The sequence below is a fragment of the Calypte anna genome, chromosome 2 (genome assembly GCF_003957555.1).
Source record: "Calypte anna isolate BGI_N300 chromosome 2, bCalAnn1_v1.p, whole genome shotgun sequence".
Lineage (NCBI taxonomy): Eukaryota > Metazoa > Chordata > Aves > Apodiformes > Trochilidae > Calypte > Calypte anna.
In genome coordinates this window covers 96,635,702-96,779,880 of record NC_044245.1, presented here as the reverse complement: position 1 = coordinate 96,779,880, position 144,179 = coordinate 96,635,702, and the positions used below count along the sequence as shown (strand labels likewise).

The 144,179-nt window shown below is 36.1% G+C and overlaps 1 protein-coding gene across 3 annotated transcripts; it reads left to right on the top strand.

Annotated features, from left to right (window-relative positions):
* The first annotated feature begins 64,799 nt into the window (after positions 1–64,799).
* Positions 64,800–140,371, top strand: CDH7 (cadherin 7). Of its 3 annotated transcripts, none has more exons than XM_030444794.1 (12): positions 64,800–65,094; positions 73,835–74,230; positions 103,710–104,004; positions 111,428–111,546; positions 114,564–114,731; positions 117,119–117,306; positions 123,937–124,190; positions 127,142–127,278; positions 128,671–128,792; positions 130,238–130,355; positions 132,410–132,661; positions 139,814–140,371. In XM_030444794.1, exons 5-12 carry the CDS (start codon positions 114,590–114,592, stop codon positions 140,305–140,307), a joined length of 1,707 nt encoding a protein of 568 aa, XP_030300654.1. In that variant the 5' UTR covers positions 64,800–65,094; positions 73,835–74,230; positions 103,710–104,004; positions 111,428–111,546; positions 114,564–114,589; the 3' UTR covers positions 140,308–140,371. The 3 variants fall into 3 exon arrangements, with proteins under 3 accessions (XP_030300654.1, XP_030300652.1, XP_030300655.1); XM_030444792.1 differs by lacking the exon at positions 64,800–65,094 and adding an exon at position 113,806 and having other exon boundaries at positions 74,021–74,230; positions 139,814–140,307; XM_030444795.1 differs by lacking the exons at positions 64,800–65,094; positions 132,410–132,661; positions 139,814–140,371 and adding exons at position 113,806; positions 131,669–131,712 and having other exon boundaries at positions 74,021–74,230.
* The last annotated feature ends 3,808 nt before the right edge of the window (positions 140,372–144,179 follow it).

Genomic DNA, 144,179 nt, shown 5'->3' with positions numbered 1-144,179 from the left:
TAATATTCCACGCCCAAATTTTCAGTGGAACAGAGCAGTGTGAACCTGTGGCTTTCTAGAAAAAAATCCAAATTTTATCAGTCTTATTAAAAATTATTCCAAGCATTCTAGGAATCTGGAAAATCAATTACATGGTATTTTGCATATACCTAAATATTCTGACATTTTACTTGAAAGGTTTTGTATTAAATGCTTAATTTCATGTGACAGATTGCAGAATAAAAAAAGAGGTGCCCTAGGAATTTTGCTTCCATTTGGCCACAGTTCTGTAAGCAAATTTCAAAAACACAAAAATGTGAGCTGACGTCTGCCAACAGAAACAATGTTCTTTTAAAGAAAATGAAAGTTCTCATAACTTTTTGAACTGTTTATATCATTTTTCACACTATAATTTCCTCTTTTCTACTATATTAGTATGAAAATATTGTGTATTATTGTTTACATTGCTTTAAGATAGTACATAGCCTTTATCTGCTACAGTCATTTATATTAATGCTTTCGCTTGTATTTTCTCTTTTTCCTGTTCTGTCAGCAAGCTCTGATGGCTCCTTGAGCAGACAGCTCTATCTGGAGATCTCTAAGAACAACAGCACTACGAATAACTCAGACATATTCCAAATACTGTCCTTATTTCTTGAGATGCAGAGATCCTAAAAGATTATGGCTTTTACTGGATATATGTATGGCCAAGCCTTTTAATCTTATATAGAATCATAGAATCATAGAATCAGCTGGGTTGGAGGGGACATCTGAGATCTTTTAATCTTATATAGAATCATAGAATCATAGAATCAGCTGGGTTGGAGGGGACATCTGAGATCATCAAGTCCAACCCTTGATCCACTACCACTCTGGTTACCAGACCATGGCACTGAGTGCCACATCCAGTCTCTTTTTAAATATCTCCAGGGACGGAGAATCCACTACTTCCCTGGACAGCCCATTCCAATGTCTGATCAAGCTCTCGGTAAAGAGATTCTTTCTAATATCCAACCTAAACCTCCCCTGGCACAACTTGAGACCGTGACTTCTTGTCTTGGTGATGGCTGCCTGGGAAAAGAGCCCAACCCCCCGCCCTGGCTACCCCCTCCTTTCAGGTAGTTGTAGAGAGTGATGAGGTCTCCCCTGAGCCTTCTCTTCTCCAGGCTGAACACTCCCTGCTCCCTCAGCCTCATCTCACAGGACTTGTGCTCAAGTCCCTTCGCCAGCCTGGTTGCCCTCCTTTGGACCCACTCCAGGACCTCAATATCCTTCCTGAACTGAGGGGCCCAGGGGATAATCTTTCTAACAGTGTGTCCAAAAGGATCACTTGCTGCTCAGTGTGAAGGAAGTTCTCTGACACAGTCTTGGCTGGTCCAAACTAGTGCTGTATGAGACAATGTCCTGAGACTGTTCAGGAGGTAGCATGCAGCAGCAATCACTAGAAATACATGATTTTGAAAAGACTGTACAAAATCACTCCCTTCAAGTTCATCTGACATTATTCAGTGAACTTTGTGCTCTTAGGCACTCTGGGTTTACACTTTAGCACACATAGCCCACCTTTTCTGTTCATTGCTATCAAATCAGCATTCTGAAAAGCTGCAACACAGCCACTTATTTCATGCACTCTGGAAGATTTTACACACACAAGTTAACATTGTTTCAGGGACAGAAGAACACTGTATAGCATTCAGGGGAAACTCAGTACCAAGTGTTGTATAGTATGGATGATTCCACTGGATCTTAGGACCAGATAATAGTTTCAGAGAATAGACCAGAGAATAGTCTAGAAGGCTTGTGAATGAAACAGCTTTAAAGATTTAATAGCACATGTAAAAATTAATATTTTATTATCTTAAATGAATATTATAAAACATAAAAAATTAAAGTATTCACTTTGGGCATTTTGAATGATTGGCTAGTACTATCATATGCTAGACCTGCTCATGGATCTGTGAAGAGAGTGTGGGGAGTGACACAGAGAGAAAAGGCTTTAAATAAGAGAAGCATTAACCTCAATCTTCTAATAATGCATTTGCCCTGAATGAATGATGGAAGCCAAATCTATTCTATCTGAGAAGAGAAACAAAAGAAAATAATAAGAATCTGAGAGTTTTCTGAGAAAAACTTTTTCCATGAAATTTGTTTCCCTGGGTCCATATACTAATAAATTGATCACATTTATAACAAAAGATTTCTTGCAGCTTTTAAAATTAGAGGTTTCATGTTAGAAGTTTAATATATGTGTTAAACATGCATTCCATAGTTTGTTCCTCTTGAAAACTTATGCTGAACTATGTGTATCCTACCCTATCCTATCCTATTCTATCCTACCCATTATTTTGCCATTTAGTAGCTGCTCAATAAGTTTTATAAGGAAACACATTTAATTTAAAAGCATAGAGAGGGAATGAGTGAAACCAGTGAACAAAAGGTGCATTGATATCATGGACTTTGCTGTAGACAGTGTCAGCTGAAAATACCTATTTTCAGTGGCATGCTTTCAGAGCCTATGGATTGGGAAGCACTTACTGGAAGTCTGCAAAAGGTCATCATCAGCTGTGAATTTTTTTGAAAAGTTACCTCTTTCAGAAACCCAGGAGCTTCCATCAGAAATGAACAAAAGCTGCAATATAGGCTAAAGATCAAGATATCTCTGGAGGCACCAGGTAACACAACTAGAATAAGGCTCCCAATTTCTGCTCCCAAGTTGATGAATTTTCAAGACATTCTTGCATTCGAAAAAAGGCCCAGATTCACTATAAATTACTAAAAAGAAGGTTCTTAAGTCACTAAATTAATTTGCATTATCTAATTACCTTATATAACATATCCAATTAGTTCACACAGTATATTCAGCTTATATAATGCCAACATTCTGCCTTGCAAAATATTTTTTTCCCACAATGTTTCCAAGAATTCAGTAGTAGCATGATAGTGAAGACAGTTTCTTTATGCATAAGTATTATTTTTAGGTGGTAGAAGTTTTCAGAAAAAAAGATGTTTTTTTCTCTTATATTATCTGCACTCTATTTAAAGCATAATTATTACAGAGGACGTATACTGAAAATATGGGAATGTACAATAACTATAAAGGTATTCACAAAGATACAGAAACTCATTTACGCTTCTTACATTTAATGCACAAATATACGAAGATGAATTGTGAGAGAAAAACAATTACTCTTCCTCTTTATTGTTTCAGGCACATTTATAGTCTTAAAATTGGTTTCTTGGACAGCTTTTTTTAAGGTAGTGAATACCATGCTAGTGAAAGATATCATGTGAGAAAATCCCTGGCTTTTCCATAGACCTGTCTTGACTAGTATACCTTGCATGGTCTAAACTTATGTGAAAGGAAGTTTTTACATTTCCTTTTATGCTTCTTGTATTTCAATTGAATTTATCCCTCTAAGCAACCTGCACACCTTCCATCATACCTACTAGAGGGAGCTCCCATATAGACAGTTATAAATCTGGAAGCAGGTTTATTCTGACATCTGAGTCAGGAACTGCTTTTAGCAGAGACAGAGTATTAGGATTCTTGTGATCTGGCATTCAGAATTATATACATTCACAGTTGGTTATTTAGGTTCTGTCCTACATAAATACAGATTTGAAAGTTTTTATAAAGATTACTTGGGGATACATTTTCAAACTCATCTCTGTAATTTTACTACTAAGACTTAATGAACTAAATTGGTCTAATGTATTAATGTCTGGAACTAAGATTGCAGCTGGTGAATTCTTCATTGCAGAAGTTCTCATTCCCTGTATGCCATACAAACTGAATACCTGTAGTGGAACAAAGCAATCAGATGCCTCTGATTACCAAGAAGTGGGTGTGAGCCGGTATCAAGTCCACCTGTGCCCAATCGGGGCAGGCCCCCTATTGAGCATGTGCAGGACCAGAGGGCCAATAAAAGGTGAGGTTCACACCCACCGAGTAGCTCACTCTTGAGCTAGTCACAAGAGAGGCTGGCAGCTCATCGAGCCACAGTCCGATCTTGCTAGTTCCACTACGTGAGTGATAGACTTAGAGCACAACTCTCAAGTCTATACTGCTACACCTATTAAGACCTTGAGGCACCGATCCCTGAAGAAAGATTTGTCCTGTTACAAATACCCCTTCCATAAGCAATCAGGGTGTTTTTTTGGTAAATATGGAGGATGGAATCAGAAGCACTTAACCAGTTCTAAGAAAAAGACAAAGACATATATATACATATATTTGAAAATCTATCTGTCTAGTTACTGTTGGGTAGCTCTTAGTACTCCTTTCAAAACAAAAAGCTGGATCTGAATACTCATTGCCCTAGCAGATAGACAATGTTTTGGTTCTAACAGGCCATGGAGGTATTTCCAACTTCTTTGTAATCATCTAGCATGACAACAGTAACCCAGGAGGTGGAAGTTAAGCTTCTTTGCCATTCTTGTAGTAAGCCATCAGGAATTACATCATAGCAGGAAAGTTAGCTATTCACAAAGCAACAGAATTTTTTACATACAGACTTTATTTTAATATTCTCATTGTCAAGAGAATAATAAACTGTGACAAAGGTTTTTCATTCTTCTGAAAGAAAAATATTTATAGAATAAAAAATCTTGCTTGTTAAATCAACTCTAAAACCTACTTTAAATGAAAAGAAATGTCAGACACTTAGTATTAAGTCCTGGGGAAGAGCTTGATTTTTAATGTAACACTAAGCAAAAATATAATTTAAGCATTTTTCAAGGAGTGAGATGTAAAATTAAAGTTACATGGGAAAAACTGTTAATATTCTAGCCATTTAGCATGATGATTTTTTAGAAAGGTCCCAACATGATAACTCCTAAGGAATTCCAGAAAAGAAAACCAAGATAACAGACAAAAGCAGAAAAATTAAAATATCCTGTTAAAAGAGACAACTGGGGCTAAATATTGTGGAGGTATCTAGAAGAGAAATGTTATGCACTAACTTCATGTAGCACAAATCTACACATATACTGAAGTAAAATACATTTTTTTAAGCTCTTATAGCTGTACGTTGCAACTGGACTATATATATTACGAGCTCTAGTGACCATCCTTCATCCACAGACTTCAAATATTGGCAATGAAATAGAGACTATCGTTTGTTTTTGTTGCCTTACTCTGGTTAATCACTTTCTGGTGCATCTTTATAGTCAGAATTAAACTCCTATGGAGAATTGATACAGAAGATGTTGTACCACCCATCAGGATCACATAAGAAAAGTTAATACAGTAGGCTGCTTGTTGTGCTGAAATCTAGCTCCTTCCAAGGCTTCAGTTCACCCAGGTGCCTTTCTGTCTCTATTTACTATTTATAGCACCTTCATTTTTTTGTTCTAAGTCAGTCTAAGGTTAAGCACATGCTTAGAAATCTGGCTCAGTTCAGACCCTAGTAGCTGACCTAAAATTGCACACTTTAAATGTTATAAATAAGAAATTTGCAATCAGTATAGCAACAGCTGCCAGAATTTTGTAATAACAAACTCAGTAGGAACTCATTCAGGAGTAGATGATGGCAGCAGAGGAATTGCTGAACTTAATTTTTTTTATTTTATTTTATCAAGTTTAATCCACTGGTTTTGTCACTGGGACAGTAGTGTTCATTTACCAACCACCAGGTTATTATTAGATGTTCTTAGTCCACATAAACTCTGAACAGAAACTTCTAAATAAATCAGCATTTCCATGTGTCACCAATGAAAGCATTTATAATTATTCAGAATATCAAGTTCAATGTGATTTTGAGATCTAGATTTCTCCTTGAAACATTAATATTTGTATTGAATTATTAGATGAATAATTAACCAAAGAGTTAGGTTAAATAAAAAAACACTAGTGTAGAATTTAATTGAAAACTTGCCTTGCTCTTCCTTTCCCATCTTCCTTACACTGCACACCCTCCATCACCCCTTTACATCAACAGCTGAAAGCTTGCTTTTCAAATTACACTGATGTAGCAACAAAAGTCAGAGTATGCATTTCATTTAAGATGTTTTGATAAGGTGAGACACAGAGTTCTTAAACTAAGCTTCTGCATGAGATTAATTTCAGACTGAATTGACACTTCATTGCTAAATTAGTTCTATTTCTGTCATGGAGGAACTGAAAAGGTTAACGAGAACTTGAAATTTACAGTAGGAAGTTACTTGAAATATTGGCTTTTTTCTTGTTTAAGACAACCTATGCTGCCTAGCAGGGGCTGAGTTTGTTGAAGCTGTCTACCTATGGAGCATGTTTACCAACATCAATCACTACTGCATGCAACGTGCTCTTCACTCCCTGTAGATGGGTAGTAGCAGCAGGGCCACCTGTCTGCTGCTCACCACCTACAGTCTGCCAGTCCTATTTTTCTCCAAGGGAGCAGGTTGGTAACTCCATGGAAAGGGAGGTAAATCAGTTCTAAGTTGCCCTTACAAGTAACAGACCAGCCTTCCTCCTTGACAAATACTGCTTCAGTGATGAAGCAGGATGTGTTAACCAGAAATGACTAAGTCACTGAAAAATATAAGCACATAACACTCCAAACAAGAAAGATTGTAAGATCTTTTAATGTTCGTTTTGTACAGCATCCAAACTGATATTAACACAAACTATTACATTACTGGCTATCCTTAAAGGCAATATTCAAAAACTATGGATGAAGTATGAGTATCCAGTCCTTCTACAGAAAGCTAAGGAATATGAGAATATTAATGTCATATTTCTAACACTAATCTCGTAGTGAATTAGGAGGTAATGAAAATTTTCGAGGATCTAAAGATTGCAATTAGAAGACCCTAGTCTACCGATTTCTATCAGTCTTAGTCAAATAGTGGCACAGCTGTAGAAATAAGATATTCCTGAACAAGTCCAGAGCAGAAACACCTGAATTTTAAGCTTAGGTTGTCTGTTTATGTGACATATATCAGTTATTATATTTTTTATCTTGATAATTATAATAACTCCAAAACAACAGCAGCAGAACAGTTTCCTGTTTAAGATAAGGCTCAATAAAGTGTTTACACTATTTGAACTACAATCACTGAGAAGTGTCTTTGCTGAGCAGTGGAAGGTTTTTTGTTTGTTTCTTTTTCTCCTTACTGAATCAGAGCCTAAACACATTCTCTTCACTACATAGGATTACTCAGGCAGATAAGCAATCAATGGCAGTGACTAAACAAAAGAAATGTTTACTAAACCCAGACCACTGCCTGATTTGAAATTAGCTTTTTCATTGTTCTTCTCCTAGTCTGCCATGCTCTGGTTTCAATAGGATGAAAAATTGATGATGTTTGTAATATATATATGTATATGTATATTATAAAATTAGGTCTATCTTTTTTCTGGGTTGATGCTCTATTTCCAGCCTTCAGTACAGGGGACTGAAAGTTGAAAATGGCTGAGAAAGCCGAAGAGATTACATTATAATCCACAGCAGTACAACTTGGTCTTCTATATACTTCTTAACACATCTTTAGGATAAATGTTTGCAGGAGCTGAGTCAAAATAATATCTAGCTTTATATTTAAGCTTTCAATGATCATGCAAGTTCTTGAAAATTTTCCTAACATTTTCTAATTTTTCTAATTTTTCTGTTCAAAGAATCACTGTTCAACAGATATGAAGTCAGGAATTCAATAAAGAAACATAAGCAAGAGCAGTGAATTGGTTCCAAAACTAAAAATTTTTATTTTTTCTGAGTGATGCATAATATTAGGTATGAAGACAGAGATCCATCTTCAAGCATGCCTTTTCAACTTCATTGAAAATCTGTTCTTAAAAAAACCCCCAAAAACCAGGCTATGAATTACAGAGAGCGAAAAAATATGCCACATGATTTTCTTTCTATGATTTTAGAACTTTACACTCCCTTCCTCATGCAGCTCCAGATGCATATAAGGCTTTGCAAAACAATGCATCATAGATAACTGATAATAATGGGGAATAAATAATCCTGGAGCAAATGTAAGTAATAAAATGAGGGCATAGGGTGAAAAATGTAGGAAAAGGTAAAGAAACACAAGAAAACAGTGTTAAACTTCCTTATTTTTTTACAAATGTATGGGACAAGGTAAAGATGGAGAAGTTAAAATGAACTTAATATTTCTGCCAGTAAAAATTTGCAGAAAGGATAAACAGAAGTTGAGTCATAGCAAGGTTTGAAATCAGAAAATGAGGTGTTGTTTAAGGCACAAAAACAGAGGGCTAAACTAGCATTTCCTTTTGTTGCCTGTATTTAATATACACTGGACATATTTTTAAATGTTTCCAACTTTGAGGTTTGCAGAGGAAATACTAATAATATATAATAATACTAATACTAATAATATATATTACTTTACTGGAAATTACAATGAACAGGACATTGGTATTACACAGATGGTATTCTGGCATCCCAAATACATTTCTTTCAGGTCATATTGTAAATATTTCCCATGATCTATGAGTCATATATTCAGCCCTAGGAAGTTAGAATACACATGCAAGCAACAAACTCTGTATTTTTAAAGAAATGTAAACTAATTTGTAGAGAAGGTCTCTTGGCACATAAAAAATTTTCAGAAAGGTTTTTCTAAAAAAACTAAAAAATAAAATCAGTGGTACGTCTCAAAGGCCCCAGAGCTCTCTAAATATGCTGATTTCCTACCGAAAGAGAATCTGGACTTGATTTTTTGTTGTTATTGTTATTTTATTGCATGCACCTACCTGAGATATTTGTCAGAGACATAGCCACAATAACCATGCTATGTGATCAATTAAAAGAGAGACTTGTCCATAAGGTGATTCAAGTCTTAGATGGACTGAAAGTGTTTACTAGCATCCATGGCCCATGTAGAGATACCAGAGCAATTCCAATTCTAATTTAGATTCCTCAGGATGATGTCTAACTCCACATTAATCCACTATTTTGTGCTGAACTTCTGTTTAAGTCTGAGTACCTTCCCTTTTCTGCTTACCTTCTGGTGAATATTAAAAAAAAAAAAAAAAAAGCAAGCTTGTATTATTTGTTAAACCCCACAGCTGGGTACTTCTCATTTAGGTAGACACGGGGGATTTCCAGGCTCTAAAAGTTATCTGTTGGCACAATTCCAGAGTGCCCCCTGCTCTACAGAGAGAGGGATAGAAATGCAGCAATATGCCACAAAAGAGAGTCAGAAAGGCAGATTCTTTCAGAAAAGCATTTTTTTTTCCCATGTGACTTCTGAGAGATAGATCTGCACTTCTGTTATGCATTAGAGGATCCAAGGCTGACTATTTCCCACAGGAAAATGAGGTAGGGTAGTAAGGGAGGGAAACTCTGATGACTTTACATTCACAAAACCTGAACTTCCTCTAGGAATAGGTTTCAGAGCTACTGTCTCCAGGGAATCAAATTCTGCTAGAAAAAAAAAAAAAAAAAAAAAAAAAGCACAGTTTCACAAGCTAAATATTAGGAAGCACTTTAACTACCTGTGCATAGAAGCCTATGAAGGTTTATTATAAAAATAAGTCACTCAGTAATGAATAAATAATGTACAGCTCTCTATATATCACATCTCTACATATCACATCATCTTAGGACATCAAACAACAACAACTTGCATAGTTCTGTTTTTGTTTGTTTTATCAGATTAATTTACCATCGATAGCAACAAAAAATAAATAATTTCACAGGAATCAGAGTTCATCAGGAAATTATGAAGCTTGCATGACGTGACTTGCTCTCCAACTTGCTCTCAATTGTTAGGGCAAAAAAAATTTCCTTGTTGAAAGATAAGGGACAGAAGAGTATAACACTGAAAAGCTAAATGTTCCGATCTAGTTCTCTGAACTGGAGCTTGCTTTAAAAGTAACTTAAAAACTTTGCTCCTTTTTTTTTATTTTATTATATTTATTCTTTGTAGCTATTTTCCACATCATTGCATTTAATGTTACAAAGAACTGAAGCACAAAAAGTCTCAGTGATGCTGAGACAGTGACTCATTGGTAACCCAGTGATGGCTTTCATTCAGTGAAAGCCTCAGTGATGAAGGAGAAGAACAAAGACATATATTCGTCATTCAGGGAGGGAGACAGTCAAAGATGTTTCAAGAGAGTACATTTTACTAGATTTCAAGTTGAAGACTGGTTCAGGCTTAAATTATGCCTTTAGGTATACTCCTAAGCATAAGGGAAATGAGATCTTATAAAGCCTCTTGAGGTATATCTAAGGAGTACCCTTAAGGTCATTTACAAGGCACAACTTTTGTATGGTGAAGTCCACCTTTTTTTGCAGGGAGGGAGAGTAAGGCCTTTCTTCAGCTTACATCTGTCTAACCCTGGCTGGTTTTAGACTTGCAAAGCTTTCTGACCTTGAACAAACTCCAAGTGCATAAATTAAGGTAGGATTGAAATTATCTGAATATAATCTGAATATGTAAAAGTATAAAAGAAGGTTTTTGAACCTTTTTTTTTTTTTTTTTTTTTGATGCAAGGTCTGTCTTCAGCAGTGCATGCAAAAGCATGGAGAAGAACTGGAGCACATAACGTGCATTTTTTGGTCTCCCTCATAGGACTAGTGATAAAGATTTTTCCATCAAGGTGTCATAGGCAAAAAAAACCCCATAAACAAAAGGAGTACATTGTGAATCCTTCCAGGTAGTTCATAATTGAATGCATGTTCACTGTGTGTCAAAACCTGGAACTGAACTTTTGAATTCTCTGAAAGCCAACAGACAGATTAAAAACAAGTAGCACATCCTGAACTATCCAGGTAATACAGATGCAGAAGACAGAATCACCAGTCTGAAGGCTCATCACATGTTATGGGAAGAGTAGGGCTTTCAGGGGCCCAGACGTAAGAGCTGGTGCCCAAGAGAAGGGAATTCTTCAAAAACAGACATAGTACCAGAGAGATGAAGGTGGAGCTCCTGACTGTTAGTAGACTCCTGGAGATGGGGGAGATGGGCAGAGACTAATACTGGGCAGGCCAGGTGCCATGACCACTAATGTCTCAGGCAGGCAGGCAGGCAATGGTGAGCAAATCTACAGCAGAAACCAACATGACTTTCTGTCACACTGACCCAGTGCAGCAGACATATCCTCATGGAAAGCAGAGGGAGAAGGTGAGACAATAAGATAGGGTAGCCAATGTCATCTTCTTGGCCCTTAAACTCCAGACAGACAAAAAAGATGCTATTATTCAAAGGTGCATCAGCCTTCATCACCTCAGCAGCTGAAACAGTAAGCAGGAGAGCAAAAGTAAGAAGGCAATAAGGTTTATTTGTTTGTTTTTCACCTCAGTGAATAATTTCAAATTCGCTGATATGTGTCTGGAAGAAGCACAGGTCTGTCTTAAGCACTTCAGGATGTTAGCCTTGGAACTGTCCAATTCTCAAGTAATTCTTTCAATAATTCTGCAACATCAATTCCTAAAAAAGCAAAAGAAATTGTTTTAGTTATTAAAAAGTTCAGCTTAAGCCTAATTTTCTGCTGTACTATTCTTCGGGATGCTTTTTTTCCAGCAGTCCAACAGTCCATGAAATCCCTTAAACTTCTGCCTCGCAGTCCAACACACATACAGAGGGTTTTTTTAAGGTTTCTTAATTCATGCTCCTCCACAAAATCAGCCACCCTTCACAGAATCACAAAATCACAGAAAGTTAAGGATTGGAAGGAAGTTTGAAAGATTGAATCCAACCCCTTTGACAGAGCAGGGTCACCTACAGGAGGTCATGTGGGAACACATCCAAGTGGGTTTTGAATGTCTCCAGGGAAGGAGACTCCACAACCCACCTGGGCAACCTGTGCCAGTTCTCTGTCGTCCTCACAGTAAAAGAAATTTCTCCTCATTTTATATGCTCAAGCTTATATCCAAGCTTATATCCTATCATTTGGCATAATTGAGAAAAGCCTGGCACCATTCTCCTGGCTCTCTCCTTTTACATATTCATAAACATTAATGACCTCACCCCCCATTCTCCTCTTTTCCAAGCTGAAGAGACCCAGCTCCCTCAGCCTTTCCTCATAAGGGAACGTTTCTACTCCCTTAATCATCTCTGGGGCCCTGCATTCTTAATATAAGTACCTTTCCTAAAATATTTCAGGATATTCATGTCTGCACTAAAATATTTTAGAATAAAGTATTAAATTGTTATTTCACCCTTTCAGTACCCATCCAGTCTTCTCTTCTTTCTAAGCCCATTTTTTGTGCTCAGTTATATTAACCCAGGGAAGAGGCATAATTTTTAATATATTTTTTTATTGTAAACTTGCTAAACTGTTGTGATAGATCTGGGTCTGTCTGTATGAAATACTTTCTGAGTCTCAGTTCCCTCTTTTCCTGGCAGAGATGACTTCTCAGAAGTCCAAAGCTTAGCAATATCAGTGTGCTCTTAATATCTCTTCTGTGAACTCTTAAGTGAATCTGGCAGTTGGTAGTGATTATTAACCTTGCACTGAACCAGCAATTAATCTGTTCAAGCTGCAGAGGAAGAAAAAAGAGAGAGAGAAAGAATGCAAGAGCACAAACTTGCCTGCTCTGGCTCAGTGATTCTGGTGAATCTGAGTATGCGGATCTGATATTATTTAAACACATTAGTATTCTCTATCTAATCTGCAGACTTAATTCATTACATACATCATTTCCCCATAGCCTATACACCCATTTGTAATTTCCATGACATATTTTTAATCTGCGTGCTCTAGCCTTGTCAGAGAAAACATGAGATAAGGAAACAAAACATTTGATAAATAAGTATTTGGTGGAGTGTGAAGTAATAACAGAGAAAAAGCTAAGCCTTTTTCTGCCCTGTCGCATTCTGCTGCATCACGATGACTGGGGAGTGAAGCAAAATTTGGCTCTCTATACCTTTAAAATGATTTTATTGCTGTTTATTCTTCTTTAAGGAAGATGCATTGTTACTTTATTGTCAAGCCAGAAATGAGTAAACACAACTGCAGTTTCCAACATTATTTGGCATACCTTGGGGGAGAAGACTACTTCTCAGGTGAGTCATTTATGGCTGCATATTTACCTAGTCTGATGCACTTGTTAGCCCAGGGTGAGTCAGAAATTTCAGCATCTAATGCCACTGATTCAAATGAATCAAAGATATAGGAGTGGCTGCATGGAGCTCTGCCTCCAGCTGTTACCAATACCACATAAAATAATAAGGGAAGGAAAAGCATATAAATATAAATTAAAATAATGATCCTGACACTTGTATCCAGCAGTCTGTAGCTCTTGGATTTCCAGATCCAAAGGAACAAGTTTTCTTCCACAACCTTGCTGAACCTAAATTTTTTTTAGCATCTACAGTATCCTGTGGCTAATTGTGAAACTTCAATTTACACATTGTTTGAATACTTTTCTTTGTTGTTCCTTTGTTTCAAAACCAGCACTTGCTCATTTCATCATGGCCTCCAGTTCTTTTTTAAGGAAAAAAAATATATTCCCTCTTTTCTTACACTATGCCAGTCACAATATTTATAAAGTTCCATCATACAGCCCCTCAGTCACCTCTTTTCCTGGCTGAGAAGACTTGGCCTATTCAATCTTTGCTTGTTCAGAAGCTGTTCCATACCTTTTATCTTTCTTGCTCTGTCTCTGAGCTTTTTTTCCATCTTGCTATATTCTTTGTGAGATGAAGGTACCAGCACTGCATATAGCACTAAAGATGCTGACACACACTGAAATTATACAGTGGATGAATGTGTAATTACATCCTTTCCTCTCCACTTACTGCAATTTTTTATATCATCCTCAAACACCTCTATGCAACTTGCCTTGCCCTATGAAAACAAACACCTTCCAGGGATAATGATTTAGGTACTCTGCAAGGCTGCTAAAGCCTTTAGCTACCTGTAGGTCTCACATTACTATACAGGCAGTACATCTTCATAAAGTGCCAACACAACTACACACCTAATTGTACTCTGCACATCTGGTGATTGCATTCTGCCTCTTTGCAAGTGTGAGACACCTTGCAAAATTCTCTTTTACTGTGAGAGGAAATATTTACATTCTTTGATCATCTTATTCCTTCTGATGCCCCCTTGTTTGCTGATGTATATTTTCACACAACCATTTGCCTGATTGGTTTTGACATATCAAGAGAGATAAAGAAAGCATCTTTGCTTTTAACTGCAGAGCTCTTTTTTTTTTTTTTTTTTTTTATGAACTAATTTCTGCAGTTTTTGCAATGATTTTTTTGTTTTGTTTTGTTTCTAAGTTTTGAAGAATTCAAAATGGAAGTCTTCTGCATCACACGTATAATGAAAAACATTCAGACCTGGTTATTTCCTGACATATTTACTAATCATTGTTTACCATATGACAGCTGTATTAACAATATATAGAAAACAGATAACTGAGACAGCGGATGAATTCAAGCCATTAAAAATTTAGATTATTTCAAAATAGCTCTTAAGTGTTAACTGGTATATGGGGTCTAATTTAAGAGCAGGAAAGGAGTCTCCTATATTTTGATGTGAAGATTTGTAGGGTGCAGTAATGTTTATAATTTGTTGCATTTCTGTACAACAACTGGACAAACAATGAAAACCCAAACTTACAGCCCCATTTTTCTGTTATTCATGACAAGAAGAAATGTCTCTTAGAAGGCTTTCCTTTGTCCATGTTTCTTATAGATCTGAAATGGTATCAAGAGATCTTCCACATGGAAGATATTTGTGCCAAACAGTTCAGACAGGAGAAATTGTTGAGTTTTAAGATGGATCCCTGAACCAGCAAAATCTGCCACTGGCATACATGCAAACATACACATACATTTAGATACAACTCTCCCACTGCCATTGATAGCTCTGAAGCAAATACTTGCTTCTGGGCTCATATGCAGTTGAATTGGTGACTTTCTGGTTATAAAAAGTGCTCCTCAGTCTTCTTTGGTTCTTGAGATGCCCGTTCCCTGCTCACTCCTCTTAATGCTTGCATGAGGCACAGTATCCCAGCTCCTCATCTGCTCCACATGGGATCACTCTCCAGAGGCAACCCTGCACCTTCCTACAAGCTTCTCTCACTATGTAGATACTACTTGAAAAGAATAATTACTCAATCTGAATACATAACTAGGATGACACAGAAAAATGAATAGCATTTACAACAGCAGTGAGTAAGGGCAATGGAAGTATGGTAGAAGTACACGTCAGTGCAAGTACTGGCCTATACAGTAAGTACATCTGTGCTTGCAGCTTCATATATGAGGTTTTACACATTAACATCTAGACATACATAAATACATATAGACAGGCACATCCCCAGTCTCAAGGGATAGGCTTTGTTAATTCTCCCTTGTATTGGTATCTACTATTCAGCTTATTGGGCTATTCACAGTTCTGAAAGAGAGGTCTCCATGGGGCTCTGTGGAGATCAGATCTGTGGCAGGAACCTATGATTTTGGATGCTTTTTCCCTATTGTTATGATGAGGTCCAGACACCCACAGATGCTGCTTCTGGTCTTTCCCATATGTGAAAAAGCAAACGTAGAATTATAGAATGGTTAGAGATGGTTAGAGTTGGAAGGGACCTTAAGATGACTGCATGAGCAGTCCTTGGTCCTTATTCTTTGACCCAACCAGACTAAGGTAATGGTTTTCTTAGGATTTGGTTTTCTTAGAGTAATTTAGTTTGATCAGATTGCAGAATACAGTCACTCTGTGCTGGTGAACAGGGTGTCCTTTCAGGAGAACATGCATACAAAATTGAATAACACCCACCCTCTCAGATACCTTCAGTTGTGCTGAATAGCTATAAGCAACTATTATTAATTTATTTTTTAAGAAATAGCTTCTTCTGTCTCTGAAACATTTATAGCACACTAACTTAAATAAATGTATTTTTTGGTGATAGATTATGTCCTATATATAGCAGTAATTTTAATGTCCATTGCCTGTACCAAAACACCAGGTTGTTACAGGAGATATTCTTCTATGAAGGGATGTTATGTCACACACAGTCTGACTTGAAGAACTCTCCAAAAAAGTGTTACACACTTCTTCTGGAAGTGCCAGCTCCTTTTCATCAAAGAGAGGCAGAAGTTGTTTTGTTTGCTCAGATAATGAGATAGAATTTGCTTTGAGTAGAAATACATTCCATTTTTGTGGCCTGCTTTCCTATGGATATGGATGTCTTATGCAATTAGGTGACCTATTCCAGTTGTTTGTCCATTCTCATTCATCTTTTTCCTTATCTGTCAGAGTTTTCTCTGCAATTCCTTGTAACCCCTTTCACCAATTTGAACCAGATTTGGAAAAGGGGTAAAAAGGTCATTCTGACAAAAAAACCCACCATTTATTAAGTATGCATAAGACAATGAATTTAGCACACCTATTGAGAATAAGAAGTAGGAAAAACCCAGCTTCATATCTTCCCTTTGATAAGTAGTCAGACTTCTAACAAGCATGTGTGCATAGGCAAATAAATCTACACAGTTGTAGGTCCATGCTGTATCTTTCAGAGCTATTTCTCCTGAGATAAACCTGTCACAAAGAAGCACCAGAACTTTAAGAGTGAAGACACATGTGAAACAAGTTTTCATTTTTTCTTCTTCTCATTGAACAGCTTTATAAATTACCTCTTCTGTTTCCAAGATGACTTTGCTGGGTTTTAAGGTATTCTTTGCATCTGATGAGGACCTGTGTACAATGATCTGTGAACCAGAAAAAAATTAATAGTATTTTTATATTGAAAACAATTTTATATTGTTTCCTTGCTGCCTCAAAACCCTGCTCTTACAGATCTATGTTGCAATAAGCAAACAAAGACGAATTCTCTATTGGAAATTAAATTCCAGAAGAGTTCTAAATCTTGGATCTTGCAGTCTTTGTTAGGAAGCATCCTATCCTTATAATTGATCTCAGATTGTAGCACAAGCTGGATACATTTCTGACAGCTGAATAGCAGGTGCAGAAAGTCCTTGGTGTAGAATTAGTTTTCAGGGAAGACAAGAATAATTCAAAATCTGCCCACATCTCCATACATCCTCTCTGACATATCTTTTCCACCATAATTAGAATGACATTCAAAATAGCAGCTACCATTTTTCCTACAAAAATAAACAAACAAACCTTCCCCAATTAGTTTCACACAATGACTGTGAGAGCAGAGCTAAAGATTCCATTAGGAGTCTTGCTATGCTAATATAATTAGCCATGGATACACTCAGATGTTATAGAACTATAATCAATAAAAAAAATGAAAAGTTAGATTTACATTTCAGCCACAAAAAGGATTATTGCAAACATTTCACTATTCTTTTTGTTATGATTTTCATGACCAGTAAGCAGAAAAAACCCAACTCTTGTCTAAAGGGTCACATGCATATAAGCATACCATGGCCTCAATATTTGTTGTCATGGAAAAAATTAACAAAATTACTTTATGAGCCTTAATGTCCCCCATAAACAATCTACATACCGTGTTACTGCTTCACTGGAAAGAAAACATATTCAAACCTTTAAAATAATTGTGGAACTTTTAACAAGTTGCACTTCTTTAAAGTCTAGTTTTCTTTCCTATCAGATGTAGAAATTTTGGTGGAACTTACTCATAAGACCACTCTCAGCAGTTGTTAAAGTAGCTGGAGCTCATCATTGTGACTATGCCAACATGGCTCTAACTGGGAAAATAATACACTAATATCAGGAATAGAGCTTGCACAAAGTGGCTTAGTTGTTTTGTAGGATACTCAACCTCTGAAGCTGTGTCTCCCATAGGCTGCAAAGTCTAAGAAATTTTCCTGAACTTTTTCATCTAAAGTGAATTCTTCGTTTAGTTTGCAAAGGTCTACTGAACAAAATGAAGAAAATATGCATGAAATAATATTTACTTATATACATGGAAGTGCATTTAGACTGCAGTGATGTTGAAAGAAAAAAAAAATTAGAACTGAAAAAGCATCATGGCAGTGTTATTGCTGAAAAGATTTTGCTACAGTGAAATTTTATGCCAATGTGCCCTTTATCATCACTTCAGCTGCTACAAATTACCTGTCTGGACAGCAAATCTAGCTCACTCTAAAGCTTCTGTCCTTCTCTTACCTATTATTTTGCTATGCATCATGTGGTTTCTAGGCAGCTTAATTGTTTCTTCACACTATGTAAACCATTTTACTTCTCTGGCATTCTACAGAAATTAAGCTCATCATGGACCTACTGGCCCAGATAACTAAACTTTCCCACATGGTACAGCAGGGAACTGTATTATTGCTAGGGCTCAGAGAAAGGAAACACATTATCTGTCACATAGCTGTAAAGGGAATGAAAGAAGAAAGTGATTTGTCAGGTTTTACTTGCAGTGGTCCAGTAATATTATAAATACTGAATAAGAATCTATTGTCAGTATAAGTGGTAAGGGTTTTTCTCTTTCATTATGGTGCAAAAAAAAAATCCCAACATTCTGGTACCCTAAGACATCTGAAATCCTTATGCTTTGCCCTAAATTGGAATGGAATTCTACTAAACAGTAGAATAAATCTAAAAAAAGTAAAGCAGAAAGTGAGACAAATACCAACCATTGGTATTCAGTAGGATTTGTTCATCAAATAGTGATCAAATTGAGTGAAAATGGTAGAATTTGCCTTGTATTTGTTTGCAAGCTTGTCTTTTTTGGTTAACAGCCCATGTTGAATCTGAGTATTCCAAAATGTGATTCGAAACACGATTGTCTCCAAATGTACTTGCCAGAGGTAAATGTAATAATTTATGGAGTGTGCAGAAAATGTTTTCTCCAGCTGTTTGTTATTCAGAAAAGGTTTTCCTTTGCTGTTACTGTTAGGCTTTTATGCTGGCAGTCTTATTAAGGTCAAGCCCTATAAAAATATTGCCTCTGGGGTCAAAAGAGTAGTGTAGTCCTTCTCAAGGCTATTACACATTTTGGTGATCAGCTGCTAGAGGGCACTTAAGAGAGATCCAGAGCAGTACACCAGCCCCTGGAGAATGAAAAAACATCTAGTTTTTGACAGCTTCCTGTAGTCATGAACTGGGAGATTTATGAGGTTAGATTTGATCTCTAGTCCTGTCTAAATCCAGATATGCTGCATGCTGCATTACTAAACAGGGTACTAGGCAAAGCTAATATAGCTTCTTAAAGGTGAACTTTAAAGGCTACTTTCAAATCTCTGGCTAGCTAGCTAAATCTATTTTAATGCCAGCTTTGAGGGGTGGGGATATGTAATCTCACAGGTGCATTTGATTAAAGCAAACAGCTACAACTCCATCTCCACTTCCCGATTATGTTTCTTTAACAGCAATGGAAGAATAACCTTATAGAGGATGGATTTTCATCTATGTTGTTGAAAATTTCTAATATTCTCCTGTGTCCAAACAGTCAGAACCTTCTCTTCACCATGTGAAGCCTTAGGTGAATACAGTCTGACTCTGCATCTTAAGCTTGCTAGGAGACCCTAAAATTTTTATACTCTTTTTCTGTTACATTACAGTCATGTAATGAATTCTACATTGTCATGTAGACAATGATAAATTAAAGCAAAAATCTGGGAGCCTCCTCATAAAGTCTAAGTTTTGAAAGACAAATTGTTAAAGAAGTAACCTTAAGCTTTGATGTATTATGTACTCTGATGAAGACTAAAATACATTTCAGTGCTTGAGGTGCACCAAAATCAGTCTTAGCATTTGACAAATATTATAAAATTGCTGAAGTAGCTAAGAGAACTTTCATGTTTAAGATTGTGGCATTACTTTGAATTGACCTGTAATTATTCCTAATGCTCTAGAATTCAGCATTTGGTTACCTGCAACCATACGCCTCAAATCCTCTGGATGAAATTTATGTCATCCAAACTGATGAATAATTTAATTGAAATTATCATGATTCTATGAATCTGAAAAAAGAGATGGGGAATCCTCTTCTTCTTTAAAGGAAGCAGAGTTTTTCTCTCTTTGCAAATGGAGAGGAAGAAACTCCAGGAAGAAAAGTGAAAAGTATATTTCCCACTAGACCCCCCCAAAATGTCTTGTAGGATCCATCCAAAAGGAAGATCTAGGAGGGATGTGCTCATACAGCAGAGAGAGAGGGAGACATGTCATAATTTATTCCAGACCTTAATTTTTTTATGTTGCCATCAACCTTCGATCCTCTTCAGTAAAACCTTGTTTCATATACTAACCCCACTAAAACAAATGAGCATGCTAACCTACATTCCTCAGCACTAAGCTTTAAATTTTACAAGCCTTTGATTCTTCTTTCTGTAACTACATTCAAATTATTCAGACCTTTCCCTTAGTATACTTTTTCTCCTCCCTACTTCTTAAATATGCCAAAATGCTAAAAGGCTTTCTCACCTCTCTGTTTTATTTACCTTCTTTTAATTGATATCATTTCACAGGAGATATTATCAGCTATGAAGATGATAAATGGCTGAGTGTCTTTCCAGAAGCTGCTTCAGCAAGCTGTCCGCTGTGAGATTTATTCACATGCCTTAAGGTCAGGATTAGTTTTACAATCAAAAAGCAAAACAAAGCAGATGAATGAGACTTACCTTACTTAGAAAGGGAGCAACTTGTCAAGTACTGTAGTGTGTTGTTACTTGATAATTAGCTCAAGACAAGCTTCTAGCTCCTTCAAAATACAATTTAAATCACACCACACTGAGGAGTCTTTAGGGATGTATCAGTAAAAATTCAGTGGAAGAACAGGATGTTGTGAATGCGTGCTATTCAGGTATTTCCTATCCATATGCACGAATCATATGGAAAAAGTAAGTACATATTTCTTCCTTTTCCCTCCCTTTGATGCAGGTAAAAATACAAGTCAGCCAAAACACCCAGTGATCTGTCAAAGGTGAAGCAAAACTCTCTGCAGACTTTCATTCAATTTCTGGGTTACCAGAAATGATGACAACAAAAGTAACTTAGTAGAAAATTCTGATAATGTATATTTCTAAACTGGAATGACTTTGAACTTTAAAATAGAATAAATAAGAGACAGAGAATCTAAGGTTTAATTTAAAAGTCATTAGGATTTTTGTTGCAAGTTAGTTAAGTCGCTTGTGTTCTAGGTTCCTAGTCCACAAGTGGGGACACAGATAACACAAAAAAAGCATAACAGTAAAGTTTTGATATTAATGACAAATCCAGAAAACATTTCATTAATATCACATAAAATAAAAGAAATAAATTCTCTCAGTCCACTGGGATCCCTAGATCCTTTTCAACAAAACTTCTTTCCAGATGGGTGACACACAGCATATACAAATGCATGTGTTCTTTCCTCCCCAGGTGAAGGACTTTGCACTTTCCCTTGCTGAACTCCATGAAGTTCTTGTCAGCCCATGTCTCCAGCCTATTGAGCTCCCTCTCAAGGCAGTGCAACCTTCTAAAGTATCAGCCCCTAGTGTTACTAGCCCTTAGCTTTGTAACATGAACAAACTTTGTGGAAATTCTCATTCACTTCTTACTGATCAGGTGGCCTTCATCAGACACTCACTATGTCACCCATTCCTGTCTGCTTGTATGTCACCTATGTCAGTGATGAAGCCTTGTGTTCCTTGTGTTTTCTGAACTGCACAGAATGAAGCAATGGAAATTTTTCAATAATTTTTTGGTGGTTCAGATAAACTTTTCATACTTTGTTTTACTTCTCTCTGAAATTTTAAGTGAGTTCTTGTTGAATTCAAAAGGCTTCTGCTCCAGTTCCAAGATGTGTGACAGGAGTCTGTTATAAATGTATTCCATGTAATACAAAATTTTCCTCTCTAGTTATCACAATAAAAATATAGTTAGATACTTGTTCTCACATTTAGTATTATCAAATCCAGCCACTTAAATGATCAACAATATTTTTCATTGGTTTTGATCATCACAGTTTTTGTTCTTTTGAAATGTAACTGCTCAGGGAGGATATATGGGAATGTAGACCCATCATACAGTTTTGCTTTTTTCTAAGACATGTACCATAATTACAGTTTGTAGAGTACATGGCATGATGTACTGGGGGCTTGGTGTGTTTTCACTACAAGGCAACAGATAAGTGACGTTTTCTTCACAGTTATGGAAAAAGACAAGATATTCATTGAGACTGCATTAAGAAGTGTTTTCTTTATGTCTGAATTGATGCCAGAATTAGATATAAAAGGGTAAATTAAGTGCATTTATGCCAAGAATAAGTCATCTGTGAATTCAGCAAAATCTTCATGCAAACAACAGTACTTTGTATTCTTAGTAGTAACTTAGAAGAATATACATTCATGCTTGGATGTAGAATATATAACAAGGTTCAGCATGTAGTTGGATATGGTATTTTCTTAGCTTTTATACAATAATAGACAGGAAATCTGACTCCTACTTCTTTATAAAACAGTGCGAATTTGTTACTTTCAAAATAATCACACTGGTTTTATACAAGAGCACAGAGATACTACAAAGCTTAAAATGAGAAAACACTTCAGAAGTGATGTTGTTATATTATCAGTGATTGTTGATTTAGCTTCTATCATTGAACTAATCTCTGACACGAGAGTAAACGAGAAGTGGCACAGAACTGGCTACATCAAGACTTACGCTCACAAAAAGAAAAGTAAAGATGAAAAAAAAGTATTATTAAAACTGGAATAAACAGACTCATAAAGAACATTCAAATAATGATCATTTGACTGACTGCAATGCAAAGCAGGGAGAAAACATCAAATTAGAAACTTCTATAAAGAAAAGTGTTAGTGAAATCAGTATCATCTTTTTAAAATACGCTACGGAATCACAGAAATATTCTAGTTGGAAAGGACCTTTAAGACCATTGATTCCAACTGTACACCAAACTCTACCTAGTCCAGTCCTAAACCATGCCCTAGAGCATCACACCTACTTGTATTTTAAACACCTCCAACGACGGTGATACAACTACATCCCTGGTCGCCCTTTTTCAGTGTTTGATAACCTTTTCAGTGAAGAAATTTCTTCTAATATCTAATCTAACCCTTCCCTGGAACCACTTTTTACCATTGTAAACTTTTTACCATTGTTTTTACCATTTTTACCTATCACTAGTTCCTAGAGATGAGAGTCCCCCACCTTGTTATAACCTCCTTTCCAGTAGTTGTAGAGAGCAATAGCTTTGTCCAGGCTAAACAACCCCAGTTCCCTCAAACACTCCTCATAAGACTTGTGCTCTGGACCCTTTGCCAGCTTCTTTGCCCTTCTCTGGACTCATTCCAGCACCTCAATGTCTTTCTTGTACTGGGGGGCCCAAAACTGACCACAGTATTTGAAGTGTGGCCTCATCACTGCTGAGTACAGGGGGACAATCACTTCCCTAGTCCTGCTGGCCACTTTATTTCTGATACAAGCCAGGATGCCATTGGCCTTCTTGGCCACCTGAGCAGACTGCTGGCTCATGTTCAGCTGGCTGTGAACCAACACCCCCAGATCCATTCCCTCTGGGCAGCTTTCCAGCCTTCTGCCTCAAGTCTGTAGTGTTGCATGGGTTTATTGTGACTGAAGTGCAGGACCCAGCATTTAACCTTCTTGATGAACAGAAATGAAATGTATTGTACTGCTTTTTCCTGTTTATAGAGCCCTACCTCTGATAACTGTGTGGAAACTACCTGTGCTGTAGTCATAATACAGGGCAATCAATATGTGGTCTAATGAGACCAGCATACAGTTTTAACATGAAGTAAAGATTTGTATCTCCTTAGTCTTCTCTAATGACAAGGAAACAAAATTTGAACTTATCCTTTTCAAAACAGTAAAACATGACATTTGCATTGTAATGAACACTTAATGAATTCATGATAATTGAATTAGCATTCAATTAATGCAAAATGGCACACTTTCCCTTGTATTCTTAAATATGAGCAAAGGTAATAATGTAATTTTAGCATGATCTTTGAGTAGATCTAATCCTTGCAAAACTCCTGGGATGGAATGAATTTGATTGCCCTGAACCATCTGTGGCTGAGGCATTTAAAATTTAAATTTTGAATCATGTGTACCTCTGAGTATATACATTTCTTTAGGTAATTTCTTTAGGTAATTTTTTAGGTAATGAATCAACATTCAACCATCTAAATAAGTTTACTGAAACATCTAGAGAAACTATATTTTTAATGGTGTAGGAAATTAAGGAAACATATGGATTAGTATGAACTTTTTCATCATCTAGGAATAAGTTGCAGATGAATATGAAGAAGCTTCTTGAGTTTAATTATCAGAAGTGAGAAATAATTTCTTTGATAGAAAGAGGTTGTGGTATAATAATGACTATACAGAATAGGTAAAGTAGTATGTCTGTCAGTATATTAAAAAATTTTAAAGATTCAAGTAGTCTTTCATTCCTACACATATGATGTGATTGTTCCTGTATGTCTGATTCTATGTGGTGAATAAATGTCTATGTCAGTGGTCCAGCCATTTTTTACAGTGTGAGTTCAATGAAGAGAGAGAACAGTAGTCTGGGAAAAGAAAGGAGAAATTTTAATTTGAACTAACAACTAAGCAGGCAGAATTCTGTACAGATCTGTTGTGATCATTGCATAGAAGGCACTGCTCTTGTTTTGGGGCCACAAATGGGACAAACACCTGCATTGGACACTAATAGTTGATTTTCATATACTTTTCATTATTACTGTTGTATTAATTTTTATTATTTTTATTTATTATTATTACTTTTTTATTATTAATGTTGTTTTTGTAGCACACACTTTTTTTTACAGAAATCAGTCTCTAGTACATTCCATTCAACAAAGAAAACAGGTGACAGGGATTTAAGCAGGCATTTCACTTTATTTCTGGGCCCTCAAAGGGAAATTACAAACTCTTGGACAAAGCAGTATTTGTTTCCTTAAAAGCTAGCTCTGTTGCTTTTATGTGTTGTACACATGTATTATAAATCTTGATTTTCTACTCTCTTGATAAATGTAGTAAATAATAATATTTTCCTGCTTTTTTATTTTTAGTGATCTTTCCCCAAGAATGTTACAGCTGATAATTACTTTATGTGACAGTTATGATCTATTCCATGAATATTTTTTTATGTTTCTAAAACCACATTTTAATGGGTTTTTTTTATATTTTTGTGCAATTTTTATCTACAACACTAATGATTTAAACCATACATGTTTACTTTAAAATAAGGCTTCTAAATTTTCTGTACATATGTTTTATTTCTATACACTTCAAAAACAGGTAGCAACAGTAAATACCAAAGAAGGTTCTAAACTGCTTTTATCTGAGAGTGCAGAGGACAATGAATAAACTATAGCATGTGTTTCTCTGTTCATTTTTCCAGTTGATAATTGCTTGTGTAAACAATATATGTGGTGCAAAAATGTTGAATTCAAGAAAACTTTACAAATTAGACCTTCCTTAACATTATTTGTGATTGAATTGGGAAAAGGAAGGGACAGAGGAGCATATTCAGCTTTTATAGGTGGATGAAAGAAGACAGGAGAATTTGAGATTTCATAGTATTTTTCAGCACCAAGTAAGTTGTCATTATTCTATGTTGCCATTTTTATCTCTGTATATAACAGTATGACAACCTTTATTTTAGAGGAGAGAGCTGTGAGGATAAAAGAAGGTAGCTATGTTACTTTTTCAGAAAGAAAACTGCTTTACCAACATTCCATAACAAGGCAAAGTAGCACACTTCTAAATGTAACAAAACAACTCAGAAGATCACATCTCCTTAAGATCTCAGCTGGATCATTATATTATACCTCTTTGGGTATTGTTATGCAGATAAAGGAAATATAGAAGTGTCATATCTCACATGACAAAACATCCTTTGACAGAATAAGTAGCTGTTTGTCAGCACTTACAAGCAGTTTAATTCTGAAAGCCAAGAATAAAATAAAATAAAATAAATAATAAAAAGTAGAGTTGTGCTTCCTATTAGCTTCTTAGAAATCTATGCTGTCTAGAACTATCCATTTAAACAGACAAGTCCACCGTGAATAATTTCTATTTATAGCAAATATGCTAGTTTCGGCTGGAAAAGAGTTAATTTTCTTCACAGTTGGTTGGTATGAGACTGTGTTTTGGATTTGTTCTGGAAATAGCATTATTGGTAACACAGGGATGTGTTAGTTACTGCTAAGCAGACCTTACACAGAGTCAAGGCCTTTTCTGCTTCTTACATCACCCCACCAACAAGAAGTTGGGAGGGCACACAGCTGGGACAGCTTACCCAAAATGTCCAAAGGGATATTCCACAGTGTTTGACATCATTCTCTGCATATAAAGCTGATGGAAGAAGAATAAAGGGGGGACATTAAGAGTAATGGCATTTGTCTTCCCAAGTCAGTGTTAAGTGTGATGAAGCCCTGCTTCCCTGGAGATGGCTGAACTCCTGCCTGCTGATGGGAATTGGCAAATGAGTTCTTTGCTTTACTTTTTCTTGCATGCATAGCTTTTGCTTTACCTAATAAACCGTCTTTATCTCATGAGTTTTCTCACTTTTACTCTTCTGATTCTCTATGCCATCACACTGGAGGGAAAGGGAGCAAGTAGCTACATGGGGTTTAGTTGCTGTCTGGGATTACACCATGAAAGCAAGGTAGACATTGATGCAAGGACAAACCCTGTTAGGTGTCTCCTGTCACATCTTCATGCTGCAGGAACATGAGAACAACATAGGAAGCCCTGAACAAGCATGTATCTAAGCCATAAGGCATAAAGAGGATTTAGGAATTCCACAGGGGTCAATCTCGGATCTTAACAGATATTAAAAATATTTGGTTTTATGCTCATATTGTGACTTTAAATATATAATATATTTCTTTACTTGAATGATTTAAAGTCAACGAAATATCTTTTTGTTTATAAGAGCCTTGAAGAAATCAGATATTTGTAATTTACTTTATGAGATTGGAACAGTGAAGGTAAAATCTTCAGCCAACACATTAATATCAAAAGTGTGTCTCTTCACATCAACGTTGTCTCTCTGTTTTCCAGAACATTCTAATCAGGTAATATGTCACTAGAGGGTGCTGCAAAGTTGTTTTCTAATGTATTACACACATAACTAAAGCATTTATTTTAAGATTTCTGGAAAATTCATCTCTAAACTTTCAGAATATAACCTTTACTGTGTATAAAGAAGTACTGATGAACTGTCATGAGCTGAGAGGCTTAAAAGTTATAATTTGCTGAAAAGGTAGAAAAATGTTGAAATTTCAACAAGAGATACAAAAACATTGCTTTCATGAGTAAAAATAACTTTTTGTCCTTCTTTATATGTATAAGAAAGTGTCTAGATTAGCATATCTTCACACAGCTAACAGTCCAGATTTCTTCCAAGCATGTTTTCTGACCATTAACCCTCCATTACACTGAGTCAAGAAGGTTAGTTAAGAAAGTAAAAACTGTCCCTTTCTAGAAGGAGAAGACTGAAGTAAAATCTGGTGTCTTTAATGTAACAGGGATGACCAGGTCTTCTTCACTGTTGTTGTTGTTGTTGTTATGAAGACTTTCAAATGAATCAAGAGTAGCAGCAGAAATAATGTGTGGTGTGAGGATGGCTGACTTTATATTTAAGTCAGTCTATAAATCATAGCCCTAGTGTATTCTGAGCTGTATTGTCTGTACTTAGAACATCTTAAAGATGGTGGAAAACATGGTGACTTTCCTAAATTACACTGAGGGGCCCTTAGAATATCTAGACTGCTGGCATTTTAAGACACTATGAGAAATAATAGAGAAAATGCCTACTAATTAAAAGGGTCCCATAACTAATGATCTCTGAAGAATTATATAGGAGGATCTGTGATTCATGAAGCAGTATGGCTGGCATAATCTTCATCCAAAAGCAGTTCAGAGGTGATAGCTGTATGTGGATGTAAGGATTACAAAGTAAACCAATCTTCTTCTTTTGCATCCTCCTTGACTTTTTTTTTTTTTACGAGCTTTTTTCTTCCAGCAGACAGGTTTTCTTTGGTTGTAATAACTTAACAAACATTAATTTCCTAACTGTTAACAATGTTAACAAACTACTTATCAAATTGCCCAATAAAAAACTAAGTTTAGACATCCTGTTTTTACATTTAAAGGGACTAGTAGAATACATCATAGTGTGTTTGGAGATTTATTGAACCCCTGGGACCTGCTGCTGGTACAGCAATGCAACCCACTTCATCTCTCTGCAAAACTGGAGCTGTGACACATGATGCTTCAGTTGTGACACAGATGCTTCCATCTGTGGGAGAAAACCCCAGACATGCCTCTCAACAAGTATAGAGCTGCCTTACCCATAGGAGGGCTGATGTAGTTGCAAGCTGCTTACATTTGATATGTTCCTTGTAGAAGTATTTCTACAGCAGCCTTTTGGCTGCACAGTTTTTGCAGGCAGATGTGGGGGTCACTAGGCCCATCTTCTGCCATGGAGTAGATGTGACACAGACATGTTCATGCAGTAAAAAAGCCCAAGATTCAGAGCAGCTCTGCATGATACTGTGGCCCCACCAGCTGGCATCTGGCTACTGCTGAGAAGCTTCCCCTGCTGATTGATTTGCAAACTACCCTTCCTCCAGCACCTCAGGTTGTCCAAAGTATTCTGGCCTTGCTCAGAGGTGATTCTCTTTACTTTGCACATCAAGCACAGATGCTTTTTTTCCACCAGGCAACAAAAGAAGGTGGTGTGAACCTTTGCACATCATTCCATGTAACTGCTGAACTCTAGGAGTTTCTCATAATGCTTTGCAGTTCTTTTGGGCTTTGAAAACAGCATGAAAGGGCTAGAAATAGTGGTGGAGGGGAATATTCTCTGCAAGGTCACAGAACTTGTCTAGTTGTTATTGATATTTTTTCCTCTTACAACCACCCCTCTAAGAATAGAATAAAATCCCTGCCATTTATCTCCCTCAGCGGTTCCTAACCCTGTCACAATCTGAAAATTATTTCCTTTCCACAATAGATAGTGCCATATCTGAGTAGTACTGTGTTAGTGAAAAGAAATAGGCAACTTTGATAAGTAGATTATTGACATGGTAGATAGTAATTTCTCAGCTGAAAAAAATGTGTCAATAGACACTTGGGAAGTTTGCAATTCATGTATATACCATCAGTAAGTGATATGCCATTCCAGGGAAACCTTTGGTCCACAGGTTCATACGTGGTCTGCCGTGGTCTGTTTTAGCAGTGAATTGGTGCACTAAAAAATGAATATCCTAAACAACCAATGTATTATACTTAACATTAAGGACGAGTATGCATGCTAAAAAGAGTATAAAGAAAAAACATAACATCAGGGAGTGTTAAAGCTTAGATCTTTCTGCTACATGGGCAGAAAATAAAATAAAAAATCAGTCACTGATCCTAATTACACATACCCAGCTGTAACATTTGGGGATCTCTCTTTCAAAGCATTACAGCTACAGTCGTGGTGAAAAAACATCCACTAAGTGTCTTCCTTTTTCACTGTAGTTTTCTATAACTTCATAATATATAAACCAATTTAAACTTGTAGTAATAAAAATGCTTTGAACTGAGACCTTACGTGTCAAGTTGCAACACAGAATGAATTTTTACTGTCAAGTTATAATCCTCTAAATTAGGAGGTACTTTATAATTGAAATGCTGACACAAGACTTGTAATTGTAGAGGTGTTGGCAGGTGCTGCTATGCTAGCACTATATTAGCAACTTTTGCATGTGAATACTGTTCATTAAAGGTTATGTTTATATCACATGCATGCAGATTATAGGTTGTAGAATGACAGCTGTGTGAAATCAGTCGAATTAGAACATACACTACAGGTTCAATAACGTATTAAACAGATTAAATCAGCATATTTCAAAGTTTCTTCCCCTTTAGCAATACATATAGAAAATATTTTTATAGCTACACAATTAGAAATAAAACAGTTTATTAAATGTTTTCTGCCACAGCATTAATAATATTACAGAATTAAAAATAAATCTCTAATAACTAAACATTAAATTAGCTCAACTATAGTGACTGCCTCGATTGCAAGTGAATATTATAGAGGATGGGTCTAACCGCTGTAGTGTTTCAGCCCTCCAAGAAGTGCAGACGTTATGTAAATAGTTTTGTGTTCATTTTCAGCCCATAAAATATGATGTTTTTTTGAAAATCAGAATAAATACCAAGATACACACACACACATATGCATTAAAAAAAAAATAAAAATCATTCTATTCCCCTCTCTGTAGTAACTAGAAAAGCATTTCAAAGCACAGTCATTTTTTCAATAGTGTTAGAGTGACCCTCCCCAAAACTCTTTATCAGAGATAGTAGACTTAGATAAATTCAGATCTGAAAATCACTGGTGGTGCTGCCTCTCACTTTGTGTTTGTGTGTATGTGTAGTGAGAATATTTGGGTTATGAAGTAGCAGTGTCTCATCTTGCGACAAATGACTTCTTAATCCTTTTCCATACTTCCTCAATTCTGAAGAAAATCACTGTACCCATGTACAAATTGCTCATATGTTCTCCTGGTGTATGTTAGATTAAATCCCTCATTGTGTCATGATAATTTATGATGTAAGTGCCTAAAAAAGTGAGACTTTTCTACGTGCCGAAATGTTTAAAATTACTCCAGTTTTGAAAACTGTGAGGATTCTTTCAGCTTTCTAATGCTTCCATGTGAGTTCAGTGGAGAATTTTCTTTTATTTTTTTTTTTTCAGGAAAGTAGTTAAATGTGTTATTAAAAATACATATATTTGTTAAACTCACTCTCAGGTAGTAACTCACTGTTGTTACATAGAAAACATATTTAGCAAGTACCGTTCAAATGGTATCCTTAAAAGCTTTGGTATTTAATTTTTTTTTTAAAGTAGATGTCATTATTCTATTTCCATAAATGTTTTATTTGAAAAAGAGGTGAAACAAAGATGCCAACATATAAAGATTATTTCATGGTAAATTTTCAGCATTATTTATTACAAGAAGTAATTCCTTACCCATCTCATCTACTCCTATTCTCTATCTTCCTTATCTATAGCTACTCGCTCAACTACATAGATTTGTTTTGCACAGTTTGTCTCTGTAAGTACATGTGCAGTTCATCTGTATATTCAAGTCTTGACATATAATAATGAATTGGCATAATCTAGGCACATTTACTTAATTCCTGTCTTATCTCTTTTGCTGCTACTGCCTATTATAAATTATTATAACCACCTACTTTTTTCTTTTGTGAAATTCATCAGCATTAAAAAATAATTACAATTTTGTTTCACTTTGTGCATGGGACTTTTACCACTGCACTAACACTGGTGATGCTGGGGCTTTACCTGCAGAACTACACAATATTTGCCACACTTGTGAATGTGGGGCTTTAAAATTGTCTTTTGTTTAACAACAACAACAACAACAAAAAAAAAAGCATAAGATGTAGGAAAATGTACCATAACACTCAGAGAAGTTTTAGTGTTCTGAGGATGCTGAAATGCCAATTTGATTTCACCTCTGCCACCATGAGGAAGCAGAGCTCAGGCTCTTATCCTAATTCCTGTTGACAAATTTCTTCAGCATATGATAGCACATTGAGTAGGGGAAGTGCAGTTTGGTTAGGGCAGGTGCCCTAGAAAAAGAGGGCTTGTGATATTATTCTTGGCTGTATTTTTTATTTGATTTGATTTTGCTTTTTTGATTGATTTGATTTTGTTGATTTTTTTCTCTTTTATTGTTTATGTTTTATTTTGTGTGTATATGGTTTTTGTGAGAATTAGTTGATTTTTCAAGAGAATCTTAGCATCTTGGTAGAAAAGGGCTTTTGCAAGATTTTGCAATTAATATTGTTACCACTGTTGCTTCTACTACTACTAGTGCTAGGAGATTTGTTAAAATGACGTATCATGCAGTAAATAGATTTCAAACACATTAAAACAAAATTTGAAAGAAAAAAAAGGAAAATTACTTTCTTTATAGACAACACAAGCTTTAATCACGTGCTACTGAAACAGACCACCTCATTGAAAGTATTGACAAGGAAATTAACTGAAGTTAAAGTGGTTAGATTATTAGGATATCATCATCCTCTGACAATGTTTTTTTCTAACTCTGCAGCATAAAGTCAGCTTTGTAGCTGAGATTCAAGACTGCTTACATTTTTTTCAGTTTATGGCCTCATAATAATCTGGAGATAATTCATAATGAAAAGGTTAGTTCACTGTGCCTCAAAAGATGTATTAGACAACATTTGGATAGTGAGTGAAATCACTGTAGAGAGCACATAGGTAATAATATTGCCTTCATAGGTGAATAAAACTCTTGCCACCTAAGGAGAAACAGTAGATTGGCAGGAGCCAAATTAGTTGGAATATATATATGCATTTGTGCGTGTATGTATGTGTATATACATATATCTCTATATATAGAAGTGCGGAAATAAACATGCATTTACTCATGCAGATAGGTTTATATATTTCAGAAAAAACAATACCATTCTTTTTGTTTTCTAGCAAGATTAAACACTTGGATCCACTGAAGTGATTCTGCCACAGAAAAAGAATAAATAATGTGCTGTTGCATGACTTGATGATGATTCTCTTAGCAGAAAAAAAACCTCTGAAGAAGGCAAAAATATTTTCTGTAAGTAAAGCACTTCAGTTCAAGGAAGAAGTGGCTTTAGTTAAAAAAATCTGTTTATGGTGTGACATTGATTTATGAGGTGTAGCTTATTTATCCTCTTTATTTGAATTGTCTTTCTCTCTTCTGGTGATCAGATATATTTTTAAAATCTTTTACTTAGTTCTGGCAGAAAATTAAGTCCTCTGAGGATTAGCAGTGTGCTACACCCCAAATTAACTGCCAAAGATGCAATAATTTTTCCCTTTTGCTTAATTGTATTGTGGAAGCAATCAATCATGCAGCAAAAGCAATTACATTTTTTACTTCTTACTATTTTTGTTAATACAATAAAGTATAATAATAATAATAATAATAATAATAATAAAGTACATATATAGTTTAAAAAGATGCTCCCTCTCAAGTGCACTCACTCCCTGTGACAGTAAGCAAGGCAAATAAATACAGTGGTAATTAAATAAGTCTTACTAATGAGGTAAGGTACAGGGTAGAAGAAAGAAAAATTTACAAATACCAAAATGTAAAAAAATGCTTAACAGATTTTTAAAAAATCTGTACAAAATTGAAAAGACATGTCTGCCGTCCACTGAAAGTTACATCTATTCAGCAACAACTGAACACCTGAATGTCAAAATACTCAGCTGAATTTTTAAATTCCTGTTTGCTGGTAATAATTGATAAAACAATTTATAAATTATTATTTGAAATTATTTTATAATATCTCATATCAATATATCAAATATACAAAAAATATTTCATAAATTATAAATTAAAATAATTGATAACTTTTTTTAATGTACTGAATTTGCAGCTCCTTAGGAACAAATATATCTATTTGTTAAAAGCTGAAACTATTACTGAAATATTTTACACAGAAACCAACCCACTTCTCCAACAGGTTTGCTTGTAACCTTAGCATTACAAAGATCCAGTGCTACAGAGTGTAACACCAGTAAAGCAACTAACCAACAGTCTGGGATTCCAGTCTCAACTACTCCATCATACAGGTAGATATTTTTTAAAACTATGATTTTGGAACAAATCTTACTTTCTACTTCACAATAAACACAGGGAAGCTGTCTGCTCACTTGTAATACACAAAAAGGCCTCATTCCATTGAATACTGCATCCAAATCTACTGTCATAAATCTGTCTTCCCCACTTTATGCTGTCTGATTGCACACTATTCTTCTTCATCACTCAAAGACCAAGATTTATTCCCAAGTTCCAAGGAAGTGATGTGCTGAAATCGCTAAAGCTCCAGGAAAGGTTTGGATAAGAAGAAACCCCACAGACAGCTTTGGATACCAATCAACGATTTCTGCGCTGATCTCACAATATCCAAAATTAATCACACCATGCTTGAAAACTCTAATTTTCTCCTGGTATACCCTAATGGAAACTACAGAGGGTGCTCTAAGTGATGAATTTCACTACTGAGTTTCTCATAGACCTGCATGGTAAATTTACTTGCCACGTGCTAAGCTTTTTAAATAAATACAATCCTTCATGGGAAGAATGGACATTACACTTTAATATCAAGTATAAAGAATACAACCAATCCTGACTGCACTTTATGCATCTTGTAATTCTATGAATTTTCATGTGAGCAAGCTTTGATTTTCAAAAGGGCAGCAGCAAGAATAAAATCTAATAATTTTTATAGGGTAAATTTATAATCTCTAAACAGAGTTTGCAAATGGATTTTTTAAACATGTCAAAATTTATCAAGTTAAAAAAGAATTAAAGAAATAATCTCATTTTAAAATATCTGAAAGAACAGAGAGATGCTAAAGCCTGTTTAGTTTCCAGAGAAAGAGGTAACCTCTACATTAACCACGTAAACCTTATTGGTAACAACTAATTCATATACTATACTTCTCAATATGCATGCAAAGCAATACTTCTATTGATGTCTCATACTGTTCATCTAATTATAAATGTGCCATATCTCCTTACATTTTGTATACAGTCTTCCAAAACATCTTGTACACATTATTTTTGTACTGTGGCATTAGTTAGAAAATCTATGAATGTGTTTACCAAACAATTTATTTGATAGATTTTACATTTTTTTCAGAATAAGATATTGAATATTTTTTTCTTATTCCTTCAGAGTTCATAATGTAAAATATTGCACATCTTAATATTATTGGTTTTTTTTCTTTTATGGAATACTTTGACATTCAAATTAATATGAAGTATCTGTCTTTAAAGCTCTTTTGCTCAACTCTTGCACTTAATAGACTGAAATTTAATTTAATGGAATAGAGAGGAGGCTGACAGGGCAAGGAAAGCACAGGCAGGTTTGGGGTATGCAGTGCAGCTGTGTGTATGTGGCAAGACTTACATTCCAGCACCTGGGTTTCCCCTTCTGTGCTTGGTGCAGACTGCTGCAATAAGCTTTATTGTCAGGATGCAGCTGGAAAATGCCAAGTATCTAAATCAGTGCACAGTTCCCTTTTATACGGTACAATTCACCAGCATCAGCTTAAATATGGTTTCAACAAAATTAATTTTAACTGCCTGTTTCCTTACAAAGTTAGGAAAAAGACCTGCCTGAGAGGCCACCTCCCTTCCTTCCCCGTGCTGCCACAAAGCAGTTCTGATTAAAAGCCTAAGCAAGCCTGTGGCCTCATTGTGCTGTAGAAGCTGTTACTGCTGCAAAGTCTATGAGTTCAACCTATTTCTGGGGCCTCCAATCCTGTAGGGCTCCCTGGCCTGGAATGAGTTCAGTCATTGCCAGGAGATGGCAGATCTCTGAAACCCTGGGCAGGACACACTGTAGAACACATTTTCAAAGAAGAAAATAGAGCTTGGTTTTAATTTTGGTACTCAGAGTCTGACTGGAATGCTAAAAATGAGGAAATAAATTATCACAGCACTTAAATGCTGTTTCTATCATCGTAGCAGAAGACCTGAGCTCTTGTGTGAAGCTGGAAACAAAGTCATTCTGTCCATCAAAGTTTACAGAAATCACCTGGAAATATCAGGTCCTTGAAACAGTGCTAAAGAATGATAAATGTATTCTTTGTCAGAATGGTTCTCATTGAGCTCCATCCTTTGGAGATGCTGAAAAAGGGAAAGTGAAAGGCAAAAGATGAATATACCTACAGAGTATAGTGCAAGAGTGCATGAAAGATGATATTATGCAGCACACCAAATATAGCTCTAAAGCAAAGATCCATGAGTTAATGAGAGTGTCATTGGTGGTTAATGTGCTGCTCTGCATGGGGTATGAATCAGGCCACACTTTCCCATGGTAAGGAAAATGTAATTTCAGATTGTCTCAGATGTCAACATGCAACAACCATGAGCAAATATTGAACTTGTAATGACAATCACTGCATTCTAATTACTGAATAAATTATGTTGCATATAGTAGACAGTGAACTTGCAAGTGCTTGGCAGCTTTTTAAGTGCTAAAAATAAAATAACTATAAATTGAGAAAAAAAGAATCTCATTTTCTCAAGAGCTTGAAAAAAATGAAAGGAAATGAATACTTTCCTGGAGTTCATAACATTTCTATTTAAAACAAACAAAAAAAAACAAACCCAAAAAACCAGAACTCAAAAAATCATACCATGATAGACATGGTTTTTTTCCTGCTTATCTTCCTTCTCCTCAGCTCCTAACTCAGATAGCCACAACAATAGGGCAATTGGGATGATAGCATCTGAACTGTGTAGAACACTCAAAATATGAGTTGCATTGCTGAACAATCAGAATTTATCTCCTAGAACACCCATTCCATAGTGTGAGCTAATACACTATTCTGGAAATTGAATATCTTTGCAATCCTTTTAATATGGAGCAGAAAAAAACTATGCTGAAAGATGCTTACATTTAAATAAATTAGAGCAAACTAGCAAATTGCAGAGGTTGAGATACAGAATGAATTGTGGGCATGAGGCAACTTTATCTAAAAAGGGCTCAAAACATGTTTTATCTCTGAATTCTTGAGGGATGAAAAGAAAATCAGCAATGAAGGAAGCTAGCTGTTTCATACAGTAAGCAAAGCTTTGTAAGCTCAGATCCACTGCATAATCGCTATTTACTGGAGTCTAAACTCTTGCAGGCAAATGTAAATATTCAGCACAAGTATGTGTGCACAATGCAGACATTATTTATTCCTTCAGAGCATGGCCTCTTCAGTACAGCTCATTGTCAATACAAGATAGCTGTCTTAGAAGAGAAAAGAAAAAAACACATTGTCCACTGTAAGCTTTAGCCCTTGCTCCAAAATGAAGGTTACTCTAATTTGAAACAAGTCTTTCTTGAATCTTGGCATGAAGATATTTTCAGGCAATAAATATGTATAAACAAGCTCCTCATTACAAATTCCACAAAGGGCTTTATTCAGGTCTCTGAATTAAATTTTTAAGAAAAGTCTTTTGTGTCTGCGTGTGTTGGACAATGTTAAAATCTGCAAAAAGCCAGTCTGGATTTCTTTAAAATAATGTGGCATATAAAGACACTGTAAATGAATACGAGTACTAAACATACTCATTTCTGGAATACACAATATGTGGCATCATTTAAAGTAAGGATTCTCTAATTCACTGTGCTTGTTCTGCATGTTATCAGTGTGCCCTAGCAAGGGTGGTTTGGTGTTGCAAAGTTTTAGCTAGGATAATGGTCATTTTGCACCATGCAGTATGAACAGCTTAAATATACCAAAAAAAAAACAAACCAAACCAACCAAACAAACAAACAAAAAAAAAAAAAAAAAAAAAAGGAGAGGGAGGAAAGGGAGGAATTTTTTAGAATATGATTACTCCGCCATCTAAAAAGATTTGTATGTTCATATTTTGTCATCTGACAATTATTGTGCAATAGACATATTTAGCAGACATACTGCATCCCTAGATAGAGATTTTCTGAAGATTTAATTGCAAACAGGAGACTTCAGAGAAGAATGTTGCATAATGAAATTAATGATTATACAGGTTTGCTCTTTAATAAAGTACTTTACAAGAGAATATTTCTAGGTGGCATGTATCATTGCAGATATGTGTCTCTGAAAGTCATCACTTTATATGAGAAAGAAAGAGGCAAGAGAGAACAGGACAAGAGTGGAAGAGGAAAGAAAGTAGGAAAGAAGTAGGAAAGAGAAGGAGAGAAGAAATAAGTGTTTCACTGTCCCTCTTGCCAACTTGGTATGTATTGGGAATCTGATCTCAGCAAACCATCTGGCTGTTGACCTTGTGGTAGACAGGACGTAACTACATGGCTTCAAAGAATTAAGATATATCCTACAGTTTATCAGGTTTGGTACATTCTCAGGCAACCTTTATTGTGCCCACAGGAGTCAGTGCAAATCAGATAATCAATAGAGAGGTTTGCTTGGATTCAGAGGAATTGGATTTTTACTCCTGTTCCTATTTTATAACTTGGAAGTTTTCAGATGGGTATTTCAATGCAGAAATCTTCTGGCAATTTTTTTTTTTTTTTTTTTCAGATTTAGGGAGTCATTGGTTCTCTTGTCTCTGCTACAGAGCATAGGACTTGTTTTTTTGTTGTTTTTTTTTTTTAATAGTTACACTGTCTTTTGATCTTGATGTTAAATTCAATTATGGAATTAGGAAGACCTTAGCAATAGAAATAACAAAACATAAATCAAAGAATCCAAGATGTGGCATGTAGATCAATCTTCAGATTATTCACAGGTGATAGTTTTCTACCAAACTTCAGATTGTTCACAGGTGATAGTTTTCTATTTTGCTCACTTGCAAATATATTTTGCTTCCTATATAATTGTGGTAGACAAGTTTGGAAGGTCTTAAAGGTCACTAAATAAACACTGACAAGACTAGCAGGAAAAGGTAATTTTCAAAGGTTTATGAAAGTGCAACTCAATGGAAATCACTGTCAAGGCTCACTATTATTTACAATGTGGAGTGTGGAATGTGTAGGGGTTAAAACTGTTTTGGAGTGATTTACACACGGATCAGAGGAAATGATTTCTACAGGGATAAAGGAGATTTGAGTCATGATTGGGTGCAATGATCTTCACAGGGATCAGGAGAAAGAGAGGAAGACCCTCCTATTGAGTCACAAGGTTCAGAGTAGTCCCTCTTGCTTTCTAAACTCCTTCTCAGAGAAGAGTCTGGGTGAAGCTGAATCCACTCCTAGTACCAGACTTGGTCAAGGGTTTACAACAAAGGGATTCAGGTGTAGAGATTTCAGTGTAATGCTTTAATACGTAATTATGGGTCTGATGTGATTTGAAACAGCAGAAAATTATGGTTGATTGTCACTATTTTAACAGATTACAAAATTAGATTATATGATTTTATAGCAACTTAATAAATAATATTTTTTTTTACATTCAACACAGACATTCATTTAAAGGTATAACCAAGTTTCTGACCATGCTCACACAGAGATATAGGGGTTAGCCTATTTTGTAAAATTTTGATACCTAAATATCCTTGAACTATATGAAAAGAAGTTACATTATACCACAAAAAAAGCCCATGAAATCAAATTATAACAAATTTATAATATTATTAATATTATATTTAATTTGACCTTTTTTCCCCTAGGTATGAGAAGTAGCTGACTACTTACTCTCTTTCTTGGGTGAATACCCTGATACACAGGGCAGCACCTGGGTGCATTCCATTTTATGATCAGTATCTATAGGGTCAAAAGATGATTTACTGGTCATTATTTTTCCATGATGATCATGATTCAAATTAAGTCATCTTTGGTGACTTTCAGAGTGGGCTTGTGATCAGGACAGGAGGGTTCTCAGGTGCATTTTGCTAACAACAGAGTTCCAGGTATGGTTAGGGAGTGCCTAATTATCTCAGGTAGCTAGATTTGCACCAGGAATAGAACATACCCAATTATTTTTACTTGATGCTCCAGCAGACAAGATCAGAATGTGCTGGATTGTCTCAGCCTAGAGTACTTGCTACTGGAACAAGAAGAATGCTTTTCAAGTTAGACAGCCCTAGTGGCAAAGGTATATGGCAGACTGTTCCTCCTGATCGTTCCATGCATACATATCACCTCTTGTAAATATCTGTATTTTATTATTTAGTTCAACATTCATTAACAGAAATCATGATAAATTACTTTCTGAGGAGAAAACATGCTATACTCCAGCAAAGGGTATATTACGAGTTTAACACAAAACCAAAAAAAGTTAAAAAAAAAAGACAAGGCTTATGAAAGAGTGTGGCATTCCACTTGGCTGTATTGTTGTGAAAACAGGTTTAATTCACATAAATAAACTAGAGATATGTAGGCTTGGTATTTTTCTCAGATGAAGAACACACTCTGCAAAAGACAGGAAGAAAAAGCAATTATTTTTGTGAGCATAAACTATAAACTCTCAAATTTGTTAATTTGGACACTAGCTCCACTCTGAAGCTTAGCCAACCTTTTATAATTTAACAAGTAGCCCTGATAATCCCCTACATTGTGCACAATCATTGTGCCATTTCTAATTAAAATTGACAAACCCCCTGAAACTTCCCCTAGACAAAGGTGGCAAGTTTAGAATAGCTTGAATTAGTTTAACTATTTGGGACATATTTTTAAGTAGGCACTTTTTAGAAGAGAAGCGAAAAATTATAAAAAACTGTAAGAAACCTATAGAGAAGCACAGAGAATCATCATAGACTTCTTGTGATGATGCATAAGCAAAGCTTACAAGACCTTTGCCTTATGAAAAAGGCAGAGAAAGCACTATTTGCTCTCTAGGCATGTTCAAGATGCTTTATGCTTCTATGAAAGAGGATTCTGAGAAAATCATTGTCTCATATACAGTGTGACCAGAGATGCTGTCTGGATGGCTGCTTGTCTATTAAACTTCAAAGTCCTGCTGCAAAATGCAGCATGTGCTAGGGCTCTTATAAATGACCTACTTAATCTTGATAGAGGCAGCGTTGGACCACTTAATACGAAGGCTTTGTTTGACACCTCCTCCTCTCCTGCTATGTGATGGCATCCTGAGAGTGCAATAAAAGAGTGGCTGGAGGGTGACGAATAACAGTGTGTAGATCAGGAATCCAGAGTCCTTCAGTCTTCATCTGTACATTGTGACACAGAATTATGACAGTCCTTCCTTCCATACCTAGTTGTAATTAAACCTGGTTGAGCGATTCAACTAATTTGTAGGAAAATCTCTACTTCTGTGAAAAGAGGGCAAGCTGTGATAACCAATTCTTTTGATGAAGCAAATGAAATGGGGGAAAATGTTAGTGATATATATGTGCTGTATACAATCATGTGAGACAGTATGCATTTTGCATATTTCAGGAGATGAATTTTGCCTCCAGCAATGCAATCCATTTCTGGAAGGTACGGAGTAAATTACTGAGACCAGGCATGGGGGAAGGGAGAAACAGAATGGGGAAGAAATGACACCAAAATGAAGATCTGCAGTTATTTGTATGTTAGGAGACTTCTGGAAATTGATGTTCTTAACATCCTCACAGGCAAAGTACTGAAGCAGCTTTTGTAGAGACATTTCATTCTGGAAGGAAAGTACATTTTTATTGATAGTGGCTCTCTTTAACTGTATGAATACAGAATAGATGATGCTGAAGCAAAAATCTTGGCTAAGCTTCTGTTGTAAAAGACATAGAATATTATGCACATATTCTGGTTTAACACAAAACTAGAACTGTGTTCTTTGTATTTATGCATTGCAGGTAGAAAAATCAGGATATTGGTTGAAAGATGTGGTTTTGCATTCCTACTAAAGACCATGTAAAAAAAAACTTAAAACCACAGACAAAAAGGTATTGGCCGGAACACTTGTGCTTTCTGAAAATTTTTGTTTTTCTTTATTTTTCACTTGTTCCTTTACATGTAAAAATGAGGTCTAGGAAGATATTTCTGTTTCCTTGAGAATCTAATGACTAAGAAATTTGTTAAGTGAGAGGAAGATAGAATTCTACATAAAAGTTCCGTGATTTAGAGAGAAAACATTGCAAAATAATAAAAAAACCACAATCCTTTCTCTGTCTTTACTTCCCATATTTTTGTGTGTGCATATGTGCGTTTTGTTTTCTGTTACAAATAAGTGAGGGAATTTTGAGGAAAAAACAACTTCTATTTATTCCTTTAATTGACAATTTTTGTAAGTTACTTGTGGAAAAAAAGGAAGATATAAAAGTCTATAAAAAGTTATAGACTCTCAGATTTCCTAGCGCAATAAAATGAGCCTCTTTTTTTTATACCTGTTATTCATTAGGACTTAGTAATTCACCTGACCTAGCCTATGGCTTCCTTGTTTCCATCTTTGTTGATGAGACACATGAAGAGCATTTATTTCCTGGCTGCCCTCTCCTTCACTCCTTCTCTCCCTCTCTTCTCAACTTGAATTCATGTGTAACATATTTTGTCTTCATGAATCTTCTTGCATGACGAAGCATCTGCCTGTGGTGCCAAAGCCACTGGCAGTGCCTGTGTTTGCCCCAGAGCACATTACAGATGGCAGTGTCATTGCAGATAATGATAGCCTAATATACTCACGGTAGCAACGGGGGACAGATGCTGCTTTTGTTCATTTTCCAGAGGCACATCTACCCTGCGGACCAGGGCGGAGGGGGAAAAACGCCTCTAAAAACAAGGAGAGATGGCAATTTACGTAATGACCACTGGGTGGGGCAAAAGTGCACATCATCTAAAAAAAAAAAAAAAAAAAAATCGTGTATGATTTGCTGGAAAAAAAAAACAGGGGAATCAAATCACGACTCTTCAGAAAGATTCTAAGATACGTGAAAAAGCAGTTTATACATATGACAGAGTAGCCATTACTCATTACTTTTGTTACTTGTACAATCATCATCAGATTACACAGGGGGCCATTTCAAGGAATCTTGTCTCTCAGGACACAGATGTGTGTGAATCACACCCTATAATCTGCCATCATCCCCAGTGCTTTTTCCAAAGAGGTTTACACTCACACATAAAACAAGTGCTTTAAGATCTCACTGTAGCATGGCAAAGGGCCTTTCTTCAGAGACTACAAGCATCTAAAATACATTATTTTGATCTTTTGCCTTTGTGCAGCATAGTTGGATGAGGAAGCCTTACCAGATAATTACATTAAATAGGAATTTAGCTTTATCACTACTTTTATTCACTGCAATGTTTTTACTGATTGAATTTGTCTTGTTCCTCTGTTTAATAGCTTGATATCCTAAAAGAAAATTAACAAGTTTTAATATTTAATATGATTTTAGTGCAAAGCAAGATGTTTTTCTCTTGTATGTAGTGACACTAATGAAAGCATAGACCCAGATAACACTTTATCCATCTTCAGCCAGTGTATCAGGAACAGGAGGGAAGCCAATAGCTGAGCAGAAAAATCACCTTGTGTTTGAAAATATCTTTTCCCATGTAATTGCTTTTCTTTTAATATCTTTATGTGAGAAGGAATATCTTTGGCCTGATTGTCCTTAGAATGGAACACAGGGAAGAAGAGAGGAAGCATTATGTATCTAAGTCACGAAATGATCACAGTGCTGGAGCACCTCCTCTATGAAGACAGACTAAAGAAGTTGGGGTTGGTCAGCGCAGAGAAAAGGAGGCTCTGACGTGACCTTGTAGCAACCATCCAGAGCTGGAGTAGGGCTTTTTACACGGGTGTATAGTGAGAGGACAAGGGGAAAACTCTGTCCAGTTCTGGGCCCCTCAGTTCAGGAAGGTGCTGCAGTTCAGGTGCTGGAGCAGGTCCAGAGAAGAGCAAGGAGGCTGTGAAGGGATCCAGCACAAGTCCTGTGAGGAAGGGCTGAGGGAGCTGGGGGTGTTCAGCCTGGAGAAGAGGAGGCTCAGGGGAGACCTCATCACTCTCTACAACTCCCTGAAAGAAGGGGATATCTGGGGGGGGGTCAGTCTCTTCTCCCAGGCAGCCATCAGTAAGACAAGAGGGCATGGACTTAAGCTGTCAGGGGAGGTTTCAGTTGGATATTAGGAAAAAGTTCTTTACAGAGAGGGTGATCAGGCATTGGAATGGGCTGCCCAGGGAGGTGGTGGATTCTCCATCCCTGGAGGTTTTTAAGAAGAGACTGAATGTGGCACTCAGTGCCATGGACTGGTAACCACAGTGGCAGTGGACTAAGGGTTGGACTTGATGATCTCAGAGGTCCTTTCCAACCCAGCTGATCTATGAAATGGTTTCAAATTTGAGGAGGGGAGATTTAGATTAGACATTAGGAAGAAATTCTTTCCTGGGCGGGTGGTGAGACACAAGAACAGGTTGCCCCATCCCTAGAAGTGTTCAAGGCCAGGATGGATGGGGCCTTGAGCAACCTGATCTAGCGGAAGGTGTCCCTGCCCATGCAGTAAGGTTGGAACTCGATGATCTTTAAGGTCCCTTCCAACCCAATTTGTATTTCTACAAATTTCCCCAGCCTGATCACTCTGAAGAGTGATCAGAAAACAAACAAATAAACAAAATAATCCAAATGGTCTTTATAATACGACTACTGTTTTCTGAATTAGCCAAAGGAACTGGTCCATAAGCTGTTGTCCAAGCACTAGATCTGAGATGGATTATTGCTCTTTCTTTTTAGAGAAGGTCTTAAAAATAGGTATTTATCTTTTTTCTTTCTTCTCCTGTTCATCTTCCTGCTTCTTGGTTATATCTGTCTATAATTCCAGAAGACCTCACATTTATGAGCTCAGTAACTGTTAACACCGTGTCATAGGGTCAGTGAACAGGACAGCTTACAGAACACAGTCATTTTCTGAAGGGAGAAAAGAATACCATATCTTATTTTCAGTGAAAAGACAAAAGCAAATTGATAAAAGCTATTATATTTCTGCAGTCATTTAACTCCAGGGCTGGCACCTTTTTTCACTGGCCTCACAACCAGCTCTTTCTATGAACAACCCCATTAGAGCTCCTTCCTGTGCCTAAAGCAGCCATCTCCAGTGCTGTGAGTCCTTCTCCTAAAAAGGACTACTTTACCTCAATCTTTTTAGAGGAACTGACTCCCCGGATATATTTCTGCATGCAGTGCTTGGCCTACAAAATAAACTGCTAATTTCAGACCATTTCCTGTTCATCAGACACAGTGATCAGTGAAAACCCTTAGGACAAATGCTGCCATCAGTTCATGGCTTTGAAAGGGAAGACACTGGAGAGCTGAACTGCCTTGTAGAAATTTCCAGATGTGAAATGGTCAAATACACATCACTTCCTTAATGCTTCTAGCCTGTGCGTAAATTAACTCCATTGTTGCCAGTGTTGCATTTTTCAAAATATTGAAAACTAAAGTGAGGAAAAGCAAAAACATCCACAGATAATGGTGCTTGGACTGCAGAGAGTGTTTCAGAGGATATCAGTGTGGCAAATATTCTGCTAGTGTCTGTTGTACTGTTAATTGTATTGCTATGGTGGTGCTAAATAGAGAATGAGAAAGTTAATCTCAACAGTGTAAGTAGTTTACAGAGACACTACCTCTTTCTTGCCAGGGAAGTTAGAAATAAAGCTGAAGACTGTATATCAAATCCATGACTTCTGTCCTGTTGTAAGAAGATAATCTTTCCATGTCTTGTCCATAACTAAGACAGTGACACTTTTTGATAATGTCATTACTGATAGTACTTATAACTTAAAAGATTGCGCAGTGTTTTAGTACAAGCACCACTCAAATTGTATCTATTTATCATAGAATCATAGAATCAGAGAATGGTTTGGGCTGGAAGGAAACTTAAAGCTCATCTGGTTCCAACCCACCCTGCCATGGACACAGACACCTCCCACAGATTGCTTGAAGCCTCACTTTCAGGAAGGAGTAATCCACAGCTTCCCTGGGAAGCTTGTGTCTGTGTCTCACCACCCTCACACTGCAAAATTTCTTCCTAATGTCTAATCTCAAGTTTAAAACCAGTCTTCCAGTTTAAAACCATTATCCCTCATACAGTCACTACACATTCTCATAAAAAAATCCCTCCCCAGGTTTCCTGTAGTTCCCCTTTAGACCACTCTATGGTGTCCCTGGAGCCTTCTCTTCTCCAGGCTGAAAATCCCCCAACTCTCAGCCTGTCTTCCTAGGAGAGGTGCTTCATCCCTCTTAGCATCTTTGTGGACCCCTCTGGACATGCCCCAGAAGGTCCATGTACTTCTTTTATTGGTGGTCCCAGAAGTGGACACAGTACTCCAGGTGGGGTCTTGTAAGAACAGAGTAGAGGGAGGGAATAATTTCCATTATTCCTGGCAAGATTTCTCCTGATGCAGCCCAGGATACAGTTGGCTTTCTGGGCTGCAAGTGCACATTGCCAGATTGTGTTGAGCTTTTTATCAACTAAGACCCCTGAGTCCTTTTCCTCAGGGTCCATTTTCCTCAGAATCCATTCTCTGCCTAACCAGTAACTGTGTCTGGGATTGCTCTGACCCAGCTATTGGACCACAGCTGAATCTGCTTCAGAAAGCATTATAAACTTTTCAGAATTTCAAACATGTAGTTGACCATCACCATACACAAATGAGGAGACTGAAATACAAATTTGGGATTTTCCTTCAGGTAACTTTATTCACCACCACAGTACAAAGCAGGGTCTTTCAAATTAATTCAGTTTTGAGGACAGAGGTTGCCTTGAGTACTCAATAACTAGATTTTCCAAGGTATCTTCCTCCAAGCATTGCAATATTGTGGGTCACTTGCCTTCCAAAAATCAGTCATGATCCTAGTGTAAAGTAGTTGTAGCTTCCCAGGCTACACAGAGGTACAGTGAACAGCTACATTTAGATTTATACCTCCTTCCCATACTTGTCTTAGACCATGAAAAAACTCTGCTTTTTCATTAGTGTGCCAGGAATTAAATGTGTCAATTCATTCAACCTGGGTTCAGTAGTCAATAAAATATTGTTGATAGCAACTTGAAATATTCATTTAGAGACAAAAGTAAATTTAACAAAAATTGCATAAGAATTAATTAACATTAAACCGCCAAATGCAAAGTGAATTAAATAAAGTAAAGTTCATGTTTTAATCAGCAAAACCTTGTTGCTTAACAGCTCCTCCAGGCTTAATGTTCAGCTTAGTTTCTGGATCACATTCTTTCAAATTGCTCCACAGAGACATAAATCTGACTGTAGCTACTGTATACTCTTGTGAGATTGAGTACATGTATATATTTCTGAGTGGGAATGTAGAATATAGTGTGCTCATGCACTGCATGTGAATGAATCTTCTTCAGTGGTAGGAAAAAATAGATTGTAATATTTTTCTCCTACAGAATGCTGTCAAATATTTTCAACTTTTTTGGTTTGGTTTGGTTTGGTTTGGTTTGGTTTGGTTTTTTTTCCCCCAGAAACCATATTAGGCTATTGACCTCATTGGAACTTTCCTGAATAGGCATCAATGTGTTTGAAATCTAGTGCTAACCCACAGTTTCTTCCTTTGGAGTGCCTTCACTGCAAAATTATCTTTCTTGAGATGAAATAAAAACCATTTCACAATCTCTTAATCCATTGATCTAGGATACATGTACATCAAAATAATATTCAAACTTACCCTTAAAACCATGCAACTAGATAAATTATCCTTATTATGCCTCGTTAGCCTGTTCTGACTAATCTGTTATGACTCAAGGTGCTATCATCTGAATACTGTGAGCACAATGAGTGAAAATGAAGCTTGAGATGTCTTTTCTTGCTCCATTCTCTTACTCAAGATCAGAAAAACTTGACCGCAACATTCTTTAAGCAGCAAGAATGCTGGTTTTTGACAAGGTACAGGAACTAAATGATCAATACACCAGTTAGCTGTCCAGTTCTTGGATCTAAGGTGAGTAGGGTTAACTCCCAGCAGGTGTCCTGCCCTGGATGCTCTGACTCTCTCTGGGAAAATGGAGACAGAAATGTTTTGCAGCACTAACTGTGAGGCTAGGTCCAGGATGTGTGGGGTAGATATTTTTTGTGTACTCAAATAGATGTCTGAATTTTTTTGACAAACGTAAAGATGTTTTTTTTTTTTTTTAATTTCTATATGGGAATATGCTTGCATGTTCACCTAGCTTACATGTGTATTAGTAAACTACTCCATTATTGATTGTATATTTCTGCTAAGGACTTCTATTATCATACAAGTTATTCTAGTTTTCTTCTCTAATTTTTCCCTATCTGCAAGTTCATAATGATACTATTCTGCATCACGATGATCGTAAAACTTAAAAAAGTATCAAGAAGCAGTTTTTGAGCCTCAGGTGGGAAGTTTCACACAAGTGTGAAGTGTCTTTGTTATTTTCTTAAGTCTATAAATAAATCTGCACCTCACAGTAAGCTTATGAAAAGCAGTTCTCTGAGGCAAAATAGTTTGGGTGGCCCTATTTAAGACAAGCAGATAATTTCTGTTGTGGAAATTTTATGCTTCAGGTACAACTAACAGAGTTCTAGAGTTTTTTATATGAGAGAAATTACTAATTAAAAAATGCTAATATTCATAATTAGTATCAAGCCCAACTTGTTTTTTTTAAGAAGTACTGATTTCAAGTGTCTTGTTAAATGACTGGAGGTCATTATTAAAGAGAGTCCCTCCTCACAATCCTATAGCCATCAGAACTGCATCTGAAAAGCAGCACTTGGGGAAAAAAAGGCCAATCATTCTTCTACTGTTGATGTGACTTAGAGAGTCACTGCATGAAATTTTACAGTGTCATTAGTATATTCATTGGGAAAAAAATTAAGGAATATAAATGTAACAACATGTTTGGCATCTGAAAAAAGACAAACCCTCATGTACATGTTTGATTTTAGATGAAGTTGCTAAGATACAAGCTTTTGCTGAGTGACATTAGTAGTTTGGAATGATTTCTCTAGGACCAATAACTCTGCATCAGCATCTCACCACTAGACTCACACAATAAAACTGGTTTGATTTTGATAATGTGCAGGAAGGTTCTCAGGCTTCTTTTGATACAATTTCCTACAACTTCTCTTCAGTAAAACTTTCCAAAACAATGAGGCCTAGCCAGTACCTGAGCTGGTTTAAAAGCATCAGAAGTCAGATGAATACCACAAAGTGAAAAAATAATTATTGAAATGCAGGTGGGCTTTCCCTGCCTTGTAACCAGTGATGTAATGTCATTTGTTCTTGTGGAATATCTTTTGATGGTATAGTGGAAACAAAGACAAATAACATTGTACCTAAGGAAATACCTCTTGGGATATTTCCCATATGCAAACATGGTCCTGATTATGGCATCCAAGAATTTTTGGCAAGGGCTTTAAATCTATTTTATAGCAGATAACACTCATTGAAAAAAGAGCGAAGATATCAGCCCAGGGCCTACACATTGTGCAGTCTCTCCGTGGAGTTCAAACACAGTGTGCTGCTTCAAAAAGTGCCACTTTGAATTTGTCAGCAGCTCAACAAAAAGACAGAGGTCAAAAAAAAAGTGGAGGGGAAATCAGTTATTGAGTAATCTCTAAAGAAAACCAAGGCCAGGTTAAATGTACTTTACGCAATCCTTTTTAAAGAGGACATTCAATAAATTTATGCAGCTGCAATTCTGATTCTCAGGCACAAGAAAAAGAGAGCTGAGTGGAGAATAAATTTTCTTCATATCAATCTCAGCTGTTGTGCCAGAGACAACTGACCCTGTGGATGACTTGAAACAGTTCAATCAGTCATTGGGTCCTTCGTTTGGTCTGTTACTTTACCTGGGATCTCTGCCCAGCAGAATATTTAATGTTTTGAGAGATTGTTCATCAGTTATAAGTAAAACTACTCAAAGTAAAGGAGAGAATATCTCCAGGAAAAAGAAGAAAAAAAAAAAAAAGAGAGAGAGGGAGAAGCCAAAGTGCCAAAATGTAATAAAATTTAAAACATGCAGTGTCTAAGTTTAAACTCTCGGCCATTAAAAATAGTAGGGGGTTTCAGAGGACTTGCAAATACATTTCATTATATATAGTGTATTCTAATTTAACCCTTTAACACTTCTCTACCTTGGACTTGTGTTGATTCAGAATCTAAATTAATTCTAAACAGTGCAGTTATATTGATTTAACTTGTAATGTCCCAGCAGATAATTTTGATTCATTTTTTCCTCCAAACTAAGTGAATTGACTTGAAAAATGAATTGACTTGAAAAGTGAATTTATATTTTGATTTCTGATTACATCTCAGATCTACTAGTGAATATTAGAGGAACCAAGCAGCTAATGGAAATCGTCAGTTTCTCGCGTTCTTTATTTTCAGTGCATAGTTACGTTCTAAGTTTTAATAGCAATATTCATAATATAGCTCCCAGATACACAGAATCTACTCTAAGAACTGAAGGTAGAAGGATTACAGTATTTTATTTCAATAAATCAAGTACCATATGCATCTTCATAAACCTGTAAATCTTACAGTATTGGTATTCTTACTGTCAACTTGGTCATTTGAGAATGGATGACTTTGCTAGGGAGAGAGTGTATGTCCAGGTTTAACAAATCACCCAGGTATTCGACATACTTAAAATTAGTTTTAGTAATGATGATCACTGAACACAGTTTCAGGTGTGTGCTGAAATGCACCTTCCAGCCAGCCATAAATCTGTGAGGTATAGTGTCTTCAGATTTTTCACTGATTATTATTTTATAACCAGGGAATAAAAAATTGGCAGTAGCTACTCAAGGGTTTATTTCTTTTTACATATTAAATAGAGAACAATTAACTCATATTTGCTTTCATTTCTTCCTTTTAAAATTTATTTATTTATTAATTTTTGTATTTATGAGGTTTCAAACACAGACTTCTGTTGGCTGTTTGTGTACTGCATTGAAATATTCCTTTATCTCTTCTATATATTACTATGCATTTTACTTGTGGTTTCTTCATTTCACAATATAGAAAAATAGATGAATGCATTGATTATTTTTTTTAATATATCTCAGTTTCCGATGGATGAGTATGATTTTCAAAAGTATAGAAGGCACTTGATATCCAGTTCAATCCTTTCATGTCTCCAGGAAAGTTGTATCAAAGAGACATCAGTTTTGTAGGCTGTTTCTTCTTTTCATTTGAGAAGAAAAGTTCTTTCATAATGCATTTCCTTTTGAAGGGTCTTGTAGCAAGAAGTAGTGGATGCCCTTTGTCATAGTCTCTAATTAGAGATCATGCTTGTGACAAAGCAACCTTATGTATTCATGATATTTCTGAAGAGTAGATTAAGTTTGTATGATATTTGGGACCATTCCTGTTTTAAGGTTGCTGTAGTTTCTGAACATAAAACAACTGGAAAAAGTACAGATTAGGTTCCTAAAGATGAGATTTTTATCAGTGGAAAATAACTACTGAAGTTTAAAAAACCCTCTAGAAACATTTTATGTCCTCATACAAAAGAAGTCTTAATCTCTCTCTGTATAAAAGACTTCAGAATTATAGATATTTCTTGGGTGATCAAAACCAAGTCCTGAATTCCACCTCAGGAAAAGAAACCTAAAACTTATTTTAAATATATTTAATTGGATATACAAATTTCCATGTTTTGTATTTTTGGACTTTTAAGTAATTTAGAACTTTTAAGTGATTGTATTATGCTCATAGTATGTCTTATTGCTGTTCCTTTTAGATGGGTTTCTTCTGCTACATTATTATCTACTCTTCATATACATTCTTCCGTACACTTTTTTTTTCTTTTCTTTTTTTTTCTTTTTTTGCTAAATTTGAAAACAGATGTTGGACCAAAAAACTGGACTGCTAAGGACCAAATAATTTTAGATGTTATATTGATCACAATTTAGATGTGATGTTTGGCACTGGTTTGTCTTGATTGTTCAAGTAAAAGAGCTAAGGGTAACTCACAAATGAAAAATATTGTTAACGAATACTCTGTTGAGTAAGTACTAATTAGCTAATGCTTACAAAGTACTTTGAGGAAGCACATTGTTACATAAAGGGAGAAATATTTTACCTATAATATCATGCAACTCCCCTAGCTATTTCCCACCTTCAAAGTATATCATTTTAAGTTGTTCAGTAATTGATACAGGCTTCCTTTTTAAGCAACATTTTTGTGCAAGGGCTTATCATTGGATTGTTCTAGGAAGACAAAGTAACATAATGTTAAAACTGTATACACTTAAAAATGTTCCTGCAAAGTTACAAGTAGTTCTGCAAATGTCTTATGTGATTATTACACAGGAATGTCAATGTTGATTCAGATCCAAAGCCTACCCTGAACAGAATGTCTCTGAGAAAGTGGCTGGTGTCAGGTGCTTTAAAGTCCTGGAGCTCTTTCCATATGCACTCTGCATCCTATAATATGTTCCCACTTCTTTGGTTGCAAGATGAGGTTCAACCCCCTAGCATGAATATGTCTCAATATACAGAAGTCAAATAGTTGATAGCATGTGTGCAAAAAACCCAAAGTTCTCCAGGCTGAGTTGAATGAAAAAAAGGTTTTGGCAGCTGTACACAGCAGCAAATGAGTGAGCCATAGCTTCCATAGCTTAGGAGGCTTCCAAAGAGCTCATGACACTGTGGGGGATGTTCAAGATTTTTAAACCAAAATAAAAAGCCTTCATAATCTTTTGGTGTGTGTATTTGGATAATTTTTTGATAGATCTTATAAATACTGTCCAAAGAATGAAAGGATATGGCACAAGTGGGAGTGAGTGACACCTATTGTCTGTGAAAATATGACTCCAGTTGATACTAAATCCTTGCTTATGTTCCTAATTTGTTGACATACCCCTCTCTATTCACTGTTAAATAAGGAGAACAGTAGTGGATTCCTGTACAGTAGAAAGCTTTTTATTTCATAGAGAAGTCAGTTACCTTGGGCTCCTGACTTCTTTCTGAGGCTGATTGCAGTTGGTGTCTCCAAGGGAATAACAGATTGAGGCTTGTGAATCAAACAGAGATAATAAGTTGTCACAGGGCTGTGCTTTGCTGCTGGCATGGTGCTTCAAGGATCACCCATCCCTTCAGCATGTCCATATGTAAAGGGGTGCCAGAGGTTCTGGCTAGGAAATACTAATTACTGAAGGGAGCCTCATCAAAGGCTAGAAATTGATGGAATGAATACAGTTTGTCCTGAAGGGTTGCCATTAATCTATAGGGGACTAAAACTCTGAATTGTTGCTCAGTCTTCTTGATGATCCTTGATTTGCCTGAGATTGCCAGCATTCTAAATGTAGGTATCTCACATAACCAATAAATTAGGCAGATGGTCACCCTGCATGCCAACTGCGGTCAGTGAAAACTATGGCCTTGGAAGAGAAAGAAGCCCTTTCAGAGTTGAGTAGTCCCCTTCAGCTTCCTTTATCTTTCTTGAGGTGGAAAACAAAAGGTAAATAATCAAGGACAAAATTGTAACACACTGTATGCTTCGGACCAGAAGCACTGTATGCCCAATAAACCCAGTCCTACTGAAAATGGAAAGAAGAAAAGTTTGAAATTGGTTTGGTTTTCTTTCCAGCTTTTGTTTTTTTGTTTGGTTTGGTTTTGCTTTTTTTTTTTTTTTTTTTGGTGGTTTGTTTTGGGTTTTTTTTTTTGTTGTTGTTTTTTTGGTTTGTCTTTTTGTTTTGTTTTGTTTTTCCTTCTAGATTGAAAGGATACCAGAGAGCTCTGAATGAAGTCTGGTACAAATTAGACTTTGGCTCTGCTGTGAAAGACACTCAGTTCTGGGTTGTGAGCTGGAATACATTCCTACTTTGTTTTCTGTCTCCTAATTATGTTTTAATCCATAACATGACTGTGCATTATCCCCTCTCATTGCTTAATAGCCTCAAAAGAAGAAATTTTTCAAAAGCCACTTGAAATTTAAATCAGTTATACTACAGCTTCTATTATGGATTTTGTTAACTATAACAAGTAGTTCAACAATGTAAAAATCTCTGCAAGAGATTCTGCTTTGTAGTTTTTTACTTTTCATTTTGAACTCATCAGAGATTGTTATGTACCCATGGTAAGAGATATCGGTTAGGAGCTATGTGTACACAGCAGATCAGACTTAGCTCTGTAAAGTTCTTGCATGTTTCTGTCATCACTGAAAGTATCTGGATCATCCCTAGTACTATGTGGTTAGCACCTGTAGTGAAACATGATGTAGCAATAACACACATATTTACATATGTGTCTATATGAATTTTTTTCAGGTATCAACAAATAATTTGTGCATACCTGAATATTAAGGCTTGCACCCTCAAAATTAATATATGGAAACTGATTTAAGTTTTTTGAAAGAGGATTTGCTACCTAGATACAGCAGGCTATTGCTCATTCAATATCATTTTATTTCCTATGCACAAGAAGAAACCATGCAGAAGCCCAAATAACAACTTACTTCAAAGTACAAATTCAGTCCATCTCTTTTCCCTGGTGCTTATCTTATTAAAGCGCATGTCACCTCTGATGGACTACTGGCAAATGCCCATTCCCTTCCTACTGGTCTCCTCAGGAGTGTTTGATATTGTCAGTCATTCGTTCCTGCTTATGTGCTGCACAAACACAGCAAGTGTATGCAGCAACACACTGAAGTCACTCTCATCTTTCTTGTCAGGTTAATCCCAGAAGGACCCATTTGCACCTCCAGAGCTTGCCATTGAAGAACTCAGTAAGGTTCATTCCTTCCGCTTTCCCATTCGGTATCTGTAGTTCAGGAAACTGTGATTTGGCAGAGGCTTGGGAAAAGACCAGCAAGAAGATGAAAAACCAACAAGACACCAGCAGATGTGCCCAAATACATCTTATATTGACCTTCCCAGAGAAATAGATATAAATCTCCTGAAGGAAGTGTCAAGTGTAAGTTTAATTTTTTTACTTTTGTTCTCTCATCCTAATTTTTTTGCTCTGAATTGTCACTGAATGCAGACTTTTGCTGTAAAGCTGGTCAGGGGAGTGATCTATGTTAAATGAAATGGACTGGGAACTTCTCTTTTTTATTGCTTGACTTAACTTGAATCACTGAACTGATCTATCTTGCAATGTAGCCTCACACACGTGATGTCACTCGAATTGACAGGACAGTGAGTTAGCCCGGGAGCAGGATGCAACTCTTCAAAAGTCATCCACACAGTATAATGGTCTTTAAGAAATGAAAGGTATAGGAAGCACAATGAAGGATATTGCATGATACATATATTTATTTACTTATTTTTTTTATGGAGAAAAAGAAGTGAATTTTGTGTTGGAGACAAAAAACTCTTAATGGTCTTTTATTCTAAAACACTTCTTTGAACACAGTATTTTTTTTCCAGAAAAATAGAAAATAGAAGCAAGTAGCAAGAAATAAATACTAATACAAACAAAAATGATATGTACCTCAGTTTTCTGTCTGTAAATCAAGGATTAAAGGAAAAAAATAGGTATCAGAGACTCTAACACAGTATTTGGACACTTTCTTTGCTACATTTCAATATTTCTGAGTCAACAGGCAAATTTTTACATATCAGCTTGGCTTCTGTTTCTGTACCTGCTAATTGAGTAAATAGTAAGATCTTTTTCCTTTCTTCTCCAGCTTACTAATCTACCTCACAGATAACTGTACTTCAAAGGCCACATGTTATACTCTGCCTTTCCATTTAAATGCAGAGCCAGAGCAAATGCTGTAATTCCTAATTTCCCCTGATCTTAAATCCATGGTTTTATGAATTAACATAAACATCCATTTTTTGACCAGTCTGTTAAAATTACCTATATATCCGTGGAGATTTCGCTTTCCTTTCAGAGGCATCAAAGAGTGCTTCCTTTTGAAGTGGTAAGTGCTTGGTATCATGGCTTAATGCAATACTGTATTGTTTTCTTTGGCCTCAGCCTCTCAGAGCTGTTAGTCTGATCCTTCACACAGAAGCAAATACTGTGATCTGGCAACTGGGACTGAACCAAGTAATTGCAGCCTGAACCAAGTGATTGCAGGAGCTTGGCTGCACTGGAGGAGGGTTATGCCTTCATCTTCCTCTTAATGTCTTAATATCTGCTGTGTGCTCTTATCTCATTTGTAAGATTAGAAAGAATTTAAAAAATAGGTAAATACCAAATCTTGATATGTTTTTTTTTTTCTTTTAATTTCTTTTTTATTTCGCCTTACGTAACAGCTATATAGCAGCTTCCTACCACTGAAAGAAGGTAGATATTACGGTAGGAAACGGTGATGGCTAAAATTCATCTCTATAAACTGATCTCAGAAGCAGTTTAGAGACCTTGTAGAAATGTTTCCAAAAGTACTGGGGGAGGAAAGGGGACAAGAGATCTCGAATCATGCTTACATTGAGAATATTCTTCCAAGGGTTAAACAGGAGGATTTTCCCAAGCCTTCACTGTCAGTGTTACTATTTTAAATGTTCCCCAATTAAATAATTAGGTGTAACTTAATAAATGTTTGAACACCGTTTTCTCCCCACTTCTTTCAGTCCAATTGTCTTGTAGTTTATGTCACTATGGCCTACTTTTCAGCAAGAGCATGTCTTAATATTGAGTGTATCAAATCTAATCCTACGGTTTATTGTGGGCAGCCCCAGTTGGTCCTGTTCTAAGACTTTCCCTCCTTTTCTGGTGAAAAGCACTTGTATCGTGGCCCTGCTGGTGGCCTGAATCACCTCAATTTGTTCTAGCAATCAGAGGCAGCTGCTCCATGTGAAAGGAGCGTGGACCACTGAACAGAGCATTAAGACTGACCTCAGGCTGAATGCAAAAGGCTCAGCCTTTTCTGTGAGGCCAGTCGAGCATGTGCAAACAGATTTGCTGAAGTACAAAATGGTCCAGTGATTTAAAGCAAGTTTTCTTCTCTCTTTCTGTCTTTTTCCCTTTCAGAAATGAAACAGGCTAGAGGATAGCCTGGGTACAATCTTAGCAACATCTGTTGCCTTTCACTAGGGTCTTGGCCAAGGACAATATCTATTCAAAGAAGTACTGACATTTTATTGAAAGGGAAAAAAGCCTTAAATAGAGAAGCGTTTGGTCATGTTTCCCAACACACACAGTTGGGCCTTTTTATGGGTCAGAATGGTTTTGGAGAAACATTTTTTTCCACCCTCTCTCCCTTTTCTGGTGAAAGTATCAGAAAACAAATCACCAAATTACAGAGCTCAGTGGGATTGCAGCACTGGAGAACAGTTAAATATTCCCTTGTTGGCTTTCATTCTCTGAACCAAAGGGTGTTTGACAACCAAAATCTTAACCACATTTAATAAGAAGTGTGAAGGAATCTATATGTAACATAGTGCCACATCTGTTACTATGCAAGTTTCACATTTATTTATATTTTAAAACAACTACTAATAGCAGTGGAGCAGCGGCAGCATTTTAGCACTACTGCGATGACTGATATGACTATGAAGATATATATTGTAAAGTTATTTTTTATGTTTGTTTTCCTGGGTGCTCTTTCCCCCACCATAAACATTAATTTCATCCAGCACTTAGAAAGAGGCAGTTACCTGTTTCTCTCTCTCTTTTTTCCTCACATACCTTTTCACAGGCAATTTTACTCTGTCCAACCATGACATGCCTTCATAAAAATGACAGATGAAGCAGCTGAGTAACTGGTGGGTATATCATCCTCCTGCAGGCATCTGATGCTCAAAAGGCATTTATTCTTTTGTTGGCCTTGAGACTGAGAGTGCATCTTACATCCCATACTTGAAGCCATTCTTATTAACCCTCCACTATTTTGAAGGTAATAATGACAAAATAAATAAAAACTACTAAAAAAAAGGTCTAGTAGGCTTATTTAATTACATAGATTATCAATAAACTTTATGTAAGCAGAAGTTTTTAAACAAAGAAGATAATGCTAGAATCCTCAAGAAGAAATCTTGAGGTACTTCCAGTTTAACTGATTTTTGGTTGATCAGGCTATGATCATTAAATTTCAACCAGCATAGGAATGTACAGAAGCACACAAACTCTGTGACATGAGGTGACTTAAAGCAGCTGAGTTATGTGTGTATTGTGTGGATGAGTGTAGTAAATTATTAATAGTTATCTGTATGGTGATACTTCACACTGAGATCAGGGTGATTATGCTCTGTCTTTATACCATGATTGACCTAAAAAAACCCTTGACTCAGTTCAAAACAGGAATACATATGCCAAAATTCAGTGACTCAAGAAAAAAAAACAAACCTCAAAAGGTGCACTTCTGTTGGAAAAAGCAAGGCATATAGGACTGGTAACATTAAGGTCAGTGTTGCTGAATGATTAGACACAGAATTCCAGTGTCCATCATCTCCAAAGGCAAGACTGGAGGAAAAGCACTAAAAGACTGAATGGGATTGAATGGCTCTTGCTTCTGATGCTAGGGCACTATACCATTAACCTGCTAAGTGTGGGAGGAAGCAGGTTCCAGAGAACTGCTAGTTTCTTTTACCTGCCTGCAGCCTTTTTTTTTTCTTTTTTTTTTTTTTTTTTCTGTTACACACACAGGCATGGGTAGAAGTAGGAGGAAATAGAAAGTGAAAAAACTGTTTATATTCTTGCAGCATAGCCACTGGTGTAATGCCTTGGGACCTGCATCTTCATAGCAATGGGCAAAGATTTCTACCACTTTCTGTGGGAGTGGGACAAAATGCTGTGCTCTGTACTCTCAACTAACTTTCTGCCTGACGATGACTTAGACCATTCATAAAATTTATTATTCCTTCATTGAACCAAAATATTTTTTCCACCAATTTTAATGAATTCAGAATCTATCCCAAAACAGGTAGGAGCTGACTGACATTAGGGGATTTAAAATGTTTTTAGCATTTTAAGTATAAAAGCAATGTCTGAGTTGTCATTCTTAAGGAATAAAAAAAACCTGATGGATACATTAGCTGAGTGGAAAATTGACATACCAAATTATATCTCTCCTCTGATACTCACACCTCATAATTGTGAGAGTGGGCAGTTCAAGATGATGCAGATATTCACATTTCTTCTGTAGCTCACTTAGGAGACATTTTCATCTGCTTCCTATACAGCTATGCCATTTTAGAAATATTTCTCCATAAATATTCAGGTGTAGTAGTTTAGCATTTAGGTTAACATTCAGACATGAAAAGTTTGATTGCCTGAATGCGAAAAAAAAGAAAGGATCATGGTATGCTCCATGCTTGTAGTGTTTCATGTGCTTATAATGGTCAGATTGCACATTTTGCAAATGTTTAGTGTTTTGGGGCTGATTTTGTTTTTTCTTGGTTTTGCCTCTTGGTTTTGGGCTTTTTTTTGTTTTGGTTTGGTTTGGTTTTTGTTCGCTTGTTTGTGTGTGTGGTGGTTTTTTTATTTTAATTTTTTTCTTTTTTTTGCGGGGGGTAGTTTGTTGCGATTGTCCAATTATTGCTGTTGCCAGGGGGAAAGCATACAAATGCATAAATTTTGCTTACTTAGCTAGTGTTTTCACACAGGGAAGGTTATGAGCATCTTGAATACCAGCCCTGATGCAAGCATATCCATAATTAAGTCCTGTTATACAGAAAAGTCTTCTAAAACTACAGCTCTAACCTCCAATTTTGTTCACACAAGTACTCAAGCTTATGTTGACAGCTTACATCGGAATACCAACATCTGGTTAGGGTTTAGAGGTCAATGGATGAGTTATCTCCATCTAATAATATCTCCATCTCCATACTAATAATTCTGTACAGTTGATGCAGAGTATAGACTCTGAGCTGAAGTGATACATCTTGCTGTGCATGGGCATTCACCAGTTTCTTTGTGTATATACTGGCATTTTTCACAAGTAACTTAGCTGTAGATTTTCAGATGATGGCTGCACAGTAGCAGTCCCCTGAAGCATGCAAAACTCCCTCAAGTCAGTTGAACTTCTTATGGACAAATTTTCATGGAATCAAATGTTTTCAGTCTAGATGGCAATTCCCCTGAAAAATTGACCTTAGTTGCATCACAGTGTGAATGCCCTGAAGAACTGAGCTTAGTATCCACAAGAAACATATCTAAACTAATTTTTTTTCTGCACACATCAGAAAGGAGAGGAGGGCTGATTATAAAAATGGTGATGATGCTACTTCACCAGCAGGATATTGCTGGAATGAAGCATTAATCTGAGACCCAAGTGTTTATGGATTTACTTATTTGCAATTTGAACTATTGTGTTCATCATGAGAAGCTCATAAATATAGCTATGTGAGGTCTCTTACAGACCTGCTGTTTAACTTACTCAGTACTATGCAATGTTACTGAAAGTCCAAGGATACAGAAGTAGCTGGTACTTTGAACTTTTCAGAAAATGAATTTTCTTCCACTGCTGCCTTGGTTATGCCTTTCTTAGCATTTTTGTTTGAACAATCTCCTTGAATGAAACAGATATAAAGGTGCTAAGTGTTTTTTTAAATGTCTTATCACATTTCCTAGGTTTTATTGATAGGGTTTTGGGTTTTTTTTTAATTCCAATTAAAAAAAATAATATAGTAGCTCTATTCTAAGCATTTTTCTTTGGCTGCTGCTGATTTTTTTTCTTTCTTTTTTATTTTTTTTAACTTTCCCTATTGGTAATACATACTTCTTGCTGAATAATTAGTGCATAGCAATGCCAGCTTTGTCTTGCTGTATTCTATCTCAGTTCTGGCCAGCTTGGTACATCCACTTCTAACATGATGAAACCTGGCCACACAGTCTACATTCTGGGTTTAGGGTTTTTTTAAGCCACTTATCCATGCTTGTGCAAATAGCCCATTCCTGTGTGGCCATAATGAAATTTCCCATTTCTCTTTTCATTCTCCTGAGAGCCTACCTACCATTTGCGATTGCCTTCTAGAGAGGATTTTCAAAATTCTTTCCACACTGTTGTTTTTCAATTGATTTCTCCTTGTGCTGTTCTTACTGCTGTGTGACTAATAAATTACCCTCAATGGCAGATTTTTTTTCTTTTAATTTTACAGCCTCCTTATGATTAAATTAGTCTGTTTTCTATCTACAGTTTCTTAACTTCACAGGATCCTTTCCTGCAGTTCCCTCTCTTGCTTTTCCCTTTTCTTCCTGACAATATAAACTTCATTTTTATCTCCATTCACATTAATAACTTAGGCAAGAGCAACCCTCAAGAGAAGATAGAAAAGAACCTGAGAGGAACAGGTGGAGCTGTGGTGGTAATGTGGAATTGACCATCATACTTCTTAAATAGAAGAAGCAATTGTGGATACCTAAAGAAACCAAATAAATTGAACAATGTTATTATTGTTATTATCATTGTTATTATTTTCCATAATTTGGCTCCTACTATTATGTCTTTCAGCAGAACAGATCTTAAAAGGGTATTCTGCAAAATATCTTCTAAAGAACAGGGTGCTGAATTTCTGGGGGACTATTAGGTATGTCCCCATAACTACTACAGCTTTGCAGCAAGTGGGGAAAAACTCTGGGAAAATGGGCAACAATGTATTTGCCTCAAAACCTGGGCGTAAGTCATAACTGACAGGACACAGAAAGGCAGAGACATTTTTGTTTTGAGTATCTTGTCAAGGGCAGTGAGTGTCTTCAGTTTCCATTGGCCATTTGTTTGTCCCTCTGCTATTTGTCGAAACAAGAATAAAAGAAGACTATAGGCAAGCAGTGCTTGGTTCTAGGTTTGAATCAGAACTACTGTAATGGACAGTGATTTTCCATGTGATCAGAAGGTGGAAAATGCCCATCAGAATTACAGTCATCTGTAAATAGTATCTCTGGACAGCAGAAGTCTGTATCTAAGAATTATTTATAGAGGCAGTAGTACTTTTACAGGGCAACTGTCTGCTAAGTGGTGATAGTAAGAATGGGGGCAAGAAGTGCTTTTCTTTAAAAAAGATCTTAAACTGCAAGATCTCCAACTTGCTTCATGAAAGCCCATTATCAATATAAATTTTCAGGAAAAGTAGGGAAAAGTTAGATTTTTTCCACATGAGCATAATACATACCTTCTTCTATCAAATGATCTCTGTAAGCTGTTTAAGAGTTCCTGATGGAAGATATTTATGCCCACAAAGACAATGAGTTTCCAACTTTCAGGTAGCCCTTACTAGATATGGCCTTTTTCACAATGTATACTTTGAGTGTAGAGGTAGAAAGATTAGAAACTTTTCTGGTTTCTTCCTCAGGTCAAAATCCTCCCTAAGCAGTGGCCACCAAAGCTTTCATTCTCTAAGACACATTTGAGAGCATGTTTCAGAGGAGGTTTTGTGGTTCTGTATATGCCTATGGATCTGCTGTACTGAACAGCCTCACAACTCCTGCTGTGAAGCAGCATCCTTGACACTTTCAGAAGTTAGAAGATGGGAAAGGTGCCAGTATCAATGGTCTCTTCAATGCCTCCAGTCAGTCTTCGTAGGGCCTAAGAGACAGTCTAGTATGATCAAATGTTTTGTTTTTTTTTACAAACTGTAGACTTTCCTTGAGAAATGGTATGCTCATATCTCTCAGGATGACTAAAAGCACTACAAAACATATTAGAAAGAAATACAACTGCACCCCAAGTGTGGATTCCAGCCAAAATGATCCAATCAATGTATTGGAATGGACTGACTCATTGGCATAAACCCACCACCAAGACAGTTGAGAACAAATTGTATTTAAAAAATATACATTTGCTTATGTTACTAAAAATGGTAGATTGCCAAAAGTGACTAAGAATAATTGCTTCTTTATATTTCATTCTGCCAGTGCAATGAAATTACATTGGTCTGCTTAGTCACACTTTTTGCTTGGAGTCGTGGGGTTGTTTTGCTCATGTGGAAGTCAAAAGATTTAATACATTGTATTTTGATATGACAGCACGAGCATTTAGAAAAATAATCAGACAGAAATATCTATCCTATTTTCAAAACAGTAAGAATCAGTTCAAATGTCTTCACAGACACAGTTTAAAGGTTTTGGTTGGGAGAATATAGATTTTTGGAACATAAGGCACATCCTTGAGAGAGGTCTGTTAAGTTAGTAAGAACATAATGAAATACTCTGTGGAGATCTACACATGAAAGCTTTTTAATTGGCTGATAATTGGCTATTCCAGTTCTCCATTAGTGGTATCTGTATCAGAATAAAAAATAATGAGAAAGAATCCTTCCCTTCTAAATGACTGTAAAACTATTTAGGCCTATTTCGAATGTGAAGTTTGAAGACTTTAGGTAAAGTTTATCAAGTTCGTGACTAGGTGAGGATTATTTTTTGTATCATCTCATTATCAAAAAAAAAAATTCTCTCTTTTTATTTTTTAATACTATTTTATTTCCATTGAAGTCAGAGTTACTGAATCAAGTAAGAAAATATGAGATTTCTAAGTAGTGTATACATCTCAGAATGAATCTGAAAGAAGAAAAAAAAAAGGTGTTGGTGATAGTTAGTGATGAAAAAAGATAATCTGTCCTTGAACCTTGTCCTCTAAGGATCAGTGCAAAGAGTCTTATTTTGATTAACTTGTGAAAGATGAATTAGGGATTGGGCGAAGAAGGGCAAAGGAAAGAAGAATCCTTAATTACAACCCTAAGCAACTGGGTGCAATCATGTTTCAGGATTTTCTTGTCTGAATACATCTTATTAACTTGTAACCATGCACTCAGACACTCCATACTTCGAAAAAGAAGATTGCTTCTAGTTGCCCACTTTAAACTACTTCTTCAGTTCATAAATGCCATAATGCTGAAATGCGTCTCTCTGATTAGAAGGATGACATTGGAAAGCAAATGTCTGAAAATGAAGCTAAAAAATAAGGAACATATAACAGTCTGTACTTGTATATTAAAAGGTTAGAAAAAATTAAAAAAAATCCAAACATTACATTTATCAAAAAAAAACCTCATACCCCACACTTTTGTGATGTAAACCAATTACTTTGTTAGGTGTTTGGGGGTTTGTTTTATGTTTGTAGGGTTTTTTTATTTGGTTGGTTTTGTTTTTTTTAAGAACTGAGTTTATCCTCACACTACTGCATTACTGTTGACACCACACTTCATAGTATAATGTACAATAGGAATGAAAATTAATTGTAAATGTACTTTTATTAGTTTGCTGATAGTATGTTGAGAATGCTTTTCTGGTGAAGCTATAAATCAAAAGACATTGTTCCAAGGCTCATTTCTTACAGTTGCCCTTGGTACAATCCGTTGTTCTAAAAACAGTAGGTGTTAAAAATATTTTTGTCCGTGGAAAATGTCAGTTCAGCAGCTCTGCCAACACTTGGAACCTCTGCCTTTTTTTTTTTTTTTTTTTTTTTTTTTTTCCAGGAGGCGTGCTGACTCCTGGGTGATCACGTTTCAGTCGTAGACCTGTTTCATTCCGCGGATCCAAAAGGCTTCAGCAGTGCTAAAACGATGCAGAAAGTTTGTGTTCCCACTTTCCCAACCGGACTAAGTCCAAACAAAGCAGGTATTTATTTCCCAGAGCGGCTTCCCCATGCAGCTCCGGGGTTGCGGAGATGTGATTTGATGCTGCCAGCAGGCACCAGCCCCTGCCTGACACTGCGCCTTCTCCTCCTGCTGGTGCACAGAGCCCCGCCACCGGCACGGCCGCTTCTCTCCGCTGTTTATTCTATGAAAGTACCTGGTTTATTTATGCCTTCCTTTTATTCGTTCATTCATTTATTTATTTCATCCTCTCTTCCCCCCTCACACACACACACGCACTCCGAATTTACAGAGGTCTCGAGTAGAAGGGACAGCAGCGCTGGAGAGGTGGTGGGCAATAGGGGCGAGGGGTTTTAAGTCCCTTGAGTAGGTCAGTGGCAAGTCCGCGCTCTGCCGCGGGAGAGCCCCGCCGCGCAGCACCGTGACCTGGAAAGAGGACCCCCCAGCCTACCCTCTGCCCCAGGCCCCCTCAGCGTCCCCACCGCCTTCCAGGCGAATGGGCCGGAGGAGAAGGTGTGGGTTTCGCAAGTGGAAGCAAGGCTGACTGGGGAGACTGAAAGGGCAAAACTGTAAAGCAGGCACCCCGCGAGTTCGGATTAGTTTTGCTACTTTGCCTTCACGCCTCGGGAGCGCAGTTGATCGCGGCTTCTAGGACAAGCTGGGGGATGGGGGAGAAATTAAAAACAAATTCTTAAACTCTCTCCTTCAGCTCCACGTTTCAAATGCAAATCGGGAGATGGATTGGCTCCCGCCCCACCCCCTAGCCCGGCTCCTGATTTTTATCCAAAGGACTCCATCTGTACATCCTGTCAAGGAGGAGGAGGAGGAGAGGCGGGAGGGGGGGGGGGGCGTAGCGGGAGGGAGGGGGGGAGTGGGGCCGGTCAGGCTGCTCGTTCCCTGGATCCCTTTTCAATAGCCACCGCTGGGTCTTCGGGAGGTACAAAGTCCCGGTGCTTCCTCCGAGCGCCCTCGGACGGAGCTGGCAGCCGGCTCCGGCCGCCGAGTGGTGATATCCCCTGCCCAGAGCAGCATCTCCACCTCCTCTGCTTTCTTCCCTCCCTCCCCGCTCCTTCCCTCCCTCCTCTTCCTCCTCCTCCTCCCGCAAACACGATCCGCGCCCAGTCGGAGCTGAGCTTGGCACCGGCACCCACTTCTCCCACCGTGTGCCCAGCGCCTGGCCGCGCCGTGTGCCGTGCCAGTGCCGTGCCGAGAAGGAGGAGCGGAGCTGCGGCGTCGCTCCTGCCTCCGCGGGTGCGGGCGAGTGCGCGGGCGAGCGCGCAGCCCCCATGCCAGGCGGGCGGGCGCCCTCAGCCCGGCCCCCACCCGGGAGCATCCCGCCAGCGCTTCGCCGCGGAGGCACCGCCCGCCCTTGGGATTAAAATACTCACTGTGCTGGGCAGCCGAGGGAGAGGGGCAGCAGGTAAGTGCCGGTTGCACCTGTGCCTTTCCGTGCTTCCCTCTTCCCCTCCCTGTGTAGGTTAGGAGGAGATCGGAGTAGTTGCAGGGAGGGGCTGCGTGCGGTTCGTCGCCCCCCGCCCGCTTTGCCCCTCAGCTGCCCGCCTTGGGCAGCGGGGCTTTGGCTCTGCGGAGTCGAGAGGGCGGCGTGGCCTCGGGTAAGTTTCGTGTTGCCCCCTGCTCGGGAGGCGTCGGAGAAGGAGCCGGCGGGGCGGCCCGGGCAGCGAGCGGCTGAGGGCGGCAGGGCAGTGCGGCTGGGAGCGGCGGCGGGAGCAGCGGTACCAGATGTGGGCAGCGAATCGGTGGGACGTAGGAGCACTAATGATGTACTCGAGTGTGCACTTTCTGAAAAATAAGAGAACAATAGCACCTTTCTGACTCTTTGGAGAAGTGTCTCAAGCAAGCGGGGAGGTGCGGTGGGGGAAGGGAGGACCACAGACTTCTGCAAAATAGAGGCAGCACTTAAGCCTGACTATCTCAGTCCTTTCTGCTAAACCGAAGCAGCTGTCTTACTTGATCTCGGAGTCCAGCACTGCTGCTACGGAGTAAAAGATCACTGAGGCCAGGAAATTTCCTGAGTTATTTCCCAGACATTTCCTCTTTTTATGTCAAGGATGTTCTAGAGTTTGCAAGTGCTGAAATGATGGGAGCTTATTTATTTGATTAGTATTCAGCTGGTAAGGCTAGCTCTGCAGTACTTGGCTGTTTGGTGCTGACCCTCCCCCCTCTGCCCTGTCCCCCCATCTACCCACTTATCCACACACCGGCAAGTACTGCTTTCCTATAAAAGGATGTGTGCACTAGTAGCAAGTGGCTTGTGATCTGGATCCTCAGAATTCTGGTTTCTAAATGGAGGGGGGGGGGGGGAAATCCCTTGAGATAAGATTTAGCCTTTGTACTCATTCTTTCAAAAGGTGAAGTGGTTCAGGTCAGCCAGGATTCTGCAAATGATAGCTTTGCCTGCAAATTGGGGGATTTAGGGAGGGATGGGAGACAGACACTAGTGAGACACTCTGATTCTGGGAGCTGAAATGTTGATACTTTAATCTTTTCTCATTGCAAGGATGAAATCTTGTGTTCTGATAGATAACTTCTCAAGTCAAAACAGAGACTTGAAAGGGCAGCATATACTTTATAGTCTCTCTAATAAGACATACTGCCTTGCCATTTTTCAGCTAAAACTTAGGTGATTGTACAGCTTTGCAGAAAATAAATCACTTTTCCAGGTCAAATAAGTAAATGCACAAAGAAGTCAAATTCTTAAGAATGCCAGTGTCAGGAACAGTCTCTCCTTGGCGTAGATATATGACTTTGCTTTTCTGCCCTTATTACATTAACTAATTGCTTCTCTGTTATATTATTTGAAGTTTGGGGGGAATTGCTCCTACTGAAAGCTAGATACTTCATCTGTTTCTGAAAACGATAGGTCTACATAATATCAGGTGAAGAGCTATTCAGATTAGCAATAGCATGAAAGTTGAATATGTAAATTAACTTTGGTCAGAATTTGGCTTTTGAAGGTACAACAGGTCAACATATAACAATCAGTTGGGAAATGATACTGGCTTGCTCTTAGCAATATTATAACAGTTATAAAGATGCAAAAGTGAAGTAAGGATGTTTAGAAATAATGTGACTGTACATCATCAGAGCTAGTGCATCATCTTTAGGGGGAAAGGACCAAAAAAATACTAAAGAAATCCAAAAGAACTATTTAGGGACTAACTGTGACATCCTCTTTAAAGTCCTTGTACACACATTTCTAGCTCTCCAGCCTATAACTTGTCCAGACACACTTCTTTTTTAGGGACATGATGAAAGGATAAGTAAGTTTTAAAAAACAAATGCTATAAAATCCACAACAAAAGAAGAAAAGCAAAGGATCTAAAAACTAACTGTGACAACTTCTCATTTTAAGTATGTGAAGTATCTTGGGCTTGCAGAATTAATATAGATTAAAAAACAATATTAGGAAAATGTCAAAGGTAATAATCTATGCTACCACTGCATGTTAGAAGTGTGTGACCGTTAATGTGAACAAAAATACAAATGTCAGTAACGTAAAGTATTTTCTTTCAAAAGCCATTAAAGATTGCAGTTTTAATCAGAGGGCATTTCATCCTTATAACAAGAGACTTTACTGTAATTAAAGGCTGATGTAGGTCATTAGAACTGTGTTAAGAGTCAGATGACAGCCTCACAACTCTCTTAATTCTACTGTTATTGAATTAATAGCAAAGCACTCTAGATTATTTACTATTGATTTAATAACAAACATTTTTATCTTTCCACATAAAAGGGTAATTTTAAAGCATTTGTATAATTGCAGATTGTCTGGCATTATCTGATGAGAAAAATTGATATTGAATCCATGTAGCTTTTAGCCTTTTTCATGTATAACTGTGTGCGTGTGCAGGTTGTGTCCATATTTGTCTATGTTTCTTCAGCAGTCAGACTTGACTGAAAATTGTTATTAATGCAAAACCTTGGGGTTAGACTACTCTAAGTCCCAGTTTGATACAAACCTGGCTAAGCCTTTTCTCAAAAGTATTCAACTCACAAATTGACTCCAGTGAGCAATGAAAATAGAAAACATTTTAAACTTCAATTGGTTTCCAGATGAATATACTGCTTGAAAGTCAGATCTAGGGAATGGTTGTCTAGTAAGTTTCTATGTATGTTTTTTGCTGTAGGCTTCAATATCTGATGTGTTCAGCAGTTCTTAAATGAAGGCCTTTACTGAGCCATTCAGTGTCCTTTAGATTATCATGCGCACTTTATTTTATTTTTTTTTTTTTTAAGTACGCTTCCATCCTACTACTGGATACTCTTTTCTTGTAGCAATAAAGATCATTAAATCCTAGCTGAGAAAGGGTGCATAAAATAGATGGTGGTTACTTCTCTTTTTCCTGTCAAAGCTTAACTTTAAGAAGTAGTACAGGAGTGCCTCCTCTGGGAATTCAGTGGTTCTGCAAGGAAGTCATCCCTTGGTATTATGTGAAGTTCTTCAGCTTAAATGAGGCTGCAGAAATTGAGCTTGTGGAAATTTAAATATTTGACTTGATTGGTCATGGATATATAAATACTACTAGCTTTTCTTTTCAATAACTGATCAAATTAGCATAATCCTTTCCAGCTACTTAGATCTATAAAATGTACCATAGAAAGGTGAAAAAAACAACAAAGCACTTTCATATGGAAAAAGTGATACTAAAGTAATACATTTCTTCTGTTATTTTGTCTTGGGGAAAAAAGAAACCTACCAAAAACCAAAAAACTTGGCATTCTGGTCACCTACAATCTTACAGCCAGCTGCAGAGCGGTGTGAAAGACCAAAAGATGTTGCCTGGCTTTATTTATGCATTTTTTGAAGCCATATCATTTACTGGAGTGTGGCTAGTTTTTTCTGTTGTCTCATCAGGTTTTTTCACCTGAGTCAGAGGGTATTGGAGCCCATTTAGCGTTACAGCACCATATGTTTGGAGCAGTGATAGTTTTTTCCTTGATAACCAGATGCAGACTGCAGGATGTGCACTACAGTTACAGATCTCCCATGTGAATATTTAGGCCAGTTAGCGGCAGGAGGTTGTGGTCTGTAGTTGTAATGTCATCTGGCACAGGGAGTTAATAGCTTTCCTCCTGTCACTGTACTGCCTTGACTGGCAAAGAGCTTCATTGCATGGAAGAATCCCCACCTCACTTGCTCCAAGGTACCCTCCTTTAAAGTGATAAACAGACATTGCAATATACACTACAATTAGACATGTTATCTTCTCTAAACCCTTTGTCTCGAGGATCACAGAGTTCCTGTGACTATGAAGGAGTCTCCTGTGATCTTTAGGTTGTGTGACATAGAGGAGCTGCAGGCTTAAAAAAACAAAAAAGGGAATTTTCTCTGCCACAGAAAGTGACACCCTTTCCAATGGGCACTGTAAAACTGAATGTGGAAACAAAAATATTTTAGTGAGGGTAGTTCAGTTGTCAAGGGGCTCATCAGCTGATATCACTGATATCATGGTTCAAGATCTAGTGACAAAAGTCAACTGAAGGATTGCATCAACACCCAGGATCTTACTTTATTGAATGACTTAAGTAGAGAAAAAAACAAACCAAAACAAAACCAAGAACCAAACAACAAAAGCGCAAGCCTGGTATAGTTGTGTTGTATTGACTAAGCAAAAGCAAGGTGTTTGTGCTGCACTTTCAGAGACAGTGTGGCCCAGGTTTAAGCTGTAAATTTTGCACTGGTATCAAAAATGGAAGCTATCTGTTGAGAGATTGATGGAGTGGATGAGGGGGAAGGAAGGAAGTAGAAGCAGAAAACTTTTTAGTTACATCTTCAGTGGATGACTTGAGCTCTCAAACAGTAAGATTTCAAAATAGAGAAATGGTGGAGTTTAGTAATGCCAAATGTTTTGGATTTCCACTTCTTCCAGAAGAACTTTGCACATTGGAAAGACTTCAGGACAATATATGATGAAGAAGAAAATTCCCTGTTGTGTTGAAGAGTTTGACAGGGAAATTATACACAGGTCAGAGATGGAGCTGACACTGTGACACTGTATGAGTAGAAGTCTGCAGGAATTTGCACTTTGGATGAAAGGTGGTACGATCTTAAGAGGCATCAGCAAAAGGCTTTACAAGGTTGGAGAAAACTCTGGGACGGGTAAAAAGGGCTTCCATGAGGATATCTAAGATACTGGTACACAGCAAAACTAGGCTTGATGTGTTGTTTTAGAAATCATGGAGAGAAGCAAAATATTCAGAGAGATTTTCAGTGGGTGTAAATTAGCCTTAATTGCTTGCAGTGAGGGAAACTATTCCTTAAAGCTGAGAATCTTATTCATGATTAGAATGTTTTCAGCAAATCAAGATTGCCCTTCAGAGACAGCAGACAGTAGTGTCTTTTTGACACTAGCAGATTGTTTCAGTGAACTAGAGTAGTAACATTTTTAAGATTAGCTGTGTTCACCAGAAAACTTCTGCTACTAGTCTGTGTTTAAATATAGTTCATTTTCTATACAGCAGATGGGAGAAATAAAAAATTTTATGGTATATATTGAATTAAGAGGTTGTTATCTTTTCAAATGTCAACCAGATATTTAAGAAAACAAACATGAAAGAATAGATATTTAGGGGATATATGTTGGGGGGTTCTTATAGTCATTCAGATAGGCAGCATTTTACTGCTCTGGCAAGATGTACTATGATGTACTATGATGTACTAAGATGTACTATGTCCACAGTCCCGATCACATAACTTTTTGAATTTGAATTACTCTTTGAATTAGACACCCATTTTTATATCTGTTTCTTTGTATTTGTGATTGCCAGGACTTTATACCAAAAAAAATTAGGAACAATAAGCTTAGATGTGAAAGGTGAATGCCTAGTGCTTTAAATATACCAGCAGAAAAATTAATTTTATTTTTAAAGCCTAAACTACTTTTTATGTAGGCAAAGCATGAAAGGAAAAACATAATTGCATTTTGCCCCATAAATTTACACTTACAAATATTTCTCAGTTCTGTGTACTCTGAGTCCTGTTTGTGCAGAAAGTGATAACATTTTTTAGAAGGGCATCTTTACACACAAAATCCAAAATGGTTGCAGGTCAGTTTTGCCTTCACTTCACGCTCAAGCCTGTGAACACTGATGACAGAGAAGGCACTGGAATCAGAGTGCTGCATTCCCTCTATTGCTGTCAGTGTTAGTCATATCCGATGCTGCAACTGCAACCCTGAATGCTGAAGTTAAACCTTGATGAAGGAAAAAAACCCCACACCAGCACCTTTTAGTTCTCAGTTTTATGAATGTTGTGATGTTGCTTATGTGGACTTGTAAGACTTCATACTTAGAGACTTCATAGAAGAGGTGTAGTTGAAGTGCCAGTTATGTTTGGACAGAAATATAATATTTTTACAGTATTTTTATAAAAAAAATCCATAAAGATGTGAATATCCATGTCAGTAAGAAAGGTAATGCAATGCAATATGTTAAATAATTATTCCCAAAACAGGAAAGATTTTCAAGTACCACACATTTTTAACTTATGCTTTGGGAAGTATCACACTCAAAAGGCAATGTGCTGAAAGAACTATAAATAAAAACCTAAAAAAAAATTAAATAAAAAAAGGACTGTTAAAGAAATAGGAAGGCTTATCTTAAAGAAGGGGAATAATGGAGGAAAGAGTGTTTCAGAGCAGAGAATGCTGCCACACAGCTGAATAAAAATGATGGGAATCCTGGAGACAGTGTGGTGAAAATATTTGAGAATGAGTAAATGACAACAGTGTTTTTTCCAGGGGGTGTGAGTATTCTGCTTTTCATCAGATTGTGCTGTCTAGCATATGGACTATTTTTCACTTGGTATTTTGGGTGCATTTTTCAGTTCTGGGCTGTGGTGTGTAGCTGAGGACCATGGCACTCCATATGGTGGCTTTCATACTTTCCCACAGGTGTAAAAAGAAAGGATAAAAGAGAACACTGTTAGAGATAAAGGTTAGAGCAATTCTAGGTTTGAAATAGTCTGTTCAGAGCAAGAACAAGACATTTCAAACTGCTTAGTGGAAAGCCTCTAACATATTGTAAAAGTTTTACTGACATTTCTTAAGAAAATCCATTTCATATTTTTATCTCTGTTTAATAGCTATCTGCTGCCACTTTGAAATAAACTGACAGTTTATCAATATCAGATGTCTTTAACCTGACATAATTTAGACACACAGAGGGAAATTAAAGGGTGACTAAACAGTCCCTTCTACAAACAAAGCTTATCTTATTTTGAACTCAACTGTAGGAAGTGAACTCATCCCCGAGAAAGCACAGCTACTTGCCTTAACACTCATGGCAGCCCTCTGTGTAGTTCCTATGTCATATGGCCATGATTTAGCCAAAGGGCCAGATCAAAACTGAGCTGTGGGTACTTTGGATTAGTCATTTTAAAGTGTTCTCTAATGGCAAGAGTGACACCTGTGTGTTAATCCTGCCACAAAAAAGAACCTTAGTCCTTGTTGGAGAGATGTCTTTTATAACTGAGCGTCATGTTTTGAAAATTAAGGTCTTTAGGTAAGACATTGCCTGTTCTCTTCATCTTGCCTGTAGGGAGACACTGGATTTTCACATATGGAAGCTTTCAAATTGCTGCTGCTTAGCTAACATGCTCAGTGGGTTTGTGGTTTATCCCACCAGTCTCTAAGTAAAGCCTTTCTGGTGCAGGGCGGTACCACAGAAGGGATTACTATAAAAAGGCTTTAAATACAGTCTGTAATCAGAGGAGCTTTTTATTTGTTTCATGTTTCTGCCCTCTAGGTACCTTTGCCAGCTTGATGCATAGGCATTCTGCATCTGGAAGAGCCTGACATACTGAAAACAGATAGCAGAGATCACATTTCATTCAGTTTTAATAGTAGTGGGTAGGGATACAGTGTTAATCTATCTAGAGCATTTAATATGTATGTGATTTAATGTCTAGTCTTTTTAGAATAATTAAATGTAGAAAGGATGAAATCTTCTTTCTTCCATGGCTTCCTAAGTAGCAGCAGATCACTCCAAATGAACGCCTTGTTACATGTTTTAACTTCATCCTCATTTTCACCTTTTTTTTGGCAGTTCTTAAATACTTCTTGTCTGTCACATTGCTCACTCAGACAAGGCCTATTTCAGAGAGAGCATTGCTTACCTGGGGTTAATGCAGGTGATTCCTTTGAAAAGCAAAGCTATGTTTGATCCTGACTGACAGAACTTGCACTTTTGAAAACATTGTACTAAGTTTATGTTTTTACGTGGTCAGAAGAAGCTCACAATTGTAAAAGACAGAAAAAAGACTTGATAAGTATTGAAAGTTGGAGCTTTTTAGTAATTTTTAAAATTAATTCTATCAGTTATTAAATCATTAAGATGTTGAAATGAAAGCAGAGAAGATGCACAAAAAGATAAAATTGTATGTATTAGTAGTGAAAAATCATTTGTTGTTAAATCAAGGTTTCAATGAAAACACAAAATTACATTATTATCTGATCTTTCTCAACATATTTTTGTATAAGTATGTAAACTAATCCAACATGCTTCTTACCATGCATGATACTTGCTTCCAGAATGTATGAAAAATGTGTGGGGAGACTCAAGGCTTTTTAGTGGGTCAGATTCAGATCAGAAATGAGATCAGAACAAATCATAACATCTGGTGTAATGTGACTAAGAATCAATCAAGTTGTTCTGATCCATCTTATACTCTCAGTTTATTTTTAAATATCTTAGTTATATGGAAGAGAGTTAAGGTAGCATATTTCCTTGACATAAATACAACTGCCTGCCTGTAGCTGGTTTGTAATTGTGTCACAGTAATGAGAAGTAAAGCAGACTATAGCAGACAGAAAAGGAAAAATCAAACCAAATAAGTGAATAACTACACTTGTTTTGATTACTTAAAAAAGAAAAAAAAATAAGCAAAAAATGTTTTATTAAGAGAACAATCATGAGAAAATTATTGTATAGCTGTAAATACAGATGTATCAGCAGTAGTAATGCCACTCAAAGAATGCACTCTAAACATTTTGAGTCTTAACATGTAAACTCAACTATGCCAATGATGAGAAAAGTACTAAGTAGAAATTTTTGATGCATGATGTAAAAGCTGCAAAGAATTTGTATTTTTTTAATGAAAAAAAGGTTCTGACAACAGTTCTTGTCTTTTTCCTGTACAGGTACCTGTTACACCATTTCCTTGGTGAAGGCTGTTCAGCAGTGGTGACTTCTTCCAGCTGACCACTTCACAAATTCTCTCTGGAATCCCAGCTGCCACTCTGCTAGCACTACTGAGACAACTGGGACTGTACCCCAGCTCATCAAGGTTTTTTCTTTCACGGGGAGAAAAAACAAAACAAAACAAAATGAAGTTGGGCAAAGTGGAGTTCTGCCATTTTCTGCAGATGCTAGCTCTTTTTCTGTGTCTTTCTGGGATGAATCAAGCAGAGCTCTCGAGGTCCCGGTCAAAGCCTTACTTTCAATCAGGGAGGACGAGAACCAAACGCAGCTGGGTGTGGAATCAGTTCTTTGTGCTGGAAGAATACATGGGTACAGACCCACTCTATGTAGGAAAGGTAGGGGATTTAAACAAATTTGGAGAGTGCAGTTGCTTGTTTTTTAACTTGTTTATATGGTGCAACCTGAAAATGGTAATTTTGTCAGCATGGGTGATTTGAGCCAGGATGGGACAAAGTTTTGTAGTTTGAAATAGAAAAATGTTTCACACTTCAAACAACACCACATTATATTCCTGATGCCTGTTGCAATTTGCTTTAAGATCTCTATGTGTTAGCTATGCTTCTTTAAAGGAGTATGAATATGAAAATCCTTTGTCACCATTGATACAAAGTCATTATTTTATTACTAATATGAGGTGTATTTTTTTTACATAGGAATAGAAACATAATGGTGAACATTCTTTTCTAAGAGCTATCAGCTAGTCCCCGAAAATAGAAGTTCTCTGTTATGTTGTTTGCTTCCTATAGATTAACACTACTGAAGGCAAGAGAGAAAGAATCAGGCATTTGGAGGTGTGACAAGTAAAAAGGAGGGCATATCTGCGTTATGGCTTTGCTTTGACGTTGCCTGCCTGGCAGATTGGCACCTTGGGGGCTTTGCTGCCCTCCGTGCATCCTGCAGCCTTGTGGCTTTACCTTCCCTCTGATGGCACCCGGCCAGTGCAGAACAGTCCTTGCATCAGGACATCCCATCAGGGCTCTTTTTACATGCCCGTTGCTGCACGTGTAGCATGCTGAGCACAGCTGTGAATCTGGGCCTTAGTTTGTTCACTGCCTTGTGCTGGTGGGTAATACACTTGCTTCAGCACTTACGAAGGAAAAAACCACACAAACCAAACCCCAAACAAAAAAAAAAACCCTCTCTATCTCTCTGTAGTGTTTATGCATGATCATCTTATTGAAAGAAAACCTCATTTTTTCTAGGTAATATCAATTTCAATTGAGTTTCTCATTATTGTGTAGCAAATGCAGAGAAAACAAGGGAGTGACAGCTTTTGGCAAAATGGCATGCTTACAGAAAAGAAGATGAAGTAATCTGAAATCTACCGCTTCAAATATATGAGTGCAATGAATTTCAGCTTACTTAATCCATCCTACTGAGACAAAAAACCTCAATGTTTATGTTAACACAGTTAAGCACTTAGGATTTAATCATGCCAGCTGAATAATCAAGTTAAATGGGGAGCTGCTTTCATTATTACAGCTATAGTTGTGTCTACATGCTTTTCTGATTTGGGGCTGTTACTTTGTATTATTGAACCCTTAAGAAAGATGTGCTAGAAACAGAAATATCATCTTTTATTACAGCAATCTTGAAAGTTTTTCTTAAGCTTTAGGTTATGTAGCAGTTTTCAGTCTGATGCCATGCAGCTGCTGCTTGGCTTTGTAAGTTTTATATTTTAGGCAAATTCATTTTCAGGTTAGAGCTTCTCTCATGCCTCTGGAAACGTCATATTTGGCACTCTTGCCCAGTGATAAAAAGGGAAGTGTGGATTAATTAACATTTCTCTCCTGGAAAAGAAATGTCTTTAAATACTTAGCTGAAGACTGCTTTTCATCTGTAGCAATTCTCATATTCATTCAATTTCTAAATCATGGCCAATGCTGTGGTACCACTAGAGTGCATGGTATTTGCATGTATGTGGTTATTTTTATCTTGAGTCTGCTTTTTCCTGTCCTTTACAGGAGTCCTAGCACTCATAAGCAGATATATTCTGAAAAGCAAACCTTTTTTTCTGAAACAGCCTGTGCCCAGCCTACTTTTGTATCAGCTGTATGAATTGTTGGCTCAAGAACTCACATTTGTACTAGCAATTCATTTTGTAGGAAAAGACGACAAAAATTTGCACTTGCAAAAGGAAGCCCATTTTCCTGAAACAGAACCCTTGCTGAGCATCTTATAAGATAAGTCATGCCCAGTTCCTAACCTTCTCACTAGAGAGGCTTTTTACTGTGTGGTTCCTAGGGTGCAATCATGACCGAAGCTGCATTCCCATGCAGGGGAGCAAAGAGGTGAAGCAGTGATTTTCTTTCTGTACGTTAGCATATTGTATGTAGCACCATTCTGAAGTGAGCAGCAGTCAATTTCCTCCCCATCTACTCCCCTTAAAAATATTGCTGTTCTTGTTTAAAACCCTTTGCAGGTACGTAGGGACTGAGAAGATGGAGATTTGGATAGGAAAGATGTTGGTTTGGATTTTTTTTTGTTGTTGTTTGTTTGTTTCCCTCTTAGTGAGGCAGCTACAGCAAGAAAAGAGCTATCAGAGCTCTCTCATCAAGTGAAGTGGAAGCAGCAACCAGACTCTGCCTCACATTCTGCAGAGTGCTCTGCTCCTGGGGAGGTCAGTCCTGCACTGCCTTATGTACAGGATGCTTTGCAGGGTGCCAATCTAACTGCACATCCAGGAACGAGGAAGGTTCTTCCAGATTTTAAAGGGCTGTGAGATAAAAATGCTTCAGAAACACTCAGGCAAATGGAGCTTCAATAGGGAATATTTTTTCCTTGCCAGTATTCAATTTTACAATGCCCTAGGCAATGCTGTTTGGAAGGCAGTATTCAGAGAATGTTAGGGTTACATGGCAAATTGTTCAAGAGTCATGAAATAACAATGTTAATTCCATGTTCTGCATTAAATCTGTCCTCCTGGGTGTGTGCATTCTGACATTTTAATTACATGATCATTCAGGGTAAAAAAATGTTCCTTTAAATAATATATCAGTGTTTCTATTCACTTAAGTAAGACGAGTCTCTCACTTAAAATAATTTTTTAATATTTTCACGTTTGTTTTACAAGACCTCAGATCTGTACATGAGGTATATTGAAGCCTTCCTTCTTGAACCCTTGACATCATTAATGTATAGATTTTGGTTGTTGTCTTTCTAAAAAAATATATATATTTGTTTTCTTAAGATGGCAATGGTCTGTTTCTCGTGTCACTGGAGAAATCTCTGGAGTAGTTATATTAGTTTTACACTAATAGGAGTCAGAGGTGACTGAGGTTTTGGGTTTTTTTGTCTGGTTTTTTTGTTGGTTTTTTTAATGTAGATCTTTCCATAGCATGAATTTTAATCATCTTGGATTCAATCCTGAGTAATTCTGAGTGCCTCTTGGGAGGTGCTTAACATGTAATCAGATTGTGGACTGAGCCATATACAATTTCTTTCTGTCTGTCAGCACAGCATATGTTATGCTCACTCAAAGGTCTGAAGCATTTAACCATTTAGCCCACTTACCTGTTTGGATAGGCACTGTTATCTTCCAGACATGTTGTGTAGGTGATGAAGCAGTTTAACTATGATGTTAAATTAGCTAGAAGCAAAGGTGGGTTCTGTTTTCTAGAAAATGTTTACTACTGCTTGGTAGTATCTTTTGTGAAAAGTCTGGCTCTGTAAATTCCAAATAAATTTCTTTAATGGAATCTCTATGGGCATAAAAATAATAGTACAGATCAGGTTTAAATGATTCAGTGCATAAATACTTAAAATTGGGAAAAAAATCATGCTATTATATAGAATGTTTGAAAAGCTTTATACAAGCTGTAATTAACATATATATGGGTATACACTGGCAAAAAAGGGTGCAATTAAAGCAGTACCTTAAAACGTTGACCCTTTTCTTTTTTTTTTTTTTTTTTTTTTATGTATCAGACATCCAGGGTGGGTTTTTTTAGTTTTTGGTTCTTTGGTTGTGGGGTTTTTTTTCCTTTTTTTTGTTTTCTTTTTTTTAGATTTTATTTTACTTGTTCTGCTTTAAGAGTGTCAGTCTCCTCAGAAGTGTTAGCATGACTCAAAGTCTCAGTCAGCAATCCTGTCATTTTTCTTAAAAAATACCCCAAAAACAAAACAATAAAAACCACCAAACCAAGCCACAAATAAACCTGAATTGAAAAATTGAAACAAGGCTGTGAACTTCATGTAAGATGCTGATTGATGGCTGGCTTCACTGTTTCCTTTTGGAGCCAAACCAAAGCTCCTTTGCCAATGACTCTAAATTTAGGTATAAAGACAGAAACAGTTTCAAGCTCTTTGCTAAATTCAACCTCTTTTTTTTTTTTTTTCCCTGAAACCTCACTGGGGTATAAACGACTGAAAAGAAAAGATAAAAAGATATATGCTTGATTAAGCCTAAGCCCAAGAAGACAATATTTAACTTTTAGAGGCTCACTGGTGCTTCTCAAAAATAACACTTGAAACTTGTAAGGCCCCTTCATGTAGTTGTTATTTCTAAATACGGGGAAGGAAAGCACAAATGATAACCTGTATTTTCTATATGGTAAAGTCAAGAACAAGAGGTTAAATGAGTAGACTAAGAGTATGTAGTTTGTTCAAGATTTCAGTAATTACCTTCCAATTCTGTTTTACCTGTGTCTTCATTTTTCTTCTATTTTAAGATAAAAAGGCTTATTGGGTTCAATTTTCAAACACAGACCTAGGTGCATAGAAGTTAATATTTGTGTCATTATTTTCTACAGGTGTACAGAATCAGTGAAGCATAACAAAAAAATAACTGCAGTAAACTTTACAAATGCCCAGAATATTGGTGCATTTTTAAGAGAATTTACAGGTTTGTGCCAAAGCAGAGGGGAGAAGAATACTTAAGTAGCAAAATAACAAGTATATGCAGGTATGAACACAGGTAGTGGGATGCTTTTTCTGGACTAATCATTTTGGACTGAAGAAGCTGGTTAAGGGAGTACACAGGTTTTCTTTGGGTTTCCTTTTGTTTGTTTGTATGTTTGTTTTTCAAAAGTGTTGGTGAATGTGTCAATAGGGTGACAGAATTATTCACATATGGTATTTACCTTTGGTCTGATCTTATATCAAGCCATACACACATAGTCAAAAGTAGGGGTGTTTTTCTAGATCATAGACACACTTTCACATGTGGCTGATGATTTTTGTCTGTCTTGGATAATAACTGACTTCATTTAAATATTTTAAGGTGGTGAGTACTGTGGAAATGCTGTCCACTCATACAAAATGAGACTCCTATGTGGAAATGTCATCTGCAGAGAAACTGAAAGAACCTCAACTGTGATAAAAGAGCTGAGCATCTCTAAATAGAAATTAGAACAAATAGCTTTTCATCTCTCTGGAATCTACACTAGAGCATTTTTGCTGACACCTTGGGAAACGACAAGGAGATGGGGTAAAATTACAAAGACTAGAAGTAGGTAAAAGTGGCTGCTCATTTGCAAATAACTGAGTGGGATGTGGGTCAGGTACAATTCCCTGGAGGGCTCTGTTCTTCCCACTGTCTCTGGAGGTGGCACACAGGGAATGGTGTTCTCTGCCCAGCCTCAGCTTGGGGTCTTGTCCCTCTAAGCATCCCATTCAAGATAAAGGTTCATGTCTGGTCTTCAATTAAGGTCTTCACTGAGGGCAGCTACATTTCTGCACAGATTTTTTTTTTTTTCTTTTCATCCCTCTCCCAGAGATCTTCTGGGGAAAAAATACAAACAACCCCAAATGCAACCCAAACCAGCTATTCTTCATCTGTCTTTGTCGAAGAAAAAGATGACAAAATAATTCAGAGGGAAACTTCCCCTTTGTTATATTTTTTTGCTTCTTTTCTATTTGTTATCTTTACTTCTAGCATAATCTTTGAAACAGTATTGGTTTTTTATACTCCCAAAAGGCCATTTATGAAAGTGAAAAAGCAAAGCTGCTGAATTTCTGATATTTATCCACCTATTTATTTAACATCTCTTTGTTCTGTGTTATGAAAACTGATAAAATTGACCTTGTAAGTAAAGTAGGACATGCCATTTCTGTCAATGTTTTTCTACCACAGGTTCTGCAAGTGAACTGAACAAAGCATTCAAGGCCTGCTCGCCTGTTTTGTAGATTGAATGGGTCTCAGTTAAAGAATGCTTGAATTGTACAGCCATGGTATAAATTTACCATCACAGCCATCACTTGTAGCACAGACTTTTCTTCACTGGCTAGTTGCTGTGGGCTTTGTGTTATTCCATGATTTACTTTATTTGGATTACCCTGAATAACTGAGAGCTGCCTGACAATCTGAATGTTTCCTACTTAGCATGCAGGACTTAAGTGTCTCTGGGGAGAACAGTGAGATTAAGGCACACAGGCAGAATTATCCAAAGGGATAACCTAAAATCTACTGCCTTTCCCAGGTTGATTTCATTAGCCTGAACATCTATTTTAATTTTCTATTTCCCTCCTTACAGGAAGTTGTCTTCTCACATAGCTGAACAGGTACAGAAATGGGTTTTATGCCGGGGATTTGAAGTCATGACAATTTTACATGCTCAAACACTAAAAGACAATTTGTAGGTAATTTCATTATTGGAAGTGATAATAGAGTCGAGAGACTTATGGTTGGATGCTGGGCCAGAACATGCAGCTTTCTGATCTTTTTAGTATAATATAAAACATTTATCCTTAACATGTGGCATTACAGAAGAGAAGTTAGTGAAGGTGATGACAACATCTGTAAATTCAATAGGCCTCATCACAGATTTTTATTCAATGTCACAGCTATGCTATTTGTATAATCCTGTAATACCAGTTCTGTATTTCAGTAGACTAATATGCTCTACCTGCAGTGCTCTAATCTGAATTTCTTTTGGGCATTATTTATAACTCTATTATTTAAAAATAAATAATAACTAAGTTATTATTTAAAACAAAATAAAAAAGCCAAGAGTAAAAGCTAATTTTGCAATGTTATGTAGACAGAAGTCTCCTTTATGCTTCACTGGTTATCAGAAAATGGATTCTTTTCATGACAGCATAAGATTTCCACTTAGGATGTCAATCAGTCTCATGGTACATCAGCTGAATTTTGTTAGCCATATTCTAACATTCCTTCTCCTCATCTGCTGAGTGATTTTTTAGTCCTCTGGTCCATGCTATTGACTGTCACTTAATGTCCAGTTTTACCTGCATCCTCCAGTCTCACAGTTGCTTATTAATGACCTTGGAAATACAGCACCATAAAGCTAGGGCTACCAGGAACTGGGAGTATTTTCATTATTTTAAGGCTAAGAAAACCCAGCCCTGAGTCCAATTCCCACTGTGCAAAGCACAGTGCAACTGAACATAACCACTGCCCTGAGGCAGTGGTCTTGTAAGACAAGAGGCAACAGCAGACTGAAAAGCAATGATAGAATCCAGATAAATATGAAGATGTTAGTCAACATCCCCAAAATAGTTTAGGAACAATAGTTCACTTTTGTTCTATGCTATGAAGTTAGATTAATCTTTATTCTGACAGGGAAAAGCATGCGACATTTTTATACATTATAAAGAGATAACGGAGTATTTTCCTGCCTTTATTTCCCATTATTTATGGATGACAAGTTAGTTGAAATTCATGAGTGCAGATCTATTTGATATCTGTGTTAGTACCAGGCTACTTCTTCCTTCAGACCAGTGAAGATAAAACCATTGTTTTCAAGAGATCAAACTGCATAGGCTTTAAACTTTTACATCTTGTTGCCTGCTATCCCACTGACTTCTTCATGTTGCCTTTTTTCTTGTACCTGTACTGTTAGACATAACTGTCTGTCTACAGACTCATTTGGCATTCATTCCATGTATTTAGTATTTTCCATGTGTCACAGTCTAAAACTGCTGCCAGGACTACTGCTGCCTTGTCACATTTATTCTGCTGAATGTCTTCTCTGCTCCATACTATTAGTTTGTGGTTTTGTTGCAGGTTGATTTTTCTGTTTGTTTGTTTGGTTATTTTTGTTTGGTTGGTTTTTTGAGGGGTTTTTTTGAGTTTTGGGGTTTTCGTGGTTTTGGTTTGTTTTTCTCATTTTTTCACACTGCACTTCTTATGTTCCTTTTCTTGTTATTATATTTTTTTAAAATTAATAATCACTTTATAAAATAGCACCTGTGTTCAAATGTCAGTTTTGAAGTGTCAGCATTTACCATTTAAGGGGAGTAGCTGGGATAACGTATTTAGAGTTTCCTAAAAAAACCAGGGAATTGTTCCTTCACGTCCAATAAGTATAATAAGTCCTGAAAAATCCCTGCAGTATAATTTTTTTTTTTCTTCTCATTGTTAAGTGTTCTTCTTTAAGTGGTGGCTAAGTCCCAATGGTGAAACTGCTGAGAGAAGAAAGAAGTCAATAGACTAAGTTGCTCACTTCTCTTAGAATAACTCTTAGCTATCTTATGCTACCAGCATCTTCTCTGTCACTTTTACACTGAAAGAGACACTTAGTGTCATGTAAATTAGAGACAAGTAGCTCATAGGAAAAGCAGTAGATTTTATGGTGTTAGGAGAACTAATTCTGTCCTAGCTGTCCAAACCATGGTTGTGGATGAATACCAGTCTAATCCATGAGTAAAAGTTTTAGGAGGTCATAATATTTAATCTCTCATAGCTTCAAGGCTGTCAGAATGAATATCAGCCAGTTAAACCAGGGGTTTCATTTTTTTAACAGGATACTAAAAATGTGTCATCAAGAGATTACTTGACCTCAGTCTATAAATGGGAACCAACTTAAGGTTCCCAGGCTAAGTGTAAAGTTAGCCAGTGAAGAAGCTTTATTGACAACAGAGCAACACATCAGGAAAAGATGCTGATCACGCAAATAATTAAATATGCTCATATAATTATACAGTATGTTCAGGATTAATTCTCACAGTTTTTTGAGTCACCTAAAACTTTGAGTCACCTAAAAATTTACTAACAACAGTTTCTTCCATATTCAAGTATTTTTTGGCACTACAGCTCTGTTATTGCAAAAGTAATATTGGTATTTATGTGGGTGTAAAGCAGGTGAGGTGCTAGCAGTACTCTATGAATCATAAACAATATATCTAGGAATAAATATTATTTTATTTTTCTTTTCAGATAAATAGGAATTCCAAGACAAATATAGCTCTTTTGCATATAGTTGTTGATATACAATTATTTATGTACCAGAAAATACAAAATATACTGTTACTGTCTCAGACTCAGGCTTTCTATCTCTCTGGGAGATGAAAGGACTTCTAAACATTTGAGAAGGCAAAAGTTTTTTTAATATTTGCTGTTAATTTTGAGCTGTTGCTATTCACAGAGTAACTGAAAATTTAGTCAATGTTCTTGAGATCAGTTTTACTGACCCTAGTAGACCATTTGAGAATATTAATTTTAAAATGCAACTATTTGGCCATTTTGAAATTTATTTTTTGACTGTCAATTTTATTCGGTAGGAAAAAGTAAAAGAGGAATACTGAGGGCTGATTTACAGCAGATAGCAACGCTTTCCATATTTTGACAGTGAAAAAATAATGCCTTCCTTTCAATCCTGTAGTATTCTTAGAGCACTGAAAGCCTGCATTATGGTGTTTCATATTGGTTAATAGAGTAAACGTTGAAAACAGCTAAGGGAGGTCTGATGCAATGTTCTTCTTTCATCACAGGAGATTCTTTGGCCCTCTGAATAGAAAAGTATATTTAATGTAATTTTCCAGGTGATCTAACGAGGTTTTGCTGCATAAATTCCACAAAACTGTACCATAGTCATACTGTCCCATTTAGTTTTCTTGTGTCTGTAAATCATGAGAAATTACCTTGAGGACTGTAGAGACATGCAATTTTATTGCTGTGGAGTGCATGTGATAAGAATTGAGCCCATAAATTTATTTTCCATTTGAAATGCTTCCAAAATATGGAAAATCTGGTACTTGGATACATGTGTAAGAGTGATAAGCTGCTTAAACATTTCGTACTGAGGTATAAATTTGTAACCCTGCTGACTAGGCAATCAAGCAGTTCATTTTCCTTACAAGGTAGGCAGATGCTGTCCTAGGCAAAGTCCAGTTTGTTATGCTGTAACAATTAAAAGTTTTCAGACACAGTTGGGAAAAGTAGATGATAATTTCTTAAGTTGCCATAATCATGATATAAATGTAATGTCACAAATTAGCAAAATAATTAGCTTCTCTTTCATATACAATTTATACACATTATTTGGGCAGAGAAGGCATTTGCTAAAGTACTTGGTATATTTTTATGTTGCTTTTTTAACTTGTGGTGTATAATGCCGAACAGTATTTACTGTAAAAACTGTTAAGTAAATCCTCTTTCTCCTTTTATGTTCATGATTTTCATGCATATGTAGACTGTTGTCCTTCCCATCCATCTTTTGCCATTTACCTGTGAAATATTGCACACTTTAAAAAAGTTTTCCTCCTTAGTCAGCATTACAGTCCTGTGTTCATTTTAACCAGTCTTTTATTCATTCTCTCTGTTTTTTCAATATTTTCCTGACAACAGAAACCTGTGAACAATAGCACACTACTATACCTTCAGTTAAACAGGACATAAGTGAAAGTGCTATTTCCTGTTTCATTGTATGATTCAAATTGCACAAATCATATTTGTTTCTTTCTCTTTCAAGCTCATGGCCTATTGCTTTTCTTCCATATCCTTTCTGCTGAATCAAGTGAACTTCTGCGTGTGCACCTCAATCCCCCCAGGAAAATCTTGGAGAGGAAAGGAAATATTAGTTGTGTAAAAATTCATTGCAGTTTATCTGTTTGACCAATAAACTGAATAAAGCCTTGTCAAAGGATGTTTTATGGAAGAAACCAGCAGGATCTGGAGTGCTAAACATAAATATTTATGTATATAGGAAACAATGGAGGTACCTTAAATTTAGGAAAAATTCTCTGACATATTTACTGAACTCAGTAAATTTACAGATTCATCTTAAGACTGAAATAAAACTTAAATGTCCTAATCTAAATAATCTTAGTACAGTAAAAAAAAGAGAGACTGAAGAAGTTCAAGAGAAGGAAAAGGATCCCAAACTTTAAGCATGAGAATCAAGGACCATGATGAAGCGATACACTATTTTTTTTCTTCATTCCAGATCCTGATGTAAAGCTAAAAGGAATGAAAGAAAAAATAATTCAGATTAATTATAAAAATCACATGCATATGTCTCAATTCCCTTTGTTAAGGATGCTATATGCACATATATAGGGCATACTTTGGTTTAAGTCACATCAATCCACCACACAGGGTTTCTGGAAAGAAGGTCTTCTAGGTATTACTACTAGCTGATGTAAATACAAATCATTTAAAAATCATCATCCTATCAACTAAAATTATTGTTAGTTATGTTAAAACATGGGAAAGGAAGGCAACTAGCTGGGAACCCAGTAAAACCCAGGTTTGAGACAAGTAGAAGACTAGATCCACTAATTACAGATAAAGTTGAAAGAGACAAAAAGGTAAGTAGAACTCATTTGTAATCAAAATAGGAAGATTTCATGGACAACAAGGTAATCTGTGATATCAGACAACAGCAAAACTAAATAGCCTCAAGACAAAACTAGTAGAAAAAATGATTTTATGTTTCTTTTTGAGGAGCAGGAAGCAAAGCGTAGAAGAGGAAAGATGTAAATATTTCTTGTAAAAAACATTACTAGAAAGGGCTAGAAGATTCACAAGCCATTAAACAACAAAAACCAAACAAACAAACCCAAACTGAAAACAAACAAAACATTAGCAACATGCTGCCAAAAAAACATAGAACAAGAAAGAAAAGTCTTACATCTCCTGAGGTTCCAGGAATTACTGGGTCAAGATAGAGTGTAGATAAGCAAAAAAAGCAAATAGAATCTGGAGGAGTCCAAGCAAGTCTGAACTCTCAGCAGATGAGTGAAAGGATGTGAATATAACAGAGCAGTAGCTGGGCGGTGTCCAGACTGTTTCCAAATTGCAAGGTAAAAATAAAAAGGATTACTTCTCTGGTCTCCCACTAAGAAAGGCAGCCTATACCTTATGAAGTAAATGTGTATTTGGAGATAAGGAGATGAAATGATGACACTTGCAGATTTTCTAGGTCTTTCAGAACCTCAGTAGACTTGTTTCCTTCTAGTTTGTTGTTTTGACAATTTCATTAGATAATTTCATATTACTGCATTTCCTTCAATCTGTTTGCAGGCTACATGGGAATTTTATTCCTGTAGTCTAATTTCCATGTCCTGGCAAAATGAGATTTTGTTCCATATTATGTACGCCACAGAATCACATTTTTCTGTTTTAGTAGGTAGAGCTGTGTAGAAGATGATGGTCCCAAATGTTAGTCAAATGCCAAACTCTTCTTTCCAAAATGTTTTGGATTTTTTTTTTGCCAATTTTACTTCTAGTAGAACAAAATTCAATGACTGCTTTTCATGTGGCATGAGATGGACTGAGGGCCTGAGTGCTTGTCTTGTTTCCAAAATATCTGCCAAGCAGGAAATGAGGTTATGAAAAAGGGAGAAATATTTAGATGTCCACCTTGATGACAGAGTCTTCTGATTCCTTTAGTGATACAAGGGTCTGTATCTTCAGACTACACTAAAAATTCAAGTTATTTACCTTTGTTTCTAAAATAACTTTAACAACTTTTGTGTTAGATGGTGGTTTGTAGACGACCTTCCAATTCTGATGATTTCATGCATGCTTTGTGCTATGCTTAAACTACAAACAAAAATTTAGAACACAGTTTTGGACTGTAGAAGGACGAGCTAACAGGTTGGGGGGGAGAAACATGCTGCAGCTTAACCATCAAGGTCAGAAGAGTTCAGTTTATTACATTGAACAAACTGATCAGCTACACTGAAAATTTTCCTGGCATCAAACACTCTGGCACCTCTAAATAACCTTTAATCATAACAGAACTCTGAAAGAACAGGTAAGGATTCCATTGCAGAGAGTAAACAGTGAAACCAGATCTTTCGTTCCTGTAATTACTTGGATCTCTAGAAGCAAAAATGCAACTGAAGCTGAGCATAGCAATCAATGCTTTCCTAGTTTATTCTCAAAGTCAAAGAACAGGTTTGGTTTTGTTGGTGGCAAAATAATAAATAAGAAAGAGATGTAGCTTTTATTAAACCCAAAACCATGAGGATCCTATTTAATAATGTCCGGTAGAGGATGATATTTTATAGATGACATTTTAGAAGAAATAAGAGTTTTCTGTTCTTCATAGTCTTGAAATCATGTGTCTCATTAATCAATAGACCCTTCCTGATGTGTTGCTGTAAAGTTGGGCTCAAGGAAAATATTCAGTACTGCTAATTTTTTTACCTCAGCTGAAGATTTAAATGCCTTTGAGATGGGGTGTAAAACTGTCAGAAAAAGCAGCAGGTTGCCATATGGAAAAAGAAACTCAGGGCTGGGAGTCTCCACATTGATTTAGGAACCCTGGGTGTTTTTACTAAGTACAATATGACAGTCTAATTGTTTACAGAGTTGCAGAAAATTTACTCTTAAAAGCTACTGTATAAAATTATTCTTCATTTCGCAGTAGATGAATTCTATCTGAGTCACACCTGCCAATTGTGGCAATAATTATTTTTTCTACTTATTACTGTTATTAGTCCTGCTGAGTTAAAACAGCTGAGAGACAGCAAACTGCATTTTATTATTTCTTGAGTATCATCCACAGATGTGTTTGTTATGTTCCACTGACTTACACCTGCACAACCCATTTGTAAACTGTGGGACATTTTAACAGTTTTAACAATGAGAACAGAATCTGTAGATAGCAGGGGTTTTGCTTATGTAACCACACACATAATTCTTCTTTTGGAAAGAAAGAGCTTGTCTTTACAAGACTCAGCCAAGGTTATAATGAAAGCAGCTTATGTATGACTTGTTGGCTGAGTCTATTTGAAGTGCAGGTCACAGAAAAGCATTGCTGGTATTATGCTACCACTTTTCCAGGAGCAGCAGACTAATAGAAAGCCTGTTTTCTGTCTTAATGCCTTTTTTTCTATGATCAAATTGGTTTGCTTGGTTAATTCAGTTAGATTTTTTTTTTTTTTTTTTGCCACTTAACATCTTCACTAGATTAGCTATTGAACAGATACACTCCTTCCACTTGTACTGCTATTTCTGTGTATATATGGACACAGCAACATGGCTCTATTACTGAATTGGCATGCTTTCCCAGTTATAACAATCAGAGAATTTAATAGTGCGTTCTAGTTCCTTTGTTGTCTTATATAGTAATTTTTTTTTACCTACCAGTCTTCCACCAGTTTTAAAAGTAGGTGCAGAGCAGACTGAGGGATGCTTCTTTTACTGTCATAAGCACTGATCAACAAAGTTTGATCATCTCTGTAAACAACATACTTTAGAGTTTCTTGTGTATTCTTCACTGTTAACAAATTAAAACAAACAAACAAGACCAAACAAACGAAAAACCCAACCCAGTAAAATCCTTTTTCTTTGTCATAAATTTTATTAAGCAATCACAAATAGAGATCAGTGGAGCAAACACATGAGAAAGAAGAAATAAAAAGGATGTAAAGGAAAAAATAGACCAATATTAGCTAACCACAGTCTCCCAGAAGAGCAGAAGATATGTTGGATGTGTTGGATTTTAGGAGGACAAAGGATTTTCCAGTTAGGAAGTCAAGGAACAGGGGACAGGTGAAGAAACATGATTGCCTTTGAAGAAGTAAATAAATGTGGGACAGGTGGGAATTTAAATTCCAACTGTGAACTACAAGTGAGATTATTAAGTGGAATTTTCTAGTCACTTCAGAAAGTTAGATTTTAATGATATTTGGAATTTATACATCCTTGTTCTTAGTTTTTTACTGATCTGCATATAGTTATCTTTGCAGAATTTTTTATATATTTATGCTATTTTCACAATCTTATCATTAATAAGTAGTATATCTTTTTAATAACTTGCCATATTTAAACAAAAATTTGCATGTTTTAAAGGAAAAAAGTATAACATAAATAAGAGATTTCTCTTCCTGTTCAGGTACAGTTAACACCGGGAAAATATTTAGTTAATTTAAAATAATATTTTCCTTTAATAGATTTTTTTTTTCAGTGTGTGTTAATGTACAGGCTCAGAATTTTATCAATGGGGATACAATTATTTATTCATTTTCCCTTAAAAATATAAGAGTAGGTCTTCTTTGGATGGGAATTGCTTTCTTCTTCTAGAGCAGAGAGCTGTGCTGACTTACACCAAGCAGGATACAACTTCACTAAGGGGGGAGATTTAGCACAGTTTGTTAAGTGATTTCTTTAATGGATCACACAGAAAATGTGAGACAAAAGTGAAAATGCCTTGAGTATGAAGTTCTGAACATTACACTCTGTGACAGAAGGCCAATCAATGAGACAGTAATCCCATAAAAATACAGAAAGATCAGATTGCTTGTCAAATTAGAATTGCTTTAATATGGATGCATGCAAGGGGATAGCAAAAGAGCTGGAAACTTTCCATCTGCTTTGTATACAAAGTGATTAGATTGTGATCACTTAGTCCAAGAGGATAGGAACGATGCACAATTCTGCCAGGATGAGACATGCAAATTGGATCAATTAAGCTTTGAGTGTGCTCACTCAATCTGATAGAGAAGTTTACATGCTGTGTCAAGTGAAACCTAGCAAAGATCAGTCTTGAATGCTGGAGGCAAGTGTTATAATGATTTAAACACTAATCTCCAAGAGTAATTCATTGTTTTCAAATTGGTAATAAAACTGATCAGATACTATAATAAAACAATCAGATACTATAATAAAAGATCCCTTCAGGAGATGTTTGATAGTATACATAAAAGTATGACAGACAAATTAGTAACAGCCATCTGAGTTGAAGCATTTCAGGTAGACGAGAGTAAATTTAGATTACTATGCAGCACACTAATTACTCCTGTACCTTTACGTTTACCACAACGCATCAGAAGCAAGTGTTCTCATGTGGAAACTTATTGTGAGCTCTATATTTATTGAACCAGACCTCAGTCAGAAGGACAACAACATGAAAATGATCATTAGATAAGAGGGCTCTAATTTCATCAATGTCCATCTAAGAATTTCAATGATGTACCCCTATGTGACATCTCACACTGGCAAAAGGACATGTTTCAGGTAGTCAAAGGGGTCTAATATGTAAATCAAAAGTTCTCAACACATGTGAAATACTGGAACCTTCAGAATTATGTTTCTGAAGGAAGACTTTGAACATTCTCAGTAGAATCCAGATGGCTTTCAGAATTAGAAACAGGTCTGCTCGGTTTGAATTTTAATCTAGATTCAACAAGTACACATGGCCAAGGTAAAATGACACCTGCCATTTCAGTACATTCTCCTCATTTCTGTATCAGTGGCACATGAATTGATTGTATTGTCAGTGTTTAATGGCAGTGAGTAAGAAAAATAAACAAAATGAAACAGAGGAAAAGACCCTGGGCTGGCATCAGCATTGTACATGGCAAAACTTGTATCTATGTGTTTATTTTTTTTCTTAAGAACAATGAATTAATTTCAGTTTTAATCCATAAATGTCTTGTCTCACCATTTGAAATGTCAAAATATTATTTAAGGAAACAAGGTGTAATGACTGCATAAGAATTTGATTAGATTGTCTGTATTTAAGCACTTGTACTTGGCAAATTAGAAAAAAGCACCATTGGTGCCTTTTACATACAGCTGTTAAAATCCTCTAAACTGGAGGGTTTTACAATGAACCTAATATTGTTCGTGTAAAGGCAGTTTGTTATGGATTTGAAATACTAATGTATTATCCTACCCCTCAAATGTTTTTCTAAAAATTAGTACAAAACACAGGCATTAAAAGCATTTATTTCCCAGCCCTTAATCCTGTGGAGTAAAAATACCTATCAAAATATGAATTACTATCTTGAGATTGGTCTAAAATCCCTGGCAGACCTGCAAATTTGAATGATTGAGGAAAAAAAAAAAAAAAAGCTAAGAAGAAATCAAACCTTTTAAAGTATTTATTCACAAAGGATCACTCTAAATGATTTGAACAGTTTAGAGCAGACTTTAGAGCAGACTTTCCAATATCCGTATTTACTGTGCATACTCAACTTCAGCTTGTTCTGAATACTGAACAGCTACAGTGTGAATTTATGTAATGGAATTGCTTAAGCTTTCAGTTCTGCTTCTTACAATTAGTCTATGTGGTGCACATTGCTGTTCATTAAAGCATCTTTCCTTTGCACAAGGATTAAGTCTCTATTTCAGAAAGGCGCTTAGGCAGATGTTTAGTACGAACTTTCATGAGCACTAAGCAAGTCCTGACATACTGTATATGGATAAGGATGATTTTGTCACTTAGAGAATTCTAAAACAGAGACTTAAATTGATCTATCAGAGGGTCAGATTTCCCTACTTTTTGGACTAAATTTTGAACAGGAGGCTGTTAAGCTAGCTAATCTGTACTGGCTGATGGATATGTATTTTAGAAACACTTTTGGGTAAAAAACAATGTGATAAACCATCTTCAGCTAAATATGTAGGAGTAGGAGGAAGAAAAAAAAACAAAACAAACATCATCCTGTAGCCGGTTAAAATTAAAAAACCAAAACTTAATAGTTATTCAGTGTTTTACCTTTACTGATGCCCCATCCCTTGAAGATTTTTAAGGTGAAGCTTGATGAGGCTCTGAGCAACCTAATCTAGTGGGAGGTGTCCCTGCCCATGTAATTGGGATTGGAATTAGATGATTTTAAAGGTCTCTTTCAACCCTGAAAATTCTATGATGCTAACTGCATTGTGAGTAGTCAGCCATAATAGTTTACAGAAGGTACTGCTTAAGTATTAAGGTGTTTAATCAAGCCAGACTGAAGAAGAGGTTCCAAATGAAATATAAAGACACTGATAGCAATAACTTCTGTTTTAAGATAATAAATTAACAAAGGGATTCTCCTGCTTTTTGAAATGAACTCATTTTAAGTCACAAGACAAATGTCTACAGGAAGATAACCAGTATTGCATTTTATTTGGTCATGCATTGGTGTTCTATGTTATATTGTCATATTTGCAATGAAACAGTAATGCATTGCTATAGATTTTCACTGCTGTCCTTTTCATATGAAACAATTTCCTCGTATTCAAATGTTGTAGTAAAATTTTACTTTCAAAATCCTCCCTTGTATTATTTCTGTGATCCACTGTCAACTCAGAGCATTTATAAGTCTCACAAACATAGCTTCCCAGGGTCTAATTATGTGTGATATGAACATTTTGCCAAATTCTTAATTTTGCATTTTAAATCTAGGAGTAATCCCATCGATCTTAGTGTGAATATTAATAGGATTAGATTTGTGGAAATGCTTTGAGATCTATCTGGGTGATGTGAAACCTATTTTATATAACAAATGTGATTTTGTGAAGAATCACCAATTTCAAGTTGATTGTAAGTCAATACTAAATATTACATATATCCAAACGTATATAACTTTATAAAGACAGTAAGAATTTCATTTTTAAGAAGCTAAACACAATAATAAAAACAGATGCCCTCACATGTGTATTATAATTTATGCACATTAAAAATAGACATATAGACTGACATGTGAATTCTGCTTCATTTTAAGTTTCTTAATTTTATTTAATAAGTCCCTAACAGTTTTCAGAGAATTATAAATTAGAGTGGCTGTGGACCCAGTGGATTACAATTTTTCTGTATTGTAATCCTTTCATCATAAAAATAATCAAACTGTGCTGTCTTCTATAGTCCAGTACTTTATTAGGTTCTACAGACACAATTAGTCACAAAAAATTGCTTCATGCCTTGGAGTTACATATTATACAATGATCTTCTAGTCTGTCAGTGTTTCAGCTCTGAAACAGGCTCAGGCACTGAAACAGGTTTCAGCACTGAGCAGGCAAAGACGATTTGAAGTGCATTTTTAGTACTATTAAGCTTCCAAAAGCGAATGAAAATTGAGAAACTGATACAATGTAGAACTAAACCAAGAATAACAGAAAAAAGCTCTACATCCTCTGGGTATCTATTCCTTAGTACTAATGTTTTTTGGAAGCAGGTTCCTATGAAAAATATTATCAACCAAGCAACGCTGCAAGCTATTTTGGATAGTTGAAGCAGAAACAGGATAATCAGTCTAAACTATATATCAGTAGTTTGACAAGGAAGAGACAATTTAGGAGATAAAATTTCCACTTTATTTTAAAGACATTCAGTATAACTTTATATTTCAGAAAAGAGTTTAGTACCAAATGAGGTTTTTTTTTGTAAATTTGCTATTATAGATATGGTAGGAAAACAAAAAATATGTATGAATATTTTTCCCACTTGGTGCTATTACAAATAATTCTTTAGAGTCTTTCTTTCTTTCTTTCTTTAGATATGGGAAAAAAAAAAAATAAAAGATTGTTAATTCAGTTTCATTTTCTGTGGTTGAAATCCTAGCCCTGAAATACCATGGCTAAGTAGAAAAAGGAATATGGGAGAAAAACTTTCCAATCAGTGTATCTGTATTCTTTTTTCTTATTTCTGTTTTCAGAAACAAGGAAAAAGTAAAAGCATTTAGTTTGCATTACTGTAGTTATATAAATTCAGCTATCGCCTTTCTTGTTTCACCTCCCCTCTTTCCTGTGCCATAAAGCAAAATACACTAATGCATTCTTTGGTCATTTAAATAAATAAAAAAAAAAAATTTGATAAAAGATTACCATTTTTTACAATGTACAGTGGTTTAGGGTAATATTCAGAAAATATTCATATGACTATGTATTCATGCATATATACATACATTTAATTCAAGAAACTTGTTAGCTCAAGAAAGAGTTTAAAGAGTTTTTAAATATTATGCAAGTAGAGATTGTTTCATATGTAATGGGGAAGTAATTTGAAAGGAAGAAAAAGTGAAATTTGGTGAAGGTTCTGTTTCTGTAAACTAGTACATGTACAGAAACTTTTCAAGCCTTTGGACATCTGCTATCCCAGAGATATTCTTCCATGAAGGAGGATAGGGTCTTTGGTATTTGTTTTCTATGCTACATTTTTTAAGCCTAATCATTTTCATAGAAGCTAAATGCAGGAAATGCAGGGAGAGAGCATCCTCACACTGTTTTGTTATACTGCTGAAACAGCGAGTACTGACTTTTAAGAGAATTTTGTTTTACAGCTTAAATTATTCTTTGCAACAAACACATTGAAATACTGGATCAGTAAATACATTGGTTTAGTATAAAACATCTAGTAATATAGTGAATTATTAATAGATATGGATCATGTGAATATACTATTGGTATGTATGGAAAAGAACTTAAGTCCCTTTCCTGGATAATAAGTAAATACAGAGACCCAAATAAAGCTGCTAAGAATAAACATTCAGGGATTTGCAAATATATATTCACTCCAGTGGTATTTTCACATTATTTAATTGTTTCAAGCACTTGTATAATTGAGTCATTGGTTTGTTTAATCAAAAATTAAATCTATTATGGTAAAACAAAAGCAGTTTTAGTATGGTAAGTCAGATAGTAAGTCCACTACTCAATGGTTTGGTTTGTTAGTTAGGCATTTTTGTCCTAAATACTCACAGTGAGTACTTTAAGGAATAAATACGATGTTTTGAGAGTGGTTTGGAAAAAAAACAGCAAAACAAAACAAACCCCAAAAACCACCAAAAGCTGAATACTGTACAGGTATATAAGAATTCCAATGTGCATTTTGTTTACAAACACTCTGGTCTGCTTCCCCATTATCATTCCAGGAACCAATTTCTGAAAGCTTGAAGTGTTGAGAGTGAAGGGAAAGCAAGTCTCTTCCCATTCTGATTCTGAACCTGTTATGTTGCCTGCAGGCTCTTGGTGGTGCTACAATACAGTATTGCTGTCCCCCCACCCCCAATAAATATTATACAATTAGTAGGTGATGATACAGAGTATACAGATGGCTCTTAACTCCCAAAGCTGCCAAACTGTCTTTTTAAGAGTATGAATGACAAATAGTCATTTTTGGAGAGTGACATGTCATGTTGATGGCCCATTAAAACTCCTCAAGAATACTCAGCAAGCTACATATGTGCACTCAGCTCCATCTACAGCAACAGCTGCTTCTGAGTTCCTTGTAGCTGCACGAATCTTAATGGGCTGGCTGCACAATTCCCTGTCGCTTCAGGGCATTCTCTGTTCTTCTTACAACTGGGGGGGAAGAAGGCACACGTTTTTGAGTGTAGCATCTGCAGAAACTGGAAAAAAAGAGGACGGAGTAAGGAAATGTACATGTGTGTGTGTGTGCTTGGATGTGCGTATGTATGTATACATACATTCACTTAAATATATGCATATATTGTATCCATATATATAATCACTATATCACTATCCATATAATGAGTTAGGCTATGAAAGTATGCAGAGAAAGAGCACTGAAGACACAACTGAGTGTTATTAAGAGAAAAAATGTCATGAGAATGTGACATGGTTGCTCTTATCACATCCAGTTTTCAGTATTTCCTATTAATTATTCCTCTCACTAGCCTTTAGATGACAGTAGCTCTTATTCCTAGAGGAACAATTTATCTGAACTTTGTCTTCCACTTAGAGACCTTGAGAGCTTACTTAGATACTAACTAGAATGTTATTAAGTGTAGGTTTTAGAATTTTGGTACTTTTATTTCGAATTTTCTTTGTACAAAAGCCATCAAGAAGCTAAAGAAGGCTCACTGTTCCCTTTCCAGTTTCACTCTCCTTTTTCAAAAGGTTGGTAAAATGAAATATTCACTTCATGTGGCTGTGGTGAAAAGGTTATTATCCTCCTGGATCGCTGATCAGCCACTTGAGAGTGTAAGTTTTATATATTTTTCACTGAACCCTTCCACCAGTGTTTCTGAATCTTTTACTGGGGAAACAGCACAGGGGAGGAGGGGTGGGGGTTAGTAAATCCTAAGCCTAAAAGCTTGTTCCAAGTTGTATCATGGAAGAGAATAACTGAATAGATTAATAAAAAATCTATTTTAATTCCTTAGGCACAATAACATACATTATCCATCAGCAAAAACTTCTTAAATGACAATAATAAGGATTTACATTTTTTTAAAGAATGATGCCCAATTCTTTCAGAAAAGGTGACATGCTACATTTCCTGCTCATCCATCAAGTTTCCTATGTTTGCTCTCCTGGTTCCAGTGCTTTTTATCACTTACTTTTTTTTTTTTTTCCTTTCAGAGTAGTTTTTTGGGGAGAACTTGGAGTAGTAATTCACACAGTAAAATGACACCTGACCTGATTCAGGTTTAAGGTTACACAACTTTAGCCTCAAGTGTTGTTCTTGCCTAACACTGACTGGTCACTGAAGATCAGCTGCACTTACTGCTTTAGCAATTGCTTTCATTTGTACTTCTTATATTTTCTTGCTGTCCTCTTTTCTTGCTTTTTCCTACTATTTCAACTTGTCATTTGAATTGTTTTATAAATCTGTTTCCTATTACAGTTTTCTCCTGGTCCATCAAACCTATCCATGTTCTTGGGTTTTAGATTTTTTTAAGATTTTTTTTACCTTGTTTTTGGGTTTTTTTGTTGTTTGTCTTTGGTTTGGTTTTGGGTTTTTTGGTTGTTTATTTTTTCTTGGTCTGTTTATTTTGCTGGTTTGTTTTCCTATTGTTTTGTTCTTTTTAAACTCAGGGAAATTCAGTTTTCTTTTCCCTCTTTTTCTGTCTTATTTATTTTCTCTCCTATCCTGTGCTTTCTTAATTATGCATCTGCATGAATACCTCGATTGCAGGTTTAATTTTTTTCTCACCAGCTTTATATACACTGTTGAATATGACGGTATCAGAGGTTAATATATATCAAATGACATAGAATTTTCCTGCAGGACTGATATTAAGGACAAGCTGTGGGATAATATAGTGGTTTCTGCCAAAGTGATGTGCCATGGTTTTACCTGGAATGTAAAATTTGCCTGTGTAATGGGTAACCTCTCAGTATCCCATTGCCTTTGTGTTGATTTTGGGTAGATATATTGTTTTGTGGTCATTTCTAGGACTCTAGTATTAGCTGTAGTAAGACAAAAGAGGATTCAGAAATTTTTGGAATTTAGGCAGCCTGTAAGAACAGCACTGGACCTGGAGAGATCTCAGGAATGTCTTGGACCTTGGTTGCCTCTGCAGGTTCTAGGGCTTTGTTCAGCTCTGAACACTGGGTAAAATTGTTGTAGTTTTAGATCAACACAGAACAGAAATATTTTCTAGGCTGACTGGGTTTTGAGCAAGCCTGTCACCAGCTGCTTGTATTATAAAAATATAACATGGTTGTACTATGGTCTACAGCTTGGGACCTTGTATTCCCACATGAGTATCTCCTCACTTGCCTGACAAGGAAAAAGTCTGGAGGCAACAAAACAGTGCATGAAATTACTAGTGTGTCAAAATGGCAAATTGTGCCACTTGTGGCACTGTTTTCTATGCTGGTTCCCTGTTATAGTGACAACATTGCTGAGACAAGGAAACTCTGGCAGCATTACAAGCTTATTTCTTCTTTTCAAAATCTAATTAAAAATGTTAAGGTTCTGGGTATAGCCATTTATATTTACTTAATCTTTTGTCCTCAACATTATCTGTTATGCTGAAAGCACAGAACATAGACCCGCATACTTCTTTCTGAGCCCAAGGTTGCACTATAGTTTCACATAAATTAATAAAACCAAAAGCAAACAAAAGCCCTCCAGGAGCTCCTTTATCACTTTCTCAACATTTCTCGGAAAAGGACTTCTATAAGAAAATCATTATCTGCTGAATAATACTTTCACTAGTGCCTGGGTGTGAAGCCAATTATATGAATCGCAAGCCTTTGCTGATACTAGTACAATGTAGAGGAATCCATTTCTGTCCCATATGACTTGTGTAATCAGCATGAAAAGGAAATTTTTTAAAAAGTCTTAAGCTGTTGATACTGAAATATAGTTACAGTTTACAAGAATAAGAATTTCATAGATCACTCTGAAAATAATTGCATTAGGAACTAATGTGTTTGTGAGGCTCTTAAACATTGCAGACATTTGGTATTTGTGCAAACAGGATTTTGCTAAAATGTTAACTCCCCTGTCTATTCTGAATTTTAAATATTAATAATTATTTGCATTGAAATTGTTTCTAATCAGCATTATTGAACTCCTAGCTCTCTATATTAACAACTATAATGTTATATTAAAAAAACTATGAGTTCACACGATTCAAACCACTTACTAGTGATAATCTGAGAAGCAAAGGGATTGCAAAACCTTCTAGGTGCAACCATATTAAATACTGAATCCAAGAAAAGAAGTTCTAAGAATCTGGCTGTTGTGGCAAACAAGATTGAATAGAAACATCCAAATTAACTCTTTGTTTCAAATCACCTGCTTTCTTTCATCTTCTGTCAATTATGTGTTTAATCTGTTTATGCCTGACAAGTCTTCCCAGAAAGCAGGGTTCATGTTTTATGTGAAGACAAGAATGTAGTCCTCCTACAGGCAAATCTTAGTTGTCATGTGATATACGTGGTTATAAAATGGACAAGAATCTTTATCCTGGCTAGTTCTTTCTTCCTTTTGTCCTTTTTTACTTCCTAATCCCTCCTTGCTTTTAGTGAAGAAGTGCAGTGAGAAGGCAGGAATAAAGCTGCGGTTGTTGTCATTTCAATGTCATCAAGAGTTATGGAGGAGACAGTTTTCATTCATCTCCTCCCTTTCTAGTTACTTACACAGTGAGTAAGAAAAGGGTTCAGGCAAGGTAATTCCCCTGTGATAACTTTTCAATTGTTCTGCAAGTCTCAGCTACAGAACTAGGTTTTACTGAAGAGGCATCTCCTGTTGTTCTCTGTTGGTCTGTCACCACTACCTCAGTGATCCTGCTGGTGCTGAAAACCTGGCAGCTCCTCATGTTCTCCTTGTGCTTTTCCTTTTCACCAGATTCTGTAAACTTTGCAATGAAACAGTGGTCAGGCTGCCACAGGGAGGAGCAACTGGTAGATCTTTGGGGAAGAAAAAATGGAGAAGATCGGAATATAAACATTGCACCTGCTGTAATGGACCGTTAACTGAAAATTAGAGAAAGCGCAGACCTCTCATTCAGACCTCAAATAGATCAGTGGTTGACAGAGAAATTGCGTTTAACGCAGTGCAGTATCACTGCTTACTGATAAAAATATATGGTTTTCTCTATTGCAAATACTGCATTAGCATGATTTAATGGCAAATGATGCAAGATCTGTACCTACAAATAGATAAAACCTAGGAACCCCAGAGTTTTAGGGATCTTGAAGGAAATTATTTAGGTTTTCCCAGAATAATCATCATCCTAAGTGTCCACATAAACATAAGTGCATTATTTGAGACCCGATGCTAAGCCATATTGCTGCAGAGCCAAAGAACGTGAGGACAAAATTGCATTCATTAAAGGCATTAAGGTAAGAGTGCCTTTGCTTCTGAGAGAAGCTGCCTGTTTCCTTCTCTCACACAGATCTAAACAAGCACTTTCTAAAGCAGAGAGGAGTTGGGCCTAAGAAGATATAACTACATTCTCTTTAAGTGGAGTACAGAGACAGTAGAGGGCACTCAGTAAATTACCTTCTGAAAAAAAGTGCACATACTATATATACCAGCCTTCTCTGCTTCCACAAGGCTTGTGTGGCTTTTCTCATTACATTTGTTCACTCATAACTTTCCTAGGGCATCAAAAGTTATCCTTCTGCTAAAATAGCATCATTTTTCTGTGGAGGCTTGCTGCTTCCCTTTTATGTTCCTATGTACTCTTTCTAGTATATGGTGTAATGCAGGGAATGCCCAGCACCAAGACTCTTAAAATCTTCATTTTAAATGCATGTGGAATGTAACAAATAAGTAATGGGATCAGCATTGGTTAATGAATTTCATACTGAAAACAAGGTCACATGAAAGTAACTTGAAAGGCAAACCGGAGTGTGTCTGTCATTGATACTGGGTGGAGGCAGCACTGGTTGAGATGACTTAGCAGTATACAGCCAGACATGTTTACTGTAGCCTTCCTCTTTCAGAAAACATAGGGAGGAATTTTATTTGCAATATTTATTGAAAATTTCTTCTGAAAGAAAATTTGAGACATTCCAGAGTGGGATCAGATGAGATTTACCCTGTGAATCACTGATTCCTCTGTGTCTCTTGAAAAAAAAGAATTTGAAACTCCTTTTGTCTTGATCCTCTCTACTTCTGAAGTCCTAGTCCCTGTGTACAGCTACAGACTGAGCTGCAGTTCTGTTGCTTACATGAGTGTCTCTGTAAAAAGTGGAAGGATGGACAAGCTAGTAGAGAGTACCCCATAAATGCTTTCTGAATAGTTCCAGAAAAGTACCAATGCCTGGAGGACTAACACCATTCTATGTAATTATTGCCAACTTAATCAGGAGAAGAAATAAAAATCCTAGGTCTCATTCTTAAATATACTTTCTTCTTAAACAAGTGGAAGGAGAGACAAGGGAGGGGGGACAAAAAAAGCCAAGGCAAACAGAAACATCAAAAAAAAACCCAGAATGTGTAAAGTGTTTTCTAAAGTCAACATTAGAAGGAAATTTTTTTTCTTTTTTTTTTCCCCCCCCACTTCTCATGATGTCAAACTAAATAGCTTGTAGCAGCAGAGCTGTCAATAAGGTACAGGACTGCTGTCTTAAAAATTTCTGGTTTTAGCTGAAAATCACTGATGCCTCTTTATCAATGACTTCAAAGATCTCTGGAGGGATAATGTTAAGTGGAACTGGAATAAAGGTAAACTGAAAACTGCATCAAACATATGTCTATTTTGTTAGCTTAGTTTATTTTTGCATTGTTCTCTTCTGTAACACTTTTAAATTATCTCAGATTGACAGTAAAATATTCATAGAAATATTAAAAAAAAAATCTATAGTGCTTTACATAGAATTGATTTTATTATAGTGCCAAAGTGAAATCTTGAGCTATATATCGCCTTTCTGGAATTAAGTAGGTAGAGAATGGTTCTTTACTAACTTGAGCATGGGTTTTTTACAGGCTTAGTACAAAAGCTTTAATAAAAGATACAAATAAGTTTACTCTCGCAGAGCGTCAACCTTGGTGTAACAAAGGTTATCGCTAATCACTTTACTAATCCGTGCAGTAGCAGTTCTCTATCAAGGCACTGTTCCTAAAAGTGTCTTCTGCTCAGTATTTCACTGCAGGGCATCAACTACTGTAGTATAATCCATGAGGAGATTTATGGACCTCAGAGTGGGACTCCTTAAAAACAATGTCTTAATCAGTGAGCCACTGAGTGAGCAAATGGGAAATGCTGAAGCTACAGAATTTCTTCCTTCTCTGGGATGCGAAAGCCTGACTCAGCACATCTTTAAGAATTTACACTTCTGGCCTCTCCCCTGAAAGTCTCTTTTCTTTTAAAACACTGCTAGAAAGTTATTCAGAATAGGGCAGGATCTAAATACGAGGTGAAAGGGAAGATGTGCAGCCTTGTATCATAAGCCCCAGGTGTGAATGCTACACTCTGGTCTGCTGATGAGATTGACTTCACCCCCATGAGAGAGTGCTGTGTTGTTCTCAGCAAGCTGAGGCATGGGATCCCTTCCCTTCTCTGCCTGAAGACATCCACTTGCACATCTCTAACGTTCAGAAAGCTTCTCTGTGTGATAAACTGCTGGCTGTGCCAGTGTGACTTTCTTTTCTCTCCACAAAATGTGAAATGGGTTTTACAGGGAAAATGGGAAAGTCTCAGCCACCACAGAAGGACCAGTGCTCTGCATATGGAGGAAGCTGAAGGCCTTGAAGAAAGCAAAAGCGCTGAATATTTGTATCCCATAACTTCAGTTCTTGGATAATGTGATGTTCAGCATTTCTGTCTAGATAGGATAGGATACTGGCTGTGTAGGAAACCAACCCAAAGCCTCCGTAACACATAGGACACTTATGCACCCTGAGGTAGGTCTTAATAAAGCATAAGGCAGACAGATCCTTACTTGCACAGGCCACTGCTCCTTTGTAGGAAAGAGCAGCGTTTCTTCCAGTCAAGTTTGAAAAAGCAGCAAGAGCCCCAGCTGCCAGATTTGTGAGGTGAACAGAGGTGGAGTTTCTTCAATAACCCCCCAGCCATTAGGGCTGAGGAATATACAGTACTGCAGATCTTGAAAGAGCCTGGATGTGAGGTATGTTTTACCTTGATCTGCTCACAGTGTCAGCGTTTACTAATCCTGAGTGTGCTGAGAAGCAGGACTTGAAATGTTTGGGGAACTTCACCAAAGAAATCTCAGGCTTGTTTGTCTCAGGAGTTAGGTAGCAGCAGAGTGAGGATAAGCCGTATTTTGAAATAATATAGCTAATCTGATTTAAACACCCTAGTTCTGCTTTTTGATCCAGTCCGAAGTTCAGACTCAATTTATGTCTTAAAAGAGGGAGAGGCAGTGCACTGTAATTGCATAAGTATGAGATATCCAGGCAGTGTAAGTGAAATAATGTGTAAGAAATAGGCAGCTTTTCATCCAGCTAAAAAAATACAAAACTGATCATGAATCCTTCCCTGCTGAAATAGGAGAAGGTTTTTGCAGCTGTGCTAAGTTATGCCTGAGATAGCAATTTTCTGCACATATTCTGGAAGTGTTTACTATCTTAGTGATACTCCCAGCTGAGAGGAAAAAAAAATGTTAGTGGAAGAAATTATGATAATGACAGTAGAGTTAGCTCCAAACTCAGTATGACATGAAGTTAAGACATGTACAAAGTAGATAAGGCGTAAAGTATCCGAACATCTTTAATATTGTCCTCAGCTATTTATAAGTAATAATCCACTTTTCAACCAGAGAGCCAAGTGCTTTGAAATTTACTGATGTTGTTTTCTCTTGTAGCATAAACATATCATGTTTGTGTCTGTTACTTTACCATGATATCCAGATCAACCATTGATGCTACAAGTGGGAGAATGGAGTTAGGGTTAGTTATTAGAACTGTTTGAATCTGTGTTCTGTAATAGGAAGGTGACACTTAGTAGACAGAACTGAGCTACAAAAGTTGTATTGCTCTATAACTTGTTTGATGCGGAGGAAAGTTTCTTTCTGTAAATCTGTCTTGCATTTCTAATGGAAGGTAAGTTCTGACTGACAGAACTACATTTGTTCTATACATACTGCAAGCAGTCTCAGGGAAACTACACCTGATTTTTGATGCTGTATAGTACAGGTGGTGTCAGGATGTTTCTTGATCTTTTCTCACGCTCTCCATTTTCCTCAAGTTAGATAACAGAAAACAAAATATGGAAAGTAAGCCCATCAGATTATGGTGAAGAATATATCAACCCACCATTTGAATTAATTTGATATGTTTTGTTGCTTTACACAGTAAACACTGAGGAGTTCCGTAGGTCATTTCCCATACATGCACAGAAGTAAAACCACACAGACATTAGGTTTAAAGTGACATTTGTTTGAAGTCTCACCCTTCAGAAGTGTAATAAGCTAAAAGCAACAAGGTACTTTAATTCAGAGAAGGATAAAATAGCAGTTATAATTATGTGTGTATGCCTATGTAAAACTTAGGTGTGAAAAAATGTATGACATTATCAAATGCATTTGAGAATGAGACTGCAGGAAAGAATGAAATTATCTTGCTTAAAAGAGCAAGCTGACGGATTCTAATGATCCCTCACATGCTGTGCACGATAAATATTCACCTTATCTTTCCAAGAACAATAAAATTTCATGTGTTACTGCTTGACATACGAGTTATTTTTACATATCTCCATGCCACTGACTCTCTTGTAAGTTAATCTCATCTCTCATCAATTTTTCACCAGCTTCACTCTGATGTTGATAAAGGAGATGGTTCCATCAAATACATCTTGTCAGGCGAAGGGGCAAGTTCCATTTTCATTATTGATGAGAACACGGGGGATATTCATGCTACAAAGAGGCTGGATCGAGAAGAGCAGGCCTACTACACACTCCGAGCACAAGCACTAGATAGGCTGACTAATAAACCTGTGGAACCAGAATCTGAGTTCGTCATTAAGATTCAGGACATCAATGACAATGAGCCCAAATTTCTGGATGGTCCTTACACTGCCGGAGTTCCTGAGATGTCTCCCGTGGGTAAGTGCAAAATACACTTTTGGTGTCGTGGGAAATTTCTTCCTATTGCCTTTTTAAAAAATTCATTGTTTTCTACTGTGTTGCACTGAGCTACTTAATTATCTATGAGACACCTGCAACAGTTAGATATTTCGAGACTTCACTGGAAATAACATGCTAGATTAAGTATTTACCCTTTGAAAAAAATGTTGTGAAACTGAAACAGCTATGTAGGGGTTCAGATAAGCATTTTATGGTGTATTTCACATTCCAGTGCCTAGAGGCTTTATTTTATAATTCTCATTAGCAATAATAGGTTTCACACATATCCTATGGTACTCAGAGGTGATAATGTAGAATTTTGTTCAGATAAAGTCTGTTCTTTAAAAGCTCTTCAAACTTCTGCTAATGCAGAGTGAGATTTTCTATTTGTATTTTTGTTTGTTGTTTGGGGTATTTTTTGTTTGTTTGCTTGTGGTTTTTTTTTTTGGTAGTGTTGCATATATGTCAGTAGCAGTTTACTTTGCACACTTCCTAACACTGAAATACATTGCTCTGGAAAATAGATTCAAAAAGCAGGGACTAGGGTAGATCTTCAGATAGTTTCAAACATCCAGTGGCATCAAAGAAGAATGGCATTTAGATGGAAAAGAGGTAATGCTAATTTTTCCTGAGTTTGAATTAAGGAAGAATTTTATCATCAAATCCACTACTTCTTAACTTTAAAAAGAGACAATGCTCATCTGATGTCAGGTGCCATCTTTCCTTTGAATATTGACCTATTCAGACCAGATAGGAGTTTGCATCAGACAAGTTTCAGTAAATTTTACTTCAGCATAAAATTATAAATGCAAGAATGCAGCTAAAAAAAATAACAATCTACTTCAGTGGAAATATGTGTATAAGAAATCTTGCTTCAAATCAAGAGAGTTATATGTTGATTGAGATTAGTAATTTCTTTGCTTGACTGATTTCAAACCATATCAAAGTTTGATACTTTTACAGTAAGGATGCTGATACAGAATTTGCTGTAGTTTCCTCAACATCATCTCTTCTGGTTTTGGATGTTAAAACAGTGCTTCTAAATTAGAGCTAGAGAGAAAGAAAGTCTTTCCTGCTCATGTGCCCTGCAGGAATCATCAGTCAACATTGCTTTTATGTTTGAAACTCGTCTTCAGAGCTGATAGAATATAAGAAATTGATAATGAGTTTTCTAATTAATTATTTTATTAAGCAGTGAGCATAGACACTGTTTCTCATTTGGTATTTGGAATTATTTCATTGTCACTTGAACAATATATGGATGGCTGGTGCAAATAGTAGCCTTGGAAGGAGAGATGGACAACACAGCTTTTTAGGAGCATCAAGGAGGAGATAAAGTTTTAAGATATTGTTGAGAAATTTTTACTGCTACACTTTATAAAAACAGATAATCTAAGATTGTAAAACATAAATATTCAGCACTTGAAAAATAAGTTCTCTAAAAATATATTTTTAATTGCTGCTTTATTTTAGAAGGAGGTTATTTGAACTATAGCATGCAGCAACTATAAGGTTTTTGCACCTTTGTCTTTTGTCCTGAAAAGCAGTATCTCCCAATTTCCCTTTTGTGAGAGTTACCTCTGTCTTGTCCTATACTGCCATACTGATGTATGGATAACAACTTCAGATTTATCAGGTTTGCTTACACACAAAAATCCGTGCCTGTACTCTTCATCCATGCTCCATTTATTTCAAAAATATATTGTAAATCTAACAGTGGGTAGTACACAGTGTGAAGTGGAGAATATGAGTATTTTTCAAAATGAACCTCATGCATATTTTCTTGAGCAGAAATAAAATGAAAGAAATTTCCATATGGATTGTAGCATCAAATACATTTTCAATTTATATAGAATATTTTGCAAAACTGAGAATTGTGCACTCTGAGATTTTTTTTTTTCGATCTTTGTGAGCTTCCTGAAGCCAGCATTTATGTATCTTTGTGATTTGTATTACACAACTACCAAATGATGCAGTGTTAGTGAGTTAAGGATTACTACAAAATGTCTGTGTGGTACTTGCTTACATAGTCACACTGATTCATAGTTTATTCATATACACATTTTTTTATTAATCACCTAGATTATTCATGAAATATTAAGGATAACTAAAGTATGTCTCTCCTATTTTGTTTAAAGTTATATCCATGAAAAAGATTTTTAATTGGATATTAAACCAAATGAAAGAGCTCATAGGATTATAAACCCAAATTAACTACAAAGATAGGAGAATTATAACCTTTAACCTAATGAGTGGTTATGCATGTATAATGATTCTCTATTTTATTTGACAAATATTTTAAGACATTATCCAAGGGTAATTAAAGTCAATCTTTCCTCTTATTTGAAATTACTTCAGTTCAGTTCAAGTTATATTTGAGTAAGGCCCAATTATATTGATTATTCTGGATAGGGCAAATATCTTGATGGCTTGTAAATCTATTAATAGCAAAAAACCTCAAAAACATGGCTTATCTGAAACTCATAGGGGTTTTTTGGTTGGATTTTTTTTTTAAGTATGTCTCTTACTTGAAAAAAGTCTAGCAGTGTCATATTTAAAATAAAATACTGTAAATTATAGTTAAAAGAGTATTCCTCTGATGCTGATGAAAAAGATAGATGTGAGATGCTGATCTCTTTGGCTTACAGCCAGGGGAAATGGGGATAAAAATACCAAACAATTCCATTGGTTTTGGTTTTTAATGTTCTCTACTTTCCAGACATATCAGCAACTTTGCTTGTTACCCAGCACAATAAATCTTTCTTACTATCTAAAAAAATAAAAATAAAAAATAAGAGCTTTATGCCATATTTAAATCTTTGGTACAAGCGGGTAGGGGGGTTTGAGAACCTGATTGCAGGGCCAGCAATGAAGGGCCAGTGTACTTCTCCAGTCATAAGCCCTCTCTGCTTCACTTTATCTGACCTTGCTGCTGCTCTGGGTTGGGTCTTGGGTTTTGTCCCCAAGTAAAGGCAACCTCATGAGGCTGTGGAAGGAGAGCAAGGAGGTGAAGAGGGTAGAACCTACCCCCAGGTGCTGTTACTTCCCCTTAACATTCCTGGAGGGGAAAAGCTGCGGAGTCATTGCTGTAGCAGTTCTGGGTAGAGGCCCATGAAAGAAGCACAGAAATATCATATGATATGGACCAGAACCAGACCAGGCAGTTGCATATGAGAATTAAGCCAGTATTATGGGCAACTTGACAGTAAAGATGTTTAATATTTCTACAAACTGGTATCATATAGAAATGTGATGCCATCACAGAATTATTTTGTGTAGTACACATATTACGCATCTTTAGTTAATATCAGTCAATGCCTTTAATGACTCACTGCCTTTATGTGTCTATTTTAATTTATTAATATGTCTAGAGTTCATTGGTAAGGGTTTATGCAGTTTGAAAAATAAGCATTTAAGTTCATCTTGTTCTGGAAACCAGTTTTCTCCTAAATTATTCCACCAATGTTAAATACAAGTCACAGAAGCATTTCTCATATAACTCACTTAAAGGCTTTGGTAGAATACCACACAAGTTGCTAAGAATATTTTTAGAAAGCTCTGTGTACAGGTTTCTAAAACAAGAAACTCAGAAATTTAAAAAGGATCTCTCTGAAGGATCTCCAGCTCTAAATAAACTTCAGCATCATCTGGCTACGTCACAGAAAAAATTGACCTCTACAAGATATCACAAACATTGCTGAATCTTGGTTTTGGGTAAATGAAAGTACAAATAGCATTCTAAATTCAAGGTCCTTTCTAGAAAAACTCTCTTCCTTCTACCCTGATATCAGAATTAAGTAGATCATGTTCTCAGATTACTGTGATTCTGTAATATCAACCAATATCTATCAAAGGTTAGGTAAAAATGACAACTTAAAAATCCTGGAACCAAACCAAACCAAACCAAACCAAACCACAACAGAAATCTGTTCCAGCCACACAAAATTCCCTGTGCTGTTAGCTGACATCAATAATGAAATATGTAGAACACCCTTTGATTAGCAGCACAGATTTTCCCTCAAAATTTGCTGCAATTGGTGAAAAGTTTATGAGGTTTTCTACATATAGAGCTTTTTAATGAGCTGGTATTCAGGCTTTGTTAAAAAAACAATTGTAGAGAAAATAATGGTACAGGAGTCCATATCTAAGAGGAAATGACACTTTTTCAGTAAATAGCCCCTAATTTTTATTATTTTTTAATGCATGTCAGATATACAAACTGTTGGAAGTATTTAAAGTTGTAGTTGTGATGCTACAAGTTATAACAAGTCTGAGGTAGGGTTAGTGTCCTGTTTACACCTGCAGCCTAGGACTCTGAGCAATGTTAACTAATATTTACTGGGACACTCATTTTGTTGGATGGAGTGAGAGTGTGGTGTCATTTCTTGACTGTTCCACTTTACCTTTACGTCCTAATCTTGGACACATTCATGACAGCTGATTGCCTGTGTTATGAGACATGGCAAAATGCTCAGGAATAAAAGGAAACTCAATTTCAGTGTAGTAAGACAAACTCTTCTTTTAGAAGATGATAGAATTAGAATTACAATACAACTGCCCATTTTTCCTCAACCTATAGATTTACTGAAAATCTGTGAGTATCCATAGAGCTTTAGTGGTTACTTTTAAAAGGAAAATAATCATATGACTTAGATATCAATACACTACAAGAAAAAGAGGACAAGTCTGTGTTGGAGTGATCATCCTCTGAAAGAATTCCTATTCTTCTTCAAGAGAAATCTGCTTCCTCTGGGACAATCTCTGGAAACTTTCTCGTGCTGATCATTCTGTGTATTATCTTTTCTTGGAACTGATTTGCTATGTGTAGGACTTTTCATGTAGTTAGCAAATCTTATGTTAGCTTACACATTTTTTAAAAATACATTGTGCAGAAATCTCTCCCTGGGCACTTCTGGGAGCTCAAAGGTTTTGTATGCAAAGAAATACAATAGCAGAGGTTTTTTAAAAGATCTTTGCCTCCCGAGGTTTGAGTGAAGTTGATTAACAAACAAAGAAACTAGAAAAGTATCATGGTTTTCCAGTAACTGATTATACTCGGGATGAATGCAAAAGGTTTTGGTGTTAGAATTTCTACTTTAAAACCCCACAACTTTTCTAAAGGTTCTATGTGTTTTGGGAGAGAAGCAATTAGATTCAGCTACTGACTTTATTCATCTCACAGAATGTAGAGGGATTGTTTGCTACCTCAATAGATTTTTACAGCAAACAAGCACTTCTAAGCTTGCAGGATTTCCAAAATGTTTGTGTTGAGGTTACAAAGCCTTTAATTTCTTTGATCTTGTATTGGGCTGGAGTCCTTGAGAACAGCAAGAGCAAGAAGCAGAGACATAACTGTGTGTGAAGTTTATGAGCACTTTGGCCAATATTTGCAGACATTGTAAGCTTCATTGGCAGGGCTTAGGTACTTTGTAAATGTGGTAAGCTTGGCTTTCACAAAGAACACAGGATGTCAAATAGTTATTATGATAGCTTTGTACTCAAAATCTGGAGAGGTTCTGGCAAGTTTTAAATAGGTTCCTGTATGACATTACATTACAGACTAATCTTTAAAATTAGTTTGACATATTGAATCAAGGCTCTTAGTTACAAGTGAACAGAAAATTGATGTATTTTAAGTCCTATAACTGATAAATGATGGATTAGCTACCAATTTTCTTTTTAAACTTGCCATCTACTTAATAGTTGCATGTGAAATTTCAGTTTGATAATACCCTTTTCCCTATCCCAAAATATGGGATCTCTTGATAGTCTTCAAGAGAGAAAAATTGCATCTGAAATAGAATTGCAGTCATAATACTTTGTCACGGAGACTTCAGGTAGAGAGATCAGAAACGTGGGTTAGCTAGGACACAACATAAGTTAATAAAGTTATTTTATAAATTGTCATTTCTGGTCAGAATTTATTCAGTGAGGTCAAATTTTTTTTGTAATTTGGATCAATTTATGGAGGGCTGCACTTTTCCTTTCTCTCCAAGCCTTTGGCCCTGTCTCATGGCCCACCTATGATCTCTACTTAATTGAAAATTGAAAAGATGAGGAAAAGGAGTGGGGGATGTTCTGTATCAGACATAAGTATTTCACCAATTTCCTGAAAAAAAACCCAAACAAACTCAAAAACCGAATAAAACTGACCACAGTACAACTTATTTTAAATTCACCCTGGACACATGCTATTGCTTTGTTTTCTTAGAAGGATTTCTAGACTTGCTGCTCCGGTTTTCTTCTGTCAAAAATGTGTACATTCAGAAAATGAGCACTCTCTATAACAAATGCTTTTTTCTAAACTTGTGTCTAAATCCAGTTTATGAAGGAATCTGATCGTCTGTTGAAGACCTTTACTGGGCATCTGCCAAATTACTACAATATTAATTTGCAACGTAACTTTCAAATGCGTCCCTGGGATGTTGAAGAGAAGGTCTCAATGTTCAGACAATCTGCCAGTGTGAAAAAAATTATTCTTTCTGGCTATCAAAGGGTGGTGACCATGGCCAAGGCCCTGGCTCCCAAGTGTTGTTTTATTCTGCTGTCAGCATACATCATGGAATCTGTTGTGCAGAACAAAACAAATGGGAACTGACATGGGGAATATAATGTATAGGAGTTGGATGCAAAATGAGATCCTCACAAAATATGACTTTCTTGCCCACCAGTTAGATATTTTGTTTTCTTATTCCTGTCAACATAGAGATATTTCTTGCACAAGAAATGTTTCATGCGGAAGATTACTAACACAGCTGATACCATAGTATTTCAGAGTATTAAATTAAATTACTACTTCTTAAAGGAATTCAGTTTTTCTTTGAGCTGGAACAGGAACTCTTCATCCATCTCTATTATAAAAGGTAAAAATGTATAGGCTAAAATTGGTTATATATTATGTGTGTTGTGTTAATTATTATTAAAATGCATGATGCTTATAAATGTATATATACTTTAAGCTCTATCTTCTCACTACAGTTTTTAGTAACAAACTTCCCTTCAAAGGGAGAAGGGGATATGCCTGTTCAAAGGGATATGCCTATTAATATGTCATACTAAGCATACTTTAGACATCACCATCATTTAAGAAATATTGTTCTCACACCTTCTACCACCCAAAGGCAGACATAGAGTGAGTGGGCTACCAAATGTATGTTCTTATTGCTATGAGCCAGAGGCTGAGACTGTTTGAGAAGATGGAACTCAGTAATTGCCAATGTTACTTGTTTGCAAAGAGGACCTTGTACTCTTAAGTTGAATCAGCATGGAAATGATGAGCAGCTGTGAAAAAGTCACCTTGCTCTTTTTTAGATATATTTTGGCAAATATTTTATACATATATATAAGTATAGTTCAGATTTATGTGTCTTTTATGTACAACAGGCCCCTAAATATTTTGCAGGTACCTCTGTGGTTCAAGTGACAGCCACTGATGCAGATGACCCTACTTATGGCAACAGTGCTCGAGTGGTTTACAGCATATTGCAGGGACAACCTTACTTTTCTGTGGAGCCAAAACAGGTAACTTTCCATAAACCCTCTAAAATAATGCTGAGAAAAAAAAAGAAATTATTCCTAAAAAACTGACTAGGAACTTATCTATGTGGTTTGTTGGTTAATGGAACACATTTGGATTTTACTAATCTTTTAATTTCTTATTCTTAAGAACAGATGATGAAAACCACACATCCGAGCTGTGTGATAAGCAGACATTGTTGGAATGGGAACTTTATCTTCTTGTCAATCTACTAGATCCCTGGTCTGCTGTTACTTTCTGTCTTTTTAATCAATGAAAATTTCAAAATACTGTGAACAGTCTCAAATGTTTGTTTTAGAAATATCTAAATGTCAAATAGTTGAATTTCCCTAAGTGTAGATATATGGCGTGATCACTTCTGAATTCGACTTTTTAAAGTGAACTTTAATCATGGGAAATGTGTCTTTCCTTATTTGTTTGAACAAGGCATCTCTGTGCTTCCTGTCCTTATCTGGCAGAACATTTTGCTTCCACTTTCTATCCAAATTACTGATGGAACTTTTCTTTACTACTTTCATGAAATTTTGTGAATATTTTAAACTCTGTGTTTTTCATAGAGCAGGAAATAAGTCCTCTCAGTTCAGTTTACTGCCTAAACTTCCATCAACATGGACAAAGATTATATCTTCATTTCAGAGATAGACAAGAAAAGAAGAGAAAAAAAACTGGCTACCTATTTGTCATAAACAATCTGTGATGTAAATCAGATCTGAATCCCAATTCGATGACCAAAAGTCACACTATTAACAATACCTAACTCTGCAGAAATCATACTACCTTTATCTTCAGGTTGCAACAGGTCTATCCTCAGCAGAGATATATATCACTTTCTCTTTTCCCAAATGATTACAGGTTATAGTGTGCTCTCTTTTTACTCCACCCATACATATCTACAATGCATGTTGTCATCATGACTACAGAAAGCTCTCGAACAATAATATGGTAGTTTCTGCTAAATCAAAATCTTTAAGGATTCAGACTGAAATGTTTGCATACATTTTCACTTTGATGTGATGCTCAAGGTTCTTTTGTGCACAATTACCTTCAAATGATTGGTTAACGTTGCCTGGCAATTTAACGAGCAGGCCAAAAAATGAAATGTAGAACAAATAACATTATGAAGTTGTGTATTAATTGTATTTTAACATGTCTTGTAAAATGGTTGAAATGGTGCCACAGTCTGTTTGCTAAATAAAGGCTTCGACACCGATGATTAATGGCAAGTCCTGCATTCATAAGGGAAGAAAGAAATCAAACTCTAACTAAACATTCAACAAATATCAGATGAATAGATATGTGTCCCAATGTGCCTCTCTCCTTTATTTAGTTTGTTTATGCTTCCTTTGCTGCTGACACTAAGTGCTGGCAGAGTAAATGGCTGCCTCTCTGGAAATACAGTTAGTGGCTGTAGCGTTGTACTAAGCATGAAATATTCATAAAGTCATCACGTTTGGAGAAGGCATATTTATTTTCCAGTCTATATAAACAGAACAGAAAGCATGAAACATGAAACTTTCTTCTGGTTTTCATTTCAAATCATATAATTGTAAATTGTATGCAGATCATCAAATATATGTGAGAAAAAATACTTCAGATTTCACCGTATTTCCATTAATAAATGAGAATACCTTAATTAATGCTTTAGAAGTGGATATTGTAAGCAAATGTAATGGTAAAATAAGAATTTCATACATACATGGAGTGTGACATTAATGTCACTATACTAATACTGAGAGATAATATTGTGAATGACTGTTTAAGACATTGTGAAATTAATCTTGACCTGGAATCTTAAAAATGAATGCAGAAAATTCTCTTCTTTCTGACTCTTTTTAGAGTGGGAAAACACTGAATATGATATTTAACCAGGAAAGGGAATTTACCCAAGACATCATGAAGTCTGTAGTTCAGATAGGTAATATTTGGAAAAAACTGTCATGGATGGCATTATCCAAAGAATCTAGTGCTAAATAAGAATTCGTGGGTTTTGGTGATGTCGCAGTCTGTGAGCTTACGTAACGTGAGAATGAGTTGGCCACTACCCAAGAAGGTTTCTCAATTAAGGACTAACACTTCATAAGAACAAACTGAAGTTCTGAAGTTTTATTTTGGGATAGGTAGCCAATTAAGGGATGAGTGTTCAGGAGAGGCAAGGGATGCCAATAAAATATATATATATATATGCCAGGAAAAAAGTAACCAAGAAGAAAGAGGTAGGAAAGAATGGGATCAGGGCAGGAAAGGGTGAGCCCATCACCGCTTTTTCCCCTGCAGGGTTTGTGCAATGAAGTGCAGGTGCGAGGGCAGGACCTGGGGTTAATGAAGGAAAGGGGGGGCACACTTTCACGTGTTGAGATGATGGTGATGAGGAGGAGGATGAAGAGGACCAATAGGAATGAGGAGACACCACTGCATGGACCACAGACAACCATGACCATGGGGAACAATGGAATCAAGGAACAGGACCCAGCAACACAAGGACAATGAACCTGACGAACCCAGGAAGCTGGTGCATCCTCACTTTTATAATGCAATGCCACTGTCTCTTCATTTTGCTTGCTTGCAGCAGAGATAGGCACAATATTCATGTCCAATCACAGTCCTTTCTCTGTGGATTGAGAGCCAATTTTGGACATTTATATCCTTTGCTTGCTGAGCCCCCAGAGCTGTTACCAACATGGCTGCTCTCTGCTCTTTTGTGTCTTCTTCACACCAAATTCTTCACGTCTCGAGCTGGCAGGCTTTTGTGTTTTCACTATCTGACTCAAGAGTAATTTTATTGCTTATGAGTGGGTGAGCATCCCATTTTCCACAGGTGACAACTTAAATAAGCTTGCAATATATCAGTTCCTCTCCTAGTCAAAAATGAGATATTAGGATTGATATAAACTCCTTCCTCTCATTGTAATCACTGATCAGCTGCTATCTTTTAAAGACAAAATCCACTTTCACTGCAAGATATTTACTTGTGCAACCATTGACATGCCTTGTCTTACTGCAGGTGTTATCAAGACTGCACTTCCAAATATGGATAGAGAAGCCAAGGACCAATACCTACTTGTTATTCAAGCAAAAGACATGGTTGGGCAGAACGGTGGATTATCAGGGACTACATCTGTAACTGTCACCCTGACTGATGTTAATGACAACCCACCCCGCTTTCCACGACGTAAGTTACAATTTAAAAATATGAGTTGAAATATTATTTTTTAAAAAAATTATCTTCTTTGCGTGCCATACTATTTCCAAACAAAGAGTAAAATTACTCAACTTCCATTTTAAGTACTTTGAGAATTGCTGGCAGCAAGTTTTTATTATCATTATTACTACTACAGCTACATTGAAAGATTATTTTCTTTAGCTGATATGTTTCAGATCAGTTGATATGAAGTGATGTGCAGCAGGTGCATTTATTAATGTGTTTTACTTCTTCTCTGTGAGTAAAAACACAAAGGAAGATAAACCTTAATAGATACTTAGCGCTTGTCAGCTGCATTTCATGATGCATATTTCTTTAACTTGACTATTAATCCTTTAGATTCCTTTATCATTTTAGCAGGATTTGTCTTGTGCAAACAGTATTTCTTAAATAGTTAATCACAGAAGATCTGGAAAGTCATCTTTCCTCCATTTGCCATCTACTTTCTTAGAATCATAGAATGTTTTATTGGAAGGGACCTCAAGGATCATCTGGTCCAACCCTTCTAATATTATTGTTCATATGATATGTCTCGGAACCATGTTGAGCTGAGACTTAAAAGTTTCCAGGGTTGAGGAATCCACCACTTCTCCTGGGAAACCATTCCAATGTCTGACTGCCCTCATAGTGAAAAATTTTCCTCTTGTATTCAAATGGAGCAACTTGTGCCCATTGCCCCTTGCGTCAAGATAGGTGTGTCATCCCATGTCTTGTTATGTGAAAGCCTACTGATATTACCCTCTAGATTTGAAACTATTCAAATCTAGTTTAAAACCCTGTTGATTAGTCCAGAAATCTCCTGCGCAAATACCTTCTTTCCTCTCTGAGGAAGGTCTCTCCCACTAGGTGGCAACGTCCCTGGTCCTGCATACACCATACCATTGTTGAGGAACAATTTGTGGCAGTGACACCATCCACAAAGACATGTATCAATGATCTGGACACTGTTTTTCATTTCCATCTCATTGCCTGTGACTGGGAGAACAGAAGAAAAAATGAAAAGATGATTCACGGCATCAGAATCTCTCACCATTCTTCCCAAGGCCCGAAAGTCTCTTTTAATTGCTGTAGGACTGCATGTCATTACTTCCTCTTTTCCAACATGAAAGATCACTAGGGGGTAGTAGTCCAAGGACCTCATCAGGCAAGGAGGTTTCCTAGTGATGTCCCTAACCTTGGCTCCAGGTTGACAGCATACTTCCTGATGAGAGGGGTCTGCCCAATATATTGGCCCCTCTGTTCCCCTCAGAAGGGAATCACTTAAGACTATAACCCTTCTTTTTTCCTTTGAGACTGATGTTGTGATACGGGTGTTAGTCTTTCTGATCATGGACATACCTCTGGTGTGTGTTGTCCATTGTGTCCATGATCCATGACATTTGGTTGGTCTATCCCAACCAGAACCTCATATGTGTTTTTTATTGGCACCTCAGAGGGTGAGGTGAGTAAGGAAGGAGGTCATTCTTTTACCAAGGCTTTAATCCTAACCAAAGAAAAGAGTACACAGTTGTATCCTCAGACCTAAAAAGCTCAGTTTAATAATATGCTGTAGCATTCTGTTTGGGGTGTTTTTTCCTTAAAAAAAAAAAAAAAAATTGTAAAAGTCTTTTTAAGTAGAGTTACAGTAATGTGAAGAATATACTCATGTACACTCCAGACTCACCTCCAATGTTATAAAAAATAGATCTGTACATAATAGATTTCCTGTTATTTCAAGCCACCAAATGCTTGTAGTAATAATAGAACAACAGAAGTTATTTTTAAAGGTGAAGGTGTTATTGGATACAGACTGCACTCAAATACCTTTTTGACAGCATAGGCATTTTCTACTTGAATGAAAAAGCTGGAATTTTCAAGAATAGAGGTGGTGCACTTACTATGTCGGTTTCTAGTCATGTTCAGGTTGCAAACTACCAAATAGAGATACACAGCTATAAAAGAATAAGAGGTCATATTTATATCATTTCACTTACTTTTCTTGCTTTTTCTCAAAACCAAATAAAACTATCTTCTGCATTGGAAATCTTTAGCAGGCATTCATTTCATGATTGCACTTAAGTTTTGAACTATGTTTTTGCATTGCTTCATTGTACTTCTGTCACCATAGGAAGAAATTGTTCTCATAGTATTTAGAGTCCATCACAAGGAAAACCTAACAAACAAACAAAAAAAGAGTAATTTTATTTTGAATTCAATATATTATGTTATCCTGAGTAAGTATTCAAGTGCATGATTTACTGTAGGTTTTAAGAAAGCTACTTTTTGTTTTGGTTTGGTTTGTTCTGTTCTGTTTTGGTTTGTTTTTTAGCCAACAGTTCCAGAAGACTCTGAATTTATGACATTTTTAAATTTCACAGGATCTTATCAGTATAATGTCCCTGAGTCTTTGCCAGTGTCTTCTGTGGTGGCCAGAATAAAAGCTGCAGATGCAGATGTAGGACCTAATGCTGAAATGGAGTATAAGATTGTGGATGGTGATGGTTTGGGAGTATTCAAAATTTCTGTTGATAAAGACACCCAAGAAGGAATTATAACAATTCAAAAGGTAAGTCTGATTTTTCTCACTGATTCTGGTTGAATCTGTGCAAGATGAAGACAGGTTATTAGACTGAGCTTTTGTTTCTAGGAGGCCTAACAGCTATAAAGTTTCCATTGACGTATTTTGTCTTCAGTGTGTATATGCATGTATGTGATTTTGAGACTTATAATCGCTTACATTGAAATTTTTTTTGTGGGCTTTTTGGCAATAGATGTATTGTTTTGATGAGGATTTTTCCTGCACATACAAGTTTGGATGGGAATCTAAAGTTCAGTTTAATTTTTCTTTGATTTAAAGAGAAAAAGTGAAAATATATCTTACAGTAGAAAGGCAAGCTCCAAATAAAAAATGGATCCTAAATATAAAATAAATTAAAATAAATAAAATAATAAAATAAAGCAATATAAAACAAAATAAAGAATTTAATTGTCTGGCTGATGGTTTTGTACTCTGTAGTTACACATTAATAACCTTAAAATTATGTATGGGTAAGAATTGTTGTTTTACAATGTGAGACATTACTTTAAAAATTCAGAACAATGAAAATATTTAATGAAATGTTTTTATTCTTAGTTTTCTATGTGTGCAATTAAAAAATGAAGACTTTAAAACTGCATTTTACTTTGCTGCAATATATTTTAAAGGGTACCCTTTTACAAAATAAAAGGATACTGAAATATTCTACAAGCAAATTTAATTTTTGAGGAGAACAGAAAAAATCCCAACACTTTAGACAGAAGAATCTCTTCCTATATGATTTCACACATAATTTCATGTGTGAATGCTTGTCAATGGCAATACCAAATCTATGGCTGTCACTCTGCTAAGCACTTGAAGATCCCCTAAATGCCTGACTTATTTTAGAATATCTGTAATATCTTTGTTCCTGAACAAAAATCTACGTCTGTAGTTAATATGATTCCATAGCAGATTTTTCTTCTCTATATACAGTTTAATCTCTGTAAACTTCACCTACCACTGTGGTTAGCTTTTGTTTGTTTGTGGGGTTTTTTTGTTGTTTGTTTTTTTGTTTGTTTGTTTTTGGGTTTTTTTGGCTTGGTTTTGTTTGTTTGCTGTTTTTTGGGTGGATGGTGTTTTTGTGTTTGATTTTTTTTTCCCCTGGTTCATTAATTTCTTTTTAAAGCAATATACAATAACATTTGATTAATGTTCATGATATTGCAAAGCAATGGGGTAATTCTTTGATATCCTCAACACCTGCTTTAGAGCTGGTAAGCATTTAGAGATGTCACAAGAAGTTATGTATGTGTCATTTTTTTCAAGGCAAAAACATCCATCTTAGGTTTCTTGAAAGTTGTGCTAATTTCTCCTCAGTACATTTGAAATACAAGTGACGAAAAGTTAGTTGTGTCTTTGTTCAGTGATGCTCATTCAGTTTGCTCATTTAAGGTTTTTGGGCAAATCTACCAGAAACATGCCTGTCCTAGAGGGGGAGATTTTATCAGGGTCATGGTGAGCAACACTTTCTCAGTCACAGTTCCAGCAATCTAATTTGAAACTGATGAGTCCATTTTAGTCTTCAGTGTGCTGCTGTAGTCATACTATTTGTTGCTGGATATTCTGATTCCAGTATTGTACAGTAGACTAAATAATTGTCATATATGATTTCTATAATCACTATAGCTTGGGAGTAGAACTGTATTTTTTACCACTGAATATTCATCCTGAGAAATGCTCTATGAAATAGCAGCTGAACTACATTAAAAAGGTTACAAAATTTTGACCTGATTAAATACCCCATTTTGCTAACAGTTTTTAAACCTAGATGCTGCTATGTTTTGACCCAGGAATTCACTCTTATCTCTTTTAGTCTTAAAACTTTTCTCTCATTTCATGCTATTTTTGGCTTTCTTTCCTCTGACATATCCAAAGATGAGTCCCTATGCTGATGAGCACCTCCCAAAACTCTGAATGCCCTCAGCTCTTGGACTCCAGGGAACTTGGTGCCTTGCTGAGGGCTGAAAGATGCTCTCTGGCCACCCTGCAGAGAGCATTGGCTAGGAAGGAAGAAAGTAAATGAAGAGCTCAAACACAGCAATTAACAGGCAACTACATATTGTTCTCTGCAGAAGAGATACATACAAGGCCACTGATGACAGTGTACACAGGTTAAATGGGCTTCAACCACCAAGCCTAAACTGCTGGATCACTATGGACTCAGGAGAGGTTAAGCCTGCATGATGACCATAGAATCTGTTTGGTTGGAAAAGACCTTCAAGATCATCAAGTCCAACCATTAATGTCTTTGTTACTAAGAAATCGGGAAGGAATTAAATCTCTACCTTGGAATCTACAGGTTCCAAAGCCTAAACCTACCCTACTCTCCTGCATTTGATGTTTTGTACATCTCTGAGTGCAAATAGCTCTTTCCTCTTTGTGCCTTTTTTCATGCACCTTTTTCATTCAAACTGTGATGCAGTTCTCCATCTGTAGAATAACATTAATTCCTTCCTGTGGTTTCATTTGCAATTTCTGTTCTGCTCTCAGTGTTGTGTTAGTATAGACTCAGACAGATTTTGGAAAAAAAATTAAATTCTTCTGCATATGTTGGGGTTTTAAATAATGTGTTGGATTTGTCTCCAGAGTAGCAATACTAGAACTGAATAAATGTTTATGGAGGTGAATTATGATCCAGTCATTTAATAAAACAAATTGTGAAGTCTCCATGCAAACCTATGTGTGTAGAATTTCAAAGTGAATTCATGCTGACTGTTCACAGAAACCTTACTGTAATACACACGGATAGAATCCTGGCTTCATTTTCTAAGCAAAATACAAGACCATATTGTTTATAGTTTCTAAAGCATTATTTCTAAAAACAGCACATGAGAAAAGGCATTGTATAAATGCTGATCTCAATTTACTCACAAAGTTGTGGGCTTTAGCTAGACTTCAGTATTAATCATGGCTCCTCAGCAACATCTTAAGATAAAAACCTGATAGATGATCTGTACCCACCTCCACATTTATCAAATAGTTCAAGGCTTCAAGGTATATTTTTATTATGTATATCATATAAGGAAGGTTATGAGGTCTGATTCAAGCTATTTTGAAGTCTACAGGGAGATTTTAGTGGACTTAAGTGCAGAAAAAAGCCTGTTCATGTCTTACTGTAACATGGGACAAGCATTAAGATTTCTGTGGTACAATTCTTGTTCACTTTGTAGTAATTTCTGACAAAATACACACAACCCTACCACCAATATCACAAACCAATCTGAAAGGGAAAAACGTGAAAATATTGTTGTAAAGTACTTTCTCATAAATTGACTTCAAAAAGATTATTCTAAAACCTGAGCTCAGTCTAAGAGTAATACTGACAATTATAAAACTGGGGGCTTAATGCATAAGCTTCTGGGTAAAAAGATATCTTTCTATTACTCTTAGCATTTCACTTTTTTTTTGCAGCTAGAATTTCTTTTCAATTCTGTATCAGAATTTACAATGTAAGAACTTGAGACTTCCATGGTTCCTTTGAGAGACAATATATATTTGTTTGATGTACTGCAGTTTTGAATATAAAACTTCAACTCAGCTAAAAAATAGGATTTTCACCTCTGAAAAGCACATTATTACAGAGCTACAATACAATAAAGACCCATTATGAAAATGTGTTCCTGAGAATGAAACTTCATATCCAGCCTCTGTAATATAGATACCTTGTTCTGTAATTTCCTACAGACAAAAAAAAAAATTTACACAATTAAAAAAAAAAAAAAAAAAAAAAAAAAGAAACAGTCTTTAACCCTCAAATGAAAGAAAGATGAATGTATGCCTCACAGGATATAATCAGATAACACTAATGCACTGATATTAAAGAAGCTGTCAAGCTCTATTCGCTATACTGATGGGCTGAAGTATACATTGTCCATTTAACCTTCAACACTGATGTAGTGATTTGTAGTCTGTTGACTTGATTACTTGATTGTTTACTATTGGAATCTTGTGCTTGTGTCATAGCAGGAAGTAATGAAGGCATAACACCTCAGATAAGAAGAAACAAAGAAAGGAAATATTTTAGGTTCACTTTTTCTGTTTTTCAGTAGTGTCTCTAGTATGTAATGTTTTTATTATATTATATAGGGATTGTTGGAATACTTCAACCAGGTCAAGAGCTCTTGCATATTAATAATATTCTATAAATTTTGTTAATTTGTCCAGATTATATTATGACTCAAAACCTAGTACTCACTAGGTATTCACCATAATCACCTTATTCACCATAGGATGTGAAGATGTGTCTCTTATATGAGCAGACTGGGTATGATGACTGTAGTTTTGTAGATGTAGCCACACTTTACAAGAGACAAACTGCTAAAAAGAACTCCATAAAACAACATTATTGCCCCTGTATAACACAATAATTTTAATGTTGTAGAACCCCTTTGCCAATCCATACTTATGCCCTTCTAAACATCAGCTGCTCCCCACTGTGTATGTACATATGTTAGATTTTTTTTTTTTAAATGAAAGGACCCTTACAGCTTTTGTAAACTAGTAGTAACATTGAGTACCAGAAGATATCTGAGAGAATACTAGGGCAAGATTTGTATTGCTGAAAGCAGAGTTTTACTACTTCTAGTTATTAAGTCTGCTTTAGTAGTGACTGGTGAAAATTTTGGATTCATAAGTATACCAGCTGATTTATCCCCTAGAAGAATTTTGCTACGCTCACAACAAGCACTATATGGTGATTTTTCTCAGATGTGTATGGTTAAGTTAGAGAAGGTGAAACCTGATTTTAGTTGCCATGGTTAGTTTTGCATCCTACTCTATGTTTTTCTACTCACACTACTGGAAGTGTGTTTTGTATATTCTCTACCTAGCCTAACATTCTTGTAATCCAGACAGAAATTAATGGTCTCTTTCTACATTGCAAGAATGAAATATGCTTACTTAAAAGTGCACATCAGCCTTTGTGATAGACATTCACATGGAAAATGTTTTTGTGATTTCAAATACTGAAGTTCTAATTTATTATTCTTTAATCAATACCTGAATTTGGGAATGTCTTAAAAATTAATATTTCCTCATTATTCTGCTTAGTCTATTAAAATTAAAATGTATATACTTTGTCAAATTATATATATTGTTCTCTATGCACTTCATCAAATCAGAATTTTCATGATCTATTTTTCTTAGGATGACAATGGTGTTGGCATTAGTATATTACAAGAAGCTATCTTTTCTGCAGTCTCATGATGTATTTCCACGTGTTTGATTAAGTATTGCTGTTATTGATATCCAGTTTCAACAGATATCACTGATTCATGAGAATGAGTTAGCCTTGCGTATTTTTGTACATTCTGACTGAAAATACATTGTCTGCTAAAGGTTTGCTTTATTTTTTTTAGTTCAACATATGTCAGCCTGTTGTCTTTTCCATTCTTCAGGTTAGCATTCCTCTAGTGTGATGTTTTAATTGGAAAATGAGAAGTGTTGTAACATTTGTATAATCACTGACTTTTAGGATGCTTGTTTGGGATTTATCCTACTGTAACTCAATCTCAAAGTTAGACCCTGGTATTTGTAGGTCAATGGATGTGTGTTTTGCTCCTGTGAGTGAGCACAGGAATATTTAGGAGATGCTGTCAGATAATTTTGAAGCACATGTGAGGTATTCAGGATGTGGTATTCAGAATTAGAACTTCAGAAAACCTTTTCAAATCTGTCTTATACATTTAGAGTTATAGTTTGAAAGACAGTTGAGTAACCATAATTCAGTTTTAAAAATGCCTGTTTTTTGTTTTTTTTTTTTTTAATTATTAAATTTGGATTTGAAAAGTATATTTAGAAAGTCATTTGGTGCAAGCTGACAAACTAAGACTATAGATATAGGTAAATCATGCTAGTATTAACATGATGCTTTCTTTCAATACTTACCTGTAAGGTTAGATTTTTTTTTTCCCTCCAAAATAACTTTCCTTATGGGACCATGCTCCAGATGACAGGTATCCCATTAGTTATGGCAGGTATGCTTAAAATCTGATACAATCTTTAATAAAAAAATAAACTCTTCTTTCATCAAATAATATTAAAGCAGAATGAATGTGAAAGAAATTAATGTACGTTTTGCTTACTAAGTATCTTCAGTACAAAATATTGTCACATAAATGATGCAGTTTAACCAATCACCACATTTTCCACAGAAAAATACCCAAACCTACAATTTTCTGAATTAGGTGTTTTTACCAGTGAATATTACATCCACTTCTTATGTCTGTGTAGTATGGCATATTGCATTTAACATGACCTTAGAGAAAATATGAATAAGTCAAAAAGAAGTACTAATTCACACTGATGAAATAACCAGGGAGAATTTTGTCCTTGAAAAAATAACAAAGTTTTGTCATTAGTTCAGAGAATCCTTGCTTCATTCTCAGGATAGGATTTCTTTCAATGTTCAAGTAGTTGGGAAATATTCACTAGTGAGACACTGCAAATATTGATGTGAGAAATCTAAAAAGTGATCTATCAGCTATGCTCTGCCAGTTAAAAGTTCTGGTTGTTTACAAATGGCAAAGTTAATTTTGTACTTACTGACAGTCATAAGTGAAACAGTTTTGCAGCAACATCACTTCATAATAAAATTTCCTAATAACTTCACTTGTATAGGAGCTGGATTTTGAAGCTAAGACAAGCTACACACTGAGGATAGAAGCAGCCAATATGCACGTTGACCCTCGCTTTCTGAGTCTAGGACCCTTCAGTGACATGACAACAGTGAAAATAATTGTGGAAGATGTTGATGAGCCTCCCGTGTTTACTTCCCGCTTGTACTCCATGGTGGTATCTGAAGCAGCAAAGGTTGGCACTATCATTGGGACTGTAGCAGCCCATGATCCAGATGCCTCAAACAGTCCTGTCAGGTAATTACAAGATGTCATAATTATTTATTTATTTACTTAAATAAATAATTGCAAGTTGTATTGTATTGCAAATTGTCCATATTTTTGTGGGAGAGTCTTAGGTTACACTGAAAGCAATTTGTTCCCTTGCAGAGGGAGTTTGAGATGTTTTAGGAGGTTACATATTTTGACTTTTGTATTCCTGAACTACCAACCCTTTGAAAAAAAAATATTTAAATCTCCTTGAAGCAAATAAAAGAAGATATAATTTTAGAATTGCAAAGAAAAAAAACCTTCAATATGTTGCTCATATTTTTATGTCTTGAAATTTAGGAAGAGTCTATGACTAGCCTTAACAAGTTATGTTCTCTTATGTCAACAAAGACAAAAAAGAAATACATATATATATATATATATATACACATACATAATATACATATCTGTGTTGTTTAGGGCATACATGAAAAAGAGTTTCACAGGTACAGAACTCATTTGTATGTTGTCTTTTCTGGTGACCTTCAATTTTGTAATTTCATGCATTGAAGTTGAACTAGGGATTCTAGTGTAGCTTTTGTAATTTCTAAAGCAGAAATCTTAAATTTTAAAAATTAAGCATTTATTTCACTCCTAGAGGTGATATCATTGTTCGTTTTCTCTCTTTCCTTATATATTTGCAACATATACAAAATAGCTGATTCCTATCATGCACAAACAACTCCTAGATGGATGGTTGGCACAGATTTACTTGTGAAATTTATCTTTGCTGAGCTCTTTCTTTGCTGTGGCAGTGTTTTCTGTCACTGGCATTAGCAACTGGTCTATAATACCTGGTTTAGCAGAATCATGTAGAGTAGGATTAAACCCAGTTTCATAAATGCAGCCCGTGCTCAGAATGATTTTGACTCCTGTGTTAACATAGGGATGAATTTAGTCACCTTGATCGAGTCAAATGTTACAAGTCTATTGTAAAATATATTTATATATATCACCAACTTATCTAACATCTTGAATATTTCTTCTTCAAAGTTTCTGGAATGTGAGGGGGAGGAAAAAGAAATAGTGAGGGTTTAGGTACATGCTTGTGATCCTGCTATATACATTGTTGGGGGTATTGACAGATCATATAATTGAAAGCTGTCTTGCATCTGCTGTGATATACATCACAGCCAGATTAATCTAAAATTGGAATATTTTGAGGAGAATTAATGCATAATACCTTTCATGATCTATTTAAGAAGTTTATATTATTAATCTATAAATAAGTATTCCAAATTCTGAACAATGGATTACATTATATTGGTTAAAAATTTGTTTTTTTACAATTCAGAAAACATTGAAATTACATGATTAGCCACAATTTAAACCTTTACAATGCTTGGGGAAGGAGTTAAAGTAATAAATATTTTGAAAATAAGAGGTTTTCTCATAAGGGCCAGAGAACTATTGATGTTTGAACTAGCTTAAATAAAGGATTTAAAACTCCTGCAGCTCAAAGATTTTCAAGTATTAATGGCTGCAAGGAATTAAAGGATTAAAAGAATTTAAAATAGCTTTTTTTAGAATTTGAATATGGGGACAATGCTTGTAAATAAGTTAAGAAAAACTGCTTGCTTCCTATGAAAAAAAAAATTTTTTTCTTTTTGTTTCATAAGAGTCTGTCACCCAATTTATATAACTTCTTTGCATTCCCTCCCTCCCACCTCTCCTCTCCTCTCCTCTCCTCTCCTCTCCTCTCCTCTCCTCTCCTCTCCTCTCCTCTCCTCTCCTCTCCTCTCCTCTCCTCTCCTCTCCTCTCCTCTCCTCTCCTCTCCTCTCCTCTCCTCTCCTCTCCTCTCCTCTCCTCTCCTCTCCTCTCCTCTCCTCTCCTCTCCTCTCCTCTCCTCTCCTCTCCTCTCCTCTCCTCCTCCTCTCCTCCTAATGTAACACATCTCAGCTCTAAGATTTTGCAGCCAAGAGGGAGAAATATAGCAAAAAATAAGTGTATATTACAACATTATATCTGCAAAGAGCCATATTTTAACTATCTTCCATAATTCTTTCCTTCCCCGTTGTTCAAAGGGTTTGGTTAATGTTGTAATCTCATATAATCTAATATATCATCAGTGTGACAGCAATTGTAATGGTCACACTTGGTCTGATTCCAACATTTTAATACATCTTTAGTGTAGCGAAGTGCTCTGGAGTACATACTTGCTCTAAATGAAAGTGCAGGAATTTGACCCAGTATTAAATAGAATGTCAAGAATATTCCAGTTGCAGATCTAAATCTGCCCAAGCAACTGCCTCTTTCTCTTGAAATGGAACACCCCCAGGCATTTTGATATTTTCCATCATGCTATTTACTGTTTGCTAAGCAGCTCATTTCCCCTTCCTGAAACAAATTTGAAGATAAAAGATATGTCAAGCCAAAGAGTTAAGGGCATGATCCTGTATTTGTCTAATGACAATAAAACATCAGGAGCTGACAGTGATGACATGTATGCCCTTGACCTACTCTGCAACATCCCTCTTTTTTTCCCTGCCCCTGGGTGAGGCAGGGGCTCTCTGCTGGTGATAGAAAGTTCTCTGCTCAAGCTGCCAGCCCCATGGGGATGGTACAGCCATGTAGCAAACTTCTGACACACCTTCTCCTGAACTGGGGTTCAGGACGATGGTGTTCTATGAATAAATGAAGGTTTGGCAGAGACAAAAGTAGAGCAAAGAGGAAGAAAAGTGAGGGGAATACCTATATAGTGTCATTTAAGAGGACACGGTGGGAACAGAACCCACCACTGTCACCAAAAGTCACTGTGCACATGGCTCTCCTTTGCATACATCTTTGCTTCTCTCAACACCCCAGAGAAACTGAACAAAACCAAGCTCAAAATGGGGAAAGAGGGGAAACTCTTTCTCTTTTACAAGAAATCAATGAAAGGTTTTTAAAAGTTGTAATTGAACATAAATAAAAAAGTTTTCTTTCATCCCTCACCTAGGTACTCAATAGATCGAAACACAGACCTGGAGAGGTATTTCAATATTGATGCCAACAGTGGAGTCATTACAACTGCCAAATCTTTGGATAGGGAAACTAATGCTGTTCACAATATCACAGTTTTGGCTATGGAGAGTCGTAAGTACTAATTTAAACATTTTTATTGTTTCTTCATGTTCAAAACTTAAGCCTTGGTTGTGATCAACTGCATTGAGAGAAATTGTGACAGCTTCAAACCATGCCTGGTAAAATATCTCCTTTCTTCTTTATTAGTTCTCTGGCCTGATATTTTAAAAACCCTCAGTTCTTGCTTTTGTTGAAGTTAATTTAATTTCTAACCTGAAAGCTAACAGTTATCATTAAGTATGAATTTATCTTGCATTCTCACAAGTAAAATTTTTATCTAGAAGACCAGCATGGAAACCAAAAATTTTACTGGGTAGTAACAGAACTGACAAAGTAGCTAAGGGGCATACCTGAATCAAGTGAGAGTCTAGGAGCACAAGTAATAACTTACAATTCTTTAATTTTTGTTCATGGCCTGCTTAGTTTTTAATATATTAGATCAGAAGATGAAAAATTACTTACTCCTCTGGTATTTCACATGTTGAAATACTTATAGTATTTACTAAAATGTTATTGCAATACCTTACAAAAAGATAGATTAGTATTTGAAGTTTGCACAGTTTTTCAGTCTGGCCTGCTCTATCAATAATATCTTCAACACCACTTGTGGTCAAACAAAACAAAGCAAAACAAAACAAAGCAAAACAAAACAGAAAGAAGCAATCTTTCTTTTTCCTGCTGAAAAACAGAAGTGTTGACTAGCAAAATAAGCATAGCACACACAGATGTCCTTTATACTTAGTCCAAAAATAACTACTCCTTAAGATTGAATTATGATATTGGACCATGAACAGATTCACAGTTTAGCTAGAGATGAGCAGTAGTTTAAGAATCTGATTACTATCTAAGGTATTCAACATGTGACAGTATTGCATTTTTTATTTTTATTTGTATGTGTACTTTAATTACCTTGGGACTTGGCAGCACAGCTTCCTCTTTTTTTTTTTCCTGTTATGCTTGTGTGATGGAATTCTGATTTTAACATCTTACTAGCCTGATCAATATGAATTGCAAAAGAATTATTTTAACTCACAATAACTATGCTATTCACAATATGAATAATGCTGTTCTGTCTACCTATACCCCTTGGTGATGGTTTTACATCCTCTTGATTTTATCCTTCCAGATGATGTAATTCAGTGTTGTGATTATTGGGCTAGATTTTCAGTTTATCCCTGAGAATAAAATCTTAGTTCAAGTTTAAGTGGCTGGAAAAACTAAATATTGTTTCCACTAGGTCCAGAAGACCAAGCCAGGAACTTCCTTTATTTTTCTAGGAAGGGGTGTAATCGTTTTGACTTGTCTGTGTGAAAGAAGAATGTAACTTTAAAACATACTGGCTCAGATTATTTTAAGAAACTTGCAATGAGTTCTTGATTGGTTTTTTGACTTCTTTTCCTATAGAGAATCCAGCACAGATTGGGAGAGGCTATGTAGCCATCACCATCCTTGACATCAATGACAATGCCCCTGAGTTTGCCATGGAGTATGAGGCAACAGTATGTGAAAATGCTCAACCTGGTCAGGTATGGTATATTTTATGGGTTTTTTTCCTTATGAAAGCCTGACAGTTTTAAGACAAAATATAATCAGCTTATGGCATTAAAAATGATCCTTTGATGTGCAGCACAAGAAAATATTAATCATACCCTAATATCTTCACAGTCTTTCTCTGAAGAGAAAGATTCAGGTGTAATAATTGCTTTTTCAAGGTGCTATTAAAAGCTCTGTATTATCAATGTAACTGACACATTTTGCTAAACTCAGCTAATTTTGTATAACATTAAGAATGCATACTTACCCGTAATTTTCTGGGAAGTGGGAAGTCATAACATGGAAATTATTCTTAGGTTAAGGACCTACCGTTCCTAAAATAAGCACACACTTTTATTTCCCTTAGGAAGTATGGGCCATAAGGCCACAATCATACAAGGAAAATGTATTCCTGTCATATTCTTCAGTATTTCTAATCCCCAACTGTCTTTCAAATAGCCCGAAACTCAACTAGGAGTACCTGGTGTTGTCTTTCGTGTCTCTCGTATCCAGACTTTTCCTCTATAATTTGCAAGACCTCAGAAAATATGTATATTTTTTCTCATTCTCTTTTCCCATAAAACTAGTACATGTTTCACCCACATAAATACCACATATTCCCTGTGAGACTGCAATTTTTTTTTTCTTTCTCCCAGTATATTGCCCTTCTTGTAGCAGATGTTGTTTATTGCACATTTCAAAATCACAACACAATTTAAATTCTTAACAGAAAACACTATGATTGTTATTTTATAGTTGTGAGAAAACAGAATATGCATGCTTTTATTGCAGTACCCGTTTTTCCTGTGATCTAGTCAGAACTGTTAGCTCTGACTATTCCATCTTCATTAATTGTAAGCAATGGTGACACTTCAGAGACAAATTTTGACAGAATTTTTAGAAAATAAAATTGGAAAAATAATAATAAGAATGAAAAAGAAATCCCAGAAAATATCAATATAACTATGAGCTGGCGTTTTAATTTTCATTATATTAAAAACCAACTGACCAACAACCCAAACAAACAAAAAAACACCAAAACCCAACCTGAATTAAAACGCTCAAAAGCATAATCACCGTCTTGAATAAGTTCGCAGTGTTGACTGCAGCTTCTGATAAGTACATTAATGGTCATCCAGAAGGTACTTCTTTTTCACTGCTATGCAGTTTCTATTCCAAGCTCTGGTTAATTACAGGCCCTAACTTTCTCACAGATCATTGTTTTGGACAATAAAATTAGTACAGGAAAAGAGTCAAGCCACATGTTATTTTTAATAGTGTCTATACAGGCTTAGGATATTAGAAAACCAAAATGCAGTATGACCAGAACTCAAGGGAGGGCTAATACTTTGATTATTAGTAGAGGGGTTATACAACAGGCATGTATTTATGTTTCTTACCATTCCAAAAAATGAAACCCTGATGTATTTCAAAACAGGTGATCCAGAAAATCAGTGCAATTGATAAAGATGACCCACCAAACGGCCATCAGTTCTACTTCAGTTTAACTGCAGAGGCAGCAAATAACCACAATTTTACACTGCAGGACAACAAAGGTAAATATTCACAACTAACACCTTTCATTTTTAATGTACCATGCTTATTATGACCTACATTAACTTCTATTCTAGTGAGGACATAAATTAAACTACAAACAATCTGCAAAGTAAGTTTATCTGGAGATTATTGGTCAAGGGAATTATGTTGTTTGAATCAATTAAAGCCTTAAGCCAAACAGAGCAGCTTCAAATATTTTATTTTATTTATTTTTTTCCCCTCTTCTCACATTTTTCTTTGTATTTATAGGTTGTTAGCTAAATAAGATTTTGCCTTGGGGCAATTACTGAAAAATGGCCAGGAAGTCATTAATTATTAATATAACTCAAGGGCATAAAAAAGAGTGCACGGTAAATTAAGAGAGGTTTTTTGTTTGTTAGTTTGTCCTTTTTTTATGTGTGTTTTTTTAAAACTCATCTTTTGGTTTCAATAATGGAAGCTGCCTACAACAGCTACACAGACTTCTTATGACTATTTCCCAAAAAACCTAGTCAGAGATTCCCATTGACTTCATATTCCCGCCAATTAGTGTTCTCATTAGCTGCGCTGCATAGTATGGCAGCTGGGCATGTATCAGTCAGTTGAGCCATCAGCTGAAGAAAATAGAACTAAAGAGACACAATGTTACTCTTGCATTGCTCTTTTATGGATCAGTACTAAAGCAGAGCTACAAAGTCATCCTTATTAATAAAACAAGAAAAAGAGACATACGGTGAACTAAAGGATACTGTTTGTACAAGCAGACTTTGAACAATACTCAGTAAGTATAACATGGGACCTCAAAAAGTTCTCTCAAACAGCTAATTATTGCCTTACCCTGCCTGCAGTTACTGACACAATTTTCTTCATTTGAGCAGCTTGCAGTTTGATAATAAAGACTGCATATAATAATAAAAATACATGAAAATTAGACTCCATTCAGAAATGTGACGTTGTTACAAGAACTTTAAAGTATGTGTACAAGTACGTGCACATGTGCCTAAAGTACAAATGAAAAGACAGGCCTTGTTCCAGAGGATTTATAAGCTGGAAAAAGTAGTGATATCATTTTTTCAATGCCAGTAAAATCAGTGGAGTTAAAAGACACAGCAGCAGTTGCCTCTTTCAGTATTAAGTAATTTTAAGCACATCTCAGAACATGCTATATGAAAAAGTGCTTGAATATTTTACTAGATAGGTCATACCAGGTTATACAGTGAGATAACTTTACAGGGCTATCAAAATAAGTGCCTATAGGTAGGTAGGTGGGCAGACAGGCAGACAGATAGATAGACAGGCAGACCAACCCACCAACCTTTTCTGTACATTTTAGGAGATGTAACTCCCTACCTCTCAGGAGCTGTCAACTTGTATTGAACACAGTGAGTTTTGCACATATTTTCTGGAACACTTGGACTTTTTAATCACCCAAATCAGAGCAGCATCAAACCACACATTTTAGATGATTATTTTAGTCATCTTGATTCTCAGATGAGACTGAAAACAAATGCATGCCTTTGCTACTTTGTGCGATTACCTGGTTTTATGCACCAGATGGATTCTATTTTTGCTTTCAAACATTTGTCTTCAGAACTTATTCTACTATTAATATGTTCATTTATTCCGTTAATATGTTATCTGTATCTGTAAATAATCAAAATAAACCATTGAAAATTAGAACTGAAGCAAGTATGTATATGCCTACTATGATCATTGAAGGATGATGGTTTTTTCCTTTCTTTTTTACAAGGGTGTCATCTTCAACTGTTTTATCAAGAATATGGAACCATGAGCTTAATTAAAACAAAATAAACCTCTGCAATTTTGATTCACCTTTTGTGGGCAAAAAAGAAATATTTATTTATTTATTTATTTATTTATTTATTTATTTTAGTTTGGTATAATTTCTCAGACGATCTCATCTCTGCAGCTTCAAAAATACACGACCAGAAAAGATAATCTTGTTGAAATAAAAGAATGTCTTTATAAAGTCTTTTAAGTGAAAGACACTATTTAGAGTTTTTTTATTTTAGGCAGGTCATGGATTTTATTATCTTTTTATTTCTTTGTCTAGACAACACTGCAACAGTATTAACCAGAAGAAATGGGTTCCGAAGACAGGAACAGTCTGTTTTCTACTTGCCAATATTCATTGTGGACAGTGGATCACCCTCGCTCAGTAGCACGAATACCCTCACCATCAGAGTCTGTGACTGTGATGCAGATGGTATTGCACAGACATGCAATGCAGAAGCATACATCTTGCCTGCAGGACTTAGCACTGGAGCACTGATAGCAATATTGGCCTGTGTCTTGACACTGCTAGGTATGTCTGCTTTCTGTTTTCCTTCTTTCCCACTCAATGTATAGTAGAAAAAGATATATCTTTATATAGATACTTGTATATAAGCCTCAACACCAATACCCGCTGCCCCAATTTCTGTAAAGAGGGACATATAACATTCCAGGCAGAACAGCATTTTGTATCATGAGACACATAAAACCTTTAGTTTGGGATTTTCAAGCTCAGATCCTTTAATTTTTATGTCAAGCTGCCTCTAGGCTTATATATGAAATAATCATAAAAGAGAAAAGATTATTTCCATCAAAGGTAAGAGAGACAATGGAGTTTATGGAAGTATTCAGCTTAGCATACTCACAATATAAGAAGAAGAAGAATATTTATCAGTTTGTAAACTTTTTCCATAAAAACATATATTTTTTTGAAAAAATAACTATTTTTAAACATTTGTTGATTTTCAAAGAACAAAAAGCATTCAGAAAACTCATAAGGTGTAGTTTACTGATGGGAAGCATATTTCCTTGAACACCTTCTATAGAATGATCTCTTACCTCTACAACTGGTAGCATAGTTGCATTTTATGCTGTGCAGTGACACTGCAACTAGATCAAAGACAGTGTAAAAGAGTGCAATTCTGTCAACACCCTACATTGGTCAGCATTTCTCCTATCATCCCTGTTCCTTAAACTAAATGACTGCATTGTAGTGGTAAAGGCCCAAGTTGAGGGCTAAAGATGGTTCATCCTGCAGGATGCAGGTGAGTTTTGTTTATTGTCAGCAAGTACATTTTAGCAAGGTCACTGAATCTATCACTATCTCTACAATTAATCCAACTGATTTACTGAATACTTATGTATAGGAAGTAATATTTCCAGTTTTCCATCTTTGTGACACAAAAGCCTGACAATATAACATTGTTAAAGTCACTCAGCATATGGCTAGACCTAGGTGTAAGGAGAAGCTGAAGAGTGAATTCCAAGATTTTTAGTGAACATTTTTAAAATACTATTTTTCTGGTAGCATTTATAGACCATTTATGCATCCAAATGGACCTTATTTGGACATAAAGTACAGTTAAAAAAAAAGTATAAAAGATTGATTCATATCAACTGGCAACAGTAGAAGAACACCTATTTAAAGCTTTACTCCAATTAACTTAAAAAAGAAAAGTTCTGCATTAATAGCAATTCATCCAAAAATGAACCTCACCATTACTTTTATATATATAAAGTGAGTTTTTGAAGATTACATAAGAAACTACTGTAGATAAAATGCAGTCTGTCCAGAGCAAAAGCTTTTCTTAAATAGGTGCAATAGAGCACTGAGTGGAGGCAGAGCATGTCACTAGGCAAGAACTTGTTTATTCTCCCCAGTACACCAGGGTCCAAATACAACCAATAAATCAAAGAACCTGAGTTTTTATTCCAGTCATTTTTAGAGTGTGCCGAACAAGTGTTTGGCAAAGAATTAAGGATAAGCCCTCTGAATACAGTGTTTGAATAATGATCTGTTCGCTGAAGAGGAATCTGGCGTATGACCACCTTATTATTGATTTTATTTGTCAAATAATTGGACTTCCAAATACAGCTGTCTGAATGTATCACCACTGTTTATCCAAATAGACATTTGCAGGTGCTGTCATCACTTCCAATTTAAACTTTTCCTTTTGGATACAATTCAAAGCTGCAGGCACAGTTTGGGCTGTGTTTGTATGCTAACCCTGGTTTTGCATCCTGCACTTCGGTACTGCATTCTGCTGCTGGTTTGTCTCCAGTCAGGTGTCAGTCTTCACAAGGAAAAGGTTCCTAAGCGTCACTGCTGCCTATTGAAACCCCAGTCAAGTGTTGATGCTTGTCTGGTCCCAGAGCCTTTCTTTTTCTCTTAGTCATTCCTCTAAGACTTTTTTCTGGAAGCAGATGAATGGTGGTAATACTAGGAATTTACTTTCTCTTTTTTTGTTTTTCTTTTCACATCCATTCCTGAGGCAAAAATCCTTAAGATTACTAGCACAGCATAAAAAATAGGCTCCAGCTGTTAGCAAATGGTTCCTGGGCTGGAACCAAGGGATGCACCATCTTATGCAAGACTTCACCAGTGATAAGAGCGGACAGACTACCTGATCACATTTTTTTTCTGACCTAAGATTAATACACAGTGCAAATACAGTCACATTCATCAATATCATCTCAATGTGAGTGCCAGCTCTAAAATGGCTGAGGCATGAGATTTGCATAAATATACTGTGTATATGCATTTCAGCACTAGTTTCTTGATTTGTCAACAAGCTCTTATCTTCTTAAAGTTAGTGTGATGCATTTTGATATTTGTTCTTGCCACATACATCCTGTACTCTAATGAATAACCACTTTTCTTGACCAAGTCTCGGGCTGTCTCAGTGGGATTTCTTAGTATTATTATTTTTACTTACCAATCATTTTTAGATAAACACAATGTTTTCTGACACTAAGAAGGAAGAATGCTACTAAATCATTCTAGCTCATTATAATTGCATATAACACGGTGTAGACTATTTTTTAAAACTGAAATAATTTTAAAAGTTAAAAACATTTTACCAAAATCTTTATCCATCCTCATATTGACTGATGGAGATTAAACTCTATGTTCTATTCCACAAGAAATTTCCAGTAGGTTGCTAATTAATCAAAACAGCCTTACAATTATTCACTCTGAAGGGAAGCTATATTTAAAAAAAAATAATAAAATATTTGCAATTTATTCTCTAAAAAGCATATGAAAACCTAGTTTGTATTCGTTTTAGTCTCTACATTCAGAGGAGTTTTTTAACTCCTCTGAAAATTATTGTAATTTAATTCAAGGTAATTTATTTTTCAGTAAGCATCTCCCAGATAAAAGAATTGCTTTTGTAGCAAGTGCTTAGCACAAAATGCATACATAAAATCACACACACAAAAAATGTGGACCTGTAGATAATCCAATCATATTTGAAAGGTTAAAGATTTTCTTTGTATTGAAACAATGGAAAGGTAGATTGGCATAATGATTTATTTATTTTTTTAATCTTCCATACATCTGAATGTAATCTATTTGTAACACCTGTTTTTCATAGAAATACGACAGACAGACTTCTATTAGTGTGGTATTGAAGCTGATAAGTTAATGATACCTTGATTAAGCTTCAAAATACACATTTAAATTAATATTTTTTTTCATTTGAAAGATTAGGATTTTATTATTATTATTATAATACCTACAAGAATGTAATTAAATCACCACAAAATTGACTGATTCTTTAACAAAAAAAAAAAAATGGTTCAAGTCATAAGGATCTTATTCTCTAAATAGGTAAAATGCATACAGAATGGGATTGTAATATGCGTGGGGTTTTTCTGCATGTTAAAAGTGATACATCTATAACTTTTTTCATCTGGGGGAGATACATATTATGTCATTTAAAACATGGGTAAGTATACAGTGCAGAAGCTATTTTCTGAAAGGTATAGAGCTTATTGGGGTCACTCAATGTGGGCATTTAAAGGCCATGATTGCTCTTCAAATATCAGTTCAAACTGATTAAACACTAGTTATATATAAAGCTTGTTAACTGGGAATTAAATGGACATTTCCTGAGTCTTTGCCTTGATAATGCCCCAGTCTCATCTCACTGTGCTGGCAAGGTGTAACTAACTACACCAGGTTACAAGTGTGCAGCTTAGGTGGCTGAGGGTCTCCAGTCTTCATCTTTATAAATCATGACACATCTAATGAATAAACCAATGTGCACATTTGCTCTCAGGTGATGCAGTTTATTGCTATAGTCAATGCCAGGCTTAGGTTGTATCATACAAGGCATGATAATGCTTGCAGCGAAGCTCTGTCCCTGACTGTATAGCTCTGCATCCAGTCTTCTCCCTAAGGTTGTCTCAGGTCTTTCATGACTTCCTTACAATTATGTTGCAGTTGCCTCGAGTACAAAAAGAAAGGTTTGTACTAAAACAGAGAAATGTGTTCAGGTGACCTAAACATGACTTTTTACCAAATCATAGCAAAATGGAAACTTTGTAATAATTCCATAAAGCACACTGAAAAACTGCAAAGCAAAAATCCACACGTGGATTCAAAGGTGTTTGTTTAAAGACGAATTTGGGTGAATGGAAACTCCTGATATTTTCATTACATCTGTACTGACAAAAGGATGAAACTACATATTACCACAGGTAATATGAATATACATGGCATTTTCCCTTGGCTATTTTACCAAACAAAACCAACATTTCTAATAATTCAGGTAAATCAGAAATAACCACAACTAATAAAGATCAGGATTTATTAGTCTTGGTTATTTAGTCTTCATTGTTTTTTTTCTTTATTTGCTTTTTTAATTATTTTTTATTTGTTATTTGCTATGTTAGCACTTGTGAAATCAGTATTACCATTTCATATCTTCATCATAAGTTTGGTGTACCTCTATGGAGCCAAACTATGGAGCCAAAAAGTGAAATACACATATCTTTAAACCTTTTCCTTTGTATTATTTCTTCCCTAAAAACCATAATATTAGGTTTTCTAGATGCTCTGACAGTCAGTAATTACGGACTTATCTCTGATTTTGTGATAAACGTAGAGGAAAAAACACACAGTGATGTAATGAGAAAGGGATAAACTTTAAAATAATTTGCACTTGAGTGAGATATTGGTGAAATATCTTTTGGCGAGTATTCATCTCTGCAGTTTCTGCAATGCAGCTAAAGCTTTATTCATTTAGAGGTTAAATTTTACTGTTCACAGCTGTTGGAAAGGCTAGAAATTAATAATCTCAGAAAGCCATCTAACTGCTATAATATTTAACCTTTAGAAAGAAGATGTGTTTTCCTTGCCTTCAAGCAAGTGTGAGATGTACAAGGAATACTGTATAAAACATTCATATTATCTTGATTTTTATTGTACCTTTAGGCAGACCTGCCTACTAAGGTTCCTATTTTTCACTTATTAGCAGGTATTTAACTTTCAAAATGAAGTATTTTAAGAGGGATAGTGGTATAAAAAAAATGCTTTTACACTTAAGTAAAGGAAATTATTAGCCTCTTATATGGCAATAAAAAAAGCAGTAAGTGTTAAAAAACAATTATTAAAAAGTTATGTTGATATCAGGCTTGGCTTAAATATATATATTCATACATATATATATGTATATGTGTATATATATATTTTTACATATATATAATTTACAAACGGACTATCAGCAGGCTAATTTGTCTTCCACTTTTATAAGGAAAAACGTTGAGAGTGGAGTGCAATTGTCTCTATGGTGAGAATTTTATGTTCTCTGCTATATAATTCACAGCTCAATTTGTATTACACAAATATCAGAATGCTTTGAAATTCCACAAAAAGCCAGTTTAAAGGTCAAAAATCTTTTACTGTCAAACTGCTTTTGTAAATATTGTTCAAAGAAAAATGCTCCAGACTTCTGGCTTGTGAATTCAATACACAAGGCATGAATGAGGGAAGTGCCAGGGACAAAAAAACTAAGAGTAATGCTTATGCTACGGTAATATAAAGTCGCAATACATCTGTTAATAGATATATCATTGCATGTGTCCCTGAAAGCTACTGAAAAAAGAGATAAAAATATTGCCTAATATATTGGTTAAAACGTTTGGGGAAAACCAGAACTTGTTCCAGCTTTGTTTTCAGACATACATGGTCCAAAGGAAAATAGAAAGAACTGCAGAAAGATCACATTTAAAGCCATCTTATGTGTAGCCAGTTCCAAATAGTACCTTAGTGTCTGTGGGCAAATGATACAGTTTTATTCACATGCAGTTTCTGAATGACTGGTTTATTCTAACCAGGTGGTCCTGATATTAAATCATTCCTCAGGATGACTAGATTGATATTAGTTTTAAAAATTCCTCCAGGAAAAGAAGAGCTTTCAAGAATTTTGGTCCATCATCACTTTTGATGGAGGCCACTTTTAAGGCTACCTAGAGAGGATCAGGTTTAATTTTATCTGTACCAGTTTAGACGTTTATACAGCGTTTAGCTGCCCTATCAAAGTATGGTAAGTAAAGATTGTAAACTTTAGACATATGAATATACATAATCACATATTATTGAGATTGAAAATAAACATGAAGTCAGAAGAGAATATATGAATGTGGAATGACACTTACTTTACAATGTACTGTTATTTTTACAGTCATAGCGACACCTGCTATTTTCTAGGAGTATCACTAACTCAGCAAATGTTATCCAGATGCTACAATATAGTATAAATCATTTTCTAGGAGGATAATTCACACCATCATGTCCCACAGATGGGTGCAATATTCATATTACTGGTTCCATATTTTGTGTGTCAGCAGTGATTTTTCTCTACCAAAGCTGTATCCGAACAAGAGGAGTTTTGAGTTAATTTCTCCCAGTTCTTTTGGCTGTCACTACACTTCAGTATTAGCTTTCAAGCAGAAAGAAATATCAAGGATTATAATTTTTAAAATAACTACATTTCTAGCACTGGCTGATACAATAAACTCCAACCCTAGCAGTTCTCATTAGATGTAATTCATAAACTTCAGCTACAGTACTTTGCAATTTATAGGAAACTGAGATCTTATATAAGATACTTATAGTCTTTGAACTAAGACAGTTTTATTTTACAAATGCCTTAACAATTCAATGTTCTCCAGCATATGTTTTTTCAATTTTTTTTTTTTTCCAGCAGATTGGCTATATACCTTAATTCAGCCGCTTGTCAAATGGTAGTCATTAAACTCTGTTCAGGCACTTTGTGAATATGCTTTTATCACTTGGGCAATTAAGAGTTCATGAAAAGATGTGGGTTTTTTTATTTCATGGATGTGAGATCGTAATAGTCAGACTGAACCAGTCCTAAAATTTATGGTTAGACGACAGCATGGGATATAGAATTAGAGATGAAAACGTTAATCCAGAATGGTTTTGGAAATAGATTCTTTAACATCTAGAAAGGTTGTGGTTTAACTGCTGTTTCAGTAACCACTAGGTTTAAAGTTTAAAGTCTAACTGCATAAATTGCCTGCTATTTCCTTGGGTGCTTGCCTCATAAATTAATGAGTACTTTCACCACTACAGAAAAGACCAAAAGAAAAAAAGAAAAAAAAAAAAATAAAAAGGAACTAGCATTACTAAAACTCTAATCTTTCTGTGTTCCAGTTCTTGTCCTGCTGATTGTCACCATGAGGCGACGGAAAAAAGAGCCCCTCATTTTTGATGAAGAGAGAGATATCAGAGAGAATATTGTCAGGTATGATGATGAGGGTGGTGGAGAGGAAGACACCGAGGCTTTCGACATGGCTGCCTTGAGAAACCTCAACATTATCCGAGACACGAAGACCAGGAGGGATGTGACACCTGAAATTCAGTTCTTGAGCAGACCGACTTTTAAAAGCATCCCAGATAATGTCATTTTTAGGGAATTTATTTGGGAAAGACTAAAAGAAGCTGACGTGGACCCCTGTGCACCACCCTATGACTCCCTGCAGACGTACGCGTTTGAGGGGAATGGCTCAGTGGCAGAGTCACTCAGTTCTTTAGATTCCATCAGCTCAAACTCTGACCAGAACTACGATTACCTCAGTGACTGGGGCCCTCGTTTTAAAAGGCTTGCAGATATGTATGGGACTGGACCAGAGTGCTTATACTCATAGCCTTGGAACCTTTCTCTGAAAATGCACTGAAGAATCCTAAAACAGAAAACTCAACCTTACAGACTGAAGAAAGTTGTAAATATTTCTCCATTTTTAACCTTTTAGGTTTTTTTTGCCTTGGTGGAACATATCTTCATTAGACTTGTCCTAGGGACTGCACTGACCACATAGAATATGAGCATTTGGTGGCATTTTTGATAAAATGAAATGCTCAACCACGTTCAAATAGATAGCAACCCTCAGATACCTTCAGAGGCAACTCACTTTCAAGAGTATGTTATGCACTGTGACCTCAATGAGCCAATGATACTCTATAGATGCCTTTGCAGTATTGCTGTATCTAGAACACAGTCTTTGATATGAGATACGGATAAGAAGAAAAAAAAATTACAAATACAATATGTAATTCAATGCAATGTTACAATATATAGTATTTACAGACACAAGGGGTTTTTTTTGGATGATTTTTCTTTAGGTGTTGCATGAAGCTTGCTAGGCCAAAAGCAGAAGGAGAGATATGAAAACAAACAAAAGACCAGCAGATCTTTTTTTTTTGCTTCTCTCTGTTCTCAGAGCCATTTAATTCAAAGTTGCTGTAATTTTCTGGATAGTTTTTTTAAATATTACTGTTTTGTATTAAGAAATTCCACAATGTTTGTCACCAATTTACTGACGTAGTTTACAAACAACATAAAATGAGAAATACGGAGAGGTATTCTTGTGGTTGAAAAGTTTTGTGATGCCTATGTAGGTATAGAAAAGATATTGCTATCTATTTGGTATTTTTATTATCTCTTCTGATTTGTACAGGAGAACTTATCCTTTTTTATTATTTGACATAAGTGTTATATTTATTTTGGAGCTCAAATCTCCACAGAATTCAGGTCCATTTTACTGCCTCATGGTATTAGACTTGTCAGAACATGCTGACTTTTCTCCGGTCTCAGATAAATGTAGGAAATGAAGCATGGAAATGGAGAAATTACAGTAAAGCTATCTCACCCGCCATTCATCTCTCAGAAAGGAGGGCAGATAAAAGGACATGCAGTTGTTCTTCTGAACCATTACAATGTCTGAGACATTTAAGTAAAATATTTGTACATTGAGTTTTTGGAAAGAAGACTGCAGAGGTAGCTGAGAGTGTTTCTAATGCAAGATTTAATTTTCAAGGTTAAACATGCTATGTGCTTCAGAGACAGTAAACACAGGTTTTGTCCTTCCTGTTCTCTTTTGCTGCTGATGAATAAGAGTAAAAAACTATATTCAGTTAATTTCTTATGTTAAGCAATCTAATACTATTAATGCCAGAAATCATCTTTAGATCCTGATGCACATAAATATTTTCCCCAAAGGTATTAACTTAGTACACATAATTTCTACACTGGTTCAGGAGTGCCAAAACAGAAGTACAACTGCTGTTGGTTAAAATACTGTAAGATTTTGAAGTAGGATTTAGAATAAGACAACTTTTTTATGATTCTGACAATATTTATACTTAGTCTTTCTTGATTTATTACTAGATAGTAAGGCATATACTCAAGTAAAATAGTGGTTTTAAGTATTATTTCAGATTTTTTTGTTTTAGATAACCCGTCAAAGAGTTCCTAAATTAGGCTTTGCTCCTGCATACTTTTTTGCTTGAAATAACTTGCCTGAAGTTGCTGAGAGTTATGCAGAATTGCTTGCAGGTCTGCGCTTGTGAATAGAAGGTACTCTATGGAGGATGATGCTCATTCTAAAAGTACTTCTCTTTAAAAGAAGGATCCTTGTAATAAAACCATAATTTGTGGGTGAAAACAGGTTGGGAAATGGGAAATTATTAAGGCTTTGCAGTTTTTGTAGCCCAGAATTATCAATCAATTATGTGAAAGTGGCCTTCAGCTCCAACAGAGAAAAAAAATAAATTTAATCATCTGCAATACATTTGAGTTACATTTTGGTAGACAATCATTGTTTCATAATTCAGTAGATTTTCTTCCAGTTGTGTGAAATATATATATATATAAGTATACATATATATATATATAAGGTTTTGTAATGGAACTGAAAGATATCACCCATGACTTTTAGTCATACATGTAAGATTTTCAATAAAAAATTAAAAATAAATAAAAAAAGAAAATTAACCACGTGTATGAAGTTTAATGAGAGTGAGATATGCTGCAGAAGGTAAGCAGGTGTTAAATCAGCAAGGTGCTGAGAGAACAGTTTACTATTAATCTCTGTTTTGTTTGTGGGAAGGTAATTCATGCGTCTGTTGATTTTAGCACTTAACACTCACAGGAATTTAAATGTGATTAAGAGTAAACAGCTCAATTCTCTTGCTCTTCCACCTTCTCTATCTGTAAAAAACTGAGAGGTTCCCCTGTTCTGAAACTGTTAAGGGTTGGTGGGTTTGGGTGTGTTTTTTATGGAAAGAAATATATTTAACTATAATGCCATTAAAGCTTTTGCATACATTTGTTTTCTGTTTTACAGTTCTAAAATAACACAGTAACTTTGTTGTTACATTATATATGCTTACCTACTGTTTATGTTATTGCAGTTAGGAAAGTGGAAATCCTTTACATTTGATGGCAGATGTTCCTAAAGTAGATACATATGGTCTGCATAATACACATACTATATAATGCTCTCCATAAGTTATCATTACTATAGATTTTCACAGTTTATTATCAGATTCTTTCTTTGAGTATATGTTATATTGCATAGGCTGATGTCAAGTATACTCTACCAACTAAATAGTGCAACATATAAGAAATATTTTCTCTATCCTGAGAAGGTTATAAAATCTGACAAGATTGGTTAGTCTGAATTTTAATGTCCTTATATTTCCCTAATGATCAAAACACCCTTTATTATCATCACACTGATGATATTGTAAGGAGGAAGATGTGTTTATTTAGGCACTTAAGAAGTGCTAGGTGAAATCCTGATCATGTTGAGGTGTATGGAAAATCTCCTATGGCTTCCAAGAGGTGTCAAAATTTATGCATTATTAGGGGAGATTGATATATGACTACTCACAGGAAAATTTTTCACTGTGAGGACAGCCTGACATAGGAATGGTCTCCCAGGGGAAATTGTGGATTCCCCCAATTGGGAAAGCTTGACGTGGTGCTGAGACATATCATTATATAAACCATATTTGAAGGGTTGGGCCAGGTAATCCTTGAGGTCCCTTCCAACCACACATTCAATGAGTCTGTTAATTTCATCTGGATACTCCTTTTACACAATCTCTTCTACCAACTTTCCCTTTTTAGAAGCCATAATATGCATCTTTTAATGGTAATCCTTAAAAGGGTGTTTATAATGTCATAAACTACTTACTGTAAGAATAGTACATATAACCATGCTGAAACAAATAGTCCCCTTGCTTACAAAGATAACTGCTATGCAGATAGACAGTGTTACAAAAGGTTTACTCTTGATACTGCACCAGTGATGAAATACTAACTGGAGGAAAAAATGCCAAATGTCTCTCTCTCCTTTAAAATAAGGGTAGGCATAATTTCTGAGTTATAAAATCAAATTTTTATACCTTTCTTCAGACTGTGTAACCATTTGTAGCTTTACTGATTTCCATGATTGTAGGCACAGTCCCATTGCATCGTAATCTTCATGTTTTGGGGTGTGTTATCTTGCTGTTGCTTGAGATTCTATTACATAGAAAAGGGATAGAGCAACGAAATGACAGATACATTAAAAGCACCAAGCTTTTTCTGGTCTTTTTATTGCTTTGAACCTTACTTAATGATGTGAAAAAAAAAATGTTACCAGAGTATACATTACTCTTAGGTTTACCAGAGTATATGTTACGCATGCCCAGAGTATATGTTATAGAGAGGTTTCAGTACTTTGAAGAATGA

Bases quoted from the DNA above. Each gene is read 5' to 3' on its own strand.
- CDH7 (XM_030444792.1), top strand. From the start codon at position 74,021: ATGAAGTTGGGCAAAGTGGAGTTCTGCCATTTTCTGCAGATGCTAGCT. The intron at 114,732-117,118 runs GTAAGTTACAAT...TAAATTTCACAG, and splicing joins CCCACCCCGCTTTCCACGAC to GATCTTATCAGTATAATGTC. The intron at 124,191-127,141 runs GTAATTACAAGA...TCCCTCACCTAG, and splicing joins GCCTCAAACAGTCCTGTCAG to GTACTCAATAGATCGAAACA.